Source organism: Pogoniulus pusillus, chromosome 17 (assembly GCF_015220805.1).
Source record: "Pogoniulus pusillus isolate bPogPus1 chromosome 17, bPogPus1.pri, whole genome shotgun sequence".
Lineage (NCBI taxonomy): Eukaryota > Metazoa > Chordata > Aves > Piciformes > Lybiidae > Pogoniulus > Pogoniulus pusillus.
In genome coordinates this window covers 3,206,228-3,328,123 of record NC_087280.1, presented here as the reverse complement: position 1 = coordinate 3,328,123, position 121,896 = coordinate 3,206,228, and the positions used below count along the sequence as shown (strand labels likewise).

The following is a 121,896-nucleotide window of genomic DNA, read 5'->3' as shown; positions in this document are numbered from 1 at the left end:
CACACAGCCCTCACATTGTTGGGTAGAGGTCAAGCTACAGTGTGGGAGCTAACACATGGGGACCACAGAGCTTCTGGCAACCAGAAGGCCCTGCCTGTGGGTCACACAAGCTCTGAAGGACACAGCAGCAGCCCAGCAGAATGGTGCTAGGGAGGGGGGGGTTAAAAAGGACAACCTGAGTGTATGAAGGCAAGATGATGGCTGCTGTTGGGGCTGTTCCCCTGGGGCTGGGGGGCTTTTTTAGAGCCAGCAGTAGAAAAACAACAGCTTCTGGGAGCAGGACACCCAGGGAGGACAGGGCCATGCTGTGGCCAACCAGGGGTAACTGAGGAGGGCATCTACCCTGGACCTGTGAAGTCTTCTAGCTGCAGGTGACTGGGACAGACCCTTGGGCTCAGCGGTGCAAGCAGGCACCAGTGCAGGGCTGAACACTCCTCACAGCTCTGCTCACTCGTGGGCCAGGCAGAAGGTGACCATCTCATACCTGTGTGACAAGACAGCAGCTCACTCTCCATGCTCCAGGAAGCTGAACCTCTGGAGTTAGCAGATGGGTTTTACTTACACCATCACAGAGCTACTAAGCTCAGGTGGCTGTCACACAGAGGTGAACAGAGCAACTTCTTCTTCTGGCCTCTCTCAAGGGCTTAGACTCATAGTGTAGACAGAATTAGCTGTGGCAGGGATGACAAAGCCCCAGCAGAGCTGAGGAGGTGGTTGGGTGCAGCACCACGAGACCAAGCTGTGCTTTGGGGCTACCAGAGGCTTGGCCAAGCTGTAGTGTAAGGAGTGCTGGGAAGAATGAGGCTTTTGGAGGCACCTTGGCCTCCAACACGAAGTTCAGGCCCTTGAAGCAAGCAGTTACTCTTGCTCCTCTCTTCCTAACCTCTACCTGTGCCATGCACATGTCCTGGAACAGTGCTGTTCCACTTATCTCCTGCTTGGCCTAAAGGATGGGTAGAAACCACTGCTCCTTTTTGCTTTCTGTCTTTGGTGATAGGATTAAAACTAATTAAAAACCAAACCAACCCCCAAAAAAACCAAACCCCAAACACAAAACCCCCAACCAAACCCCAAACCCCAAACACAACCCCCCCACCAAACCCAATCCCCAAACACAAAACCCCAACCAAACCCAATCCCCAAACACAAGACCCCAACCAAACCCAATCCCCCAAACACAAAACCCCCAACTCTAAATCAACCCTCCCCCAAAACAAGAAACCCCAAACCCAAGCAATAAAGATATGAAGAGGTTAAAACCAATCCAACCAACCCCAACAAATAAAAAACCCCAACCCCACCAAGGAGAATATATCTGAGGTATTTCATCTGCTCAAAACAACCAACCAACCAACCTGATTTGGACCTGGAGGATGGCAGGACGTCACCAGGGCAGGATGGATGGTGGATGGTGCTTGAACACTTGTTCTCCAGGCTGGGCAAAAGGCCAGAAGAAGAAAGGGGATATAAAAAGAGGCCATCCTGAGGTTATGGAGTCACTAAAGTCAGACATTGGGAGGGCTAGAGCCAGCTTTGGCTTGTTTTTGGCTGGAGGTTTGAGGAAGAAAGGCGAAGGGAGGGCTTGGCTTCCATTTCTCTGCTTCCAAAAGGCCTCAGGACTCAGCTGAGAGCCACTTTCCTTCTGCTCCTGGGATGATTTAAGGGGGTCAGGGCTTCTGCAGGCTTGCTCTGACACCAGCATGTGTAATGCTGACCACAATGCCAACAAACCCACCACAGCTCTGTTGAGAGTTCTCCTACTGCCTTCTGCTTTCCTCAGCTCATAGATGTGGAGAATCCCCCAGAGGCTACTGAGGAGGAAGCCTAAAGCAACCTTCAATGCCAGCCCTTTCGTGTCATGGGGAGCAGGGGACAGAAACACCAGGCCCAGCAACAAGTTTAGGCTGTCAAGGTAAAATGTCAGTGGGATGAGTTCCTCAAGGGGAGAGAGAGAGAGAGATGAGGTCAAGGGCGTTTAAAACTTGGCTTGAAAGCCTGAAGGCAACAGGAGGGAAGAGGCAAGCACCAGCCAGGAGAAGAAAGCAGCTGATTGAGAGGTGCCTTTTCACACGGCAGCGGTGAGAAAGTCCTTCCCCTCTTGCCAAGAGCTCAGAGAGGAGGAAGGAGGCTCACAAGCAAGAGTGGCCCCACGGCAGAGCCTGAAGGCAGGAGAGGCAGCTGGCCCCCAGCTCTGCGGCACCAGCCGCGGGTGGACGGGGACAAGACACCCCCCCTGCTGGCTCTTCGGATTGTCAACACACGGAGCTGTTTTGGGGGAAGGGTCCTCGTGGCTCCTACTTCAGATGAGAACCAAGTGTCCTTGCCCCAAACTTCAGCTCTTTCCACCTGCCTTGGTGACGTCTCGGCCATCTCTCAACCTGCAGCTCCTGGAGATGATCCCTGATTGAAAAACGCCAGGCATATGCTCTCCCCCCTCCCAACCCTCCCCTCCCCACTCCCCTCCATGTCCCCACACCCCCCAACAGGAACACAGCAAACCCTGGGAGGAGAAGGAGGAGGAGGAAGAACACCAAAAAAAAACCAAACCAAAGAGCAAAAGGGAGGAAGAAAAGAGGAGAACAAAATCAAAGGCTGAGCAAACAGACGATGAGGACAAACTCGCTGGCATGGAAAGGTTTACAGCATCAGCATCAGCATCATCATCATCATCTTGCTGTTGGTCAACCCCAAAAAGCAGGTTTCCTTGAGATGAGGTAATCTGTGCGACTCCTTCCTGCTCAGAGCAGAGAGGATGAGCTGCTGGAGGCCAGTGTGGGAGACAGCAGGTTGGGCCCACCCATCAGAGAGACCAGCTGGTGGAGGGCTCTGCGCTGGGCGTTCCCCGCGATGAGGTAGGGCTGGGAGAGCAGTGGGAGCTGCTGCTGCTGCTGCTGCTGCAGGAGCTTTGGGTGCTGGAGCCTGCAATCAGGTGGACGACTGGCTTCTGGGCAAAGAGCACTCCTGCAAGGCAGAGGGAAGTGAGGAAGAGGAGGCTTTACTGGCACTGTGGCTGAGAAGAGCAGGGAGCAGAGCAAAGGGAACTCTCTTTGACCCCAAGGATCTCAGCCCAAGAGAACTGCAGAATCATAGAATCAGGCAGGGTTGGAAGGGAGCACAAGGAGCAGGCAGTGCCAACCCCCCTGCCATGCCCAGGGACACCCTACCCTAGAGCAGCCTCACCACAGCCTCAGCCAGCCTGGCCTCAAACACCTCCAGCCATGGGGCCTCAACCCCCTCCCTGGGCAACCCATTCCAGCCTCTCACCACTCTCCTGCTCAACAACTTCCTCCTCCCCTCCAGCCTCACTCTCCCCACCTCCACCTTTGCTCCATTCCCCCCACTCCTGACACTCCCTCACAGCCTCAAAAGTCCCTCCCCAGCTTTTTTGGAGCCCCCTTCAGACCCTGGAAGGCCACCAGAAGGTCCCCTGGGAGCCTCCTCTGCTCCAGCCTGCACAGCTCCAACTCTTTTCAGTCTGTGCTCACAGCAGAGCTGCTCCAAAATCAGGTTGGAAAAGACTTCTGAGCTCATCCAGTCCAACCTATCACCCAACACCTTCTAATTAACTAAACCACGGCACCAAGTGCCTCATCCAGCCTCCTTTCAAACACTTCCCACCACCTCCCTGGGCAGCCCATCCCAATGCCAATCACTCTTGCTGTGAAGAACTTCTTCCTAACATCCAGCCTAAACCAGTTTCCTTTCAGGGAGTTGTAGAGAGCAGTGAGGTCTCCCTTCAGCCCCCTTTTCTCCAGCCTAACCACCCCAGTTCTCTCCTCAGCAGCCCTGTTCTCCAGACCCTTCTTCCCCAGCTTGGCTGTCTGTCCTTCTCTGGACATCCTCCAGCACCTCAACATCCTTGGAGTGTAGGCCCCAAAACTGAACCCAGTACTTAAGGTGTGGGCTCACCAGTGCCAGAGACACAGTCTCCTCCCTGCTCCTGCTGGCCAGGCCAGGATGCTGGTGGCCTTCTTGGCCACCTGGGCACACTCTGGCACATCTTCAGCTGGCTGTGGTCAGCATCTCCAGGTCCTTCTCTGCCAGGCACTTTCCAGCCACTCTGCCTCAAGCCTGGAGTCTTAATAGGGTTGCTATGACCCAAGTGCAGGGCTCAGCCCTTGGCCTTGTTGAACCTCATCCCATTGGCCTCGTCCCATCCATCCAATCTCTTCAGGTCCCTCCACAGAGCCTCCCTAACTCTCCATCAGACCAGCCTGGTGTCATCATCTACAAACCTACTGAGGGATGAGACCTCAATCCTCTTCTCCAGATCACTGACAAAGAGATGAAAGAGCTCTGGTGCCAGTACTGAGCCCTGGCACCTACTACTACTTGACGCTGGGAACAAAACCCACCTCGCACTGAGCTTACACACCAGCCAGGTAGTGTCTGTCGTGCTTTGGCAAAAGACCTGGGAGCAAACCACCCTCTCCCCCTCCCCTCCACAGCCACCCCATCTCTGGGAGCAGTTTTCTCACCAGCATAAATGGTGCCATTGATCTCCACTGACATGTTAATGCTCCCGATGCCGTTGGGTGACACGTTCAGCGCTGCCGCCGGCTCCGCTCTGTCGTCTGCCAGCACACAAGAGAAGCAGAGTTAGAGAGCAGGGGCCCTGCCCTGCTGCCTGTGCTGGCCAGAGCTGCCCCATGGAGCACAACAGCCCTCTTGGCTCTGCAAATCCCCACACCACGTCCCCATCCAGGCACAATATAACCCAGCTCCAGAACGAGGTGGCTGCAGAGCTGCCCCCCAGCCTCAGCCGAAGGATGCTGCAGAGCTGACCCCAGCTCCAGCCCAAGGATGCTGCAGAGGTGACCCCAGCCTCAGCCCAAGGATGCTGCAGAGCTGACCCCAGCTCCAGCCCAAGGATGCTGCAGAGCTGCTCCCAGCTCCAGCCTGAGGATGCTGCAGAGCTGCTCCCAGCTCCAGCCCAAGGATGCTGCAGAGCTGCTCCCAGCTCCAGCCCAAGGATGCTGCAGAGCTGCTCCCAGCTCCAGCCTGAGGATGCTGCAGAGCTGCTCCCAGCTCCAGCCCAAGGATGCTGCAGAGCTGCTCCCAGCTCCAGCCCAAGGATGCTGCAGAGCTGACCCCAGCTCCAGCCCAAGGATGCTGCAGAGCTGCTCCCAGCTCCAGCCAAAGGATGCTGCAGAGCTGCTCCCAGCTCCAGCCCAAGGATGCTGCAGAGGTGACCCCAGCCTCAGCCCACGGATGCTGCAGAACTGCCCCCAGCTCCAGCCCAAGGATGCTGCAGAGCTGACCCCAGCCCCAGCCAAAGGATGCTGCAGAGCTGACCCCAGCCCCAGCCAAAGGATGCTGCAGAGCTGCTCCCAGCTCCAGCCCAAGGATGCTGCAGAGCTGACCCCAGCCCCAGCCAAAGGATGCTGCAGAGGTGACCCCAGCCTCAGCCCAAGGATGCTGCAGAGCTGACCCCAGCTCCAGCCCAAGGATGCTGCAGAGCTGCTCCCAGCTCCAGCCCAAGGATGCTGCAGAGGTGACCCCAGCCCCAGCCAAAGGATGCTGCAGAGCTGCCCCCCAGCTCCAGCCCAAGGATGCTGCAGAGCTGCCCCCCAGCTCCAGCCAAAGGATGCTGCAGAGGTGACCCCAGCCCCAGCCAAAGGATGCTGCAGAGCTGACCCCAGCTCCATCCCAAGGATGCTGCAGAGCTGCCCCCAGCTCCAGTCTGAAGCTCCTGGAGTGTTTCACTGTCTCAGTGTGACAAGAAGCCTGGGAGCCTGCTGGCTTTGCAGCTCCCTCCCCAGCTCACAGACCGGAGGGCCAGGTGAATTCTCTGGCCAGCACCCAGGCAAGGCCCCTGATGAGCTCCCCGGGGCTGTGTTTCCACCCCTAGCCCTCAGCTGAGGCTTGTCAGGCTCTCCAGAAGCAAGGCTCAGGCTGCAGCAGCTCCGGCGGCCACTGGAGGGAGGGGACAAGCCACGGCGTCAGGGATCCGATCCAGCAGCACCCTGCTCGTTTGCAACCTGCTGTTTGTTCTGTGCCCTCAGCCACCAGAGGCAGCTCTGGGGGCTTCAGGGCCCGGCAGGGCTTCAGCTCTCCTGGATAATCTCCAACCTGAGCAACCCCTACAACATTCTTTCCAGTGAGGGTGATGAAACACTGGAATAGAATCAGAGAATCAAGCAGGTGGGAAGAGACCTCCAAGCTCAGCCAGTCCAAGCTAGCACCCTGCCCTATGCAATCAACTAGACCACAGGTCACCCAGAGAAGCTGTGGATGCCCCTTCCCTGGAGGTGTTCAAGGCCAGGTTTGAGTTGGAATGGACCTTAAAGATCATCTAGTTCCAACGCCCCTGCCATGGGGACACCTCCCACGAGATGAGATTGCTCAAGGCCTTGACCATCTCCAGGGAGAGAGCAGATCAAGGGAGGTTCTCCTCCCTATCTACTATGCCCTGCTGAGACCTCATCTTGAGCACTGCCTTCAGTTTTGGGCTCCCCAGTTGCAGAGGGACAGGGATCTGCTGGAGAGGGTCCAGCAGAGGGCTGGGAGGATGATAAGGGGGCTGGAGGGCACTGCCTGATGAGGAGAGGCTGAGGGCCCTGGGGCTGTTTAGTCTGGAGAAGAGAAGACTGAGAGGGGATTTGATCAATGTTTATAAGTATCTGAGGGCTGTCAGGAGGGGGGGACAGGCTCTGCTCACTGCTCCCTGGGATAGGACAAGCAGCAATGGATGGAAGCTGTACCAAAAGAGGCTCTGCCTCAACACAAGGAGGAACTTCTTGCCTGGAAGGGTCCCAGAGCCCTGGCACAGGCTGCCCAGGGAGGCTGTGGAGTCTCCTTGTGTGGAGCCTTTCCAGGCCTGTCTGGATGTGCTCCTCTGTGATCTCTCTCAGATAGGATTGCCCTGCTCTGGCAGGGGGGTTGAACTGGATGATCTCCTCGGGTCCCTTCCAACCCCTACCACCCTGTGAGCCTGTGATCCACAACCTCCCTGGGCAACCTTCCAGTGCCTCCCCACTCTCCCTTGGAAAGAATAGCACAGAATCAGTGAGGCTGGAAAAGACCTCTGAGATCATCAAGTCCAGCTTGTGACCTAACACCATGACATCATCCAAACCATGCCACCAAATGCCACATCACTTCTCTTCTTAAAGACCTCTAGGGATGGTGACTCCACCACCTGCCTGGACAGCCCATCCCAGTGCCTAATCACCCATCCTATGAGGAAGTGCTTCCTAACATCTAACTTAACCTCCAAGTCTCATCTTGAGGAAGCAGTGAAGAGTAGCAAAGACCTCAGGAACAGCTCTTCCCTCACTTTCTAAGCTGTGCCAAACTTGCCTGGCCTTGTGCCTACATCCAAGTGGGCAATTCATAGTGGGGGTCCAAGATCTTCAATTCTAAGGGATCAAAAGGTTTGGAGAAAGCATCTGTTGGGACTGAAACTTTCTGAGGCTTCACTGTTGGACAAGGGGCAAGGAGGGGAAGTTGAGGTATAGGAAGTTCCATGGGAACATGAGGAGGAGTTTTTAGCCTGTGAGGGTGACAGAAGCCTGGCACAGGCTGCCCAGGGGGGTTGTGGACTCTCCCACTCTGGAGATACTCAAAGCCTGCCTGGATGTGCTGCTGTGTGATCTGCTCTGGGTGATCCTGCCCTGCAGAGGGGTTGGACTGGATGAGCTTTGGAGGTCCCTTCCAGCCCCTGACCTTCTGTGATTCTGTGCTAAAGGACAGCTAAAGGAGCCAGAGCACTCCACCAGCTTTAGGAGCCATCACCTCAGAGTATTGATTGTGACAAAGTGACCTTCCCAGAGTGACTCCCCCTGTACAAAGCACTTCAGGAGTGCATCTCCCAGGCCATGAGTGCTGCTCAGACCTGACCTTCTCACCCAGCCTTGCAGGGAGTTCTTTAGCTGGGAGGGAGAGGAGGCTGCAGCAGATGTTGGTACAAATCATCTGACATGCTTAAAAGCCCAGGGCTGGCTCTTTGTGTGGCCTCCTCATCACACCTGAGAGAGGATTCCTAAGTGCTGAGCATCTCTCCCCTGAAGTCTGCTCTCTGAATGAAAAAAGCTGTTAGCTCCACAATCAATTAAAAGGCTTCCTGGCCAGGAGAGGACAGAAAATCATTCCCTGCAGCACAGTGCTGGGCTGAGGCTGAGAGGAGAGCAGGGCAAGGGGGGGAAGCTGAGCAGCTGGCACATGATGAGACCCCCTTCCAAGAGACATCTCAGTGACAGGGCTGCTTTTGGCTAGGCTGAAGCAGGCTGAAGGGTGCAGCAGGTGATAACTGGGAGAGGGCCAGGCAGAAAGACTGGATGAGACATTCAGTGCCATGGTCTAAATGATTGGCCAGGGCTGGGTGCTAGGTTGGACTGGATGAGCTGGGAGGTCTCTTCCAACCTGCTTGATTCTGTGATTCTATGAATCCAGGCTGGATTAAGCATCAACAAGAATAAAATCCAGCCCCAGGAAGTACAGTTTTGGTTGGAAAAGGCCTTTTAAGATCACAGAGTCCAACCATTCCCTAACTCTGCCAAGGCTGGGGCTAAACCATGGCCCTCAGCACCACAACTCTGTCTCTGAATCACCTGCAGGGATGGGGATTCAACCACTTCCCTGGGCAGCCTGTTCCAGTCTTTGGGAAGCCTTCCAGGAAGAATTATTTTCTCATGTCCAACTTCTTAAACCTCCCCTGGGGCAACCTAAAGTTGTTTCCTCTCACTACCTGGGAGAGGAGATCAGCTCCTCCCTGGCTCCAATCTCCTTTCAAAGTGCTGCAGAGAGCCAGAAGCTCTCAGCCTCTTTTCCTCCAGGCTGACCAACCTCAGTTCCCTCAGCTGCTCCTCCCCAGTCCTGACCACCAGACCCTTCCCCAGCTTTGGTGCCCTTCTCTGGACCTGTTCCAGCCCCTCAATGCCCTTCTTGGAGTGCCTCAAAACTGAACCTAATACTCAAGATGTGGCCTCACCAGTGCTGAGCACAGGGGGCAATCTCTGCCCTGGTTCTGCTGGCCACACTAATTGCTGATCCAAGCCAGGATGCTGGTGGCCTTTTGGGCCAGCTGAGCGTGAGCTGGCTCATCTTCATCCAGCTGAGCACCAACACCCCCAGCTCCTTTTACTGGGCAGCTCCCTGCCACTTCTTTCCAAGGCTGTGCCTGGAGATGTTTGAAATCCTAGAGCAGGAGCAGTTCTGTGCCCCTCCAGGTGCTGCTGCTTACCCTTGCCATTGATTTTGATCTTCATGGGGATCTGCCTCGCCATGCTGAAGAGGTTGCGCTGCAGAGCCTGCTGGACGAGTCGCTGCTCCTCCTCCGTCATCCGCGACACCTTCTTCTCCGGAGGCTCTCCAGCCTCCAGCCTCTCCCTCAGCTGCTCCAGGGTGGCTGTTCTTGCTGCCACAGAGGCCTGCTGGCTAGCCAAGGTCACTGGCACGGCGATACGGTTTGGCATGGACACAGTCAAGGGCACACTGTCACCTAGAACCACAGCGCCGCAGAAGGCGAGAGGTTGGAAGGGACCTGCAGAGCTCATCCACTCCAACCTCCCTGCCAAGTACCAGGGGAGTCCACACGGGGATGCAGCCAGGTGGGGGTTGGAAAGGCTCCAGAGAAGGAGACTCCACAACCCCTCTGGGCAGCCTGCTCCAGGGCTCTGGCACCCTCACTCTAAAGAAGTTTCTCTTCCTGTTGAGCTGAAACCTTCTCTGCTCCAGTTTGCATCCATTGCTCCTGACTGCTGTCCTGTTGCTTATTGCTGCTGACCCCCTCCACTTGACCCCCACCCCTCAGCTACTGATACACACTGATCAGATCCCCTCTCAGCCTTCTCTTCTCCAAACTAAGCAGCCCCAGGGCTCTCAGGCTCACTCCATAGGGAAGATGATCAAGTCCCAGACCAGTCTCTTCCACAACAGAGAAGAGTTATGGGCTGCCCAGGGAGGTGGTGGAGGCACCGTCCCTGGAGGTGTTCAAGCAAAGCCTGGATGAGGCACTTGGTGCCATGGTCTGGTTGACTGGATAGGGCTGGGTGCTAGGTTGGACTGGATGAGCTTGGAGCTCTCTTCCAACCTGATTGATTCTATGATTCTAAGCCAAGCCCCATTCCTCCCTGGTCCAACCCAGCAGCCTGGGTGGACAAATGGGGTCAAGAGCTGTGTTTCAGTGCCTGCATCTCCTCTCACAATCAGAGAATCCTTCTGGTTGGAAGAGACCTCCAAGATCAGAGTCCAACCATCAGACCAGCACCCCCATGCCCACTACACCATGTCCTGAAGCGTCACATCCACACCTTTCCTGCACACCTCCAGGGGCTGGGGACTACATCACCTCCCTGGGAAACTTCTTGCAACCCTTTTAACCCAGCCAACCCTTTTAACCCACCCCTATTAACCCAGCCAACTGTTTTAACTCAACCAACCCTTTTAACTCAGCCAACCCTTTTAACCCAGCCAAGCCTTTTAACCCACCCCTATTAACCAAGCCAAGCCTTTTAACCCACCCCTTTTAACCCAACCAACTCTTTTAACCCAGCCAACCCTATTAACCCAGCCAACCTTTTAACTCAACCAACCCTTTTAACCCAGCCAACCCTTTTAACCCACCCCTATTAACCCAGCCAACCTTTTAACTCAACCAACCCTTTTAACCCAGCCAAGCCTTTTAACCCACCCCTTTTAACCCAACTGTTTTAACCCAGCCAACCCTTTTAACTCAACCAACCCTTTTAACCCAGCCAACTCTTTTAACCCACCCAACCCTGTTAACCCAGCCAAGCCTTTTAACTCAACCAACCCTTTTAACCCAGCCAACCCTTTTAACCCAGCCAACTCTTTTAACCCACCCAACCCTGTTAACCCAGCCAAGCCTTTTAACTCAACCAACCCTTTTAACCCAGCCAAGCCTTTTAACTCAACCAACCCTTTTAACCCAGCCAACTCTTTTAACCCACCCAACCCTGTTAACCCAGCCAAGCCTTTTAACTCAACCAACCCTTTTAACCCAGCCAACCCTTTTAACTCAACCAACCCTTTTAACCCAGCCAACTCTTTTAACCCACCCAACCCTGTTAACCCAGCCAAGCCTTTTAACTCAACCAACCCTTTTAACCCAGCCAACCCTTTTAACCCAGCCAACTCTTTTAACCCACCCAACCCTGTTAACCCAGCCAAGCCTTTTAACTCAACCAACCCTTTTAACCCAGCCAACCCTTTTAACTCAACCAACCCTTTTAACCCAGCCAACTTTTTTAACCCACCCAACCCTGTTAACCCAGTCAAGCCTTTTAACTCAACCAACCCTTTTAACCCAGCCAACTTTTTTAACCCACCCAACCCTGTTAACCCAGCCAAGCCTTTTAACTCAACCAACCCTTTTAACCCAGCCAACCCTTTTAACCCAGCCAACTCTTTTAACCCACCCAACCCTGTTAACCCAGCCAAGCCTTTTAACTCAACCAACCCTTTTAACCCAGCCAACCCTTTTAACTCAACCAACCCTTTTAACCCAGCCAACTCTTTTAACCCACCCAACCCTGTTAACCCAGCCAAGCCTTTTAACTCAACCAACCCTTTTAACCCAGCCAACCCTTTTAACCCAGCCAACTCTTTTAACCCACCCAACCCTGTTAACCCAGCCAAGCCTTTTAACTCAACCAACCCTTTTAACCCAGCCAACCCTTTTAACTCAACCAACCCTTTTAACCCAGCCAACTTTTTTAACCCACCCAACCCTGTTAACCCAGTCAAGCCTTTTAACTCAACCAACCCTTTTAACCCAGCCAACCCTTTTAACTCAACCAACCCTTTTAACCCAGCCAACTTTTTTAACCCACCCAACCCTGTTAACCCAGCCAAGCCTTTTAACTCAACCAACCCTTTTAACCCAGCCAACCCTTTTAACCCAGCCAACTCTTTTAACCCACCCAACCCTGTTAACCCAGCCAAGCCTTTTAACTCAACCAACCCTTTTAACCCAGCCAAGCCTTTTAACTCAACCAACCCTTTTAACCCAGCCAACTCTTTTAACCCAGCCAACCCTGTTAACCCAGCCAACCCTTTTAACTCAACCAACCCTTTTAACCCAGCCAACCCTTTTAACTCAACCAACCCTTTTAACCCAGCCAATCCTTTTAACTCAACCAACCCTTTTAACCCAGCCAACTCTTTTAACCCAGCCAACCCTGTTAACCCAGCCAACCCTTTTAACTCAACCAACCCTTTTAACCCAGCCAACCCTTTTAACCCAGCCAACCCTTTTAACTTAACCAAGCCTTTTAACCCAGCCAAGCCTTTCTGCTGCCAGCAGCAGCAGCTGCTGCTGACCTTTCCTGACGGCTGCTGCCGCTGGAGACACCCGAGGACTGCTGGTGCCACTGCCTGGTGCGACGCCAATGATGGGGAAGCGGATCTTTGGGGGAGAGAGGAGGGAAGGAGGTCCAGTGGTGGTGGGGGAGTAGCTAAAGAGAGAGGAGCTGTAGCTGGGCCTCCTGCCCTCCCGCCGGTTGCCATCGATCGCAGCCTGCAGCTCGGCAGGAGAGCTGAGGGACTTCTTCTCACACTCATAGGCGTACAAGTACTTCATGTACCTGGGGGAGAGCAGAGCACAGGGCAGCTCAGGCAGGGGTCACAGAATCACAGAGTTATCAGAGGTCACAGAGTCAAGCAGGTTGGAAGAGAGCTCCAAGCTCAGCCAGCCCAACCTAGCACCCAGCCCTGCCCAACCAACCAGACCATGGCACCAAGTGCCCCAGTCAGGCTTGGTTTCAACACCTCCAGCCACAGCCACTCCACCACCTCCCTGGGCAGCCCATTCCAGTGCCAATCACTCTCTCTGCCAGGAACTTCCTCCTAACATCCAGCCTAGACCTGCCCTGGCACAGCTTGAGGCTGTGTCCCCTTGCTCTATTGCTGCTTGCCTGGCAGAAGAGACTGACCCCAACCTGGTTCATCCAGTTTCAACTCCCCTGCTAAAGCAGGATCACCCAGGGTAGACTTTTCCATCCAAACCTGATCCTGTGACTCTATGAAAGGCTTCTGAAACTCTGGCACAGGCTGCCCAGGGAGAATCCCCATCCCTGGAGGTGTTTCAGAGGTGTGGTGCTGAGGGCCATGGGTTAGCATCAGCCTTGGCAGGGTTAAGGAATAATTTCACTCAGTGATCTTAAAGGTCTTTTCCACCCAAACCTGATCCTGTGATTCCATGAAAGGCTTCTCAACCTCTGGCACAGGCTGCCCAGGGAGGTGACTGAATCCCCATGCCTGGAGAGGTTTCAGAGGTGTGGTGCTGAGGGCCATGGTCTAACCCCAACCTTGGCAGGGCTAAGGAATGATTTCACTCAGTGATCTTAAAGGTCGTTTCCGCCCAAACCTGGCCCTGTGATTCTGTCATTGCAGACCCATTTAGTCTGGAAGCCAAAGTGCACCAAGCTTCACCAGCAAGCAAAACTCCACTGCTGCTGTGTTGATCTGTTCCACTGCTGGGGAGGCAGATGTGCAGCAGTGAAGAACTGGAGAGGTGCATGGACATGGAGTCAAGGAGTGGACAATAGAGGAGCTTCAGGGATGGTGAGAAAGGGTGACAGAAGGTTCAGCTGTCCCAGAATAGTCTCCTGGTGCTGTCACTGCAGTCAGTGCTGAGCTAGGTGCTCTGCCCAGCAAGATTAAGGCTTTTTTGCACAGTGCTGCTGGTGAATAACAGAATGTTAGAGGTTGGAAGGGACCTCCAGAGCTCATCCAGTCCAACCTCTCTGCCAAAGCAGCATCACCCAGGGTAGTCTGCACAGGAATGCAGCCAGGTGGGCTTGGAAAGCCTCCACAGAAGTAGACTCCACAACCTCTCTGGGCAGCCTGCCCCAAGGCTCTGGCACCCTCACTGTAAAGAAGGTTTCCTCATGTTGAATTGAAACCTTCTGTGTTCAAACTTCTCAACAGGACACGAAATTAGAGGCTACAATAACAAGCATTACACTTAGGCTGAGGTCCTCTGCAGATCTGGAAGAGTTTCAGGCTGAGATCCTGTGAAGATCATCAGTTAATATCAGGAACCTCTCAGATTGGTGGTGCCCTGCTGTGTTGTGCTTCTAACAGATACCAGGGTGGCTGGACCAGGGTTTATGAATGTGAAGCTGCTCCTATCTGTTTGTAGGAGGCCTGTGACAAACCCCTGCAGCAGAGAATGGTTTGGGTTGGAAGGGACCTTAAAGATCAGCCAGTTCCAAGTCCCCTGCCATAGGCAGAGACACCTTCCTCCAGCCCAGGTTGTTCAAGGCCTCATCCAACCTGGCCTTCAACACCTTCAGGGAGGGGGCATCCACAATCTCCCTGGGCAACCTATTCCAGAGTCTCCCCACCCTCACTGCCAAGCATTTCTTCCTAATCTCCAGTCTCAATCTCCCCTCTTCTAGCTCAAAGCCATTGCCCCTTGTCCTGCCACTGCAAGTCCTTGTCAAGAGTCCCTCCCCAGCTCTCCTGGAGCAAGACTGCTCTAAGCAGTCCTCCTCCTTTTCTCCAAGCTCTCTCAGCCTGTCCCCATAAGGGAGATTCTCCATCCTTCTGATCATCATGACAACCTATGAACCCCACTTTGCTGTCCTCCTCATGCTGGGACCAGCAGAATGAGGTCTCTTTTCCTTTGCCTTCCCTTTAATCCCTCCTCATCTCCGGGCTGAGCACGCCCAGCTCTATGCAGCAAACGTACTCCACCCCCTTGACTACTTCTGTGGCTCTCCTCTGGATTCACTCCATCAGCCCCATGCCTTTTCCTAGAGAAAGGAGCAGAGCAGAGCAGAGGGAGGGCTGCAGTGGTGGTGCTGGGACTGCTCCCAGCCCAGCTGTGCTCACTGGGTTCGAAGCGTGAAGGCGGCGCTGGTGATGGACGTGGGCAGGTTAAGGCCTTTGGTGATCTCTCGCCAGATCTTCTTGTTGATGATTTCTACCAGCCCTCCTTTCTCAGTCACCAGCTTGTAGAGCATGTAGAGATCCAGGATCTGCTTTGCCATGATGGGGATCCTATTGATGGGAGTTCCTGCAGGGAAACAGCACAGGGAAAGAAACTTGGGAGTCAGGGAGAAAAGGAGGCTGAGAAAAGCAGCAGGTTGTGACCAGCAATCTTCTTCCTAACAGGGAATTCAGGCAACTCCATTTGTAGCCTGACTTGAGCCAGGGAAGTGTAGCTAGATGGCAGGTTTTCTCCAGCAGGAGTCCCTTCCTGTGGGCAAAAGCAATTAGCAGACAAATAAGAACCTGCAGCAAAGAGCAGCTGCTCAAATAAAGAGGGGCAGTTGGGACCATTCAGTCCTCGAGGTGAAGGAGCAGCACTGAGGAATGATCTTTGTTTCTCAGCTCTCAGGGCCACCTCAGATGCAAAACCTGCACTGCCTGTGTTCAGGAAAGGCTCCAGCTAGAGGTGAGGGGGCTGGGATCCAACTCCCTCACTCCTCAAGGCTTGCTTGGGAACTCTGCTGTTCCCATAGTGCAGCAGGAAAAAGGCAAGTGACACTTGAAGGCATCTCCCTCCCCCACGTACATGTACTTCCACCCTCCCTCACAAGCACTTAGGTGAAGCTCTGCTCCAGCTTCTGCTCTTCCAAAGCATTTTCATACTCCCACTCCTTTGCCCTGAATGTGCTTGCAGAGATGACACAGGTGGGGACCTCGGTGGCAATCACAATCCAGGTGCCAGAGCAAGTTATGTGGTAGGAGAGTAATGCTGAGCCCAAACTCCTTGGAGCCCCAACCAAGAATCATAGGATGGGCTGGGTTGAAGAGACCTCCAAAGCTCATCCAGTCCAATCCCCTCTGCAGTCAGCAGATCCTCAACCAGATCAGGTTGTCCAAAGCCCTTTTGAGCCTCACCTTGAATATCTCCAGGGATGAGGTCTCAACCACCTCCCTGAACAACCTGTCCCAGTGTTCCACTACCCTCCTGGTGCAGAACTTGCTCCTAAAGGTCCTGCTCTGGCCTCATGAGGACAAGGAAACCTCTTCTAGTGAGAGGTGTCCCTGCCTATGGCAGGGGGTTGGAACTGGATGATCCTTTGAGGTCCCTTCCAACCTCAACCATTTCTATGATTCTGTGGATTAAGAGAGGCAAGAAAAATCTGATTTGTAGCCCGATGTTGCAGCACCTTAAAGTGACAAAGCAGCCAGGGGGTGAAAAAGGTCCAACTAAGGAGGTTTAGGTGAGGAGAAGAGTGGCACAAGAATGCTGATGTGGCCAACTTTGACTATCTCCAGGGATGAGGCCTCAACCACCTCCTGAGCAACCTGTCCCAGTGTTCCACTACCCTCATGGTGCAGAACTTGCTCCTAAAGGTCCTGCTCTGGCCTCATGAGGACAGGGAAACCTCTTCTAGTGAGAGGTGTCCCTGCCTATGGCAGGGGGTTGGAACTGGATGATCCTTGGGGTCCCTCTTCCAACCTCAACCATTTCTATGATTCTGTGGATTAAGAGAGGCAAGAAAAATCCTGATGCTGCAGCACCTTAAGGTGACAAAGCAGCCAGGGGTTGAAAAAGGTCAAACTGAGGAGGTTTAGGTGAGGAGAAGAGGAGGGTCACAAGAATGCTGATGTGGCCAAGCCTTTATTCTGCAGAGGAAACACTCTCCTGGATCAAAGAGGCATCCACCCGAGGTCAGTATCCTGCCTCCCACAAGGCTCAGCTCAGCTCCAGCCTTTCCAGGAAAGCCTTCCAAGTGCTGTAATGGACAATTATGGGATTCCCAACCCACAGGGGAGGCTTCTGCCACAGCTCATCAGCCAACCACTCGTCTAATGCCCCGAAGCAGAGCAGTTTATGGCCCTTATAAACGGGGTTTATTCTGCTGGCTGAAAAGGAGCTGGGCTCAGCTCTGCAGACATCCTCATTATACATCTAAGTGTAATTCCCCCACCCCCACCCCACACTCTCTTTTTCTCTTCTGTTATGTATTAGTTCATGGTAGCAATTCCCTTCCCACTTCTAAGGTTAATGAGATGCTGGATGGAAAAGAAATAAAAGCAGCCAAACTGGGTTTTTTTTGGCTTTAAAAGTGTTGCCCTTTGATTTCACCAAGCTCCCAACTCTTCAGCTGGAAGAAAAAGAGCAACCTGAGCAGGCATTTTACATCTACCACATCCTTTTCTCTTTGCCCTGTCTAAACAACCCCTTCCTTGCCCACAAAAGCCCACAAAGAAGTCACTTCCCAAACTGCAGCAGATTCTCTTCCTGCTTTTCCATAGAGCAGAGAGAGACCTTCCCAAAGGATTTAGATGCGCCACACGGTCCCGACTGTCCCCATCCAGCCACCTCACAGCTTGGGGCTGGTGATCCTTCCTCCCCAGCTCTGTGTCAAAAGGCAAGGCTCAACTTTGCTCCAGCTTCTCCTCAGCCACCATTTTGTCTGGGTGTGCTGTTGCTGAGACGAAGAGGAGCACACCAAAGGCGTCACTGCAGCCACGCAGAGAGGGCTGGCAGCGATCATGTTACCGGCCTGAAGTTATCATCCATCAGCTGAGCCGCAGCGAGCAGAGTCCCACCCTGCCCACTCCAGCTGAACACAGGCAAAGATTTCTTTCTGAGCTTTCTAGCAAGAGCCAGAGGTGCTTTATTGTCTCTCCCCAGCCCCAAAATTGCTCCTTCATTAACAGTTCAACATTTCAGCAGCTAAGAGAGTTGAGATGTCCCAAGTGGTGTCAAGATGCCAGCAAAGTGTTTGCTCCCCTGGGGCAGGATCAAGCTCTCCCCTTCCCCCTACTCCTCCAGCACCCACTTTTCCCCAATCCAATTTAAGGGAATAGCATTAACTTGCCCAGAAGGGGCTTTCATCCAGCAGTCCTTGGCCAGTGACCAGATGGAGAGTGAAAGGGTAAGGCTGATGGGTAAGGCTCCTCAGGCAAAGAAGCTGCTAAATACAGGGCCAAGGCAGGAAAAAAAATCTATCTGTTTTTAAACACCATTTATCAGTCCTAGAGATGGTTTTAATCTTCTCTAGAGTCTCCCATCTCAGAGCTTGGAAAGGTGAAGTCTCTTCACCCAAACCCTCCTTTGAAAGGGACACCAGAGGGAAAGAAAGGCTTAGAGGTACCTCCAGAGCGCCTGTTCCTAGCTGGAGCAGAAACAGCCACCAGCTCTGACCTCCCCTCCTCATCTCACCACCCCTTTGACACCTTCCCTTCCTCAAGTTTGCTTTTAACCCACAGACCAAAGGGCCCTGAAATTTAATGAGCTTTATAAACCAAGCTCAAACCTTCACAGAATCAACCAGGTTGAAAGAGACCTCCAAGATCATCCAGCCTTGTTCTCCCCCTCCCCAATAAAACGATGAGAAACTTCACAGCAGGGCCAAAGAAACTTCCATCCTTCTCTCCCAGCTGAGCATGGAGATGCTCATTTTCCTCTCCACGTTTTCTCCAGAGCCATAAACCTCAGAAAATGATTTGGGCTTTGGAGCTGATAAATCAACTGTCCACAAAAGCACAGTGAGCCCAAGGCTCTGTTTCATAAGCTCTGAGCTGGGAAGCGGGGGAAAGGCAACTCCCAGAGCCCTCTCCTCCCCCCACCTCAGCCCCTGGCTGGGGAAAGGAGAAGGTGATAAAGTCTTTATTGGAACACCCACACCCCCTCACCCCTCCCACCCCAGCCCTGCAACAGGAAAGGCTGCAAAACGAGTATCATGGGATGGGTGGATGCTGAAGGCCAGCGGATCCTTTCACAGGCGGCTGCGAGGCTTGTCAGGGGCCGTGATGGATTACTGTCATCTGGCAGCCTGGAGATTAATGATCTGGAGGTCAGAGGGGAGAACTCCAGAGGGAAAGGTCAGCAGCCAGGGGCACAGCATCAGACTTGTTGCCTTTTGATGGCAAACTCATTTTACTGTACTTTGAAGGCTCTCTGCTCTGCCGGCTCGCAGCGATGGCGCAAGGGCTGTGCGTGCAAAGAGCCGGAAGCCTTGCCCAACTCCAGAGCCCAGCTGCCTCCTCCTCCTCCTCCTCCTCCTCTTGCTCTACAACTCTTCTTCCTTTCACTACAACCCCAGCTATCTAAGCACGGGCTGTTCCTGCAAGGAAGCAGCCAAAGAGGAAGCCACAAGGGAGCCTGTTTCCATGATGAGCATGGGAGACCTCAGCCAGACCAACTCTAGGGCGAGCAGAAGAAGAAGAATCAGCTCACAGCCTGCAGCAGACAACTGTGGCCTTCCTCCACAGCACTTCTTTGCTCCTGGTTATTTTACTGCTATGAAGCTTCTGGTGTCTGGGTGTGCCAGACAGGGCTGCATAGATAGAGAACAACATAGGCAGCACACAAACACAGTCATTAGTTAAAGCAGAGCTGTTTCTGAGCACAGGTTTGCAAGAGCAAGGGAGGATTGAGCCCACCAGGAGTGCTGCAGGTTCTGCATGGGACAGCAATGTGGGCAAAAGAGCCAAGGGTAGCCTGGAGTGCATCAAGAAAAATGTGGCCAGCAGGGCTAGGGAGGTTCTTCTGCCCCTCTGCTCTGCCCTGGTGAGACCACACTTGGAATACTGTGTCCAGTTTGGGGGTCCCCAGTTCAGGAGAGACAAGGAAATGCTGGAGAGAGCCCAGTGGAGAGCCACGAGGATGCTTAGAGGATTTGAGCATTGCCCATATGGAGAGAGACTGAGAGCCCTGGGGCTGTTTAGCCTGGAGAAGAGAAGGCAGAGAGGGGATCTGATCACATATCTGAGGGGTGGGTGCCGAGTGAATGGGGCCAAGCTCTTTTTGGTGGTGCACAGTAAGAAGACAAGGAACAACAAGGAACCTCAACATGAGAAGAAACTTCTTTACAGAGCCCTGGAGCTGGCTGCTCAGAGAATTGGTGGAGTCTCCTTCTCTGCAGACCTTCAAAACCCACCTGGATGCATTCCTGGGTGGACTACCCTAGATGATCCTGCTTTTGGCAGGGGGAGGGTGGACTGGATGAGCTCTGGAGGTCCCTTCCAGCCTCTTAATGCTCCGTGACTCTGTGAAAGGCAGCTGCAGTTACAACTCAGACTGCTGGAATAAAGAGTTTCCCTGGAGGAAGCCTGACTGGAGCTATAAACATCTCTGTCCTCCAAGGGAAATCAGCAGCCCCTCCTCTGCCAAGCTGCTGCACCCCCATCAAAAGCCTCTTGTGTTCCAGGCAGACGTAAGGGAAGCCTGAAGGGCTTACATGGGCTTGAATGTCCCTTATGTGTCCTGTGCAGAGGAGCAACTGTTTCATTTTCCTCCTTCAAGAGCTGTTTAAGAAGGGGCTTGAGGAAGCTGTGAACTCATCTCATTCCTGAATGACCTTTTACATCTACTGGCAAGGAATCAGGAGCTGGGCAGAGGGGCACTTGGGGGGACACAGTCTCAAGTTGTGCCAGGGGAAGTACAGGCTGGATGTGAGGAGGAAGTTCCTGGCAGAGAGAGTGATTGGCATTGGAATGGGCTGCCCAGGGAGGTGGTGGAGTGGCTGTGGCTGGAGGTGTTGAAGCCAAGCCTGGCTGGGGCACTTAGTGCCATGGTCTAGTTCACTGGATAGGGCTGGGGGATAGGTTGGGCTGGCTGAGCTTGGAGCTCTCTTCCAACCTGCTTGATTCTATGATTCACTCACTCAGTGCTAGGGCTCAGCCTTTCCATTCACAGAATCACAGAATCAGGCAGGGCAGGAAGGGAGCACAAGGAGCAGGCAGTGCCAACCCCCCTGCCATGCCCAGGGACACCCTACCCTAGAGCAGGCTGCACACAGCCTCAGCCAGCCTGGCCTCAAACACCTCCAGCCATGGGGCCTCAACCCCCTCCCTGGGCAACCCATTCCAGCCTCTCACCACTCTCCTGCTCAACAACTTCCTCCTCCCCTCCAGCCTCACTCTCCCCACCTCCACCTTTGCTCCATTCCCCCCACTCCTGACACTCCCTCACAGCCTCAAAAGTCCCTCCCCAGCTTTTTTGGAGCCCCCTTCAGATCCTGGAAGGCCACAAGAAGGTCCCCTGGGAGCCTCCTCTGCTCCAGCCTGCACAGCCCCAATTCTTTCAGGCTGTGCTCACAGCAGAGCTGCTGCAGCCTCTCAGCATCCTCCTGGCCCTGCTCTGGACACTCTCCAGCATCTCCACAGCCCTCTTGGCCCAGGGGCTCCAGAGCTGGATGCAGCACTCCAGGTGGGCTCTCAGCAGAGCACAGCAGAGGGGCAGAATCCCCTCCCTGGCCCTGCTGGCCACACTGCTGCTGCTGCAGCCCAGCCTCTGCTTGGCTTTCTGGGCTGCAAGTGCACACTGCTGGCTCCTGTGCAGCTTCTCCTCCAGCAGCACCCCCAAGTGCCTCTCCTCAGGGCTGCTCTCCAGCCTGGATTGCTGCTTGCCATTGCCTCACCTCAGCTGCAGGACCTTGCCCTTGCTCTTGTTGAACCTCCTGAGCTTGGCTTGTGCCCACCTCTGCAGCCTTCTCTTCTTACAAGAGAAACAAAGCTTTGGCTCAACATCTTCCTTAGCCCTCTCCAAGCACACTGACCTAGGTGGGTTTTCTCCCTGGTCATCAGACTTCAGAGTCAGACCTAAACCTGAAGATGCAGACTGCTGTTCAACAAAGAAAGCTGCTCCTAAGCCTGCCCTTAAAGCCACTCTCCTCTCCTCCTGCTGAGCCATGCCCACTGCAGGGAGTTCCCCAGCAGCAAGCAGCCTAAGCTACGACTTGCCCTGCATGCAGGAGGCAGAGCAGTTAATTACACCCAGCCTGAAGCACTGTTTTTTTGCTGTCACCTCCCATTTTTCTCCTATCCAATTTACTTCCAGAAGTGTCCATGGTGGTGTTGATTTTTTTTTCCAGTGAGGAACAAAAGGAAGTGAAAAATCCCAAACATTCCTTCTGCAGAGCAGCACTCTAAAGTGCAATAAAACCTGCTCTGGAGTTAAACAAGAAAGAGGTGTGGACGTTTTCCAGCCTCCACCTCTACAGGCAAGGAAAGAGCTGCTCTTTCCCACCTTCCCCTCTACCTCCAGAAAGGAAAACACCTAAAAGGAAGAGATCTCCTGCAGGAGACTGAGGAAAACCACAGGGAATTGAAATCAGTTTAGTTTGAACCAAATCTTGCTCAGATCTTTGTGTTTTGGTGAGAGGAGACAGAGTCATTGGCATGAAAGATCTCCTCCCTCTCCTGAGCTAAGCAGAGGTAAAATTCAGTGTGACAGCAAAGCAGCAGCATGGAATAGGAGCAAATCAACTCCAACCTTGCACTGCCCCAGTTCCCACTTGGCTTTAATTCCTCTCCAAGGACAAACCCTGGCTGGTTTGGCACGAAGCTGCCTGTTCAGCTCCTTCACCTGAGTCTGATTTGTTGATTTGAGGACAAACCCTGGCTGGTTTGGCACGGAGCTGCCTGTTCAGCTCCTTCACCTGAGTCTGATTTGTTGATGTGAGGACAAACCCTGGCTGGTTTGGCACGGAGCTGCCTGTTCAGCTCCTTCACCTGAGTCTGATTTGTTGATGTGAGGACAAACCCTGGCTGGTTTGGCACGGAGCTGCCTGTTCAGCTCCTTCACCTGAGTCTGATTTGTTGATGTGAGGACAAACCCTGGCTGGTTTGGCACGGAGCTGCCTGTTCAGCTCCTTCACCTGAGTCTGATTTGTTGATGTGAGGACAAACCCTGGCTGGTTTGGCACGGAGCTGCCTGTTCAGCTCCTTCACCTGAGTCTGATTTGTTGATCTGAGCACTCATTTAAGATTACAATCAAAAGCAAGAGGCAGCCAGAAAGGAAATCACCTCTCTCCCCTTTTCCTCCTGATGCAATCTCTCTCCCTCTGCCTGGCATTTCCACAGCGGGCATCCTTACCTCCCAACAGGGCTGTCACCACCTGATCCTCGAGCCTGCAGCCCATTAGGCACTGGTAGCAAAGCAGGAGCCAGAAGAGAGGCTCATTAATCATGTTCCATGTGACAGGAGGCCTACTTCTTATCTGCACCCCTTGAAAGCCCATCAGTTTCTGCTTCCCTCCTCGAGCAGCTGGGCTGACAGCAGCCCCCTGATCAGATTTCGGCTGCTGAGCCAGAAGCTGCCTAACTGGCACCCAGTGCCCTGCTCCCATTAGCCAAGGCTCCAGCCACACTGACCTTCTCCACCCCCAAAGGCAGCCAGGCATTGCCCCCAGCTCACCCACAGTCCAGCTCTTCTCTTTGGCCCAGTGTCTTACAAATGTCTTCACTGGCAGCTGCTCTACATCCTCAGAAGCTTCTCTACCAGGCAAAGAGGCAGGAATACAGGAGGCAGTGCAAGTTGGCCCAGGTAAGCCTCCCCTCCCCCCCCAAAATACCAATTTCTCTTTGTCCTGGAGGCTTTTGGTCATGTGGCACTAAAGGCTGATGGGGTAAGATCTTTCTTCAAGGCTCTTCTGGATGTTCCAGAGAAGCCTACCTCAGGGACACGACTCTGCATTCCCAGAGGAGTTGGGAGTGGAGCTGCTCAGTGCTCCCAAGCACTTGGGTTTCATCCAAGCATCACTTTCAGGTGTTGAAGGTGAGGTTCTGAAAAGCTCAGATCTCTTAACAGACACAGGACAGCTCAAGGGCTGACCTGCTGGAAAGCAGCTCCATGGGGCAGGACCTGAAAGTGATGGTGGACAAAGCAGCACTGTGCCCTCGTGGTCAAGAAGGAATCATAGAATCAACCTGGTTGGATGAGACCTCCAAGCTCATCCAGTCCAACCTAGCACCCAGCCCTATCCAGTCAACCAGACCATGGCACTAAGTGCCCCAGCCAGGCTTGGCTTGAAGACCTCAAGGGATGGTGCCTCCACCACCTCCCTGGGCAGCCCATTCCAGTGCCAATCACTCTCTCTGCCAGCAACTTCCTAACAACATCCAGCCTAGACCTCTCCTGGCACAGCTTGAGACTGTGTGCCCTTGTTCTGTTGCTGCTTGCCTGGCAGCAGAGCCCAACCCCAGCTGGCTACAGCCTCCCTGCAGGCAGCTGCAGGCAGCAATGAGCTCTGCCCTGAGCCTCCTCTGCTGCAGGCTGCACCCCCCCAGCTCCCTCAGCCTCTCCTCACAGGGCTGTGCTCCAGGCCCCTCCCCAGCCTTGCTGCCCTGCTCCAAACACCTTCCAGCACCTCAGCAGCTCTCTGCAATGCAGGAGCCCAGAGCTGGACACAGCACTGCAGGGGTGGCCTGAGCAGTGCTGAGCACAGGGGCACAAGAACCTCCCTTGTCCTGCTGCCCACACTGCTCCTGAGCCAGCCCAGGATGCCATTGGCTCTGCTGCCCACCTGGGCACTGCTGCCTCCTCTGCAGCTCCTCTCTGCCACCACCCCCAGCTCCCTCTCTGCCTGCCTGCTCTCAGCCACTCTGGCCCCAGCCTCTAGTGCTGCTTGGGGTTGTTGTGGCCAAAGTGCACAACCCTGCCCTTGGCCTTGTTCAGTCTCATCCCCTTGGCCTCTGCCCACCCATGCAGCCTGGCCAGGTCCCTCTGCAGGGCTCTGCTACCCTCCAACAGCTCCACAGCTGCTCCTAGCTTGGTGTCATCTGCAAACTGCTGCTGGACTCAGTCCCCTGCTCCAGAGCATCAATAAAGATGTTGAACAGGACTGTGCCCAGCACTGCTCCCTGGGGCACAGCACTGGTGCCAGCTGCCAGCTGGATGTGGCACCATTCACCACCACTCTCTGGGCCCTGCCCTCCAGCCAGTTCTTGATCCAGCACAGAGTGAATCTGCCCAAGCCAGGAGCTGCCAGCTGTGCCAGGAGCTGCTTGTGGCAGAGGTGCCAAAGACTTTGCTGCAGTCCAGGCAGACTCCATCCACAGCCTGCCCCACACTCACCAGGCAGGAACCTGATCAGAAAAGGAGCTCAGGTTGGTCAGGCAGGACCTGCCCTTCCTAACCCCATACCCACTGGGCCTGAGCCCTTGGCCAGCAATAGTCTCCTGAGGTGCATGAAAAAGAGTGTGGCCAGCAGGTCAAGGGAGGCTCTCTTCACCTTCTCCTCTGCCCTGATGAGGCCACACCTGGAGTCCTGTGCCCAGTTTTGAGCTCTTCAACTCAAGAGAGACAGGGAACTACTGGAAAGAATGAGGATGATGAGGGGACTGGGGCAGTGTCTCTGAGGAGAGGCTGAGAGATTTGGGACTTTTTAGTCTGGAAAAGACAAGACTGAGAAGGGATTTGATGAATAAGTATCTGAGGGCTGGCCCAGAGTAGGGGGGACAGGCTCTGCTCACTGCTCCCTGGGACAGGACAAGCAGCAGTGGATGGAAGCTGCAGCACAGGAGGTTTCAGCTCAGCACAAGGGGGAACTTCTTGCCTGGAAGGGTCCCAGAGCCCTGGTACAGGCTGCCCAGAGAGGCTGTGGAGTCTCCTTGTGTGGAGCCTTTCCAGGCCTGTCTGGATGTGTTCCTGTGTGATCTGTGCTAGATAGGATTGCCCTGCTCTGGCAGGGGGGGGTTGGACTGGATGATCTCCTTGGGTCCTTTCCAACCCCTACCATCCTGTGCACAAACATCTGCCCAGCACCACTTGGCCTACAGATGAAAGGTTCCATCAGCAAATGCTTTTGTCAGTGCCCTTCATTTGTGCCATTTCCACCTCTCAAACGTGCAAGGCAGGGCACACAACAGCAGGAAAACATTAAAACCCCAGAGCCAGGCTCACAAAGCCCTTTTCTGTCTATACACACATGAAAAACAAACTCCCCCACCCCCCCCAGACAGAATGGGTAAACCATCTGGGAAAACTAAGGTCAGGCAGAAGGGGGGGGGGGGAGGAAAACAACCTTGAACAAAATTAGAGCTGGACAATTGGAAGGCATTTTATGAGGTCTTCACAAAAGGCAGTGCTGCAAATGAACAGAAGCAGCTTCCCTGGCTAAGGAGCCTCTGCTACGGCTGCTTGGTGCCCAGCAGAGCTTTCCTTTGGTGCTGCCCAGCCTGCCAGGGCAGCAAACAGTGCCCACTGCTCCAGCTGCCCTCCTGGAGAAGCATAGAAGCAGGCAAGGTTGGAAGGGAGCACAAGGAGCAGGCAGTGCCAACCTCCCTGCCATGCCCAGGGACACCCTACCCTAGAGCAGCCTGACCACAGCCTCAGCCAGCCTGGCCTCAAACACCTCCAGCCATGGGGCCTCAACCCCCTCCCTGGGCAACCCATTCCAGCCTCTCACCACTCTCCTGCTCAACAACTTCCTCCTCCCCTCCAGCCTCACTCTCCCCACCTCCATCTTTGCTCCATTCCCCCCACTCCTGACACTCCCTCACAGCCTCAAAAGTCCCTCCCCAGCGTTTTTGGAGCCCCCTTCAGACCCTGCAAGGCCACCAGAAGGTCCCCTGGGAGCCTCCTCTGCTCCAGCCTGCACAGCCCCAACTCTTTCAGGCTGTGCTCACAGCAGAGCTGCTGCAGCCTCTCAGCATCCTCCTGGCCCTGCTCTGGACACTCTCCAGCATCTCCACAGCCCTCTTGGCCCAGGGGCTCCAGAGCTGGATGCAGCACTCCAGGTGGGGTCTCAGCAGAGCAGAGGGGCAGAATCCCCTCCCTGGCCCTGCTGGCCACACTGCTGCTGCTGCAGCCCAGCCTCTGCTTGGCTTTCTGGGCTGCAAGTGCTCACTGCTGGCTCCTGTGCAGCTTCTCCTCCAGCAGCACCCCCAAGTGCCTCTCCTCAGGGCTGCTCTCCAGCCTGGCACTGCCCAGCCTGCACTGCTGCTTGCCATTGCCTCCAGCCAGCTGCAGGACCTTGGCCTTGCTCTTGTTGGACCTCTTGAGCTTGGCTTGTGCCCACCTCTGCAGCCTGCCCAGCTCCCTCTGCATGGATCCTGCCCTCCAGCCTGGCTGCTGCAGCACACAGCTTGGTGTGGGCAGCAAACTTGCTGAGGTTGCACTCAGTGCCTCTGCCCATGGCACCCACAGAGATGCTGACCAAGCCTGGGGCCAGGACTGATCCCTGAGGGACTCTGCTTGTCCCTGGCCTGCACTTGCCCATGGAGCCATTGACAGCCACTCTTTGGGTGCAGCCATCAAGCCACTTCTGTATCCATCTCATGGTCCATCCATCTACTGGACTCCAATCAGCTCAGTTACTGCTCAGCCACAGACTTAGGTTGCCCAGAGAGGTGGCAGATGTCCCACATCCCTGGAACCATGCCAGGAGGATGTTGGGAGGGCTGCAATAACCTCTCTGGATATTAGGAACAACTCTGGATGTTGGGAACAACTCTTCTGCATGTTGGAAACAACTCCTGCACCGTGAGGGTGGTGGAATGCTGCAACAGGCTGCCCAGGGAGGTGGGTTGGGGCTCTGGGGATACTCAAGGGAAGGCTTGACAGGGCTCTGGGCAACCTGATCTAGCTGAGGATGCCCCTGCTGACTGCAGAGGAGCTTGGACTGTGTGGCCTTTGGAGGTCCCTTCCAATCCAGCCCATTCTGTCATCTCTCCAGGGTGCTCCATGTGGCACCTTGAAACCAGCCTCAAAGCTCTCACAGGAGCAACTCTGCTGGGAGCAACCAGCCCCAGATGTGAACAGACCATCTGCAGGAGGTGATGATGGCCTGGTGCCCTGCCAGGTGTCCTTAACCCAACAGGGGGGTGAGATGGGTGCCAAAGTGCCAGCTGCTGAGGAAAGTGTCCCCCCTGAAGGGATGGCTTTTGGAGGTCCCTTCCACTGTGAGACTGTGTGAAAGGGAAGGTGGAAGTGGTCCTGCAGCACCAGGGCATCAGAGAAGCCCTCTTGCAGGCCTGCTTCCAAGCTGGCCCTGCACACTACCTGCCCTCCTGCCTTGCTCTCTCCTCCTCATCTGCCCCTTCAATCAGACCCATTCACCTCAGCACAGCCCAGGAATAAAACAGCCAACAAAGGAAGGCTTACAGCTTTCCCCTCCTCTCCTCTCCTTGCAGCATTATTGCCACTGAAGGGGTCACTTTATCACTTGCAGCTGTGGTCACTGAGGGACAACCTGCTGTGCTCAAGAGGGCAGATGAGACCTGCACATTTGATCTGCATTAAGCCTGTTTCATGGCTTCACATTTCTAGGTGCATTCCTTGCAGCAGCACCAACAACCAAACCTTTTCATCCCCTCCCCAACCACTCAGTTCCATTTATCTTTCCACATCAGAGCTGCTGCTTTTACTGTGGGGTTAGTGTGTGTGTGTGTGGGGAGTTTGTGCCCCTAAAATCCATCAGCCCCCAAAGATCCTCCTCCCCCCAACATCTTTAAAGCAGCAATGTTTATTAGCAGGGCTGCTTTCCATCCCCCTTCAGACATGAGGTGCAAATTAAGTAGCTCTTCACACATAGCAGCTAAGAAACACAGCACTTTGCTCTCAGGTGGTTGGAGCCATCTCTGGGGGACTCTTTCAAGCAGCCTTGTTTGGTTTAAGATGTTTGTCTGGCACATGAAGTGAGGAGAAAGGAAAGCCTGAAGGGGTTTCTTATCCCAGCTTTGCTGGAGAAGCTCTCCCAGGATTTGTGAAGAGCCTGGAACAGGACAAAGTGAGGAACCAGAAAGCCAAGACCCTGCTGGAGAGGATAGCAGGGAGGAGAAAGTGAACAGGGCAGCTTCTGAAATAAAACAACCCTGGCAGGGCACAGGATCCTCTGCAGCTCAGATAAAGGAGAGAGGAGAAGCTGCCTCCTGGAGCTCAACCAGTTCTGCTTTCAACTTGACAAACCCCAGCTCCTTCTGCCCCTCTTCTCCAGAAGAAAATGGGTCGCCCTGGCCCTCTTCTCCTGAAGAAAGGGGTCCCCTGGCCCTCTTCTCCTGAAGAAAGGGGTCCTTTGGCCCTCTTCTCCTGAAGAAAATGGGTCCCCCTGGCCCTCTTCTCCTGAAGAAAGGGGTCCCCTGGCCCTCTTCTCCTGAAGAAAGGGGTCGTTTGGCCCTCTTCTCCTGAAGAAAATGGGTCCCCCTGGCCCTCTTCTCCTGAAGAAAGGGGTCCCCTGGCCCTCTTCTCCTGAAGAAAGGGGTCCTCTGGCCCTCTTCTCCTGAAGAAAGGGGTCCTCTGGCCCTCTTCTCCTGAAGAAAGGGGTCCTCTGGCCCTCTTCTCCTGAAGAAAGGGGTCCTCTGGCCCTCTTCTCCTGAAGAAAGGGGTCCTCTGGCCCTCTTCTCCTGAAGAAAGGGGTCCCCTGGCCCTCTTCTCCTGAAGAAAGGGGTCCCCTGGCCCTCTTCTGCAGCAAAAAGGGGTCCCCCTGGCCCTCTCCTCCAGGAGAAAGGGGTCCCCCTGGCCCTCTCCTCCAGGAGAAAGGGGTCCCCCTGGCCCTCTCCTCCAGGAGAAAGGGGTCCCCCTGGCCCTCTCCTCCAGGAGAAAGGGATCTCCTGGCCATTTCTTTACATTACAGCACCCCCAAAAGCAGATCCCCCAACTGCCTTGCTGCTGCCCTGCAATCAAGCCAGCTCCTCACAGCAGGGCCAACCATTTCCAGCCTCACCCTGGCTACCAGAGCTGAGGGCACTTCTCTCCCTAGTGGGTGCTGAGCTCTTAGATTTCCTTTTCAGCCTTCCAGCAAGGAAGAAAAGAAGGGAGCCTCCAGTAAACAAATACCCTTGGAAATGCCCAGCTGATTAAAAGCTCAACTGCTGCAGCAAGCAGCTGGTGAGCAGCTCAGCACCTGCACTGGGAGCAGCTCAATCACCTGCACTGGGAGCAGCTCAATTATAAATAATTAAAAGGTAATAGGCAGGAGGCACTGAAGTATTAAGCAGATTTCACTCTGGGTATCTGGAAGGTTCTGTTGCTGCCAATCCTCACCTCCCCCTTCTGATTATTGTCTGGCAAGTCAGCCCAGCCCTTGCACTGACATGGGAGCTCAGGTTAAGGCTGGCAAGGAAGCTAATCAAGCCTGCTTATGCCTCTGCACATGAAAGCCAGCCCCCAAAATAACCTCAAACTCAGCTCTCAGTTTGAATTGAGCTGACAAGAACAAAGCTCCAACTGCTGGAGAGTGAAAACTCACCCAGGGAAGCTGCCAGCTCCAGCCACACTAGGGAATAAAAAGAGACATGGGAGATGAGGAGCAACTGGAGAGGCACTTGGGGAAGCTTTCTGTGATCCAGTCAGCCACAGAGAGGGATGTATGCACTCAGCACTGCTCAGGCCATCCCTGGAGTGCTATGTCCAGTTCTGAGCTCCTGCATTGCAGAGCGATGCTGAGGTGCTGGAAGGTGTTTGGAGAAGGGCAGCAAGGCTGGGGAGGGGCCTGGAGCACAGCCCTGTGAGGAGAGGCTGAGGGAGCTGGGGGGGTGCAGCCTGCAGCAGAGGAGGCTCAGGGCAGAGCTCATTGCTGCCTGCAGCTGCCTGCAGGGAGGCTGTAGCCAGCTGGGGTTGGGCTCTGCTGCCAGGCAGCCAGCACCAGAAGAAGGGGACCCAGGCTGAAGCTGTGCCAGGGCAGGTCTGGGCTGGCTGTGAGGAGGAAGTTCCTGGCAGAGAGAGTGATTGGCACTGGAATGGGCTGCCCAGGGAGGTGGTGGAGTGGCTGTGGCTGGAGGTGTTGCAGCCAAGCCTGGCTGGGGCACTTAGTGCCATGGTCTGCTTGGTTGGGCAGGGCTGGGTGCTAGGTTGGGCTGGCTGAGCTTGGAGCTCTCTTCCAACCTGCTTGAGTCTGATTCTGTGTGAGGATGCAAGCTTCAGAAGACAACCAGAAGTAAGTCCCTAGCTCCAAGTCAGAGAACTTCCAAATAGGTGAGACTGAGATGCTGCAGCTCCATGCTTAGAGCAGCCTCTCAATATTTGCAGGGCGGGGTACAGGGGAGCTGGAGAGGGACTTTATACAAAGGCATGGAGTGAGAGGATGAGGGATGATGGCTTCCAACTGGAAGAAGCTGGATTTAGGTTGAACATCAGGAAGAAATTCTTCCCCACGAGGTTGGTGAGGAACTGGAACAGATTTGCCCAGAGAAATTGTGGAGCTTCCAAGCCTGGAAGTGTTCCAAGCCAGGTTGGATGGGACCTCGAGCAATTTGGTCTAGTAAGAGGTGTCCTTGCCTGTGGCAGGATGATCTTTAGGGGCCTTTCCACTCTAAACTACTTTATGGGCAGAGGGGAGATTGAAACTAGATGGTAGGAAAGGGTTCTTTAGAGTGAGGGTGGTGAGAGACTGGCACAGGTTGAGAGTGGTGAGAGACTGGCACAGGTTGAGGGTGGTGAGAGACTGGCACAGGTTTCCCAGGGAGGTTGTGGAGCACAGAATCACCCAATGTGATCAAAGATCACATTGGGTGATTCTGTGCTCCACAACCTCCCTGGAGGTGCTCAGGACCAGCTTGGATGAGGCCTTGTGCAAGCTGTGCTAGCAGGAGGTGTCCCTGCCCATGGCAGGGGTTTGGAACTGGCTGAGCTTTGAGGTCCCTTCCACCCTAAACCATTCTATGACTCTCCAGGCACAACTTTGCTGGCCACAGCTCTTCCAACCTGGCTTCTTAGGTCCTGCTCACTCAGAGGCCATTGTGCTGTGAGGGGAGGAAGGGTCCTCTTCATGCCTATGGCAGGGGAGTTAGAACTGGCTGAGCTTTGAGGTCCCTTCCACCCCAAACCATTCCATGATTTACAAACCAGAGATGTTCCATGATGTGTTTTACACAGCACCACGTTTCTACCACTAACAGTTTGCAACGAGTGACCTGAACTCAGCTAATTAGGGGACATCAAAACACCTGTGTGGACATCCCTTCAACTCAAACACCAGCTCAGGAGAGATTGCCAGCACAGGGGAGGAACGGAAAGAACTCTGTGCTGCTGCAATCTGTGCTCCTGGCACTCAAGCTGCACAAAACTACTGAAAACAAAGAGCTGCCACACTGGGAATGTCCAGGAAAATGTGGCTTGGGCTCTCTTTTGCCAGGGCCCACTGCTCCTGGGGGCACTGATGCTCAGCTTCCACCTGCCAACAAAGCCAAACACGAGATAAAGATGGATGAGGAGCAAAGGCTTTGAGATTGAAACCGGAGATTAGGAAGAAGTTGTTCCAGTGAGGTTGGGAAGACACTGGCACAGGTTACCCAGGGAGGCTGTGGATGCCCCCCCTCACTGGAGATGTTCAAGGCCAGGCTGGATGAGTCCTTGAGCAGCCTGGTCTGGGGGAAGGTGTCTCTGTCCATGGCAAGGGTGGGGGTGGAACTGGCTGATCTTTAAGGTCCCTTCCAACTCAAACCGTTCTGTGAAGCTATGTGGAAACCAGGGAATTCCCAGGGGTTCAAATATCCTTAGGGAAACCAGGTTCCATGGGCACTTCAGTGCATGGACAAGGAGTATTAGGTAGGAAAGCAAACAACTGGTGTGTGTGAAATGAAGTTAGAGGGCAGAGTCCTTTCCTGCTGCCCTCCTTATCACTCAAGGCAAATACTCTCAAGCCTTACCGCCGCTCTTCCAGCTGATCTGCAAGTTCAAGGGCAGGAGTTGGGTCTTTCAACCTCAAAAGGGAAGAATGCAAGTGGCAGTAGCATCCCTCCACCCCCTTTTCCCCTGCTGAGGTCACAGAAAGGCTCACTCACCCCTCTTCTGCATGAAGATGAAGAGGTCATCCAGGAACTCTTTCCGTTCAGGGTCGCTGTCCAGTTCATAGAGCTGGGGGGGGGGAAGAAAAAGCACAACCCAGAGTGAGACAGAAAATCAAGGCAGAACATCTGCCCCAGTGGCTGCTCTGCTGTTTGCACTGAAGGGCTGCAAGGCAGCCACAGGCCAAGAGGCAAAGCAAGGAAGCCAAAGCATCCCTGAAGGCTGCAGGAGAGACTCTGAGGTTCTCAGCTCTGATTCGCCTTGCTCAGGCCCCCAGCAGCTCCTCCAGGCACAGCTGAGATTGGTACCCTGAAGAGGACCTCAGCTCAGTTAACAGCACTGCTACAGAGCAGGGTTTGAAAGCACCTGAAAGCAAAGGGGAGAGGGAAGTATTAAGCTGGAGAGAAGGAGGAGACAACTAAAAGGAAGATGCCAGCAGTTCAGGGCACAGATGAGTGAGTCACAGCTTTGAGGCAGCAGGGAAGGAAACTTCTCTGCAGCTTCTCTCAGCCTCATGATTCCCTCCTTCAAGGGTTGTCACATAAGTGCCAAACTCCAAGTGCCTTGAAGGAAGAGATGAAAGGACTGAGCTTTCCTGTAGCTACTAAAGCCTGGCAGGAAAAAGCTCCTTTAAAAGAAGCCAAAAAAGCCTTCAGGAGGCAAAAAAAGAATAATCAGAAACCAGCCTGGAACCATTTTGCTGCACAAATCATTTTAGCAAAAGGCTGCAAACCATAAGGGCTGAGAACAGAAGTTCCCCTGGCAGCTGATTCCAGAGGAGATGGCTGTGAGGCCATCCAGAGAGCCCTGGGCACAGAGCTGGGCACAGAGGAACCCAGTGAGGTTCAACAAGGCCAAGTGCAGAGTCCTGCACCTGGGGAGGGAGAACAAACTGCAGCAGGACAGGCTGGGAGGTGACTGCTGGAGAGCAGCCCCAAGGAGAGGGAGCTGGGGGTGCTGGGGGAGAGCATCCCTGGCACAGCAATGTGCCCTGGGGGCCAAGAGGCCAATGGGGTCCTGGGGGGCATTCAGCAGAGTGTGGCCAGCAGATGCAGGGAGGTTCTCCTGCCCCTCTGCTCTGCCCTGCTGAGACCTCATCTTGAGCACTGCCTTCAGTTTGGGGCTCCCCAGTTGCAGAGGGACAGGAACTGCTGGAGAGGGTCCAGCAGAGGGCTGAGGATGATGAGGGGACTGGAGGACATGGCTGATGAGGAGAGGCTGAGGGCCCTGGGGCTGCTTAGTCTGGAGAAGGGAAGACTGAGAGGGGATCTAATAAATGTTGATAAGTACCTGAGGGCTGTCAGGAGGGGGGGACAGGCTCTGCTCACTGCTCTCTGGGACAGGACAAGCAGCAGTGGATGGAAGCTGCAGCACAGGAGGTTCCAGCTCAGCACAAGGGGGAACTTCTTGCCTGGAAGGGTCCCAGAGCTCTGGCACAGGCTGCCCAGAGAGGTTGTGGAGTCTCCTTGTGTGGAGCCTTTCCAGGCCTGTCTGGATGTGTTCCTGTGTGCCCTGAGGTAGATTCTGTGGTCCTGCTCTGGCAGGGGGGGTTGGACTGGATGATCTCCTTGGGTCCCTTCCAACCCCTACCATCCTGTGAGCCTGAGGGGCAGCAGATGCTAGCTTTGTCCACTGATTTTTCCAAAGGCACAGGCATGAGTATCATCTTGATGAGAAAACCAATCTGATTTTCACCTACTGAGAAGCCTGAGAGGCCACAAAGTGAGAGGTGAAAAGGGCTGAAGTCAATCTCTCACTGAGGATATAGAACAAGAGAGAAGTTAAGAGGAAAGAATTCAATTCCTTCTCTCTTTGGAGCTGAGGGAAGTATCTCTGCAGGGAATTTTGTGTGGGTTGGAGCTGCTCTTGTAGGGCAGCAGGGCAAAAAAAAAGAAAAGGAAAAGATTCATTCATAGAATGGTTTAGATTGGAAGGGATCCTCAAGGATCAGCCAGTTCCAACCCCCTGCTATAAGCAGGGACACTTCCCACTAGAACAGGTTGCTCAAGGCCTCATCCAAGCTGGTCCTGAACATCTCCAGGGAGGTTGTGGAGCACAGAATCACCCAATGTGATCTTTGATCACATTGGGTGATTCTGTGCTCCACAACCTCCCTGGGCAACTTGTTCCAGTGTCTCACCACCCTCAACCTGTGCCAGTGTCTCACCACCCTCACTCCTAATATCCACTTTCAATCTCCCCTCTGCCACTTCAAACCCATTCCTCCTCGTCCTGTCACTTCAAGACCTTGTCAACAGTCCCTCCTCAGCCTTCCTCTTGCTATCTCTTCAGATACTGGAAGGGAAATGGGTGCTGCTAACTAGTCCAAAAGAAGAGAGGCTTTTGAGGCTCCCTCCTTGGGAAGCTCTGTGCTTTTGCCACCAAGCAGTGGTGTCATTGCAGAGCAATCAGCTGCACCTTTGCCCAAAGAGGCAGTTTGGTTTGAAATGAATTCTTCTGCCTGAGGGTGACACTCAGCTGTCATGTTCAAATCCAGGAGCAGAGCTCTTCTAACCAAGGCCAAGAAATGAAATCCCCTTCCCTCAGCTGCAGAAGGCATTGAGTGATGCTCTCAGTGTCAAAAGTCTGCTTAGTAAAGCTTAGCTCAAGCTATTTCCAGCGAGCAAAGGCAATAACCTAACAAAATAGCAGGTTGGGAGGCAGCAGGCTGCAAGGGAAGAACAGTAAGGGCTCCACAGTCAGTCAGGGGAAGGATTTTCACCCCTCAGGTTGCCCCTTCCCCACATTCTCCAGCACCAACCTTGGCAAAGTCTCGGGAGATCTCTCTTCCTCTGCATCCGTCCCCTTCGTCGCTCCAGCTCACGCTGCCGTTCTGGGGAGAGAAAGAGAAGGCTGAGAGGCTGCCCAGGGAGAGAAACACAGAATGCTTCAGGTTGGAAGGGACCTCAAAGATCAGCCAAGCCCTGTGAGCAAAGGCTGAGGAGCTGGGGGGGTGCAGCCTGCAGCAGAGGAGGCTCAGGGCAGAGCTCATTGCTGCCTGCAGCTGCCTGCAGGGAGGCTGTAGCCAGCTGGGGTTGGGCTCTGCTGCCAGGCAGCCAGCAGCAGAAGAAGGGGACCCAGGCTGAAGCTGTGCCAGTGGAGGTCTGGGCTGGCTGTGAGGAGGAAGTTCCTGGCAGAGAGAGTGATTGGCACTGGAATGGGCTGCCCAGGGAGGTGGTGGAGTGGCTGTGTCTGGAGGTGTTGCAGCCAAGCCTGGCTGGGGCACTTAGTGCCATGGTCTGGTTGGTTGGGCAGGGCTGGGTGCTAGGTTGGGCTGGCTGAGCTTGGAGCTCTTTGCCAGCCTGCTTCATTCTATGATATAGTTCCAACTCCCTGCCATAGGCAGGCACACCTCCCACTAGAAAAGGTTGCTCAAGGCTTCATGCAACCTGGCCTTGAATACTTACAGGGAGGGACCAGCCACAACCTCCCTGGGCAACCTGTGCCAATGTCTCACCATCCTCAACCTGTGCCAGGGTCTCACCACCCTCAACCTGTGCCAGGGTCTCACCACACTAACTCTAAAGAACCCATTCCTAACATCCACTTTCAATCTCCCCTCTGCCACTTCCAACCCATTCCTCCTCCTCCTCCTCTCATTCCCAGACCTTGTCAATAGTCCCTCCCCAGCCTTCCTGCAGCCCCCTTCAGACCCTGTAAGGCCACTCCAAGGTCTCCTCCAAGCCTTCTCCTCTCCAGGCTGCACAGCCCCAACTCTCTCAGCCTGTGCTCACAGCAGAGCTGCTGCAGCCCTCTCAGCATCTTGGTGGCCTCCTCTGCACTGGCTCAAACACTTCCATGTGCTGCTTGTGCTGGGGGCTCCAGAGCTGCCCCCAGGAGTGCAGGTGGGGTGTGAGGAGAGTAGAGCCAAGGGGCAGAATCCCCTCCCTTGCCCTGTGCCCACACTGCTCTGGCTGCAGCCCAGCACAGGCTTGTGTCTGGGCTGCACATGCATTTTGGGGGCAAAAAGCCCACAGCAAAAGGCAGCTACTGCCTTAGAGCAACACGAGGGAACCATTTGTGCACTTGTTCCAGCACATTTGCCTGGAATCATGGAAATGGATTCATGGAATAGCAGGCTGGAAGAGACCTCAAGGATCTCTGCTGTTCAGCTCCAAAAGGCTAACTGGGATTTTAACCTCCCAGGTGACCACTAAGGGTAGAGGGAGAGAAGATTTTCAGAGGTTAAGGTTTTGCTTGCAGATGTGCTGCTGCTGCCAGGGAAAGCCAAACAACTCCACCAGTTGCCTTCCCTCACCTCTTCATCAGGAGGAGGCTTCCCCCAGCCTGCAGCAGAGGCTTTGATGTAATCATGCAATTGTTTAGGCTGGAAAAGACCTCTGAGATCAGAGCCCAGGTATGAACCCAGCACTGCCAAGGCCACCTTTAATCCTTGTCCCCCAGCACCACATCCATGTAGCTTTTGACTGCCTCCAGGGATGGAGACTCCACCACTTCCCCAGGCAGCCTGGTCCAGGGCTTGACAACCCTCTAGAGATAAAAAAAACCTCTTTCCACCTGTCCAACCTAAACTTCCTCTGCTGCAACTTCAAGCCATTTCCTCCAGTCCTGTCACCTGTCACCTGGGAGAAGAGACCAAGCCCCACCTGGCTCCAACCTCCTTTCAGGGAGCTGTAGAGAGCAATGTTCAGCCTCTTTATCTCCAGGCTGAACAACTCCAGCTCCCTCAGCTGCTCCTCCCCAGCCCTGTTCTCCAGATCCTTTCCCCAGCTTTGCTGCCCTTCTCTGGACCAGCTCCAGCCCTTCAATGTCCTTCTTGGAGTGAGTGGCCCAAAACTGAACCTAATACATGAGCTATGGCCTCACCAGTGCCAAGTGCAGGAACACAATCCCTGGCCACACTCTTGCTGATCCAGGCCAGGACGCTGCTGGGCACACTCTGGCTCATCTTCAACCTCATATAATGATGTCCAACCAGAAGTGCTGCTTCTCCTCTCTCCACAGCATCTTCTTCCTCAAGCACACATCCCTAGAACTCCTTGTGGTACCCAAGCAACTTCCCTTCTGTTTATTAGATGACACCAACCAACACTTGGAAATACAAACCCTGAGCATGCTGAAGAAAGAGGGAAATAATCCCACTGGGAAGCTTCTTGCTAAGCCAGGACCCTTCCTCCTGGAAGCTCCTGGCTGTGGATTTTCTCCACAGAAATGGAAAGCTCAGCTTTGCTGGATTAAGGTTTATTCCTCTTAAGCATTAAAAGGATTACACCAGTTAGGGCCATTCTGAAGTGATCACTGAGGCTGAAAAAAAAATCAGCTTCTGGCTGTACAGTTGGACCAAAACCAGAAAGAATGAGTCTGAAATATGTTTAAGTATCTTTAAGCTTCATAAAGCAGAGCAAGGGGTCCAGAACCACTCAAGAGAACAACCAAATCCAAGGTAGTGAGAGACCTGGAGCTGCTCAGAGGGAGAGACCTGGGGCTGCTCAGAGGGAGAGACCTGGGGCTGCTCAGAGGGAGAGACCTGGGGCTGCTCAGAGTGAGAGACCTGGAGCTGCTCAGAGTGAGAGACCTGGAGCTGCTCAGAGTGAGAGACCTGGAGCTGCTCAGAGTGAGAGACCTGGAGCTGCTCAGAGTGAGAGACCTGGAGCTGCTCAGAGTGACAGACCTGGGGCTGCTCAGAGTGACAGACCTGGGGCTGCTCAGAGTGACAGACCTGGGGCTGCTCAGAGTGACAGACCTGGGGCTGCTCAGAGTGACAGACCTGGGGCTGCTCAGAGTGACAGACCTGGGGCTGCTCAGAGTGAGAGACCTGGGGCTGCTCAGAGTGAGAGACCTGGGGCTGCTCAGAGTGAGAGACCTGGGGCTGCTCAGAGTGAGAGACCTGGGGCTGCTCAGAGTGACAGACCTGGGGCTGCTCAGAGTGACAGACCTGGGGCTGCTCAGAGTGACAGACCTGGGGCTGCTCAGAGTGACAGACCTGGGGCTGCTCAGAGTGACAGACCTGGGGCTGCTCAGAGTGACAGACCTGGGGCTGCTCAGAGTGACAGACCTGGGGCTGCTCAGAGTGACAGACCTGGGGCTGCTCAGAGTGACAGACCTGGGGCTGCTCAGAGTGACAGACCTGGGGCTGCTCAGAGTGAGAGACCTGGGGCTGCTCAGAGTGAGAGACCTGGGGCTGCTCAAAGTGAGAGACCTGGGGCTGCTCAGAGTGAGAGACCTGGAGCTGCTCAGAGTGAGAGACCTGGAGCTGCTCAGAGTGAGAGACCTGGGGCTGCTCAGAGTGAGAGACCTGGGGCTGCTCAGAGTGAGAGACCTGGGGCTGCTCAGAGTGAGAGACCTGGAGCTGCTCAGAGTGAGAGACCTGGGGCTGCTCAGAGTGAGAGACCTGGGGCTGCTCAGAGTGAGAGACCTGGGGCTGCTCAGAGTGAGAGACCTGGAGCTGCTCAGAGTGAGAGACCTGGGGCTGCTCAGAGTGACAGACCTGGAGCTGCTCAGAGTGAGAGACCTGGAGCTGCTCAGAGTGAGAGACCTGGAGCTGCTCAGAGTGACAGACCTGGGGCTGCTCAGAGTGAGAGACCTGGAGCTGCTCAGAGTGAGAGACCTGGGGCTGCTCAGAGTGACAGACCTGGGGCTGCTCAGAGTGAGAGACCTGGGGCTGCTCAGAGTGACAGACCTGGGGCTGCTCAGAGTGAGAGACCTGGGGCTGCTCAGAGTGAGAGACCTGGAGCTGCTCAGAGTGAGAGACCTGGAGCTGCTCAGAGTGACAGACCTGGGGCTGCTCAGAGTGAGAGACCTGGAGCTGCTCAGAGTGAGAGACCTGGGGCTGCTCAGAGTGACAGACCTGGGGCTGCTCAGAGTGAGAGACCTGGGGCTGCTCAGAGTGAGAGACCTGGGGCTGCTCAGAGTGAGAGACCTGGGGCTGCTCAGAGTGAGAGACCTGGGGCTGCTCAGAGTGAGAGACATGGGGCTGCTCAGAGTGAAAGGAGAACGCTGAGAGGGGATCTGATCAACACCTATCAATATCTGAGGGGTGGGTGGCAGGAGGAAGGTGCCAGGCTTTGAAGTGGTGCCCACTGATAGCATAAAGAACAACAAGTACAAGCCAGAACCCAGGAGGACACAACATGAGGAGCCAAATCTTTGGTGTGAGGGTGCCAGAGCCTTGCAGCAAGCTGCCCAGAGAGGTTGTGGAGTCTCCTTCTCTGAAGACCCTCCAAATCCACCTGGATTTATCCCTGTGTGGCCTGCCCTGGATGATCCTCCTTTGGCAGAGGGGTTGAACTGGATCACCTCTGGAGGTTCCCTTCCAACCCCTAACGTTCTGAGACTCTATGCCAAGCCTGTCCTGCTAAGCACAGCATCCCTAAGCAGAGAGAACAGCACTGGAGACAGCAAGAGGGTCCAGCACAGAGGCACAGCCTGTCCTGCTAAACACAGCATCCCTAAGCAGAGAGGAGAGCACTGGAGACAGCAAGAGGGTCCAGCACAGAGGCAAAGCCTGTCCTGCTAAGCACAGCATCCCTAAGCAGAGAGAACAGCACTGGAGACAGCAAGAGGGTCCAGCACAGGGGCAGAGGAAAAAGGGAGGTGAATTAGAGAGGTGGCCCCCACATCTGAAAGCTCAGAGGCATCTGGTTGTGACACACACATTGAATTAGAAAGATGAGCAGCTCCTTGTCAAGGCCAGGCAAAGCTTTCCCCCTTCCAACCCCACTGCACTGAGCTTGCCTTAATGCCTGCTGATTTAGTTTGAGCCAGTAATTCCTGCTGGAAAGTCAATTATCCAGTGAGTCCCATCAGCTGAAAGATATTTAATGGGGGGGAGGGATTATTGCCACTTCTGTTATGTCAGCTGTTTATTGCAGCAGATCAATTCCCAACCCTCCCTCCCACCCCAGGAAGAGATCTGAAGCTTGAGGGGGGGTGGTGGTGGTGGTAGAGGGAAGGAGGTTTGTTCCTGGGAGGATTCATGGGGGTGGCCTTTGCTAGCAGAGATTAAAATCGAGTTGGGGGCTTTTTGTTTTGCTAATTACACTCAGGACCAGCTGCTCCTGAAACCTCACAGAGCAACAGAGCTCTGTGGATACTCAGAGCAAATCTCTTCAGAAAGCAGCAGCTATTTCCCATCCTCAACTGAAAGAGAATCATAGGATGGGTTAGGTTGGAAGGGACCTCAAGGCTCAGCCAGTTCCAAGCCCCCCTGCTATAGGCAGGGACACCTCCTGCATGAACAGGCTGCTCAAGGCCTCATCCAAGCTGGTCCTGAGCACCTCCAGGGAGGTTGTGGAGCACAGAATCACCCAATGTGATCAAAGATCCAGGCCCCTCATCACCTCTGCTGCCTCCTTTCCAGTCCCCTCATCACCTCTGCAGCCTCCTTTCCAGGCCTCTCACCACCTCTGCAGCCTCCTTTCCAGTCCCCTCATCACCTCTGCAGCCTCCTTTCCAGTCCTCTCATCACCTCTGCAGCCTCCTTTCCAGTCCCCTCATCACCTCTGCAGCCTCCTTTCCAGTCCCCTCATCACCTCTGCAGCCCTTTCCAGTCCCCTCATCACCTCTGCAGCCCTTTCCAGTCCTCTCATCACCTCTGCAGCCTCCTTTCCAGTCCTCTCATCACCTCTGCAGCCCTTTCCAGTCCCCTCATCACCTCTGCAGCCTCCTTTCCAGTCCTCTCATCACCTCTGCAGCCCTTTCCAGTCCCCTCATCACCTCTGCAGCCTCCTTTCCAGTCCTCTCATCACCTCTGCAGCCCTTTCCAGTCCCCTCATCACCTCTGCAGCCTCCTTTCCAGCCCTCTCATCACCTCTGCAGCCCTTTCCAGTCCCCTCATCACCTCTGCAGCCTCCTTTCCAGCCCTCTCATCACCTCTGCAGCCCTTTCCAGTCCCCTCATCACCTCTGCAGCCTCCTTTCCAGTCCCCTCATCACCTCTGCAGCCCTTTCCAGTCCCCTCATCACCTCTGCAGCCTCCTTTCCAGTCCCCTCATCACCTCTGCAGCCCTTTGCAGTCCTCTCATCACCTTTGCAGCCCCTCTGTAGAGGCCTGGGCTGTCCCCTTCCTCAAGTTTGTGCTTGGGTTACCAATCTAGAGGGCAAAACTGTCTGTGAGGTTAACCTGGGTGCTGCCAGCAGCCAATCCCTTCTTTCACAGGCAACTTTGGGTCACGCTGAGAGCTTATTCCGCTACATTTGCAGGCAGGAAAGAGCAGAGGGCTTAAAGGAGACAAATCTCTGCTGCCAGTGGGTTTGAACTTGATGATATTTCCAGGAACAAAACTTTCCATGGGATTAAAGCTTCTCTAGGGAGTTTACTTGACCTGTTCTGTGGGATGAAAAAGAGTAATTAGGCAGGAATGGAGGTTGGAGAGAGAACAAGCAGAACGCAGAAGCTACTTTTCCTGACTCTCCAACCCCCAAACACTGAAGGGCACTGCAATAATGCTCCCCCCTCAACCCCTCCAAACAACCTGCTAAGTGAAAAGGAGCTTAAAGCTGCACTGAAGCCATCAAAGCTTGGCCATATGTCCAGAAAACTGGCAGAGATGGACATCACCTGGGGTGACACGGAGTGAGCCGAGGTGAGAGGCTGGAGGGGCTCAGCATTTCCTCCTGCACTGGCTGGAAAGGTTTAAAGCAGTTCCCACTGCCCAAAAGGAGCTCTCAGAAGAGAGAGAGACAGAGAGATAAGGAGAAGGTTATTCACTCACCCTCCTCCCTGTTGTAAACCAGCCAGGGGGGAGCACTGAGACGTGGGCTGCAGGGCCACAGAGGTTTGTTTTGGGTAGCAGAGTCTCTGAGCAGCCCAATCTGTCAGCTCAGCAGCCAGGGACTCAAGCTTTATTTGTTCAGAGACCACAATCCAAGCACCAACAGGCACTTTCCCAGGCCTCAGCTTTGATCTTGAGGCATTGCTTTGCTCACAGAGGGGCTGGCTCTGCTGCTGATATCTTTGGTTGTAGCCAAGGTCCCTGCCAGGGCTACGACCAAAGTTGCAGCAGCAGAGCAGTGCCCTGAGCACAGCTGGAATAGGAATAGGCACAGGAAAGAAGCTACTGACCCAAAAGGTGCTCCCAAATGGAGAAGAAAACACCATTTTGCACAGGTTTCAAGCTTCCTTTCTATTCCTCTCCAGCCAAGTTGCCCTCTGCTGAGAAGCCTCCCTCCCTATAAACAGCAGGAACCTGAGAAATCAATACATCCTCACAGGGCATTGAAAGACCTCTGGAAAAGCCTGGCAACAGCAGCAGGAAGGGGAGAGGAGGGTCAAAAAAACCCAAACAAGACACTGTTGAGACAGGCAAAGGACTTCTGCCTCTCCTCTCCACTCATTTGTGTCAAAGGGATTTGCTGAGGCTTGACAAAGCTGCAACCTTTCCTGCTTGCTCCTAGTTAAAGGTGGGAGGAACAGGGCAGGCTGTGCTTCAGCTTCTGCTGCAACACCAAGAGAAGGGTTGGCTACCTCCAGGGAGCCTTTCCCATGCTGCAGACACCTTGGAAGCCATCAAAGCTTCCTCCCCCTTTCCCCTCTGGGACCACCCTCCCCTTCCCTGAGAGGCTGCAGGAGCAATTCTATCTGCAGCTATTTTAGGATTACTCCCTAACCACCTGGAATATCTTATTAGAGGGAAGCTCAGATGTCCAGAGCAATTTTGGTTTCCAATCCCACATTCAAAAGCCAAAGCTTAACCCTGAGTTGCCAAGCCAGACAGAAAAGGGAAGGGACCAACTACCTTCCTGCTTCACCCAAATCCATTCACCCCCAGGACAAAACCCTTACAAACAAGCAGCCTAAAACCCCCTCCCTGCAGGACACCTACCTCTCAGCTGTCCCCTCCCAGCCACTAAAGAATCAAACCCCTCTGTTCAAATGACAATGTGCAAACCCAATAGCAAAGCAGCTCCTCCTCTCCTCCTCCAGTGGTGCCTGCACAAAGGGACATGGAGGAGGAAAGCAAAATGCTCCTTTTCCAGACCCTTTCTCCCTCCCTCTAGGTTGGTGGAGGTGTTTGAGAGGGGTTTTTGTGCAGGGGTTGGGTTGGAGAGGGGGTTCCATGCAGGGGTTGGGTTGGAGAGGGGGTTCCATGCAGGGGTTGGGTTGGAGAGGGGGTTCCATGCAGGGGTTGGGTTGGAGAGGGGGTTCCATGCAGGGGTTGGGCTGGAGAGGGGGTTCCATGCAGGGGTTGGGTTGGAGAGAGGGTTCCATGCAGAGGTTAGGTTGGAGAGGGGGTTCCATGCAGGGGTTGGGTTGGAGAGAGGGTTCAATGCAGGGGTTGGGTTGGAGAGAGGGTTCCATACAATCACAGACTCAACCAGGTTGGAAGAGACCTCTAAGATCATCCAGTCCATCCTATCACCCAGCCCTATCCAATCAGCTAGACCATGCAGGTGTTGTGTTGGAGAGGGGCTTGTATAGAATCATAGAATGAGGCAGGGCTGGAAGGGAGCACAAGGAGCAGGCAGTGCCAACCCCCCTGCCATGCCCAGGGACACCCTACCCTAGAGCAGCCTCACCACAGCCTCAGCCAGCCTGGCCTCAAACACCTCCAGCCATGGGGCCTCAACCCCCTCCCTGGGCAACCCATTCCAGCCTCTCACCACTCTCCTGCTCAACAACTTCCTCCTCCCCTCCAGCCTCACTCTCCCCACCTCCACCTTTGCTCCATTCCCCCCACTCCTGACACTCCCTCACAGCCTCAAAAGTCCCTCCCCAGCTTTTTTGGAGCCCCCTTCAGACCCTGCAAGGCCACAAGAAGGTCCCCTGGGAGCCTCCTCTGCTCCAGCCTGCACAGCCCCAACTCTTTCAGGCTGTGCTCACAGCAGAGCTGCTGCAGCCTCTCAGCATCCTCCTGGCCCTGCTCTGGACACACTCCAGCATCTCCACAGCCCTCTTGGCCCAGGGGCTCCAGAGCTGGATGCAGCACTCCAGGTGGGCTCTCAGCAGAGCAGAGCAGAGGGGCAGAATCCCCTCCCTGGCCCTGCTGGCCACACTGCTGCTGCTGCAGCCCAGGCTCTGCTTGGCTTTCTGGGCTGCAAGTGCTCACTGCTGGCTCCTGTGCAGCTTCTCCTCCAGCAGCACCCCCAAGTGCCTCTCCCCAGGGCTGCTCTCCAGCCACTCCCTGTCCATCCTGGCCACACTCCAGCATCTCCACATCCTTCATGCAATAGGGGCAGGTGATGTGTTTGAGAGGGGCTCAGCTCAAACCTCAACTGCAAAGCTGCATTCAACTGGCAGGCTTTGGAGAAAATCCACTCAAGCTCCAGTATGTAGAAAAGGAGGAGACAAAACTCCAGCTGATTCTGCACCTCCCTTTCCCTGTGGTTCTGACAGAGGTTTTAGACCAGAAATCTGCTGAAATAGCTACTTAGGGACTGAGCTAAACTTCACAGTGGCAAGAAAAACAGCAACCCCCATGGGCTAAACTGAAAGCTTTGAGTCAATGAAAAGGTACCAGGGGCAGCAATTTCAGGATTATCAGAGAATCCCCAGAAATTCCTTTTGTGGGTTGAGTTAAGCCTTAGGAAGTGAAACAGATGCTAGCAGAAAGAAAACTGTTGTACTACAAACCCCCTCCCTGATAAGATCAGGGCTACTGCCTTGAGCTGCAAGTTCTCAAGCATGGAGAACCAAGTTATAATTACCTCTGAAACTGGACTCAACCCTTCCCCTGGCTTACTAAATAACAGACCTCAATCACTGAGAGCTTCAAAGATGGAAAGGGGGTGGGGGGGGGTGGGTTGAAAGCATTTTAGTGATGCCAGGAATGGCAGGGAGGATGGGGAAGGAAAGGGAAAAGAATGGCCTGAAGTTAACAGATTCAGGGCTGCTTTTTCCACCCCCTCTCCTCCCCTCCTCCTTCTTGATGAAGTTGTGTGGGGTTTATTTTTTTCCTGTGCTCCCATGACCCAGCCTCTGCTGCACCAACACAATTCCTTGCCAAACAGGAATCTGCTTTCCTGAGCCTTAAGGAAAAGTTGGGTTCTTTTGTGAACACAAATGCAGGGAGGAATTAAGTGAAGCCACAAGAGCTGCATGGCTGTGGGGGAGAGAAATCCTTGCTGCAGTCCCACGTTTAGCCTGAAAGTGAAAGAATCCAAAGTGTAAGAACGTGACACAGAGGAGATCTTTCCACCTACAGCTCTCCAGTGTTAGCTGCAGCTTCTATAAATGGGCACTGAAAGAGACAAGCTGCAACTATTCCTTAGAGATAAATTTAGCCCCTGAACAAACCCTCAAATGAGCTGTTTCTCTCCCAGGATGCAAAGGAGCTCCTCATCGTGAGCTCCTCACCATCAGCTCCTCAGCTCTGCCTCCAGGCACCTCACACTCACTGCAATCCCCCTTGAGGCAGTATGGTCTCATAGAACCCTCTCACTGCAATCCCCCTTGCAGCAGTATGGTCTCATAGAACCCTCTCACTGCAATCCCCCTTGAGGCAGTATGGTCTCATAGAACCCTCTCACTGCAATCCCCCTTGCAGCAGTAGTGTCTCATAGAACCCTCTCACTGCAATCCCCCTTGCAGCAGTATGGTCTCATAGAACCCTCTCACTGCAATCCCCCTTGCAGCAGTATGGTCTCATAGAACCCTCTCACTGCAATCCCCCTTGCAGCAGTATGGTCTCATAGAACCCTCTCACTGCAATCCCCCTTGCAGCAGTATGGTCTCATAGAACCCTCTCACTGCAATCCCCCTTGAGGCAGTATGGTCTCATAGAACCCTCTCACTGCAATCCCCCTTGAGGCAGTATGGTCTCATAGAACCCTCTCACTGCAATCCCCCTTGCAGCAGTATGGTCTCATAGAACCCTAGAGGGGTTTGGGTTGGAAGGGAGCTTAAAGATCAGCCAGTTTCAACCCATCAGACCATGGGCAGAGACACCTTCCCCTAGCCCATGTTGCCCAAGACCTCATCCAACCTGCCTCTGAACACCTCCAGGGAGGGGGCATCCATGACCCCCCTGGGCAACCTGTGCCACTGTCTCCCCACTGGAGAATTCCTTCCTCATCTCCAGTCTAAATCTCCACTCTTTCAGCTCAAAGCCATTGCCTCTCATCCTTTCACTACAAGCTCTAGGCTAAAGTCCCTCCTCAGCTCTCCTGTAGGCCTCTTCTGATACTGCAAGCTGCTCTAAGGTCTCCCTGGAACCTTCTCTTCTCCAGGCTGAGAAAGCTCTGATGCCTCACACCAGTTGTTTGCAGGCTGCTGCCCACAGGCATCATCAGAAGTGGTTTCTTGGTCCTCCTCTTTCAGCTATTCCTTGGAGCAGCAAACAAAAAGGTGATGCTGCTGCTCTCAGTGATGCTGCAGTTGAAGCTCCTCCAGCAGAAGCAGACTGAGATGAGCAGCAAACAAAAAGGTGATGTTGCTGCTCTCAGTGATGCTGCAGTTGAAGCTCCTCCAGCAGAAGCAGACTGAGATGAGCAGCAAACAAAAAGGTGATGTTGCTGCTCTCAGTGATGCTGCAGTTGAAGCTCCTCCAGCAGAAGCAGACTGAGATGAGCAGCAAACAAAAAGGTGATGCTGCTGCTCTCAGTGATGCTGCAGTTGAAGCTCCTCCAGCAGAAGCAGACTGAGGTAAAGACTCCATCAAAAGGACTCTCCTAGAATCACAGAACCATTCAAGTGGGAAAAGACCTCTCAGATCCTCAAGTTTGCAGCAGATGATCTTTAAGGTCCCTTCCAACCTAAGCCATTCTGTGATTCCAACCTTCTACCCAAGCAGACCATGCTCTGGAGAGCCACAGCTACTCATGGGATGAACATTTCTTAAGCAGGTACTAAGAGAAGCAGCAAATAGAATCATAGAATGGGTTAGGTTGGAAGGGACCTCAAAGCTCAGTCAGTTCCATCCCCCCCTGCTATAGGCAGGGACACCTCCTGCATGAATAGGCTGCTCAAGGCCTCATCCAAGCTGGTCCTGAGCACCTGCAGGGAGGTTGTGGAGCACAGAATCACCCAATGTGATCTTTGATCACATTGGGTGATTCTGTGCTCCACAACCTCCCTGGGCAACCTGTGCCAGTGTCTCATCACCCTCACTCTAAAGAACCCTTTCCTACCATCCACTTTCAATCTCCCCTCTGCCAGTTCAAACCCATTCCTCCTCATCCTGTCATGACCAGACCTTGCCAACAGTCCCTCTCCAGCCTTCCTGTAGCCCACTTCAGATACTTCATAGCCTCAACCCCTGGAGGTGTTCAAGCAAAGCCTGGATGAGGCACTTAGTGCCATGGTCTAGTTGACTGGATAGGGCTGGGTGCTAGGTTGGACTGGCTGAGCTTGGAGGTCTCTTCCAACCTGCTTGATTCTATGATTCAAAGTTGTTAGGTTGGACTGGATGAGTTTGAAGGTCTCTTCCAACCTGCTTGATTCTATGATTCAAAGTTGTTAGGTTGGACTGGATGAGTTTGAAGGTCTCTTCCAACCTGCTTGATTCTATGATTCAATAAGGTCTCCCTGAAGCCTCCTCTTCAATTAAAGGATTAAAATTTGTTCTTAAGGGGAGGGAAAAAAGGGAAAGAAGAAAAAGCTTTGAGTGAAAGAGAAACCAAACATCTAATGTCAGCTCTTCAAGAAGAATTCCTCTCTCCCTGCAGCATAAAAGAAAGCTATCCAGTGACTCATATGAGGAATTCAAACCCTCAACCCTAGAAAGAGGCTTTGGATAGCTGAAACAAGCAGGAGGCACAAAATGCACCCTGTGAAATGCTGCTCCTTGATTGCTGGAACCTTCATCCCCTTTGGATTGAGGAATATCTCCCCAGCAGTCCCTTCAATCCACACATCACTTGAGGCACATACTTCAGGTTGTGGAATCTCAGCTACTCAGTCCTAGAGCAACAACAACCAAATCCTCAACCCTAGAAAGAGGCTTTGGATAGCTGAAACAAGCAGGAGGTACAAAATGCACCCTGTGAAATGCTGCTCCTTGATTGCTGGAACCTTCATCCCCTTTGGATTGAGGAATATCTCCCCAGCAGTCCCTCAATCCACACATCACTTGAGGCACATACTTCAGGTTGTGGAATCTCAGCTACTCAGTCCTAGAGCAACAACAACAACAACCACCACCAAATCCTCAACCCTAGAAAGAGGCTTTGGATAGCTGAAACAAGCAGGAGGTACAAAATGCACCCTGTGAAATGCTGCTCCTTGATTGCTGGAACCTTAATTCCCCTTTGGATTAAGGAATATCTCCCCAGCAGTCCCTTCAATCCACACATCACTTGAGGCACATACTTCAAGTTAAGGAATCTCAGCCACTCAGTCCTAGAACAACAACAACCACCCAAAACCCTGACCCAAAGCATGCAGCAAAGCAATGATGGGAAGCTGCCTTCTCTCAAGAAACACCATGACCTTTGCCAAGGTTTCAGGGCAGGATTTTCAAGAGGGACTGGTGATTCTTGAGGATCTGAAGTGAGATAGCCCCTTTCAAAAAGCAGATCACAAACCATGCTCTGGAAGCCAAGACAGCTGCTTTCTGGGAGGCTGAGCTGAAGGAGGCAATTAAATACCAGCTGATGGCTGAAAAAAAACCAACCCCTTCAGCTTTGCTTTCCACATTCCACCAAGGAATGCACTGTGCTGTGGCAACAGCTTGACAAACCTGCTTGTGCTGCTGCTGCTGCTGCTGCACTCCAGGCTGGAGTGGAAAAGGAGCAAGACCCTGCCTGTACTCCTGCCTTTCCCACCAGTCTCTCCCTAGTAACCAAAGCCAGAACCCACCAGGAGCCCCACCAGGTTGGAAAACACCTTTGAGATCATCAAGTCTAATCTATCACCTTCTAATTAACTAAACATTGGCACTCAGTGCCTCATGCATCCTCCTTTTAATCACCTTCAGGGATGGGGACTCCACCACCTCCCTGGGCAGCCTATTCCAATGCCAATCACTCTCTCTGACAACAACTTCCTCCTAACATCCAGCCTAGACCTGCCCTGGCACAGCTTGAGCCTGGGTCCTCTTGCTCTGTCCCTGGTTACCTGGGAAAAGAGCCCAACCCCACCTGGCAACAGTCTCCCTTCAGGTAGTTGTAGCCAGCAATGAGCTCTGCCCTGAGCCTCCTCTGCTGCAGGCTGCACCCCCTCAGCTCCCTTAGAGGGAAGGGAATGCATCTGTTCAGCCAGGAGAAGAGAAGCTTTCAGAGAGACCTTAAAGCAGCCTTCCAGTACCTGAAGGAGGCTACAGGAGAGCTGGGGAGGAACTTTTGACAAGGGCTTGGAGTGACAAGACAAGGGACAATGGCTTTGAGCTGAGAGAGGGGAGATTGAGAGTGGAGATTAGGAAGAGATTCTTGACAGGGAGGTTGAGGAGACACTGTCTGGTCATGACAGGATGAGGAGGAATGGGTTTGAACTGGCAGAGGGGAGATTGAAAGTGGATGTGAGGAAAGGCTTCTTTAGAGTGAGGGTGGTGAGAGACTGGCACAGGTCGAGGGTGGTGAGAGACTGGCACAGGTTGCCCAGGGAGGTTGTGGAGCACAGAATCACCCAATGTGATCTTTGATCACATTGGGTGATTCTGTGCTCCACAACCTCCCTGCAGGTGCTCAGGACCAGCTTGGATGAGGCCTTGAGCAGCCTATTCATGCAGGAGGTGTCCCTGCAAATAGCAGGGGGGTTGGAACTGACTGAGCTTTGAGGTCCCTTCCAACCTAACCCATTCTATGATTCTATTTGCTGCTTCTCTTAGCACCTGCTTAAGAAATGTTCATCCCATGAGTAGCTGTGGCTCTTCAGAGCATGGTCTGCTTGGGTAGAAGGTTGGAATCACAGAATGGCTTAGGTTGGAAGGGACCTTAAAGATCATCTGCTGCAAACTTGAGGATCTGAGAGGTCTTTTCCCACTTGAATGGTTCTGTGATTCTAGGAGAGTCCTTTTGATGGAGTCTTTACCTCAGTCTGCTCCTGCTGGAGGAGCTTCAACTGCAGCATCACTGAGAGCAGCAGCATCACCTTTTTGTTTGCTGCTCACCTCAGTCTGCTTCTGCTGGAGGAGCTTCAGCTGCAGCATCACTGAGAGCAGCAGCATCACCTTTTTGTTTGCTGCTGCAAGGAATAGCTGAAAGAGGAGGACCAAGAAACCACTTCTGATGATGCCTGTGGGCAGCAGCCTGCAAACAACTGGTGTGAGGCATCAGAGCTTTCTCAGCCTGGAGAAGAGAAGGTTCCAGGGAGACCTTAGAGCAGCTTGCAGTATCAGAAGAGGCCTACAGGAGAGCTGAGGAGGGACTTTAGCCTAGAGCTTGTAGTGAAAGGATGAGAGGCAATGGCTTTGAGCTGAAAGAGTGGAGATTTAGACTGGAGATGAGGAAGGAATTCTCCAGTGGGGAGACAGTGGCACAGGTTGCCCAGGGGGGTCATGGATGCCCCCTCCCTGGAGGTGTTCAGAGGCAGGTTGGATGAGGCCTTGGGCAGCGTGGGCTAGGGGAAGGTGTCTCTGCCCATGGGTTGAAACTGGCTGATCTTTAAGCTCCCTTCCAACCCAACCCATTCTAGGATTCTACAAGCCCCATCTGCTGCCAGCTGCACCCCCAGAATGAAACCCTCCTTTTTCCTCCCCACAGCATCCTTTCTGAGTAGGATTTGCAGGGGATTTGAGGAAGACTGAGGAGCACATTGAGCTGAGCTCCTCCATTCCACCCCCCTCCATCCTCAGCTCTTCTTTTGGGACCTCCACTCCCCGACAAGCAGCTCTACTCCCTTGTTGTTTTGTGCTGACAGGATTGCCACTGCCCCTGCCACAAGCTGAGCCAGCTCTTTTGGCTGCCAGCTTGTTCTACAATTATTTACTTGGCTGTCCTGGGCCAAACTGGGGCAGGGAGGGCCTCATCTTTACCACTACTTCCCATCTTCTCCTCACTCCAAACCAGGCAATCTTAGCCTCACCCTTAAAAGAAACATCTTCCACTGAGGGCATCTTGAAAGAAGAAACAGAAGTGACTTATTCTACCCCCCTCAAACCTTTTCCTCCTCTTCCTCAAGCAACAACCATTCTGCATACCACAAATGCTGCCAGAGCAGTGTGTACCCAACCCCTTATGAACTCCCACCTGAAGAGAGGCTACAGAACAGCTCAGTTCAGGAAGCAGTTTGGAAACCAAAGTCACATCTCCATTTGATCCTGGGCTGGGGGTGTTTGGGTTGAGTTGTTTTCCTGCCCAGTTTCCTTCAAGCATGCCTTGGACATGAAAAACCTCAAGCAAAGCTGGCACAGATGGCACAGACATTTTGCAGTGCCACAAACATTTCTGCCTTTTGCTGCCCTGTGGACTCTTGCTGGCTGCCACCCATTCCCCTCTCTGCTTCATTCTCACCTCCACCAGCTTCCCCTCTGCTTCCCCAGAGCTCTACACTGGTGGAAGCACAGTTAAATTTTTACTCCCTGGTATGCAGACTCCAGTGGGGGAATGCAAACAAGTTGATCTGCAATATTTACCCGACTGAAAAGTGATTATATCACAGCAGCATCACTGCTGCTGGGCTCTCAGGAGTGCACCACAGCACCTTCTAACATCCTTTTAACATCAGGGGACAGCAATGAGCTCTTGTGGCCTGGCCAAGAGGGACGATGGTAGCCTGGAGTGCAGGAAGAAAAGTGTGGCCAGCAGGGCTAGGGAGGTTCTGCTTCTCCTCTGCTCTTCCTTGGAGAGACCACAGCTGGAATGCTGTGCCCAGTTCTGGGTTCCCCAGTTCAAGAGAGACAGGGACCTGCTGGAAGAGTCCAGCAGAGAGCCAGGAGGACAATTGGGGGGCTTAAGCACCTCCCCTATGCAGAGAGCCTGAGAGCCCTGGAGCTGTTTAGCCTGGAGAAGAGAAGGCTGAGAGGGATCTGATCAGTGTCTATCAACAGCTGAGGGGTGGGGGTCAAGTGGAGGGGGCCAAGCCCTTCTGGGTGGTGCACAGCAATGAGCCAAGGAGCAATGGGTGCAAACTGGAGCAGAGAAGGTTTCAGCTCAACATGAGGAGAAACCTTCTTTACAGTGAGGGTGCCAGAGCCTTGGGGCAGGCTGCCCAGAGAGGTTGTGGAGTCTCCTGCTCTGGAGGCTTTCCAAGACCACCTGGCTGCATTCCTGTGCAGACTACCCTGGGTGATGCTGCTTTGGCAGAGAGGTTGGACTGGATGAGCTCTGGAGGTCCCTTCCAACCTCTAACATTCTGTCATTCACCAGCAGCACTGTGCAAAAAAGCCTTAATCTTGCTGGGCAGAGCACCTAGCTCAGCACTCTGACTGCAGTGACAGCACCAGGAGACTATTCTGGGACAGCTGAACCTTCTGTCACCCTTTCCCACCATCCCTGAAGCTCCTCTATAGTCCACTCCTTGACTCCATGTCCATGCACCTCTCCAGTTCTTCACTGCTGCACATCTGCCTCCCCAGCAGTGGAACAGATCAACACAGCAGCAGTGGAGTTTTGCTTCCTGCTCAAGCTTGGTGCACTTTGGCTTCCAAACTAAATGGGTCTGCAATGACAGAATCACAGGGCCAGGTTTGGGTGGAAAAGACCTTTAAGATCACTGAGTGAAATCATTCCTTAGCGCTGCCAAGGTTGGGGTTAGACCATGGCCCTCAGCACCACACCTCTGAAACACCTCCAGGCATGGGGATTCAGTCACCTCCCTGGGCAGCCTGTGCCAGAGTTTCAGAAGCCTTTCATGGAATCACAGGATCAGGTTTGGGTGGAAAAGACTACCCTGGGTGATGCTGCTTTAGCAGAGGGGTTGGAACTGGATGACCTCTGGAGGTCCCTTCCAACCTCTGATACTCTGTGAGTTTGAGAACCCTTCCAAGGAAGAAGTTCCTCCTAATATCTAACCTAAACCTCCCCTGGTGTAACTCGAGGCCATTTGCTCTCATCCTATCCCTTTTTTTTCCCCTAGGAAGAACAGACCAATTCCCACCTCCCTCCAGCCTCCTTTTAGGTAGTGAGGTCTCCCCTTCAGGCTCCTCCAGCAAAACCAACTTGCTCTCAAAGCACTTAATCAGTGCTGAAATGGGGCAAAGGAACTGGCTCAGTATTAGTGCTGAGCACTGCTGACTCACAAAACAGCATTTTGCTCTTCTTTGTTTGCTCTTCCACACCCTTTAAGACCAAGTCTGGCATATTTCTGGTCATTTGTCTTGCCAAAAGAAGGAAAAAAACCCAGAATCAAACCTATGAGTTCACTTAAATCCTAGAGTCCTGCCTACCAAACCACCCCAAACCTTGGAAGGAGAGGATGTTTGCACCACTCACTCCAGCTCTGGAAATTCTGGAGGAGTTTCTCTAGTGACCATCCCCTGACCCACCTCATTGCCCCACAACAGCTTGAGGAACTCTTTCTTTTCAGTCTGACACCACTTGAGGGGCAAGCACAGAATAAAAGCCAACAAAGCACAGCAGCAATTGGTTGCTTGCAGCATCTCATGCCCCAAGGCTGCTTCACCATCATGTTTTATAGCACCAACAGTACAAATGCCACTCGTGGGGCAACTTTGAGGAGTTCCAGCCCCAAGCATTGGTGTAGAAACACAAAACAGGCAGAGGTTTGCAGGAGCAGCTGAGCAAGGAGCCCACAGACCACACTAAATGGAATGGGAGAAGAAATTAGCATGGTTGAGCTTTAGCAGCTCACAGAATTCCAGCACGATGGAAGTTGGAAGAGACCTCTGGAGATCATCCAATCCAGGCTCATCCACAGCAGCTTGCCCAACATCACCACTCTCCAGAGAAGGAGACTCTACAACCTCTCTGGGCTGTCTGCTCCAAGGCTCTGACACCTTCACACCAAACAACTTTCTCCTCTTATTCAGATGGAACCTTCTGGGTTCCAGTTGGTGCCCATCACTGGACACCACTGAAACCACAGGTTTCTCCTCAGACTGCTGCCTGTGATAGCATGAACCCAATCACCTCATGGAGGTGACCATGTACTAAAGGGAGAGCCTGCCCTGGACACCCACAGCAAACCTTCCAACCTCTACAGGTCACCACAACACCTCCAGCTCTTTTAATTGATCAGCTTTGCAGAGGGGAAGAAAAGACCAGCTCTGGTTGTACCTACACAGAGCTATTGAGCAACATCTGAAGCAAAACCTGATCCCTCTTGACCAACACCTGTAGAAAAGGACAATGAATTTCACCTCTTTGTTTCTTTCCTTCACTTGAATCATGCTGTCCTTTGGCTTGGATCCAAGAGACCTAAAAGGTGTGTCAGTCCCTGAGAGCTGTGCTCCAATCAGCTCTCTAACAGCACAAGTGCTGCATTAACTTAACACCCACTTCCAACCCATGAGGAGGATTCTCAGTCCTCTGGCATTTAACTATGAGGAGCAGTCAATCTTCAAACACAGAGTTAACCCCCTCCCAAACCCAAGCAGCAGCACATCAGCTCCTTCCACCCCACAAAAGAAAGACAAAGTGGCTCTGCTTGCTCCCAGTGGCAGGACACAAACCCTGCTTCATCCCAGAGGTCCTACACACAGGGGTTACAGACACTGAACAGCAAATAACTGCAGCGTGGCATGAGCAGGAGAGTGCCTGCACCAGAAATAAATGTAACACCAGCTTGTTCCACTCTGAGTGGCTGAGCAGCAGCTAGAGAGAGGAGAAACAAGGCAAAGTTCAAACCTCTCCCTCCCACCAAAGGCTCTGACAGGTTGGGGTTCCTCTGCCCTTAGCTGGAGATCTGCAGCTGCAAAGCAAACCAAGGTCTCCTCCAAGTTCTCTCTAAGGGACTAACTCTGGAGGAGCACACCAGGGAAGCACTGCCCTGCACATGCCCTGGCAAACACTCAGGAGGCCTTGTCAGAGGACACTGGGTGACAGAAAGCCTCACTCTTGACTGAATATGGTCATTCTGATGCAGAAGGCAGAAGTGCTGGTGACACTGACCTGCTTGAGCTGCTCGTCCAAGCGCCAGCTCTGACGTCCAGACGGGGAACCACCGGCACAGGCTTGCTTAGTAGTGTCTTTACCCTGAGGCTCTTCCTTGCCCTGCTGTCCCCGGGGGTGCCCTGAAGCTGGCAGAGGAGTTGAGGTAGAGGCCACTCTTTGGTTGTGATGGGCAACTTTGGGAACATGAAAACACTTCAGAGCAGAGCAGCTTTCTTTGCCAGTTCCGTCGGCGCCATCCTCCAGATCGCCGCCTTCCAAACCCCCTTCTTCTTCCTCTTCCTCCTCCTCCTCCTCTTCTTCTTCCTCCTCCTCCTCTTCCTCTTCCTCCTCTTCTTCAGGCTCTGAATTCATGCTGCTCTGATCAAAAGCCCTGGTAGCTCCAGCTGCAGGTGGGCCTCTGGCCAAGGCACCAAGGGTGGAACCCCCCGAAGCCCTGCCAGATGTGGCCGCCAGGACAGCCTGCTGCACGGCCAGCTGCTGCGTGTAGAGCAGCTGAGCTTCCCGCATCTGCCTCTGCTGCCTCTCCCTGGAATCCATCTGCAGAGGCGTCTGCTGCTTCTGCTGCTGCTTCTGCAGCTGCTCAACCACAGCTTCCAGCTTCATCCCGCAGTTTGCATGGCTGGGAGGTGAAAAAAAACCAAGAGGAGGGGTGTGGGGGGGGGTTTGGATTCGACTTTTATCTGGCAGGGTTCAAGCCCCGACCTTGGGAGATTGAGTGAATCTGAAAGAGAGACAAATATTTGTCTGTATGAATATAAAATGCTTTCATCTTTTTTTTTTTTTCCACACCCCCCCCCCTCTCTCCCTCTCTCCCTCCCCTCCCCAGGAAGAGGATAAATAGAGTGCAAAGCCAATACTCTTTCCTGTGCAGGAGACCGTGAAACAATCAGCTTCATGTTTAACAGCCTCAGGCTCAAACTTGCATTCAATTTTCAGACTGTTTAATTGTATTTTCGAGCTGAAAAACGTTTTGCTAGAACCTCAAGTTTCAGAGGCATAACCCTCCTCCCTCCCCCCCCCCCTTCAAAAAATAAACCATCTACAAAATGTCTTTTGGCCATTTTGGTTTTGAGGTCAGAATCCTTCCACTCTTCCTACATAATTCACAGAATCACAGAGTCTTTTAGGTTGGGAAAGGCCTTTAAGATCCTTGAGCCTGACTGTTATCCTATCACCAAACCATCATAGAATCAAGCAGGCTGGAAGAGAGCTCCAAGCTCAGCCAGCCCAACCTAGCACCCAGCCCTGCCCAACCAACCAGACCATGGCACTAAGTGCCCCAGCCAGGCTTGGCTGCAACACCTCCAGCCACAGCCACTCCACCACCTCCCTGGGCAGCCCATTCCAGTGCCAATCACTCTCTCTGCCAGCAACTTCCTCCTCACAGCCAGCCCAGACCTGCCCTGCCACAGCTTCAGCCTGGGTCCCCTTCTTCTGCTGCTGGCTGCCTGGCAGCAGAGCCCAACCCCAGCTGGCTACAGCCTCCCTGCAGGCAGCTGCAGGCAGCAATGAGCTCTGCCCTGAGCCTCCTCTGCTGCAGGCTGCACCCCCCCAGCTCCCTCAGCCTCTCCTCACAGGGCTCTGCTCCAGGCCCCTCCCCAGCCTTGCTGCCCTTCTCCAAACACCTTCCAGCACCTCAGCAGCTCTCTGCAATGGAGGAGCCCAGAGCTGGACACAGCACTGCAGGGGTGGCCTGAGCAGTGCTGAGCACAGGGGCACAAGAACCTCCCTTGTCCTGCTGCCCACACTGCTCCTGAGCCAGCCCAGGATGCCATTGGCTCTGCTGCCCACCTGGGCACACTGCTGCCTCCTCTTCAGCCTACTGTCTACCAGTACCCTCAGCTCCCTTTCTCCCCAGCCGATCATGTCCCTCAGCACCACTTTTACATGGCTTTCAAATCCCTCCAGGGATGGGTACTCCACTATTGCACTGGGCAGCCTGGTTTAGTGCTTGACAAACACTCTGGAGAAGAAGCTGTTCCTTAAGTCCAACCTAAACCTCCACTGGTGCAACCTGAGACCATATTTCTCTTGCGTTTTTGCTTGTAACTAGGGAGAAGAGCCCAACCTTCACTGAGCTCAAATCTTCTTTTAGGGAGTTGTAGAGAGCCAGGAGGTCTCCTGTCAGCCTCCTTTTCTCCAGACAAAACAAGCCCAGTTTCATAGAATGATTTAGGTTGGAAGGGATTTCAAAGGTCATCCATTTCCAAGCCCCTGCCATAGGCAGGGACACCTCACACTAGAACTGGTCCTCAGGAGATTTGTGCTCTAGCATCATTGCTCTTCTTTGGACATGCTCCAGCACAGGACCACAGGATGGAAGTGACCCAAAGAGATCGAGTCCACCCCCTGACAGAGCAGGACCACACAATCTAGCTCAGGGCACACAGGAACACATCCACACAGGACTTGAAAGTCTCAGCAGGAGACTCCACAACCTCTCTGGGCAGCCTATGCCAGGGCTCTGGGACCCTTCCAAGCAAGAAGTTCCTCCTTGTGTTGAGGTGGAACCTTCTGTGCTGCAGCTTACACCCATTGCTGCTTGTCCTATCCCAGGGAGCAGTGAGCAGAGCCTGACCCTCAGCCCCCAATCCTTTCCTCCCTTTTTTTTTTGTTTCCAAGAGTTGCTTTGCTGCTTCTGAAAATACTTCCTTAAAAGGAGGCAGCTGGGATCAGCAGCTGGATCACTTTGGCCATTAAAAAAACTGGGCAGGAATTTATCACACTCACCAGTTATCTCTAAACTCTTCCATGTTTTCACTACCTGCCTAAATTCTTTATACTTTACACATCTGCCTTAAGCAAAAATCCTCAAACTACAAACCAACTACATTTAGCTGTTTGCCTCTTCCATGGTTTGCACTACCTGCCTAAATTCTTTACACTTTATAGAATCACAGAGTCAGGCAGGGTTGGAAGGGAGCACAAGGAGCAGGCAGTGCCAACCCCCCTGCCATGCCCAGGGACACCCTACCCTAGAGCAGCCTGACCACAGCCTCAGCCAGCCTGGCCTTAAACACCTCCAGCCATGGGGCCTCAACCCCCTCCCTGGGCAACCCATTCCAGCCTCTCACCACTCTCCTGCTCAACAACTTCCTCCTCCCCTCCAGCCTCACTCTCCCCACCTCCACCTTTGCTCCATTCCCCCCACTCCTGACACTCCCTCACAGCCTCAAAAGTCCCTCCCCAGCTTTTTTGGAGCCCCCTGCAGACCCTGCAAGGCCACAAGAAGGTCCCCTGGGAGCCTCCTCTGCTCCAGCCTGCACAGCCCCAACTCTTTCAGGCTGTGCTCACAGCAGAGCTGCTGCAGCCTCTCAGCATCCTCCTGGCCCTGCTCTGGACACTCTCCAGCATCTCCACAGCCCTCTTGGCCCAGGGGCTCCAGAGCTGGATGCAGCACTCCAGGTGGGCTCTCAGCAGAGCAGAGCAGAGGGGGAGAATCCCCTCCCTGGCCCTGCTGGCCACACTGCTGCTGCTGCTGCAGCCCAGCCTCTGCTTGGCTTTCTGGGCTGCCTTTACACATCTGCCTTAGAAAAGCCAAACCACAAACCAACTATATTTAGCTGTTTGGTTTTCTTTTACCCCAGGAGAGCGAGAGGAGAGTAAAGCAAAGACCGCAGCAGCCTGCACATGGGCTGCTGACCACCCAGCAACTCCTACACCTACGCTTTCCAGCACATCCCAAACCTTACCAAGGGGCCCACCTGAAGGACCCAAGAGCTTTCCTAGTTCTCCATTCTGACCTGCAGCAAGCTTGTGCTGAGCCAGCACCAGCCTCCTCTTGTGCAAAGAGCGGCAGAGGCACAGCTCTGATCTGCAGTGAACCCTAGAAAGATGCTTACAACTTTAATCCCCAACCACTTCAATAAAACATCAAGTTTGGGCTCTGTGTTGCCAAACTGGACCAGCTGACAGAGAGAGACCTTCTCCAGCCTGGTATATTTCAGATGGAAAAAGATGCTTCGACGTTATCCCACTCTCTGCCCTTCAAGGTTCACCGACAGCCAAATGCCATCAGCTTGGAGAAACAAAGGAACAGGCTAACAACAAACAAGCTCCAGAGCCTCTCGGCCACCTCCCACCACCCTGTTTACAACCAGCACTGTTCGATTGGAGCCCCGGGAGCTGGAAGAAATAAAAGAGCTTCTTTTGCTAGCACACACTTCCAAACAGACACAGCTCTGCCCTAAACCAACAAATAAACCTACCAGATGCCGCTTCTAAAAGTGAAAGCCAACTTCCAGCACCCCTAAAGCGCCACTCCGAGTCCTACCTCTGGGCTGGATCTCCCACAGAGTGCCCACTGGCTCTGATGCCAAGCTCCCTCCCCACTGTGAGCTCTTCTCTGCACTAAGTAACAGCTCATCACCCAAATGAAAAGCCTGGCTGATGCCTTTTGGGTTTATATCTTCCGAGGGCTGCAGCTCGCAAATGAAACGATATAAAGTGGATTAGTGGTTTGCATGTCAGGAGCAATAATGCATTACCTGGCAGCTGAAAAGAGCCTTAGATTCCTTCCAAAGGCACAATGCACCATCTGGACCAGCTACACACACGCCACACAGAGGAAAAAGCAACAAGGAATTGGTGCAGGGGGTTGCAAGAGGGTATCATAGAATCAGGCAGGTTGGAAGAGAGCTCCAAGCTCAGCCAGCCCAACCTAGCACCCAGCCCTGGGCAGTCATAGAAACAAGCAGGTGGGAAGAGAGCTCCAAGCTCAGCCAGCCCAACCTAGCACCCAGCCCTGGCCAAGCAGAGAACCAAGCAGGTGAGAAGAGAGCTCCAAGCTCACCCAGCCCAACCTAGCACCCAGCCCTGCCCAACCAACCAGACCATGGCACTAAGTGCCCCAGCCAGGCTTGGCTGCAACACCTCCAGCCACGGCCACTCCACCACCTCCCTGGGCAGCCCATTCCAATGCCAATCACTCTTTCTGCCAACAACTTCCTCCTCACAGCCAGCCCAGACCTGCCCTGCCACAGCTTCAGCCTGGGTCCCCTTCTTCTGCTGCTGCCTGCCTGGCAGCAGAGCCCAACCCCAGCTGGCTACAGCCTCCCTGCAGGCAGCTGCAGGCAGCAATGAGCTCTGCCCTGAGCCTCCTCTGCTGCAGGCTGCACCTCCCCAGCTCATAGGATGTCAGGGGTCGGAAGGGCCCCAAAGAGATCATCCAGTCCAACCCCCCCTGCCAGAGCAGGGCCACACAATCCAGCACAGATCACAGAGGAACACATCCAGACAGGCCCTGAAAGGCTCCAGAGAAGGAGACTCCACAACGTCCCTGGGGAGCCTGTTCCAGTGCTCTGTGACCCTTACAGCCAAGAAGTCCTCCCCTTGTTCTGAGGCAGAACCTCTTTTGCTCCCTCAGCCTCTCCTCACAGGGCTGTGCTCCGGGCCCCTCCCCAGCCTTGCTGCCCTTCTCTGGACACCTTCCCTCTTGAACGGAGGGGCCCAGAAGAGGACACAGCACTCCAGGTGTGGCCCGAGCAGCGCTGAGCAGAGGGCAGAGCGAACCTGCAGCCCCACGCCTGGCCCCGGCGCATTGCTGCACCCGAGGCGGGGGTGGAGGTGTCACCTCTGCCGCCCGGGGGACCTTCGGGAGGGGCGTGAAGTTAAGACACAGATACACCCCCACCCCCCCCCACCCCCCTTCACCCAGGATAATAAATGACCTGACACCGGGCTAAGACGCCGAGCAAACACACCTCAGGTGCAGCAACACCCTGGTATGCAGGGCCCCGCAGTGCTTCCCGGAGGAGCTCAGCTACAAGGGCGTGTGACAGGTTCCAGCACAACGGCTGAGAGCCTTCCAAGCCCCCTCTCCCCTCCTTGCCTCCCCCACCCCTCCCAGCGACGCTCCGCAGCCACCCTCGCCCACCAACTCCGCCGCCGCTCCCGAGGCGATGCCTCCCCCACGAGTGGGTTTTTTTGGCCTCGCAGCAAAAATCCTTCCCTGGCAGGGTCAGGGCTTAAAGACACCGACCGTAAGCAGAGGGAGAACAAGAAACCCCTCCAAGTTTTTACCCCCATTTTAAGACACACCGACCCCCCCCCCCCATACCCCCCACTCCCCAGCGCGGAGCTTTGCTTCGTTTTCGGTCTCTTCTCTCTCGCTCCTGGGCGAGGCAGGGGAAGGATTCGGTTTGAGCTTGGGGTTCCTCAGAGGCCAGGCTTTGTGTGGCCCGGGTTTGAAGCCCTGGGAGGGCACTTTCATTAAGTAAGGAGCCCCTCGATTTGCCTTTTCAACCCGCTCTGCCGGCAGCCTCCGTCGGTGAATGCTCGCCCGTGGGCTTGGGGGGCGGGGGGGGGACGGGACACGGACACACAAAACCCCCAACCGAACCCGAGGGTTTCCAACGCGGAAACCACCTGAAAGAGTTAAAGGGGTGAGAAAAAGCAGCTGAGGCTCCCAGCTCCCAGCTCAAGTCGGGGGTGAGGTCTTCCCGGGGGCGATAAAACAATTACAACAACTCCCAAGCCGCTCCGGTTTTACCGGAGACTTCCTTCCACGCCTCCTAACCGCCGCTAAACCAACGACCACCCCCCCAGCCACGCAAGGGACCTACCCGGGGAAGGACGGCTGCACTTGGCGGCCAAACGGCCCCACCCGTCCGAGCAACCGGCGAGCTCCAGCCCACCGCCTCCCGCTGCCCTACCGGCCCTCGGTGCAGGCCTAGCCCCGGGACCGGGACTCCCCACCCATTTCCTCGGCAGCGCCCCCTTCCTCCTCACCCCTCCGTCTCTCGGTATCGCCCCACCCGTCCCGTAGCCGCCCGGAATTCCCCGCCCCGCCGCGGCCAAGGGGACCGTTACCTCCCGCGGGCCCCGGGAGCGGGTCACTGCCGGCCCGAGCGCGGCCGCCTCAGCTTCGTAGGGCTCTTTCCTTCTTTTCCCCCCCCCCAACCCCCTCCTCACCCCGTACCGCCCCTCTTCAGCCCGGCCGGAAACGGAGGGGCGGCGGAGGCGGTGCCCAGCCGCAGAAGCTCCCTCCCCACTGCCGGGTACGGCCCCGGCAACGGAAGGGGAGTGCGGGCGGCGCACACCCGGAAGAGGCTTCAGGAGGCGGGGCCGCGGGGTCGGCCTGCAGCCAATCACAGAGCGAGGCGAGGGGCGGCTTCCGGGTGCCGGCGCTATAAAAGGCGGGGCGCGGGGCCACGCCGGGCAGTCGTTGTGCAGGCAGCGCCGCGGGGGGAGCGGAGTCGCGCAGGTGAGGGGCGGTGTGGTGCGGTGCGGTGCTGGAGCGAGGCCCCGGCATGGGGTCGTGGTTTGTCGAGCCTGGGAGGGAGGAAGAAGCCTGCTTTGCTTGGGGCTCGGGAGCCTTCTTTGATTGGAGCTCGGCTTTGTTCCCCCGGAGTCGCGGTAATGTGTTTGCGAGGGGCAGCCCTGCTGGGCCTCTCTCCCCGGGGAGGGGGCGGGAGGGAGGGGTCCGTGCTTGTCCTTGCCGGTTTTGCCCTTTCTCTGGGGTCTGCACGTACGCATGTGTGTCGTGGAAAGAGATGCCGTGCCTCCTTTCCGCGGAGGAGCCCTCTCTGGTGTTTGCAGTCGGGCACTGAGCTTTCTGTACAACGACCGTTCAAGCCTTCTCGGCTCTCTTACATGTCCTCTTCTACAGCACTTCGTGTTGGGGCTCTCTAATGTACTAAATCCTTTCAGGCATGGGGGGCAAGCGTTCAGGCTTCTTGGTGTTTCTGCACTGGTTCCTCTGTGGAGGGGCTCTAACGTATTCCCCTTCCCCACCTCAGGCCCAGTCAACATGGCAGATGAGGAGATTGCTGCTCTGGTGGTGGACAACGGCTCTGGCATGTGCAAGGCAGGCTTTGCGGGAGACGATGCCCCCCGTGCTGTGTTCCCTTCCATCGTGGGGCGCCCACGACATCAGGGGGTGATGGTGGGCATGGGGCAGAAGGACAGCTACGTGGGGGACGAAGCCCAGAGCAAGAGGGGCATCCTCACCCTGAAGTACCCCATTGAGCACGGCATCGTCACCAACTGGGACGACATGGAGAAGATTTGGCACCACACCTTCTACAACGAGCTGCGTGTGGCCCCGGAGGAGCACCCCGTCCTGCTCACTGAGGCCCCCTTGAACCCCAAGGCCAATCGGGAGAAGATGACCCAGATCATGTTCGAGACCTTCAACACCCCAGCGATGTACGTAGCCATCCAGGCTGTGCTGTCCCTCTACGCCTCCGGCCGCACCACTGGCATCGTGATGGACTCTGGGGACGGTGTCACCCATACGGTGCCCATCTACGAAGGCTACGCTCTGCCCCATGCCATCCTGCGCCTGGACTTGGCCGGCCGCGACCTGACCGACTACCTCATGAAGATCCTCACGGAGCGAGGCTACAGCTTCACCACCACGGCTGAGAGGGAGATTGTGCGAGACATCAAGGAGAAGCTCTGCTACGTTGCTCTGGACTTTGAGCAGGAGATGGCCACGGCAGCCTCTTCGTCCTCCCTGGAGAAGAGCTACGAGCTGCCCGACGGGCAGGTGATCACCATCGGCAACGAGCGCTTCCGATGCCCCGAGTCTATATTCCAGCCTTCCTTCCTGGGCATGGAGTCCTGCGGCATCCACGAGACCACCTTCAACTCCATCATGAAGTGCGACGTGGACATCAGGAAAGACCTGTACGCCAACACCGTGCTGTCTGGGGGCACCACCATGTACCCTGGCATCGCTGACAGGATGCAGAAGGAGATCACGGCCCTGGCACCCAGCACCATGAAGATCAAGATCATCGCCCCACCGGAGCGGAAATACTCCGTCTGGATCGGTGGCTCCATCCTGGCTTCTCTCTCCACCTTCCAGCAGATGTGGATCAGCAAGCAGGAGTACGACGAGTCTGGCCCTTCTATCGTCCATCGCAAGTGCTTCTAGAGGGACTGCTGGCGGTCACCCTGAGGGCCATCCTCGCCAGGACACGCCTAGGGACAGCTTGCTCCTCACCCACTGTCCCAGAATCACTACTCGACTGTTACTTACTTGGTGTTTGAGCTCTAACTCGTTGTGAAGATTCTCTGGTTAAGTGTCGGGTCCGCAAAGAGGAGGCTTAGGAAGAACAAGTAGCTAAGGTTGCATTTTAAGGTCCTGTTGGGATGTAGCTCTCCTCTGGTTGCTCCTCCTTGGCTCTGTGGGGCTGGGGAGCGGACAGGGCTTGTTTGCTTCTAGGTAGCACTGGTAGGTTGACACTAGAAGTTTAGACTTGTCACTTTTTAGGCTTGTCACAAGGTGCTCCTTGGTGAGAAAACAAATAAACTTCTTTGTGCTTAACTACTGTGAGATGGTTTTGCTTTCTTTCAGGGTGGGCCCTTCCATCTCCTGCCTGCAAAGCCTGTGCAAGTAGATGGGGTTTGGACTCGAACCTGACCTGTGTTGGAGCATGGGGAATGAGGATTTGGGGTAAATGCCTCACAAATGATGCGAGGGCACCTTTTAAAGCTGCTTTGGGCTGTGCAGACCATTTTGAGAGAGCTCTTGGGGAGGAAAGCTTGGCTGGTATGTGGCTCCTGCAGCCTTTCTGTACTTTGATGGTAACTTGGCTTTTTTTAGAACATAAACAACTCTTCTCGGGAGGAGTTGACGCCTTGGCATGGGTTCTGATGGCTGGAGGAGCGCAGCGGCAGACTCCTTTTTTGGGAGAGACAAGATGAAGCAGCAGATAGGGTCGGGAGAGGAGGGTCCTTCCTGCTCTGGGTGGGTGTCCGTAGGAGCCTCTCAGCTGCGGTGCGGGCTGGCAGCCCCTTAAATGAAGGATCGCGAACGAAGAGGCGGCTTAGCGCTTCCCCCGGCGACAAGGAGTCACGGCTGAAGGGCCGGCAGCTCCTTAAACGAAGTATCGCTACCCAAGAGGCGGCTCAGCGCTTTCCCTCCCGGCGACGAGGAGTCACGCCTGTCCCCTCGCATCCGCATTTAAACCCCCAGGCGGCCGCCTATTGGCTCGTCCCGCTTGCTGACAGCACGGCTAGCCAATCGGGGGCGGCTGCTCCGGGGCGTGTATGGGGGCAGCTCCTCCTCCTTTGGCGGGACAGCCCCTCCGGTTCCGGCGCGCCGCGGCGGAGGGGAGCCGAGAGCCGCGACCGGGGCTCGCCGGCTCGGAAGCTGCGCGGCGGAACAGCTCTGACGCATCCCGGGACTACGGCGGAGGGGAGCCGAGAGTCGCGGTCGGGGCTCGCCGGCTCGGGAGCTGCGCGGCGGGACGGCCCCTTCCGCTTCTGGCGCATCCCGGGCCCGGAGCGGAGCTGAGAGTCGCGGCCGAGGCTTGCCCGCTCGGGAGCTGCGCGGCGGCAGCGGGGCTGGCGCTGCCGGGACCCCGCGCTCCGCATCCTGCTCTGCGCTCCGGCGGCTCTGGGTGGCGGAAAGCGCCTACGGGCGGTGACCTGTCCTCGGCCGAGCGTGGAGCCCGGCACGGGTGTTTGTGCCTCTCCTCTGCCTTCTTTCTGCCTTCCCTTTGGCTTCAGATGATGCCTTCACGCTGAGGTAGGAGCCGTTAAAACCGGGCTGTGCGTTGGTCAGGCTTGCGGTTAAAAGGTCCGGTTAACGACAGAGCGCTTCGCTTCGGTTTGCTTTTTTCCCCCCCTCCCCCTCCCTTTCCAGAGCTTTCCGAGGTCTTTCAGCTTGACTCGCTTGCCATGGCCCTACCGGAGTGGCACATCGCGGTGAAGCTGGCAGACCAACCCCTGGCTCCCAAATCCATCTTGCGTTTGCCGGAGACAGAGCTGGGAGAATGCCCCCTCGGTGGCTGCAGCATCTCCTACCTCAAGCAGCTGATCACAGGCAGGCTGCAGGAGTCTGTCCCGGACCCTGAGCTCATCGGTAAGGTGCTCGCCTGGGTCGTGGTGAAGGTTTTACTACCTTCTGCCTCTCCCTGGTGCTGCTGGGTGGGTGGGAAGATGTGGCACAGGCAGTGTGAGTGCTCGGCATAGACTCACCCAATTGTGGTGTTTGGAGAAGCCCTTTAAGACAGTCATGGAATGGTTTAGGTTGGAAGGGACCTCAAAGCTCAGTCAGTTCCATCCCCCCCTGCTATTTGCAGGGACACCTCCTGCATGAACAGGTTGCTCAAGGCCTCATCCAAGCTGGTCCTGAACATCTCCAGGGAGGTTGTGGAGCACAGAATCACCCAAGGTGATCTTTGATTGGGTGATTCTGTGCTCCACAACCTCCCTGGGCAACCTGTGCCAGTGTCTCACCACCCTCAACCTGTGCCAGTCTCACCACCCTCGACCTGTGCCAGTGTCTCACCACCCTCACTCCTAACATCCACTTTCAGTCTCCCCTCTGCCACTTCAAACCCATTCCTCCTCATCCTGTCATGACCAGACCTTGTCAATAGTCCCTCCCCAGCCTTCCTGTAGGCCTCCTTCAGGTACTGGAAGGCCACTCTAAGCCTTCCCCATCTCTTTTAGCCTGTTCTCACAGCAGAAGTGCTTCAGCCCTCTTAGGACCTTCCTGGCCTCCTCTGGACTGGCTCCAACAGTTTCATGTCCTTCCTATCCAACCATTCCCTAGCTCTAACCAAGGCTGGTGCTAAACCGTGGCCCTCAGCACCACAGCTCTGCCTCTTGGAAGCACCTTCTGGGATGAGGATTCAGCCACCTCCTTGGGCAGCCTGTTCCAGTGCTTGAGAAACCTTTCAGTGAAGAAATTTTCTTCTGATGTCCAACCTAAACCTCCCCTGGTGCAAGTTGAGGCTGTTTCATCTTGTCCTTTGTTCCTAGGAAGAAGAAATCATCCCAACATCCTACTGACTCCAATCTCCTTTCAGGGACTTGTAGAGAGCAATGAGGTCTCCCCTCAGACCCCTCTTCTCCAGACTAAACCTCAGCTGCTCCTCACCAGCCCTGCTTTCCAGACCTTTCAACAGGTTCATTGAGGGACTGGAGCAGGTCCAGAGAAAGGCAGTGTCCACCTTGGAGTGAGGGGGGCCCCCCCAAAACTGACCCCAGTCCTCAAAGCGTGGCTTCACCAGGACCACACTCCCTTCCCTGCTGCTGGCCTCACTCTTGCTGAGTCAGGCCAGGATGCTGTTGGCCTCCTTGGCCACCTGAGCACGCTGCTGGCTCATCATTGGCCAGCTGTTGACTGCCACCCCCAGGTCTTTCTCTGCTGGACAGCTTCCAGCCACTCTGCCAGGAGCATTCCTGAGGTGCTTGTGACCCAAGTGCCTTGGCCCCGTTGGGACAAAGCCAGTGGGAGGAGGTTCAGGTTTCTCTGTAGAGCCTCCCTGCTCTCCAGCAGAGCCACACTCCCTCCCCTGAAGAGGTGTTTATCTTGGGGTGTTTCTGTCTCCTAGATCTGATCTACTGTGGCCGTAAGCTGAGGGATGATCAGACCCTGGATTTCTATGGCATCCAGTCTGGCTCCACCGTGCACGTCCTGCGCAAGTCCTGGCCTGAGCCTGATCAGAAACCAGGTGAGGAGAAGGAGGAGGAGGAGGATCCAGTGCAGGTCATCACTTAGGACTCCTTGGGATGTGCTTGAGGAGGAGCTTCTCTTGTGGCTTGTGGCCTGATGCAAGGGTTGGGGGAGGAACTGACTGATGGCTCTGGCAGCAGTCGCTGGGCGTTGAGTTTCCTTGCTAATGGGAGAGCTAAGGAATGAGCTTTGGCATGCAGAGGGCAAACTGTGACCAGTTTGAGGGTGTTGCCAGAGAGCTGGGAGCAAAGGAGGTGGTTGCTCTGCTGCAGGGGGGTGTGTCCTTGGCCTGCTGAGTTAGTTTGGAGCTGTGGCTTTAACACAACTTGCCCTGCTCAGGAGGATGTAGCTCTCTGTTCACATCTGGGAGCTGAGAGCACAGCTGCTTCAGACGTTTCCAGCCATTAGCCCTGCCCTCTTTGGATGAGTTGTGTCTAGGGTGGGCATTAGAGCACCCCAGTGATAAGCAAAGCAGCTAGTGAAGCTGGCAGAGGGGCACCAACCTTTTGCCCTGATGTTGTTCCTCCCTCAGAGCCCGTGGACAAGGTGGCAGCAGTACGGGAGTTCCGCGTCCTCCACACTGCCCTGCACAGCAGCCCTGCCTACAGAGATGCAGTGAGTTGTGGGGGGGGGAGGGCTCTGTGGTTGTGCTTCAGGGTGTCTGTCCTGTCTCTAGGAAGAGAGTCCCAGGTGGAGCCTTGCTGTGTGACACTTCTGATCTCCTCTGGTTTCCCTGGCAGGTCTTCAAAATGCTGGGGAACAAGGAGTCGCTGGATCAGATTATCATAGCTACTCCTGGCCTCAGCAGTGACCCTGTTGCTTTGGGTGAGTCACAGAACTGTCAGGGCTGGAAGGGACCCCAAGAATCAGCCAGTTCCAGCCCCCCTGCCATGGGTAGGGACACTTCACACTAGATCAGGCTGCCCAGAGCTACATCCAGCCTGGCCTTGAACTGCTAGGGGTGAAGCTTCTAGCACCTCCCTGGGCAACCTGTGCCAGTCTCATCACACTCATGCTCAAGAACTTCTTCCTAACATCTAATCTAAATCTGCCCTCCTCTACCTTGGATCCATTCCCCCCAGTCCTATCCCTGCCTGACACCCTCAAAAGTCCCTCCTCAGCTTTCTTGTAGCCCCCTTCAGATACTGAAAGGCCACAACAAGGTCACCTTGGAGCCCATTCCAGACTGAATAGCCCCAAATTTCTCATCCTGTCCCCATAGCAGAGCAGCTTCATCCCTCTGACCATCCTCATGACCTTTCTCTGGACACGTTCCAGCACCTCCAGATCTTTCCTGTAACAGAGCCTCCAGAACTGGACACAGTGCTCCAGGTGAGCTCTCTGAGCCAGAGAGCAGCAGGCACTGCAGCATCACCTCCCTTGACCTGCTGCCCACACTTGATGCAACCCAGGTTGGCTTTCTGGGCTGCAGGTGCACACTGCTGGCTCATGTTGAGCTTCTCATCCACCAGCAACCCCCAAGTCCCTTTCTTCAGGGCTGCTCTCAACCCAGTCACTGCCCAGACTCTATCAGTGCTTGGGATTGCCCCAAGGCTGGTCCCTTGAGGGACTCCACTTGTCACTGGCCTCCATTTGGACATGGACCTGCTGACAGCCACCCTTTGAGTGTCCAGATGGGATCCAGAGGATCCAAGGAAAAAACAATAAAGGTGGATTCATTGGATTTCATTCCTGGCACAGGGAAAGGGGGACAAAGTGGAGCATAACAATCAGTGCCTGCTTAGGCATCAGTTGTACTCCCATGGTAGTGTTTGGGATAGATTCCCCATGGAATGCTTTAGGCTGGAAGGGACCTTTAGTCCAGCCTCACTGCAATCAGCAGGGACATCTGCAGCCAGAAAAAGGTTGCTCACAGGCCCAAACAGCCTCTGGTTGCTCAGAGGCACAAACAAACCCTGCAGTGGTTCCAGGGATGGGACATCTCCCACCTCTGTGTCAAACATCTTCTTTCCAGTCTGAATCTCCCTCTTTTAGTCCAAACCATCACCCCTTGTCCTGTCTCAACAGGCCCTACTTCAAAGTCTGTCCCCAGCTCTCTGACTGGCCCCTGTTGAGCATTGAAAGGCCACCAGAAGGACTCCCAGGATGGAGCCTTCTCTTCTCCAGGCTGAACAAGCCCAGCTCTTCCAGCCTGGTCTCACAGCAGAGCCCTTCCAGCCCTGCCAGCATTGCTGTGGCCTCCTCTGGCCCTGCACCAGCAGGTTCCTGTCTGTGCTGTGCTGAGGACTCCAGATCTGGCCCCAGCACTGCAGGGGGGGTTTCAACAGAGCACAGCAGAGGAGCAGAATCCCCTCCCTGCCCCTGCTGCCCACACTGCTGGGGATCAGCCCAGAACAGGGCAGGGGCTGGGCTGGCTGCACTTGATGCCAGCTCATATCCAGCTTCTCACCTGCCCTGCACCCCAAAGCCTTTCTCTGCAGGGCTGCTCTCCAGGCCTTCATCCACAGCCTGGGTTGTTACAGGGGACTACCCTGAGCCAGTAGCAGACTTTGTCCTTGGTGTTTTTGAACCTTCTGAGGTTCACACAGACCTACTTCTCAGAGAGGAATTGAGGACCATGGAGCCCAGCAAACGTGGGATGCTTTTCTCCTGCTACAGAGGTTCACAGAGAGGCTCATTAAATTCATCCTGCTGCTTCTGGCCCAGGGTTTTGCAGCCTGCTTGACACACTGAGGCAGGTAGAATGAGGGATGGACTCGTGTGTGTCCCCCCATAACCTTGACTGGAGTGATCTGAGTGCTGGGTTTGATCGTGACCATAAGGTGGAGCTGTCAGCGCTGGATGTGCTGGGAAAGCAAAAGTCTCTCCAGGCAGATGCAAAGAGCTTGGGAAAGAACAATGCAGAAGTGTTTGTGGTGGTGACTCAGCCCCTGAAAAGACAATCACCTCTTTTGGGCGTTTGTTTTTCTCTTGGCTTCTTGTTTGCCCGGCTCCTGTTCCTCATATCCTCTCTCTCACACTCCTCATGTTTCCTCTTCCCTCTCAGGAGTCCTGCAGGACAAAGATCTCTTCTCAGTCTTTGCAGACCCCAACATGCTGGACACGTAAGTTGAGCTCAGCTGGTGCAGTGACTAAGCAGTGCCTTTGTTGTGGGGGCTGCTTCTCTCAGGGGGTGAGAGAGTTCTGCTCCTGCCTGCCAGGAAGGGAACACCAAGCTGGAGATTCAGGTGTGCAGGTCTCATCTGCCCTCTTGAGCACAGCAGGTTGTCCCTCAGTGACCACAGCTGCAAGTGATAAAGTGACCCCTTCAGTGGCAATAATGCTGCAAGGAGAGGAGAGGAGAGGAGGGGAAAGCTGTAAGCCTTCCTTTGTTGGATGTTTTATTCCTGGGCTGTGCTGAGGTGAATGGGTCTGATTGAAGGGGCAGGTGAGGAGGAGAGAGCAAGGCAGGAGGGCAGTTAGTGTGCAGGGCCAGCTTGGAAGCAGGCCTGCAAGAGGGCTTTTCTGATGCCCTGGTGCTGCAGGACCACTTCCACCTTCCCTTTCACACAGTCTCGCAGTGGAAGGGACCTCCAAAAGCCATCCCTTCAGGGGGGACACTTTCCTCAGCAGCTGGCACTTTGGCACCCATCTCACCCCCCTGTTGGGTTAAGGACACCTGGCAGGGCACCAGGCCATCATCACCTCCTGCAGATGGTCTGTTCACATCTGGGGCTGGTTGCTCCCAGCAGAGTTGCTCCTGTGAGAGCTTTGAGGCTGGTTTCAAGGTGCCACATGGAGCACCCTGGAGAGATGACAGAATGGGCTGGATTGGAAGGGACCTCCAAAGGCCACACAGCCCAAGCTCCTCTGCAGTCAGCAGGGGCATCCTCAGCCAGATCAGGTTGCTCAGAGCCCTGTCAAGCCTTCCCTTGAGTATCCCCAGAACCCCAACCCACCTCCCTGGGCAGCCTGTTGCAGCATTCCACCACCCTCATGGTGCAGAACTGCTGATGTTTGTGGCTGGACAGGCAGAGGCAGAGGTGTTTGGTGCAGGTAGTGCCTCTGGCTGTGCCCCAGCTGCTTTGCCAGCCTTGAGCTCTTCGTTTCCCAGTTGCCCTGTGCATATCATTCTTCTGCTCTCTCCCTGCAGGCTAATCCCAGCCCACCCTGCTCTGGTCAATGCCATTGTCCTGGTGCTGCACTCAGTGGCTGGCAGCACTCCCTTGCCAGCCCCTGAGACCTCCTCTCGTGCCATGTCCTCTGGCTCCTACCGTGACATGCCAGGTATGGGCAGCCACAGCCTCACCCCTAGGCTGGCAGGAGGAGAGATCTGGGTTCCTCTGCCAGGGGGTTGGCATAGAACCATAAAGGTTGGGAAAGACCTCCACAAGACTGAGTTCAGCCATTCACCCAACGCTGCCAACTCCACCACTGAGCTGTGTCCCTCAGCACCACCTCTGCATGGCTTTTTATTCCTTCCACAGGTGGGAACTCCACCACCTCCTTGGGCAGCCTCTTTTGAGGGCTTTACCACTCTTTCAGGGGAGAAATTGTTCCTGATGGCCAACCTAAACCTCCCTGGGGTCAACTTGAGGCTGTTTCCTCTTGTTCCTTGGGAGAAGAGACCAATCCTCACCTCATCCCAACCTCCTTTCAGGAACCTATAGAGAGCAATGAGATCTTCACTCAGCCTCCTCTTCTCCAGGCTGCCCAATCTCACCTCCCTCAGCTGCTTCTCCCCAGCCCCTTCCCCAGCTTTGCTGCCCTTCTCTGGACCTCCTCCACTCCCTCAGTGTTGTTGCCCTGATTTCCAGCCCCTTCCCCAGCTTTGCTGTCCTTCTCTGGACCTCCTCCTCTCCCTCAGTGTTGTTGTCTGTTCTCCAGCCCCTTTCCCAGCTTTGCTGCCCTTCTCTGGACCTCCTCCACTCCCTCAGTGTTGTTGCCCTGATTTCCAGCCCCTTCCCCAGCTTTTTCTGCCCTTCTCTGGACCTCCTCCACTCCCTCAGTGTTGTTGCCCTGATTTCCAGCCCCTTCCCCAGCTTTGCTGCCCTTCTCTGGACCTCCTCCAGTCCCTCAGTGTTGTTGCCCTGATTTCCAGCCCCTTCCCCAGCTTCATTGCCCTTCTCTGGACCTCCTCCAGTCCCTCAGTGTTGTTGCCTGTTCTCCAGCCCCTTCCCCATCCTCATTGCCCTTCTCTGGACCTCCTCCACTCCCTCAAAGTTGTTTTGTGGAGTGGTGAGCCCCAAACTGAACCTAATACTCGAGCTGTGGCCTCACCAGTGCTGAGTAGAGTGGAACAATCCCTGCCCTCCTCCATAGACTTCTCACCTGCTTTTCTCCATCTGTTTCTTCTCCTCCTTTCTTTTGCAGGTGGCTTTTTGTTTGAAGGTCTGTCTGATGATGAAGATGACTTCCACCAGGTAAGCAGGCAGGTTTGGTGGAACTGCTGCCTTGTTGGGGGTGGGGGGGTGTGTGAAGTGAGTTGCAACTTTCCTCTCTTCCTGGTTCTCTCTGCTCTGGTTCTTAGGGGTGTTGTGAAGCCAAACATCTTGATCATGGCATGCTTGGATGCTGTCCCTGTTAGGAAACATGGAAGTGTTGGTTCCCTGCCCTTCTTCTGCAATGGGAAGGAGTTTGTCCCCTCCAAATTTCAGAACCTAGGCCAAAAAAGCCTGTCAGCAGCCAGTTGTTCTGTTACAGGCTAATAACACTTGGTTGCATGCAAAGATTGACTGCCAGTTTCTGTGGTTTTGGAAGAGCTGAGGCTGTGTGTGGGGGAAAAAAGGCATCTCCTGTCCTGTTTATGTCCTAAAATCTCCATGCTTGGATGCTGGGAGAGTTGTAGGGTAAAGGATGCCTGGGAATGAGCAGGTGAGTCAGACTGTACTGGCATGTGGATAACAGGATCCATGTGCAGCAGGGCAGGGGAGGGGTTGGCCCTGCTGGAAAGCAGCTCAGTCCACAGAGTGCTGGTGGGCAACAGAGGTCATCAGGAGTCAGCAGTGTGGCCAAGAAGGTCTGTGGTGTCCTGATGTGCACTAAGAAGAGTGTGATCAGCAGGACAAGGGAGGTTCTCCTCTCCCTCTGCTCTGTCCTGGTGAGGCCATCTCTGCAGTGTTGTGTCCAGTGCTGGGCTCCCCACTTCAAGAGAGACAGGGAACTGCTGGAGAGAGTCCAGGGGAGGCTACAGAGCTGCTGAGGGGCCTGGAGCATCTGAGGAGCAAAGGCTGAGAGCCCTGGGGCTGGTGAGCCTGCGGAAGAGCAGCCCCAGGGGGGATCTGAGCAGTGCTCAGCAAGAGCCAAAGGCTGGGGGCCAGGGGATGGCTCCAGACTCTTCTCAGAGGTGCCCAGTGGCTGGACAAGAGCCAGTGGGCACAAACTGGAATCCAGAAGGTTCCATCTGAAGAGGAGGAGACACTTGTTTGGTGTGAAGGTGCTGGAGGCCTGGAGCAGGCTGCCCAGAGAGGTTGTGGAGTCTCCTTCCCTGGAGAGCTTCCAACCCCACCTGAACACTGTGCTGCTGAGCAAGCTGCTGTGGCTGCCCTGCGTCAGCTGGAGGGGTTGGAGGGGATGATCTCCAGAGGTCCTTTCCGTCCTCCAGCATGCTCAGGGTGCTTGTTCCTTCCCTCCATGCAGAGCACAAGGTCCACACCATCCAGCAGCACCTCTGGCTCCAGGCCAGCCTCCCTTGGCTACGCCGGGGCAGCTGGACCCAGGCCCATCACCCAGAGCGAGCTGGCGACGGCGCTGGCCCTGGCGAGCACCCCGGAGAGCAGCTCCCACACACCCACCCCTGGCACCCAGGTACAGAGGCAGGGCAGCGGCTGGGGGCACCCTCCTGGGCTGTAGTATGATGCTCTGGAGCAGGGGATGGAGTCCAGCAGCAGTGAGTGTGCAGGTGACACCAAGCTAGGAGCAGCTGTGGAGCTGTGGGAGGGTAGCAGAGCCCTGCAGAGGGACCTGGCCAGGCTGCATGGGTGGGCAGAGGCCAATGGGATGAGACTGAACAAGGCCAAGGGCAGGGTTGTGCACTTTGGCCACAACAACCCCAAGCAGCACTAGAGGCTGGGGCCAGAGTGGCTGAGAGCAGGCAGGCAGAGAGGGAGCTGGGGGTGGTGGCAGAGAGGAGCTGCAGAGGAGGCAGCAGTGCCCAGGTGGGCAGCAGAGCCAATGGCATCCTGGGCTGGCTCAGGAGCAGTGTGGGCAGCAGGACAAGGGAGGTTCTTGTGCCCCTGTGCTCAGCACTGCTCAGGCCATCCCTGCAGTGCTGTGTCCAGCTCTGGACTCCTGCATTGCAGAGAGCTGCTGAGGTGCTGGAAGGTGTTTGGAGAAGGGCAGCAAGGCTGGGGAGGGGCCTGGAGCACAGCCCTGTGAGGAGAGGCTGAGGGAGCTGGGGGTGTGCAGCCTGCAGCAGAGGAGGCTCAGGGCAGAGCTCATTGCTGCCTGCAGCTGCCTGCAGGGAGGCTGTAGCCAGGTGGGGTTGGGCTCTGGTGCCAGGCAGCCAGCAGCAGCAGAAGGGGACCCAGGCTGAAGCTGTGGCAGGGCAGGTCTGGGCTGGCTGTGAGGAGGAAGTTGCTGGCAGAGAGAGTGATTGGCACTGGAATGGGCTGCCCAGGGAGGTGGTGGAGTGGCCGTGGCTGGAGGTGTTGCAGCCAAGCCTGGCTGGGGCACTTAGTGCCATGGTCTGGTTGGTTGGGCAGGGCTGGGTGCTAGGTTGGGCTGGCTGAGCCTGGAGCTCTCTTCCAACCTGCTTGGTTCTGTGATGTGATTCACTCCTTTATTTCCTCCTGGCTGAGCTCTCTTCCATGTGGGCTGGGGGGGATAGGCTGGTGGAGTGCAGCAGCCATGGCTCTGTTTCCTCTGGCAAGTCTTGTGATGCATCTACAACTTCTTTCCTTGCAGGGTCACTCCTCTGGGACCTCCCCAATGTCATCCAGCGTGCAGTCAGGAACACCTATCACCAATGACCTCTTCAGCCAGGCCTTACAGCATGCCCTGCAGGCCTCAGGGCAGCCCAGCTTGCAGGTTGGTGTCACGGCCTCATCTTTCAGCCCCTTCACCTCACTGAGTGATGCCAGAGTGCAGGTGGTCGTTCCAGCTGCCTCCTGAGGCAGAAGGTGAAGCTGGAGGCATCACTGGAGAGTGACTTCTGGGAGGCCTGATAGATCTTGCCAAAAGCACTGAGTGGAAATGGGGCTGGGGGGGAGCTGGCAGCAAAACTTTCAGCCTCAGGATCTGCGCTTGTGAAGCTGGAGAGGGGAGTGGGAGAAGGCAAGATGTGAGAGCAGGCTGTGGGGAAGGTTGGTTGGTTCCTGCTTGGACTCTGGCTCCTCCTCTTAGCTGTTGTTTCCTTGCCTGCAGAGCCAGTGGCAGCCACAGCTCCAGCAGCTGCGGGACATGGGCATCCACGACGACGAGCTAAGCCTCCGAGCCCTGCAGGCCACTGGAGGGGACATTCAGGCTGCTCTGGAGCTTATCTTTGCTGGTGGAGCTCCATAGCTTTGTGGCCAGGAGAGGCTGGACTGGTGAGTTGCACTGAGGCAGCTGTCACCTTCCTTGGCCTGGGAACCTGGGTCCAAACCTCTCTCTGCACTGGGGTTCAGAGATGAGACCTCAGACCTTTATCCAGTCTGTTTCCTCTGTCTTTGACCTGTCAGCATCCTCTGCTGCCTGATGTTTCATTCCTGCCCACCTGATGTGTTGCTTGTTATGCTGTTGTGCTCCCTCAGACTCTATTAAATGGACTTGCATTTGCTTGGCTCCTGGCTGGGTTGTCATCTGTCCTGGCTTGTCTGCAGTGGAAGAACCTGAAGGAAGGAAAGCAGAGAGAAGGTTTTTGTCTGTGGCAGGGCAGCAGAGGGCTCCAACACAGCAAAGATGAGGGTTGGGCTGGAGCTGACCTCCACAGCCATCCTGGCAGGAGAACAGAACTGATCAAGCAAAGCCTGGCTGAGGCACTTAGTACCATGGTCTGGTTGACTGGATAGGACTGGAGGATATTGTGGACTGGATGAGCTTGGAGGTCTCTTCCAGCCTGGTTGATTCTATGATTGTGTTAGAGGTCTTCATCTGGAGTTCTGTGTCCAGTCCTGGGCTCCCCAGTTGAGGAGGGACAGGGAACTGCTGGAGAGAGTACAGCAAAGGGCTACCAAGATGCTTAGGAGAGCAGAACATCTGGAACTTGGGCCTTTTTTAGGCTGGAGAAGACTGGGGAGAAATCTTCTCAGTGCTTATCAGTGCTAAAAGGGTGGGTGGCAGGAGGATGGGGCCAGGCTCTTTCCAGTGCTGCCGAGTCACAAGAGGTGACTGGCACAGACTGGGGCATAGGAAATCACATCTGAACACGAGGAGGAGCTCCTTGACTTCGAGGTGGAGCACTGGCACAGGCTTTCCACCGAGGTGGTGCAATCTCCATCTCTGCAGACATTCCAAACCCATCTGCATGCTGTCCTGAGCAACCTGCCCTTGGTGAAGCTGCTCTGAGAGTGTGGTGGGGGTGGACTTGATCTCCAGAGATCCCTGCCAATCCCATCTGTGACTCTGCAGCGAAGCTTCATGTCTCCTCCTTAGCAGAAACCTGCCCTTGGATGTGTTGGGTGAGGCTGGCAGAGTTCTGTGAGCTGAGGAGAGTGAGGGTAGAGGTGGAAACGACAAGCACAAGGGTTGAGGCAGTGCCTGTGGTGCTGCCAAGTGGCTCAGCAGGGGCAGTGCTTGCCTGGCACAGCTTAGTCTGTTGGTCAACACAAGTTGGTGCCTTCTAACCGTAGAGAATGGCTCAGGTTGGAAGGAACCTTCGAGATCATCTATTCCACCCCCCTTGCCATGGGGCTGGGACCCCTCTCAACTAGCCTCAGCTGCTCTAGGCCTCATCCCAGCTGGCCCTGAACACCTCTGAGGAGGCTACCTCCATGATCTCCCTGGGCAGCCTTTTGCAGAGCCTCACCACCCTCACGCTGAAGATCTTCTTCCTGAGCTCCAGCCCAACCCTGCTCTACTTCAGCTTTAAACCATTGCCCCTTGGCCTGTCTCTGGACACCCTGATGCAAAGTCCCTCTGCAGCCTTCCTGCAAGTTCCTGGAAGGCAGTTTGCAGTTCTCCTGCAGTCTTCTCCAGGCTAAGCAACCTCAGCTCCCTCATATAGCAGAGGTGCTCCAGTCCTTTGTGGCCCTCCTTTGGACTCCTTGTGATGGAGCCACCCCCAAGCGTGCCTCAAACCTGAGCTGCAAAGGCAGTGGAAGGCATTTGCCTGTGTTTCCAGCCCTGGGGAGCCGAGAAAAGCCCGGGCTGGTTTCACTCTGATTGTACCATCAAGATTAACAAGGCATGAACACAGGAACTGCTCTTCCCGAGCTCCATCCTGCATCGCCAGGCAAACTTGAGAGCCCTTCCCTGCCTCGGAGCTGTCCCTGCTCCCTTTCTAATGCCTCTCCAAGCCTTGCTGATAGCATCTCAGCTATCAGGCAGCAGAGGCTGGGCTGTTCTCTGCGGGGCAGCTCACTGATAGACTCTAATCCTGTCGAGAGGATTAAGGGTCTCAGGAGGGAGGGACAGCTTTTGTTCTGTAGGAGATAAGATGTGATAGACGTAACCAGCTTTGCTGACTCCACACCCCAACAGGTTGCTGCCCTCATTACTGCTCTGCAAAGCCAGCCTAGATGATGGCTGTGACTTGATGTGGATGAAAACTGCTTCGTTTGCTCCCAGCTCTGCCGCTTTGCTTTGCTGGAGGGAGCAAGGGAACATATGCCCAGCCCCCTCCTGCCCTCTCTCCACAGTGGGGACAAGCCCTGCTGGCAGCCCTCAATCCCTCCTGTGCTGGCTGAGGATTAGCTGTATCACAGCTGCTGCTGCTTTAAGCTCTCCCGGACCTGCTCAAGGTTAGCAGGACCAGTTTGGGGAGCAGTTTGCTTTGCTGTACCAAGCTTAAAGCCAGCTTGGGCTTGTCGGTGTCCCAAGGTGCTGCTGCCTTTCCCTCCCGCCCTCAATTTGCTTCCTTTGCCCCACATTTTTGCACCGAAGTAGTTTCTTTCTGCTTCTGCCTAGGGAATTGAGAACCACCTGAGTGCCTTCAGCCTGTGGAAAGGATTCTGCTTTCCCCAAGTGCTGCTTTGAAGCCAGATCAGAGGATGTTCTCTGCACTGGCTGCAGCAGAGCAGGACTTGGCAGAGCAGGGCTGCTGCGTGCGCTTCGCTTCCCTCATCTCGCCTGCCTGGGGCTGCCTGGAATAGATGTGCTCAGCAACCAGGCAAATTTAGAGCTGGAGGGATGGGGAAGAGAGGCTCTGCTGGCACCTGCAGGGTTGGTGATAGAGGAGGAAGGGAAGCTTTTTACTGCAGGAGCCTCCTGTAGAGGAGTGGAAGCTGGGAGGTGCTGAGAACTGGCTCCGCAGCAGCCAGGTGAGCGTTGCCTTCCCACCTGCTCTGCTGGCTGAGTGCCTGCCAGCAGCTCTGAGATGGAAGTTCCACCTCTGCCTGCAGGGAAAGCTCTGCTGAAGGGGAGAAACCAGTCACACTCATCTGTGGAGGAGGGTTTTTTTTTTTCCCCTGGGTTTCACAGGCAAACCATGGCTGTAGGGGGAGGTAGTGTGAGGTGTGCTGCCTGAGCCTGTTGTCCTGACTTCTGCAGTCCTTGGAGGAGCCTTTCTCCCAGGAGAGCTGCTGGACAGAGCTGGAAGATGCTGGTAGCTGTTGTTTGCTGAGACAGCAGCTAAGCCAGTGGCTGAACACCACAGATGCTGCTCTTTGGGAGCAACCTCCCACTTGGCTAATCCTTGTAACCCATCCTTGGTGCTGCTGCTGTGATGCCTTCGACTCCTTCCTGCACCAGCTCTGGTTGCTCCTGGTATGTTTGGGTTAGAGCTGCATCAGCCTCTCCTTGGGTCTCAGCTGATCTGTCCCCTGCCTGTGTGCCCAGCCTCTGCCAGCTAAGAAGCATCTGTTGTCTGCCTGCCTGGCTGCTGTGGGAGCTGCTAAGCTGACCCCATAGAGGAGGTGGAGGTCAGGCCACAGTTCCTCAACGTAAGAGCTTTCAGTTAGGGACTTCCTGGCTGGGAGCATCAAAGAGAAGTGGAGCTGGCAAGGGAAGCAGTTGCAGGAGGTGATCTCAGCAGTGCTGCTGGCAGCTGGTTGCACTCCTCTGCTTGCAGTAATCTCCTTGTTTGGTCAGCTGCTTGACCAGCCGTGGTGGCTGTGCTGTGGGCACCTGCAGGGCTTGGCAGTTTGGTTAGGCTCTTCACTTCTACTTCCTCCATGGCTGCTTCACAGGGCAGGTGGGGTTGGAAGGGACCTTAAGGATCATCTAGTTCTAACCCTCCTGCCACTAAAGCAGTTTGCTCAAGGCCTCATCCAGCCTGGTCTTTAACATTTCAGGGATGAGATGTCCACAACTTCCCTGGGCAACTTGTTCCAGCATCCCTTCACCCTCCCTGTTGAGAATTACTTCCTCATCTCCCAGCTCAAAGCCATTGTCCCTTGTCCTATCACTCCAAGCCCTTGTCAAAAGTCCCTCCCCAGCTCTCCTGTAGCCTCCTTCAGCTACTGGAAGGCTGCTCTGAGATCTCCCTGAAGCCTTCTCTTCTCCAGGCTGGACAACCCTAACTCTTCCAGCCTGTCCCCTGCTCCAGCCCTCTGATCACCTCCATGGACCCTCTCCAACAGATTGACTCCTCCTGCCTTGTCTCTCTGCTTAGGATGGCCCTGAGCTGACTGCCTGAGCAGAGCAACCACTTTTCCAGCTGCAGTGGAGACAGAGCAGAGTCTTGCTGACTTCACCTCCTCGATGGCTTTTGCAGTAGCACAAAGCTGGCTGCCTCCCCACCTCCATCCTTCCTCTGCTTTCACAACCGTGCTGGAGCCCTCCCACGTGTGAAGTAACCACAAGGACCAAGACCTAAGAGCAGACCTTGCCTGTCTGGCCTCTGTGTGTTTGGGTGTATTGGATCACATCATAAACTACCACAGTTCCAAGCTCATCAGCCTTGGAGTGTTCCTTATCCTCCCACATCTCTCCAAGGTTTCAGAATCAGTGTTTTTCTTCCTTGCTCTTCCAACTAAAACAGAGGCTCTGAGTGTCCTCTGCTTGCAGGGCCACAGGCACACCAAGGCAGCAGAGCACTTTACACCAAGCAGTGTTTTGCTCTGCTCCATCACAAATGAATCACACATTCAGCTTGGAGAAGCCTCTCAGGCCAACCCAGATCCCTGCTCTACAAGGCTCACCCTAAACCATAGCCCCAAGCCCCACATCCAAACCACTTCTGAACACCTCCAGGGTTGGTGACTCCACCACCTCCCTGGGCAGCTCATTCCAGTGCCTGGCCACTCTTGATGGGACCAAATTCTCCTCCACCTCCAGTCTAAACCTACCCAGTGGCAGCTTGGGGCCATTCCCTCTTGTTCTAGCACTAATTGCCTGTGAGCAGAGCCCAGCACCAACCTCTCCACAGCCTCCTTTCAGGCAGCTGTAGGCAGTGATGAGCTCTGACCTCAGCCTCTGCACTGGCTCCAGCACTTCCATGTCCTGCTTGTGCTGGAGGCTCCAGAGCTGCCCCCAGGAGTGCAGGTGGGGTGTGAGGAGAGCAGAGCCAAGGGGCACAATCCCCTCCCTTGCCCTGTGCCTACACTGCTCTGGCTGCAGCCCAGCACAGGCTTGTGTCTGGGCTGCACTCACCCTGCAGGCTCAGGTTGAGCTTTGCATCAGCCCAGGGCCTGCTCCTCAGGGCTGCTCTCAGCCATTCCCCACCCAGCCTGGAGCTGTGCTTGGGATTGCACCCACCCAGGTGCAGAACCTTACCCTTGGCCTTGTTGAATGCCATGAGGTTGGCCTGGGCACAGCTCTGCAGCCTATGCAGGTCCCTCTGGATGGATCCCTGCCCTCTAGCAAGTCTCCTGTGCCACACAGCTTGGTGTCAAGATGGTTGTCTTCTCCCCAGCACAGTGTGGGGCTCCACACCTTGTCTGTCGTGGAGGCAGGGAATTCATGTGGCTGAGGCAGGGAATTACCAAAATAGAAGTATTCACCTGAAATCCTGCCCCCAACCTAGATACAGAATTAGTTGAGGTTTATTTATGGGTTCCAATTCAGCTAGGGGGAGGGAAAAAAAAAGTCTTCACAGGATGTAATGGGCAAATTTAGAGATATAGGAAGTCAGGACATGGAAAAGGCAAACTACAACCACAGCATTTACCTCACTATCACTCAGGCTGAGCAGAGAAGCTGAGGGAACAGCAGGATTTACAGCTCCCTGCAGGGAGGCTGTAGCCAGCTGGGGTTGGGCTCTGCTGCCAGGCAGCCAGCAGCAGAAGAAGGGGACCCAGGCTGAAGCTGTGGCAGGGCAGGTCTGGGCTGGCTGTGAGGAGGAAGTTGTTGGCAGAGAGAGTGATTGGCACTGGAATGGGCTGCCCAGGGAGGTGGTGGAGTGGCTGTGGCTGGAGGTGTTTTGGCCAAGCCTGGCTGGGGCACTTAGTGCCATGGTGTGGTTGGTTGGGCAGGGCTGGGTGCTAGGTTGGGCTGGCTGAGCTTGGAGCTCTCTTCCAACCTGCTTTGATTCTGTGATTCTATGATCTCTCTTCCTCTACCTCACCAAGGAGTCCTGGCTCCTCTCCCCACACTGAGCATCCCACAGAGCCCATGCTTGTGTGCCCAAAGAGGTTCCAACCTCCCTGGGGCTTGCATGGTCTGGTTGGTTGGGCAGGGCTGGGTGCTAGGTTGGGCTGGCTGAGCTTGGAGCTCTCTTCCAACCTGCTTGAGTCTATGACTGGCCAGGGCTGGGTGCTAGGTTGGGCTGGCTGAGCTTGGAGCTCTCTTCCAACCTGTTTGATTCTCTGATTAAACCTTGTCCCCTACCCCCACTTAAGGGCATTGCTGAAGGTGCTCTGGAGTGCAGCAGCTCAACATCTCCATCAGGATTTGCTGGGGCTGGAGAAGTAAGTTTGGGCAGCCTGGCAGGATGCATCCAAGCACATCACAAAGAGCAGCAGGGAAGCTTATCTGGCAGCCCTTGTTTCTTTGGCTAAAGGACTCTCTGATTTGCTGGCTGCTTGCAGCTTTGTCCTTGTGAGGGATGCCAAAGTGTCAGGAAAATGCAGGAATGTTCTTCTCGAGTCTTTGCTTAACTTTGTGCTGCTTCAGTGAGCTGAAGGCTGTCACTGAGGGGGCCTCTTGAGGAGCTCTGCTTTGCTCAGCTGAGTCCATGTGATGCCAACTGCAGAACCAAACCAGTGCAGTTTGGAGGCAACTGAGTCATTTTTAACTTGCTGAAAGCACAAATGTGCTGGGAAGTGTCACATGGTGAGGATGCTTCTAATTTCCTTCTCTTTTTCCTTCTGTATTTATAGTGTTCTGTTATTTATAGGTTGCAAAACTTAGGAGCAGACCTTGGATTTTACTTTTCAGAGCTCCAAAGCTGCTGAAGGACCTGGAGCAGCTCTCAGCAAAGGCTGAGAGCCCTGGGGCTGGTGAGCCTGCAGAAGAGCAGCCCCAAAGGGGATTTGAACAAGAAGCTTGGGCTAGGCTCTTGCAATGGGCACAAATTGCAAGCCAGGAGGTTGAATCTGAAGAGAAGGAGAAAATCCTTTGTTGTGTGGGTGCAGGCTGCTCAGGGAGGTTGTGGAGTCTCCTTCCCTGGAGAGCTTCCAACCTCACCTGGACACTGAGATCCTGGGCAAGCTGCTGTGGGTGCCTCACTTTAGCATGGGTGTTGGACTGGATGATCTCCAGAGGTCCCTTCCAACCCCCCCAACCTGGGAGTCTGTGATCTGTATCAGTGGGTGTAGTCCTAGTGCTGCCTTAGGAGGCTGCCTATGGTAAACAGAAGCAAAGTTCAGTCAGAGAGGAGCAGCTAAACATCCCCTGGCATGTCCTGTCTGAGCTGCTGCTTGTGGAGGAGCTTCCTGACTCCTGCCCCCTGGAACTCAGCCTGCAAACCTCAAACAAAGCAGACCCCCAAGTCCTTAAGGTGGAACAAAGGGATTTGGGGGAGCAGTTCTGACTTCAGAGCCTCTTTAGGTGACTTCATAGCAGAATGCTTGTCCCAGAAGCACCCAGACCTTGGTGCTCTTAAGAGTGTGGTCTCCTCCTTCAGCAGGCTGCATTACTTTAGGTGTTGAGCTTCAGGGAGAACTTGGAGGCTGGAGAGGTCCCATCCAGGGCTGGTTAGGCAGGATCACAGCCTGAGTCCCCTGTCTTCTGCAGTGGCCAAGTAAGAGGTGCTGCAGAAAGCCTGAAGAGCAGGGAGGGAGGTCAGAGAAAGGTCTACCTCTGGCAGGTTTTACAGCATCCAGCTGCCTCAGGTGTGTTGTGTCTAGTTCTGGGCTCTCCACTTCTACAGAGACAGGGAACTGCTGGAGAGAGTCCAGGGGAGGCTGTGAAGCTGCTGAGAGGCCGTGGAGGATCTCTATGGGGAGCAAAGGCTGAGAGCCCTGGGGGTTGGTGAGCTTGGAGAAGAGCAGCCCCAGAGGGGATCTCAGCAAGAGCTAAAGGCTGAGGGGGTAAGAGGATGGGGCCAGGCTCTTGTCAGTGGTGCCCAGCAGCAGGGCACAAATTGCAACCAAGGAGGTTCCATCTGAAGAGAAACTTGGTTGGTGTGAGGGTACTGAGCCCTGGAGCAGGCTGCCCAGAGAGGTTGTGTGGAGTCTCCTCCTCTGGAGAGCTTTCACCCCCACCTGGATGCTGTGATGCTGGGCAAGCTGCTGTGGGTGCTCTGTCTCTGGAGAGCTTCCTATCCCACCTGGATGCTGTGATGCTGGAGAAGCTGCTGTGGGTGCCTCTGTCTCTGGAGAGATGCCAATCCCACCTGGATGCTGTGATGCTGGAGAAGCTGCTGTAGGTGCCTTTGTCTCTGGAGAGATGCCAATCCCACCTGGATGCTGTGATGCTGGGCAAGCTGCTGTGGGTGCCTCTGTCTCTGGAGAGATGCCAATCCCACCTGGATGCTGTGATGCTGGGCAAGCTGCTGTGGGTGCCTCTGTCTCTGGAGAGATGCCAATCCCACCTGGATGCTGTGATGCTGGGCAAGCTGCTGTGGGTGCTCTGTCTCTGGAGAGCTTCCTATCCCACCTGGATGCTGTGATGCTGGGCAAGCTGCTGTGGGTGCCTCTGTCTCTGGAGAGATGCCAATCCCACCTGGATGCTGTGATGCTGGCCAAGCTGCTGTGGGTGCCCTTGCTTAAGCAGGGAGGTTGGACTGGATGAGCTCCAGAAGTCCCTTCCAACCCAGCCCCCAACTGGGATGCTGTGACTTTTGGAGCCAGTTGTGGGGTGTCAACAGACCCCCCCCACAACTCCTTCCTTTCAACACAGCTGAACTTTCAGCCTCTGTGCACCCTGCAGCTGCAGCCCTGTGGCTTAGGCAGGAGTTCAAAGCCTGTCAGCAGCTGGATGGAGGAGCTGTGGGGCTGTGGCACAGGCAACTGCTGGGTTGCTGCACTCCCCTGGGGTGGTGATGGTCCCATCAAACCCTCAGGATTTACTTTTGGGGTGCCTAGGCACCACTGGAGCAGCAAGAGGGGAGAGGTGGCAGTCAGGAGTGTTGTCTCCACGATTCCAAGCTCTCTCTGGTGTTAAATGCTCTAATCCCAAAGGAATTCTCAGCTGTAAGTAATCATCCCCTGGATCCTGCCAGCTGCTACCTGCTCACGCCTTTAAGGGCCACTCATTTTCCTCTCTGCCTCCTGCTTTTTCCTCCCTGCCTCCCAAAGGTTTGCTGACCTGCTTGCTTATGGCTTCCTGCATTCCCTTTCCCAAATGAGGTGGTCTGGCCACAGGACAAGCAGGAAGCAGCTGACAGGCACCAAGCCTGCCCCAGGAAAGGCAGGCAGGAGGCAGGAAGAGAGAGGAAGCTCTTCCCTGCCCAGCTCAGCGTCCCTGTGGAGAGTTTTGACAAGCCACGCAGGAAAAAGCAAGTCAGAGGGGTCCAGCACACGGCGAGTTGCTGAGCTGTTGCCACTCTCCTGCTGGGGGAGCTGGATGGCTTCCCAGGGCTGGTGGGAGGAGGAACCGGTGCATCTGTGATGCTGATGCTCCCTGGTACCAGGCAGGCTCTCCCCTCCCAGCAAAGAGCCTGCTGAACTGCAGCCACTCACCTCCTGCCTCATTTGGCCCAGGGCTGGCCAGCAGCAGCTCTTTTTGGGCCAAGCTATGAAGGAGGAGCAGCTGCTAGACCACTTCTTAGGTGTCTCTCCCTTCCTGTCGAGACGAATATCACTGCTGGATGCTCTGGGACGCTCCAAGGTCAACCTCATCTCCTGCCAGGAGTTTACTTTCCTCAGCAGCCTCCACTTCATCTTCACTGCCTGGCCAGTCTGGAGGAGTTGTTTGGCAGTTTTCCCACCAGCAGCAGCAGCTTCCAGGGGCTCTGCAGGGACCTGGTAGACTTGCTCTGATACCCTAGAGAATGTTGTGGTCTTGAAAGCCAACCTCTCTTGTGGCAGGGAGTGGGAGAGCAGATGGCAGGGGGTCAGTCTGAGCTTGAATCTTCTTACCAGCAGGACTTGGAGGGTTTGATGGAGCTGATCAAGGGGTGGGGAGCTTAGAAGCTTGTGGACCCTGGGAAGTCCCTGCTGGCCTTGCAGCCATTTAGAGCAGAGGAAGGCTGTGGAGGAGGCTGCGTTGCCCAGCTGAATCCCAGCATGCTGGGTGTCGAAGGGGACCTCTGGAGATCATCCAGTCCAACCCTACTGCTTAAAGCAGGGGCACCCACAGCAGCTTGCCCAGCATCACAGCATCCAGGTGCCTCTGTCTCTGGAGAGATTCAACCCCCACCTGGCCATTGTGATGCTGGACAAGCTGCTGTGGGTGCCTCTGTCTGGAGGGATTCCACCCCCACCTGGATGCTGTGATGCTGGCCAAGCTGCTGTGGGTGCCTTTGTCTCTGGAGAGACTTCCACCCCCACCTGGATGCTGTGATGCTGGGCAAGCTGCTGTGGGTGCCTCTGTCTGGAGGGATTCCACCCCCACCTGGATGCTGTGATGCTGGGCAAGCTGCTGTGGGTGCCCCTGTCTCTGGAGTGATTCCAGCTGCCCAGGGAGGTGATGGAGTCCTCATCCCTGGAGGTGTCCAATAAATGTGTGGCTGTGACACCTGGGGATGTGGTTTAGTGGGCACAGTGGTGTTGGGCTGATGGTTGCACTCCTCCACCCCTGCTCTGGCCCTGAGTCCTCAACTGAAGCTCTATTGATGGTGCTGCTTGTTAGCATCACCAGCATTTGCCAGGCAAATGGAGGGGTTGAAATGGAAATGGCAAGCCTCAGGGTCATCAAAATGAGCTGGCTCTGTGGCTAGTCCTCAAGCAGGACCTCTGCAAGCTCCTGCCATTGTGAAGCTCCGCTTTGGGAGGTCCTGCCTGGAGTGAGCCCAGAGCTTTCCTCAGCAGCTGAAGAGAGGGAAAGGTCCAAGCCAGGGGTTTTGTGCTGCCCTCCAAGGAACTGAGAGCAAGATGGCTCTGCCACAGGCATCCTTTCATAGAGTAAGAGGGAAAGGTGCTCCAGGGGAGGTTTAGGTTGAGTCTTAGGTAAACATTTCTTTGCTGCAAGAGTGGTCAGGCACTGGCACAGGCTGCCCAGGGAGGTGATGGAGTCCTCATCCCTGGAGGTGTCCAAGAAATGTGTGGCTGTGGCACTTGGGGACGTGGTTTAGTGGGCACAGTGGTGTTGGGGTGATGGTTGCACTCCAGGATCTTGAAGGTCTTTCCCAATCAAAATGACTCTCTGAGTGATAGGGGTTGGGAGGGACCTCTGAAGATCGAGTCCAACCCCCCCTGTGCCAAAGCAGGTCGCACAGGAATGTGTCCAGACTGAAAGTCTCCAGAGGAGGAGACTCCACAACCTCTCTGGGCAGCCCTTGATAAGCCAGAGGGGTCAAAAAGGGTGTGCTGAGGCACACGGTTCCTTCACTCCTTCTCTGGCTCCCTTTTAAAGCCCTGGGGATGTCCTCTGACACCCTTTAGTGACCCTTCATGGGGCAATAGCTTTGCTGTGTCACCAATTGATCATCCCCTGCAGACTCAGCCTGGCTTAAAGGCTGGCTGGAGGTGAGCTGGCATGGCTGAAGGGCTTTATCAGGGCATGCCTGAGATTGGGGGAGCTGCCTGCAAGGAATGCAGGGCAAGGTTTGTGTGTTGGAATGTCCCTTCCAGTTGGTGTGCCAGAAGCAGAGTGCAGCAGCTTGTTGATAAATGACCTCCTTCCCTCCCCATCCCCACCTCACTTTGTTAGCTGAGGACTGAAAGACCTTTGAGGCAATGCCAAAAGAAACAGGGAGTGGAATTTCACCTCTTGACTCTCCAAGTCCAGCATCTAAGCCGACTCCTTCCCAAAGGTGAAGTGCAAGGGCTAAGAAATGGAAGCTGTGAGCTTCCAAAAGCTCTACAGCAGTCATTTATACTCCTGTCCCAGCACCATGGGATGTCAGCAGGGTCCTGGCACGGACAAGGTTTCACTGAGGACTTCCCATGCTCTGTGTCACCATGAGTAGTCCCCAGCCTCACCTAGGGAGGGGCTGTGAAATCATAAGATCATGGAATCAGGCAGGCTGGAAGAGAGCTCCAAGCTCAGCCAGCCCAACCTAGCACCCAGCCCTGGCCAAGCATAGAATCAGGCAGGTTGGAAGAGAGCTCCAGGCTCATCCAGCCCAAGCTAGCACCCAGCCCTGGCCAAGCATAGAATCAGGCAGGCTGGAAGAGAGCTCCAAGCTCATCCAGCCCAACCTAGCACCCAGCCCTGGCCAAGCATAGAATCAGGCAGGTTGGAAGAGAGCTCCAAGCTCAGCCAGCCCAACCTAGCACCCAGCCCCATCCAATCATCTAGACCATGGCACTAAATCCACACCCAGGTGGCAGTTCTTTGGTCCTGCCTTCAGACAGGACTTCCTTAGCAGGGAGGCTCCAAGCTTGGAATGGGGCTGGAGCAACCTGCTTTAGCAGCAGCTGTCCCTGCTGATGGGGCTGGGGTTGGAAGTAGATGATCTTTAAAGGCCCTTCCAACTTGGCTCATGTTGTGTTGTGAGGGAGCTGGCAAACAGCCTCTGCCCTCTGTGGCACGTTCAGAAAGTCCCTCAGGATCTGCCCTTGGGGTTTCTGGAAGAGATGAGAAAGAAAGAGAGAGAGAGAGAGAGAGAGAGAGGGAGAGAAAAAGAAAGAACAAGAGAGAGACAAAGAGCAAGTGAAAGAGAGAAAGAAAGAGAAAGAAGGAAAGGGAGAGAAAGACAGAGAATGAAGGAAAGAGAGAAGGAAAGAGAGAGAAAGAGAGAGGGAGAAGGAAAGAGAAAGAAGGAAAGAGAGGGAAAGAGCGAAAGAAGGAGAGTGAGAAAGAGAGAGAAGGAAAGAGAAAGAAAGAAAGAGAAAGAGAACAAGAAAGAAAGAGAGCGAGAAAGGGAGAGAGAGAGAGAGAGAAAGAGAGCAAGAAAGGGGGAGGGAGAGAGAGAGCAAGAAAGGAGGAGAGAGAGAGCAAGAAAGGGGGAGAGAGAGAGCAAGAAAGGGGGGGAGAGAGACAGAAAGAGAGCAAGAAAGGGGGAGAGAGAGAGAGCAAGAAAGGGGGAGAGAGAGAAAGAGAGCAAGAAAAGGGGAGAGAGAGAGCAAGAAAGGGGGAGAGAGAGAGCAAGAAAAGGGGAGAGAGAAAGAGCAAGAAAGGGGGAGAGAGAGAGAGAGAGCAAGAAAGAGGGAGAGAGAGAAAGAGAGCAAGAAAGGGAGAGAGAGAGCAAGAAAGGGGGAGAGAGAGAAAGAGAGCAAGAAAGGGAGAGAGAGAGAGCAAGAAAGGGGGAGAGACAGAAAGAGAGCAAGAAAGGGGGAGAGAGAGAGAGAGGAAAAGGGAAAGAGAGAGGGAAAGAGAGCAAGAAAAGGAGAGAGAGAAAGAGAGCAAGAAAGGGGGAGAGAGAGAGAAAGAGAGAGAAGGTCTTGTCTGGCCCGAGCAGACGCCAACATGTTTGTGGCTTGTGGAGTGCTGTTCCGTGGAAGCTGCCTGCGGTCGGAGCCCATCCCCACCTGCCAGAGGTCACATTCCTCACCCCAGAGGTGATTAAGTTGCCTGTTCCGTAAGGGCTCAGGCAGCTCAGCCAGCAGGCTCGGAGCAGTCTGTCTCCTGCAGCGCTGGGTGAGAGGTGCTCCTCTGCAGGCTGCTTTCTGAGCCCCCTCGCAACTGGAGCCCAGAGCTTGCCCTCTGCGAGTTCTGCAGGAGAAAGCTCTTCGGGAGAAGGGCTGGTGCCTGGCATCTGCTTGCTTCCAGATTGCTGCTGGGTTGGAGGAGGATGCGGCAAGATGCTGCTCCTGAGCTCTCCCCCTCCCCTGCCCCAGCAGTGCTGTGTGCTTCTGGCTGAGTGCTTTTATTCCTGGCTGTGTTCAGGGCACTGCTTTGCAGCGGTGCTGCAGGAGCTGCTGAGCACAGGCTCGGAGTAACCTTGAGAGCAGCTCTGTGCTCCTCCCAGGCGTTAGGAGCTGGGCTGCTGTGTGATTCTCATGCAGATGCCTGCAGCAGACCTGGATCCCAGGGTGGTGGGGGTTGGAAGGGACTCAAGGGGATCATCCAGTCCAACCCCCCCACACTCCTGCCAGAGCAGGAGCACACAATCCAGCACAGATCACACAGGAGCACATCCAGACAGGGCTGGAAAGGTTCCAGAGAAGGAGACTCCTCAATCCCTCTCTGGGCAGCCTGTGCCAGGGCTCTGGGATCCTTACACAGCAAAGTTCCCCCTTGTGTTGAGCTGGAACCTGCTGTGCTGCAGCTTACACCCATTGCTCCTTGGCAGTGAGGTCATTTCCCTAACGAGTCGTGTCTCATGCAGCAGCCTTGACCCTCCCAGCTTGTGGAATGGCTTAAGGATCGTCTGGTTTCAACCTGACCTCACCGTGGGCAGGGAACACCTCCCACTGGATCAGCTTGCTCAAGGCTTTAGCCAACCTGGCCTTGAATGCTTCCAAGCATGAGGTGTCCATAGCCTCCCTGGGCAGCCTGTTCCAGTGGCTCCCCACCCTCACTGCCAAGCATTTCTTCCTCATCTCCAGTCTCACTCTCCCAGCTCAAAGCCATTGCCTCTTGTCCTGCCACCACAAGCCCTTGGCAAAAGTCCCTCCTCAGCTTCCCTGTAATCCCCTTCAGAAGGCTGCTCTGAAGTCACCCAGGAGCCTTCTCCAGGCTGAGAAGACTCTCCCCTTCTCCTCTCCCCTTCTCCTCTCCCCTTCTCCTCTCCCCTTCTCCTCTCCCCTTCTCCTCTCCCCTTCTCCTCTCCCCTTCTCCTCTCCCCTTCTCCTCTCCCCTTCTCCTCTCCCCTTCTCCTCTCCCCTTCTCCTCTCCCCTTCTCCTCTCCCCTTCTCCTCTCCCCTTCTCCTCTCCCCTTCTTCTCTCCCCTTCTCCTCTCCCCTTCTCCTCTCCCCTTCTCCTCTCCCCTTCTCCTCTCCCCTTCCCTTGTAGGAGAGCTGCTCCAGCAGATCTTGCCTGTGTCCCCTGCAATGGTTTGATGTTTTCTCCTGCCTTCCTTTCCTCTCACTCCCCATCCTCTTTCCCCTGCCTAATGAACTGCTGCCCTCAAGAAGCCACCTCTGGGTGGCTCAGCACTGAAATGTAAACTCCTTCAGCCTCCTCTTCCCTCAGCTGCTTCTCCTAGGAGCTGAGTCTCACCCAGCTCTGCATCTGAGACACCTTAAGCTGCTTGCAGAGCCTCTCCCTTAGCAAAAGGAGCTGCAGCATCACTCTCACCCCCAGGAGTCCCATTCATGGGGTGGCTCAGCTCCTGATCTAGGAGATGGACTGACATCACCTCTTGAATGAGGCCTTGGGCAACCTGGTCTAGTGCAAGGTGTCCCTGTCTGGTGGCAAGGGGGGCTGGAACTAGATGATCTTGAAGGTTCCTTCCAATCCAAACTAGATGATCCTGAAGGTTCCTTCCAATCCAAACTAGATGATCCTGAAGGTTCTTTCCAATCCAAACTAGATGATCCTGAAGGTTCCTTCCAATCCCAACTAGATGATCCTGAAGGTTCCTTCCAATCCCAACTAGATGATCCTGAAGGTTCCTTCCAATCCAAACTAGATGATCCTGAAGGTTTCTTTCAATCCAAACTAGATGATCCTGAAGGTTCCTTTCAATCCAAACTAGATGATCCTGAAGGTTTCTTTCAATTCAAACTTGATGATCCTGAAGGTTCCTTTCAATTCAAACTAGATGATCCTGAAGGTTCCTTTCAATCCAAACTAGATGATCCTGAAGGTTTCTTTCAATTCAAACTTGATGATCCTGAAGGTTCCTTTCAATTCAAACTTGATGATCCTGAAGGTTCCTTTCAATCCAAACTAGATGATCCTGAAGGTTCCTTTCAATCCAAACTAGATGATCCTGAAGGTTCCTTCCAATCCAAACTAGATGATCCTGAAGGTTCCTTCCAATCCAAACTAGATGATCCTGAAGGTTCTTTCCAATTCCAACTAGATGATCTTGAAGGTTCCTTCCAATTCAAACCCTTCTATGAAGCTGTTGAAGCAGAATGAGCCTGGAGCTGAACACCTCCACAGTCCTGGGAGAGCTTGGAGCTGAACTTTGTGCACAGGAGGACTTTATTTAGCTGTAGGTGGGGGGGAAGCAACCTGAAAGGCAACCACACAGAGGGCCCCAGCTGGGCAAGGGGAAAAAGGCAGAGCAAAAGGACTTTACTGTTCTAATACAGGCAGAAAACTCTCCTCCTTCAGCTCCTATCAGAACCCTTCTGTGTTTCCAGTTGGCAACTCTGGCAAGAGTGGGAGTTGAAAGCCATTTTCCCAGCCCCCCCTCCACCTCCACCAGCTGCGTTGTAAAGGCAAAGCTGACAATAACTTGTGCAGCTCCTCTGGTGGAGCCCAAATCTGGGGGCTAAGTCCCCACACTGGCTAAGGAGCCAGCCTGGGTTGTGTGCCTGAGGCTGTTGATTTACAAAGGACCTTTCTCTGGCACTCCTGACTCCCTGGGAAGTGTCTGGATGAGTGAGGAGGCCTCTCAGGATGCCTACTCAGCAAGGAAATGAGTGGTAAGAGGGGTGAGGACCTCTGGGAGCAGGTGTGGGGGGAAGGGGCAGTTGTGTGGAGGAGAGTGGGAAAGCAAAATCAGAGAGCTGTGGGCTGGCTTGGGTCAAAGGGACCTTTAAAGGTCATCCAATCCAGCCCCACTGCAGTCAGCAGGGACAGCCAAAGAGTGGCTGTCAATGGCTCCATGGGCAAGTGCAGGCCAGGGACAAGCAGGGTCCCTCAGGGATCAGTCCTGGCCCCAGGCTTGGTCAGCATCTCTGTGGGTGCCATGGGCAGAGGCACTGAGTGCAGCCTCAGCAAGTTTGCTGCCCACACCAAGCTGTGTGGTGCAGCAGCCAGGCTGGAGGGCAGGATCCATGCAGAGGGAGCTGGGCAGGCTGCAGAGGTGGGCACAAGCCAAGCTTAGGAGGTGCAACAAGAGCAAGGGCAAGGTCCTGCAGCTGGGTGGAGGCAATGGCAAGCAGCAATGCAGGCTGGGCAGTGCCAGGCTGGAGAGCAGCCCTGAGGAGAGGCACTTGGGGGTGCTGCTGGAGGAGAAGCTGCACAGGAGCCAGCAGTGAGCACTTGCAGCCCAGAAAGCCAAGCAGAGGCTGGGCTGCAGCAGCAGCAGTGTGGCCAGCAGGGCCAGGGAGGGGATTCTGCCCCTCTGCTCTGCTCTGCTGAGAGCCCACCTGGAGTGCTGCATCCAGCTCTGGAGCCCCTGGGCCAAGAGGGCTGTGGAGATGCTGGAGAGTGTCCAGAGCAGGGCCAGGAGGATGCTGAGAGGCTGCAGCAGCTCTGCTGTGAGCACAGCCTGAAAGAGTTGGGGCTGTGCAGGCTGGAGCAGAGGAGGCTCCCAGGGGACCTTCTGGTGGCCTTCCAGGGTCTGAAGGGGGCTCCAAAAAAGCTGGGGAGGGACTTTTGAGGCTGTGAGGGAGTGTCAGGAGTGGGGGGAATGGAGCCAAGGTGGAGGTGGGGAGAGTGAGGCTGGAGGGGAGGAGGAAGTTGTTGAGCAGGAGAGTGGTGAGAGGCTGGAATGGGTTGCCCAGGGAGGGGGTTGAGGCCCCATGGCTGGAGGTGTTTGAGGCCAGGCTGGCTAAGGCTGTGGTCAGGCTGCTCTAGGGTAGGGTGTCCCTGGGCATGGCAGGGGGGTTGGCACTGCCTGCTCCTTGTGCTCCCTTCCAGCCCTGACTGATTCTATGATCTGCAGCTGGAGCAGGTTGCTCAGAGTCCCATGCAACCTGACTTGCAATGGTTTCAGGGCTGGATGAGACCTGGGACAAGGTCTCACCACCCTCAGTGTGAAAAAAAGGTCTCACTTAATCCAAGCTGAATCTCCTCCTTTTGGTTCAAACCATCACTGCTTGTCCTGTCACAACAGGCCCTGCTGAAAGTCTGTCCCCAGCTTTCTTCTTGGCACCTTTCATCACTGAAAGGCTACCAGAAAGATGCCCAGGATGGAGTCCTCTCCAGGCTCAACACCCCCAACCCTCTCAGCCCTGGCCTCACAGCAGAGCCCTTCCAGCCCTCCCATCACTGCTTCCACCTCCTCTGACCTCCTTCCAAGAAGTCAGCATCCTTCTGCTGGAGACTCCAGAGGCAGAGACCCATCACAACGTGGTTCAGTGCTGGGAATCACCACCTCTAGAAGTGAAAGACCAGCATGACAGAAGCATAAAAGCCCAGAGTGGTAACCAGTGTTGTCATCCTGTAATTACCCAAGCAGATGAGTTGGTTAGAGATGAATATCAACCCCCAACCCCCACCCCGACCCCCCCCACTCAGAGCTGGGTGGGGAAATCCCACTGGGGCCATTCACCATGAATTTCTATGGGTAGGGGGAGGTGGGGAGAGGGGGAGGGGAGGGTTGCCTTCCTCCAGTGTCCCTCCCCTTCTCATCCTGCTGCTCTTCATCTCCTCCAGCAGCTCAGCTCTGGCTTCCAACCCAACTGTAAAGGTTGCAGCTGCGTCTCTCATCCACCCTTGCGGGTTTCCCCCGTGGGGCTCTCCTATTCTGGTCACGTCTCACCTCGCTTTCCTTGCACTGGAACACCCTCCTCTTCTCATTAACAACCCTCACAGTGCTTCACAAAGCCCAGCAGAGCCCTCTCTGGCCTCCGTGACAGGGAATCGGGGAGGATGGGGAAGGGCGCAGAGAAAGGACGTGGGGGAGGATGTGCCACAGCCCTGTGGCTGGAGGTGTTTGAGGCCAGGCTGGCTGAGGCTGTGGGCAGCCTGCTCTAGGGTAGGGTGTCCCTGGGCATGGCAGGGGGGTTGGCACTGCCTGATCCTTGTGCTCCCTTCCAGCCCTGCCTGATTCTGTGATTCCAGGACGAACCTTGGAGCCAGGTGTGCTCAGCATCCCACCCTCAGCAGCAGAGAATCACAGAGAGCTGTGGGTTGGAAGGGATCTTTAAAGCTCATTGAGCCCAAGCCCATCCCAAAGGTGAGGGCAGGATTTTAGGGGAGGAATTTCTGCCCCCTTGAAGGGATCTTTAAAGTCATTGAGTCTGACCCCATCTCCCATCACATTGGGTGATTCTGTGCTGGAGGTGTCCAGGACCAGCTTGGATGAGGTCATGAGCGACCTGTTCTAGCAGGAGGTGTCCCTGCCTATGGCACAAGGGGGGTTGGCAGTGGCTGAGCTGTGAGGTCCCTTCCAGCCCAGCCCATTCTGTGATCTCTGCAGCCTGGTGCCAGAGTGGATTTGCCACGCGTGCTCGGGACCGGTGCTCACTGCCGCCCCCGCGCTCTCCCCGCCCGGTGGCACGGGTTTGACTGGTCTGGTGAGGATGTGTGTGTGTGGCACAGGCAGGGAGAGACAGGCTGCTGTTTGTCTGGGAGCCTGACAAAGGCTTCAGCAGCGTCTGCTGTGCTAGGAGTGGCCCTGGCTGGAGCAGTGGCAGCAGGAGCGCTGGCACACGGGGGCTTGCCGCAGCCTCCCCTGCAGCAGCCTCCCTGCAGCCTCCTGATGCTGGAGAGGAGAGCAGGCTGAGCATGCTGCCTCCACACCCCTGCCTGGCTCTCTGCCACCCTCCCACCCCTCACCTCCTTCCAGCTGGGAGCTGCAGCCCTTCAGCCATCAGCCTCTGCGCCATCACTTCTCCTGTGGTGTCCTTCCACGCAGGTTTTTGTCCTCATTTCAGTCACACCAACCTCAGTGCTCCTCTGAGGTAAGTTGTCACAAGGCTGCTGCTGCCTGCAGTGTCCCTCTAGAGCCTGGAGGTGAGCAAAGCCAGCAGGTCATAGAACCATAGAATCAGGCAGGTTGGCAGAGAGCTCCAAGCTCAGCCAGCCCAACCTAGCACCCAGCCCTGCCCAACCAACCAGACCATGGCACTAAGTGCCCCAGCCAGCCTTGGCTGCAACACCTCCAGCCACAGCCACTCCACCACCTCCCTGGGCAGCCCATTCCAATGCCAATCACTCTCTCTGACAACAACTTCCTCCTCACAGCCAGCCCAGACCTGCCCTGGCACAGCTTCAGCCTGGGTCCCCTTCTTCTGCTGCTGGCTGCCTGGCAGCAGAGCCCAACCCCAGCTGGCTACAGCCTCCCTGCAGGCAGCTGCAGGCAGCAATGAGCTCTGCCCTGAGCCTCCTCTGCTGCAGGCTGCACCCCCCCAGCTCCCTCAGCCTCTCCTCACAGGGCTGTGCTCCAGGCCCCTCCCCAGCCTTGCTGCCCTTCTCCAAACACCTTCCAGCACCTCAGCAGCTCTCTGCAATGCAGGAGCCCAGAACTGGACACAGCACTGCAGGGGTGGCCTGAGCAGTGCTGAGCACAGGGGCACAAGAACCTCCCTTGTCCTGCTGCCCACACTGCTCCTGAGCCAGCCCAGGATGCCATTGGCTCTGCTGCCCACCTGGGCACTGCTGCCTCCTCTGCAGCTCCTCTCTGCCACCACCCCCAGCTCCCTCTCTGCCTGCCTGCTCTCAGCCACTCTGGCCCCAGCCTCTAGTGCTGCTTGGGGTTGTTGTGGCCAAAGTGCAGAACCTGCCCTTGGCCTTGTTCAGTCTCATCCCCTTGGCCTCTGCCCACCCATGCAGCCTGGCCAGATCCTTCTGCAGGGCTCTGCTACCCTCCAACAGCTCCACAGCTGCTCTCTACCTTTCTCTTCTGGTTTTCTATCCTACCAGATCCCTACCTTTCTCTTCTGACCTTCTATCCTACCAGATCCCTACCTTTCTCTTCTGACCCTCTATCCTACCACATCCCTACCTTTCTCTTCTGGTCTTCTCTCCTACCAGATGCAGAAGGAGAGGAGAGGGAGAGGGAGAGAGAAGGGTACAATTATTACCCAAAATAAAGGACTGAAAAGCTCAGTAAAGCCTGGAGCAAGCTCCGTCTCTGAAGTGTCACTTTAGGGCTCTCTGAACTTAATGCAGCTCCTCCCTCTGCCCTCGGTCATTGGCTGCTTGGGAAGCTTCTCATTCTTTGTGAAGCCTCGATGCAGCTGTCAGCCTCAGAAGCTCAAGAGCTCTGCTGGCTGCAGAAGTCGAGATGGGCAGGAGCTCCCCCTTCGCCTTCTTCGCGCTCCTGTGGGCCAGCCAAGCGGCGATGTGGGCGGCAGGACACTCCAAGGTGAACCCCAGGATCATCACAGCCCCTCAAGGTGAGTTCCCGGAGCTGCTGCTGCTGCTGCTGCAGCCTTGAGATGCGGCAGCGGCAACGGCGCTGAGGCTGCGGCTGAGAGCTCCTCGCCGTGCCGCGGGGGGAGCTTTGCTACCTGCCTCTGGGCTGCTTTTGGGGGGGGGGGCAAAGAGCTGGCAGAGGTTCGGTTTGTCCCTTCGGGGGAGACTTTTGGCTGTCCCTTAAAAGGAGCCAAGCCTTTTGCCGTCCACCTCGGGAAGAGGCTTTTGCTTTTAGATCTCTGTCCTCACGGAGAGAACTGTTGCGGCTGGGGAGAGAGAGAGACCTTTTAAGATCATCTTGGTTTAAATTCCTCTGTGCGGGTAGGTCCTAGCTGGGTGTGTTCCCCTATTTCCCTGCTAGCCCCGAAGCCCTCTCCCCCCCTTCCCCCAACAGCCCTGAACTCGCAGGGAGCACAGGAGAGGAATCGATTCGCACAATGCAGTTCATTCTCCTCTTCCTCAGCTCTCCTCGCCCTGCTAGCTGCAAACCCGAGCAAATATTTGCCGAGGAGCTCTGCTCTTTGAGAAGCTCAGGCCACCAAACCCCCCCCTCCCCACACACACACAACATGCCACGCCAGGACCACCAACACCCCCCCCCCCAAAAACCCCTCTGCTCCTGTCTGGGCTCAGCAGCAACCGAACAAAGCAATGTTTGCAAAGGGGCAAGCTGAGAGCACAGCCTCCGGCTTCAGGCGGGGAAAAGAGCAGGCTAACATTTACTGCTCTCAGCTGTGCCATCCAAACCTCTGTCCCTCCCCTCCCCACCCCCTCCTGCCCTCTCCTTGTTCATGATTGATACCCTCCAGGGAAGGCTTTGGGGGCAGAGAGGGGAAAGCCTTCAGCTTGTGTCCCCCACCCCGAGCGGGTTGAGGCAGGCTGCGGAGCTCTGCCTGCTCTGCAGCGCAGCAGCTCCTCTGTGCTTCCTATTCGGCAGCAACTTCAGAGGACACCGGTTTTTTTTCCACCCCCCCCCACCCCCCACCCCGGTTTGTTCTGCACCATCTGTTACTCCACTGCTGTTATTTCTGGTCCCATTTTCTCCTTCAGGCCCATCGCTGCCTGCTGGAGAGGAGGGAAGGGTGGTGGGATGCATGGCTTGGAGGTGCTGTGCTTGCACAAAGAGAGACCCCAACCCACCCCCCCTCTCCCCGGCAAAGGGAGGGCACTGAGAGCTTCGCTCCTAGCGCTGCATTGGCTGTTTTATCAGCTCAGGCATTGGAATGGGCAGAGCCCAGGGAGATGGTAGAGTTCACCACCCCTGGAGCTGTCAGAAAATAAAGGGGTCCAGGGCATGGAGGGCATCACCACTTTACTGCACACAAATTCCTTTAGGGGTTCAAAATGTGTGGATGCTCCAGGATGTGGCTTAGTGGCCATGGATGTTCTGGGACGTGGCTTGGTGACCATGGATGCTCTGGGACGTGGCTTGGTGGCCATGGGTGCTCTGGGACGTGGCTTGGTGGCCATGGATGCTCTGGGACGTGGCTTGGTGGCCATGGATGCTCTGGGACGTGGCTTGGTGACCATGGATGCTCTGGGACGTGGCTTGGTGGCCATGGATGCTCTGGGACGTGGCTTGGTGGCCATGGATGCTCTGGGACGTGGCTTGGTGGCCATGGATGCTCTGGGACGTGGCTTGGTGGCCATGGATGCTCTGGGACGTGGCTTGGTGGCCATGGATGCTCTGGGACGTGGCTTGGTGGCCATGGATGCTCTGGGACGTGATTTAGTAGTCATGGATGCTCTGGGACATGGCTTGGTGGCCATGGATGCTCTGGGACATGGCTTGGTGGCCATGGATGCTCTGGGACGTTGCTTGGTGGCCATGGATGCTCTGGGACGTGGCTTGGTGGCCATGGATGCTCTGGGACGTGGCTTGGTGGCCATGGATGCTCTGGGACATGATTTGGTGGCCATGGATGCTCTGGGACATGGCTTAGTGGCCATGGATGCTCTGGGACGTGGCTTAGTGGCCATGATGCTCTGGGACGTGATTTAGTGGCCATGGATGCTCTGGGACGTGGCTTGGTGGCCATGGGTGCTCTGGGACGTGGCTTGGTGGCCATGGATGCTCTGGGACATGATTTGGTGGCCATGGATGCTCTGGGACGTGGCTTAGTGGCCATGGATGCTCTGGGACGTGGCTTAGTGGCCATGGATGCTCTGGGACGTGATTTAGTAGCCATGGATGCTCTGGGACGTGGCTTGGTGGCCATAGGTGCTCTGGGACGTGGCTTGGTGGCCATGGGTGCTCTGGGATGTGGCTTGGTGGCCATGGATGCTCCGGGATGTGGTTTAGTGACCATGGATGCTTTGGGATGTGGCTTAGTAGCCATGGACACTCCAGGATGTGGCTCAGTGGCCATGGATGCTCTGGGACATGGCTTAGTGGCCATGGATGCTCCAGGACATGGCGTAATGGCAACGGTGGGGTTGGGTTGGATGTGATGATCTCAGAGAGCGTTTTTGACCTTAATGATTCTGAAAAAGAGGAGATGCAAGAGGAGGAGAAAGCACAAAGCCTGCCAGTGAGGATGGAGGCAGGGGAGGTCATGCATGTCTCCACGGATGTTCCTCCTTAAGAGGAGGAGGGGAGGGGGAAAGTTGAATGTCTGAGTTCTGGCGTGGCCCTGGAGCGCAAACTGCGCTGCGGAGGAAGGGAGGGCTCCGAGCGGCTGCTTTCCACCTGTCTCCGTGGGCTGTGCCCAGCGTGCACCTGCAGCGCGGGCACCGGCGCCGCTCCCTGCAGCTGTCAGAGGGTGGCACCGAGCCCGCCGAGGAGCTGGCGCCCAGGAACACCCAAGCCGATGAGTGCTGGGACACCTCCCCGCAGAAGGGATGAGCCTGTGCTTAGTTCTGCGTCTCTCCTGGCTTCCGAGCTCGGCTGCGACGCGGAGCCGGAGCTGCTTGCGGGCGGGCGGGCAGGCAGCGGCGGTGTGCGGCAGGGGTCGTTAGCAGGCGCCCCCCGCCCCCGGCTTAACGGCGCTCGTCTCGGTGTAACCCTAGGGGAAGTGGGGCTGAGGGTGAAGAGGAGGGTGGAGGCTCTGGAGGAAGGTGAAGAAACGAGACAGAGGCGAAGGGGATGCAGTGGGCCAGAGGGAGCCCTCTTGAACTTCCCCAATGCTGCAGGCTGAGCGAATGGCTTGCGGGGGGAGGGAGGTGTCGGTGGGGCAGGGCTCGGTTTGCGGCTCAAGCCTTGGTCCTGGGGGCTGGGAGAGGAAGAGCAACCCTCTGGGACGTGCCCTTGAGCCTTTGTGGTGGTGGGGCTGGGGCTGCCTGTGCTGTGCTGTGCTGTGCTGCAGGGTTGGCCTCAGCCCTGGGTTCTGCAGGAGCTGGCAGCTCTTCACCTAATTAAACGCCCATCAGTAGCATCAGGTATGGCAGCCTCAGCAGAAACACCTCCAGATGCTGCAGCCTGCGGGTCAAGGGAGAGATTCCTGCTGCTGGCCAAAGCCCAGCTTGCTCCAGGAGGGCAGAAGCTGTGTGTGGGATCCCTCTCCAAGGGCGCTGCAGCATTTAGGGGCAGGAGGAAATGGGAGCTGGGCGAGGCTGCAGCTTCCTTTCTGTCTCTGAGCCTTGCTCCCCTTGCCAGCACCCCACCAGACCCAGCCCAGGAGCCTTGACCTTGCTACTGTGCCCTGGGGTCCTTTGTTGTCCTCTTTCACAGCAAGGGGACGTTGTGAGCTGGGCAAAACAAAACCCCAAAGAGGTGGCTGGGCTTAGGTAGCAAAGTGCCCAAGCTCACACCTGAAGACAAAGGGACAGAGTCAGCCTGCCTGAGGGCTTGGAGCTAGCTCCTGGATTTGAGTAGTTTCCCAGTCCTGGGGAGTGGTGGCGTTGGGCCAGGGTGGTGGGTGGCTGGAGCACTGTGTTCTGCAGCTCTGCTTCAGGGTCTGGAGAACAGCTCCTGCCAGGAGCAGCTGAAGGGGTTTGGGTTGCACAGCCTGCAGAGAGGAGAGGCTGAGGGGAGACCTCCTTGCTCTCTACAGCTGCCTGAAAGGAGGTTGGAGTGAGGTGGGAGTTGGTCTCTCCTCCCTAGCAGCAAGTGATAGGGAGGGGAGGGAATGGCCTCAAGTTGCAGAGCAGGAGGTTTAGGTTGGACATGAGGAACACTTCCTTGCTGGAAAGGGTTGTCAAGCCCTGGGACAGGCTTGCCCAAGGTAGTCCACCACCCCTGAAGGTGTTTAGAAGCCACATAGATGGGGTGTTGAGGGGCAGTGGTAGCATTAGGTCAATGATCTGAAAGGTCTTTTCCCAACCCAAACACTTCCACGACTCCAGAGCCAGCCCTGATGCCTTGGCTGTTGCTCTGCCTTTGTTTTTGTCTCCCTGCTGTCAGGAAGTGAGGGATCAACCCAGCTGGGAGCGTTTGCCACCCAGGGCAGGGCGAGGGCTGCCTGGAGCCTTGCTAGCAGCTGGCACAGGTGGCTGGCTGTCAGCTCAGCAGCTATTTGAGAGCAGGTCTGACTCTGCAGGATTTGTTCCTCCTAGGGGAAAGAGGCTGAGGTCAGCTCCCGAGCGCTGAGCCTATCTAGAGGTCCTCTTTTAGCAGGCAAAGACTTTGTCCCCTTTCCCCTTTGCTGCTGACCCAGCACCCAGACAAGCCAGGGGCTCTTCAGGCCCTTACCCTTTGCAGCCTGCTACCAGAGGGAGGTTCTCACAGGCAAGTTCCTTTATCTGATGAGGTTTGCAGATGGGGAGCAAGTTCAGCTCTCAAGCGACTTCAGCCTCGCACGCTATGGTCTTGCTCATCTCATCTCATCTCCCTGCTGAGACCTCATCTTAAGCACTGCCTTCAGTTTTGGGCTCCCCAAAACCAGGGATCTGCTGGAGAGGGTCCAGCAGAGGGCTATGAGGATGATGAGGAGTCTGGAGGGCACTGCCAGGTGGGGAGATGCTGAGGGACCTGGGGCTGCTTAGTCTGGAGAAGAGCAGACTAGGAGGGGATTTAATCAATGGTTATAAAGGACTGGAGGGCACTGCCTGGTGGGGAGAGGCTGAGGGACCTGGGGCTGCTTAGTCTGGAGAAGAGCAGACTGGGAGGGAATTGAATCAATGGTTATAAAGGACTGGAGGGCACTGCCTGGTGGGGAGATGCTGAGGGACCTGGGGCTGCTTAGTCTGGAGAAGAGCAGACTGAGAGGGGATTGAATCAATGGTTATAAAGGACTGGAGGGCACTGCCTGGTGGGGAGATGCTGAGGGACCTGGGGCTGCTTAGTCTGGAGAAGAGCAGACTGGGAGGGAATTGAATCAATGGTTATAAAGGACTGGAGGGCACTGCCTGGTGGGGAGAGGCTGAGGGACCTGGGGCTGTTTAGTCTGATTCAGTCCCCTCTAAGTCTTCTCCAATGGTTATAAAGGACTGGAGGACACTGCCTGATGGGGAGAGGCTGAGTGCCCTGGGGGTGTTTAGTCTGGAGAAGAGCAGACTGGGAGGGGATTGAATCAATGTTTATAAGCACCTGAGGGCTGGGGGTCAGGAGGGGGGGACAGGCTCTGCTCACTGCTCCCTGGGATAGGACCAGCAGCAATGGATGGAAGCTGCAGCACAGGAGGTTCCAGCTCAGCACAAGGGGGAATTCTTTGCTGGAAGGGTCCCAGAGCCCTGGCACAGGCTGCCCAGAGAGGGATTGAGGAGTCTCCTTGTGTGGAGCCTTTCCAGGCCTGTCTGGATGTGTTCCTGTGTGCCCCAAGCTGGATTGTGTAGCCCTGCTCTGGCAGGGGGGTTTGGACTGGATGCTCTCCTTGGGTCCCTTCCAACCTCTGTGACCTTCCTTTTTACCTCCCCCCTCTCCTGCCCCCCCCAGGCGTTTCTATGCACGTATATAAACACATCTCTGTGTACCTAAAGGAGCTTTGCTGTGGCAAAGGTTGCAGCCACATGGCACCCGGAGCTCCTGCCTGTCAGCACGGATCGCCTGCTGGCTCCTGCGCCGCTCCGGCGGAGCGATGGAGCAGGCAGCTCCAGCCCCTCTCTACCCAGCAGCAGGAGGGTGACATCCCTGCCTGCCTGCCTGCCTGCCTGCTGACCGGAAAGTCACCGAGCATTGGGACAGCCCCGAAGGCTGGGGCCAGGCTGCCTTAGCCCCCGAGGGGAGGAGAGCTTTGGAAGACGCCTTTAGCTCCTGCCAGGCTGCTCCCTTGTTCGAGGCTAACATGCAAGCCTTATCCTGCAGCACTTAACACCTTGAGGTGGTAGGATGAGGTCTGGCTGCTTGGTTATTCCTTCCTCTCTCCTAACCAGATGAGGCTGGAAGCTGGAAAGGGACCGGTTCTGAGTCCAGCAGCAGTGAGTGTGCAGGTGACACCAAGCTAGGAGCAGCTGTGGAGCTGTTGGAGGGTAGCAGAGCCCTGCAGAGGGACCTGGCCAGGCTGCATGGGTGGGCAGAGGCCAAGGGGGTGAGACTGAACAAGGCCAAGGGCAGGTTCTGCACTTTGGCCACAACAACCCCAAGCAGCACTAGAGGCTGGGGCCAGAGTGGCTGAGAGCAGGCAGGCAGAGAGGGAGCTGGGGGTGGTGGGAGAGAGGAGCTGCAGAGGAGGCAGCAGTGCCCAGGTGGGCAGCAGAGCCAATGGCATCCTGGGCTGGCTCAGGAGCAGTGTGGGCAGCAGGACAAGGGAGGTTCTTGTGCCCCTGTGCTCAGCACTGCTCAGGCCACCCCTCCAGTGCTGTGTCCAGTTCTGGGCCCCTCAATTCAAGAGAGCTGCTGAGGTGCTGGAAGGTGTTTGAAGAAGGGCAGCAAGGCTGGGGAGGGGCCTGGAGCACAGCCCTGTGAGGAGAGGCTGAGGGAGCTGGGGGGGTGCAGCCTGCAGCAGAGGAGGCTCAGGGCAGAGCTGATTGCTGTCTGCAGCTGCCTGCAGGGAGGCTGTAGCCAGCTGGGGTTGGGCTCTGCTGCCAGGCAGCCAGCAGCAGCAGAAGGGGACCCAGGCTGAAGCTGTGGCAGGGCAGGTCTGGGCTGGCTGTGAGGAGGAAGTTCCTGGCAGAGAGAGTGATTGGCATTGGAATGGGCTGCCCAGGGAGGTGGTGGAGTGGCTGTGGCTGGAGGTGTTGCAGCCAAGCCTGGCTGGGGCACTTAGTGCCATGGTCTGGTTGGTTGGGCAGGGCTGGGTGCTAGGCTGGGCTGGGTGAGCTTGGAGCTCTCTTCCAGCCTGGTTGATTCTATGATAGGGAGCTCACAGGAGATGGGTAAGGGCAAGAGAAAGATTACACTCCTGACCTTTGGCTGCCTCCACTGGGCAGATTGCTTCTAGCCTGCCTTGGCTCCCACTTCCCTGTTCCTGGAAATGACCCACACTGCTCAGATGAGCTCCAGGGCTTTGCCAAGCTCAGCCACTTCACTCTGCCCTGGGCAAACTGTGGCAGCGAGCATCTCCTCCGAGGGCTGCAGGAGCCCTTTCTGGCTCCTCAGGGTGCTGCTTGGCACAGGAAGAGCTGCTTTGGCAGGGGGTGGGGGGAAGAGGTGGCAGAAGGACAGGCTGTGGTGCTAGCACCACCTTTTTACTCCTCAGGAGCTGTGTGTGTGTCCCGCCCCCAAGGGTGTGAAGCATCTTCAGAGGACAGTTTCACATGGAGCTCTCAGAGCATCACCATTTCCAGGAGAAGGCTTCTCACTTTGCCAGCACTGCTATTTTCTGCAGGCAGCTCCTTTTTCACAGGGTGGGTGATGCTGGTATCAAGGAAACGTTGAGAGCTTGAGGGGTGTGTGGAAAGGGGGGAAAAATATATATATATACATATATAAATTTTCCTCTGTGCAGATTGGAGAAGAAAACCCAACCCAAACCTTCCCCCCCCCCCCCCCCCCCAAAAGGCAGGCAGTGAATCACAGCCACCTCCTGCCACAAAGAGCATGACACACACAAAAGAAAACCCAACCACAAACCAACAGCCCTGGGCCATGGGAGGAAAAGTTGTGCCTGCTGCCTCGAGCACCCTGAGGGCTGGGGAAGAGCAGCCAGATGCAAATTGCTGACCCATTGCCTGTCCCCCCCCATTCCCCTCCCTTGTCCCCAGCTCTGTGCCAGCTCTTGGGCTGACCTGAGGTCAGAACTAGAGGAAATTGGCCTTGGGAGGAGGTGTTTTGTCCAGCAGGACAAACTAAATCTGAGCCTGGGCCACTTGAGTATCAAAGTAAATCTAAGCAGTGAGTCCAAGGTGCTTTTTAAAGAGCTCTGGAGCCAGTAAAGAACAGGGCTGGAAGGTGAGTTGGAAGGAGGAAATTGCTTGTTTTGCAGCCAGCTGTCTCCTGTTGAGCTACATCCTCTGGTGTGCTGCTATTCCTGGTGGCTCCAGGAATAGGATTTGTTCCTTCTGTTGGACACTCTTCAATCCCCCAGCTCCACCCGGTGTAGTAGGCTACAGCTGAGTGTGGGGTGACAGGAATGCTGTCAAGAGAGCTGCAGGAGGGGGATGGAGAAGCATCTCATAGAAGCAGGCAGGTTGGAAGGGAGCACAAGGAGCAGGCAGTGCCAACCCCCCTGCCATGCCCAGGGACACCCTACCCTAGAGCAGCCTGACCACAGCCTCAGCCAGCCTGGCCTCAAACACCTCCAGCCATGGGGCCTCAACCCCCTCCCTGGGCAACCCATTCCAGCCTCTCACCACTCTCCTGCTCAACGACTTCCTCCTCCCCTCCAGCCTCACTCTCCCCTCCTCTAGCTCTGCTCCATTCCCCCCACTCCTGACACTCCCTCACAGCCTCAAAAGTCCCTCCCCAGCTGTTTTGGAGCCCCCTTCAGACCCTGCAAGGCCACCAGAAGGTCCCCTGGGAGCCTCCTCTGCTCCAGCCTGCACAGCCCCAACTCTTTCAGGCTGTGCTCACAGCAGAGCTGCTGCAGCCTCTCAGCATCCTCCTGGCCCTGCTCTGGACACTCTCCAGCATCTCCACAGCCCTCTTGGCCCAGGGGCTCCAGAGCTGGATGCAGCACTCCAGGTGGGCTCTCAGCAGAGCAGAGGGGCAGAATCCCCTCCCTGGCCCTGCTGGCCACACTGCTGCTGCTGCAGCCCAGCCTCTGCTTGGCTTTCTGGGCTGCAAGTGCACACTGCTGGCTCCTGTGGAGCTTCTCCTCCAGCAGCACCCCCAAGTGCCTCTCCTCAGGGCTGCTCTCCAGCCTGGCACTGCCCAGCCTGCATTGCTGCTTGAGGTTACATCTCCTACCATCCCTGCTGAGTTCTGAGCAGCAGCCTTTGTATGAGAGACCTCACCTTGCCCTCAGGGACAGCTCTCTGGCTCTCTGTTGCTGTCACAACCCAGTCCCCAGCCTGGTGTCAGCATCCTCCTGCAGAAATGACTCCACTCCTACCTCCCCACTTGGCTTACATTTATTCTTCCCTCTCAGGCTGAGCACTGGGAGGAAAAGGCAAAAGGCAAGCACAAGTTTGAGGAGCTGGAGGATTTTCCTTAGGAAGCCCAACCAGACACCTCCCTTGGGCTACTCACAGCAACTCTGGCCATGGGTTTGATCCTGCCTTGGATGAAAGAAGACCTTTGGGAGGTCAGAGCTGAAGGTTTGGTTTCAGCTGCCTGCCTGCCAGGTGCTGGTTTGGCTTTCTAAGGCTGAGCAGTGCAGTGCTGCAGCCAACCATGGACGTGAGGGGAATGGTTACTGAGTGCTCCTGCTGGTGGTGGAGGGGGCAGGAAGGGGCTGCTAGCAAGGTCTGCCTAACCTCCTCTGGCACCAAACCAAGAAGCTGCAGAGCTGAGACCTAGCTGGTATTTATTGCAGGGATGGGAAGCCTGCAGCAGTGGGTTGGAGGATTCCAACTGGCAAGGCAGGGCTCCCTGTGCCTCATCTCTGCTGCAGGCAGCTGAAACTTCATCCTCATCCCTTGTTTGAGGGGAATGGAGTTAAGCTGGGAGAAGGCAGATTGCTCCCCGTGCCTCCTCTCTGCTGCAGGCAGCTGAACCTTCATCCTCATTCCTCGTTTGAGAGGGCAGATTGAGACTGGAGATGAGGAAGAAATTCCTTCCAGTGAGGGTGGTAAGGCACTGGGACAGGTTGTGGATGTCCCCTGCCTGGAGGTGTTCAAGGCCAGGTTGGATGAGATCTTAGAGCAACTTGAGCTAGTGAAAGGTGTCCCCTGCCCAGGGTGAGATGGGTTGGAACTGGATGATCTTGAAGGTCCCTTCCAACCCAAACCATTCTGTAGCCACAGCTCTTTCTGCCTACCTCTACCTACCTCTGCCAACCTCTAAAGCTCTGCAGAAGCTGGAGGCTACCTGGGGGACCACACAGGTGTCTGCCTCCTGGAAGGATTGGCCTGGGCTGGAAGGAGATGTCCACCTCCTGGCTGGATTGCCCTGGGCTGGGATGTGTCCACCTCTTAGCTGGATTGCCCTGGGCTGGGATGTGTCCATCTCCTGGTTGGATTGCCCTGGTCTGGGAAGAGATGTCCACCTCGTGGCTGGATTGCCCTGGGCTGGGATGTGTCCACCTCTTAGATGGATTGCCCTGGGCTGGGAAGAGATGTCCACCTTGTGGCTGGATTGCCCTGGGCTGGGATATGTCTACCTCTTAGCTGGATTGCCCTGGGCTGGGAAGAGATGTCCACCTTGTGGCTGGATTGCCCTGGGCTGGGATATGTCCACCTCTTAGCTGGATTGCCCTGGGCTGGGATGTCTCCACCTCTTAGCTTGATTGCCCTGGGCTGGGATGTGTCCACCTCCTGGCTGGATTGCCCTGGGCTGGGATATGTCTACCTCTTAGCTGGATTGCCCTGGGCTGGGATGTGTCCACCTCTTAGCTGGATTGCCCTGGGCTGGAAGGAGATGCCCACAGCCTGGCTGGTTTGTGCTGTGAGCAGAGAGCAGATGTGGCTGAGCAGGGCTGCTGAGCTGCCCTCAGCAGCAGCAGCAGCAGCAGCAGGGAGGTTGGAGCTGGTTGCCAATTAAAGCTAAAAGGCAAAACGTCTATTTTTTTTTTTGCTGCTGGATGCTTGTAGAGGTAATTGGGGGGGGGCAATTTCTGCTTTTCCATCCTAGAAGGCTTTTGATGACAAATCAACCTCTGGAAGCTGATCTTCCTAGTGGGAAAGGTGGTGGTGGGTGAGGAGGGGAAGCAACCACTCTCTCCAGCCAGCAACCCTCCTGCTTCAAACCTCCCTTTTGTTGCTCTGCCATTGTTCCAGTGACCGTGGCAGAACAAAAACCCTGTGCCATCGTCAGAGGGCAAAGTTCCACAGCTTCCAGCAGGAAACTGCGAGGGGAAAAGCTTTTTTTTTTTGGGGGGGAGGAGGGGGGAAAGGAACAAAACCTGCCTCTAAATTTAGCCCCTGCAAGCTGCGGGGTGCAGCGAGCAATGCTCGGCTCTGGGGCTGCTGCTATGATGATGATGATGAGGAGGACGAGTTGCAGCCTGAGAATCAAAGGCTCTGGGCTCTCCCCTTCTTCTTCTTGCAGTGGCAGGAGCTTCTGTGCTGCAGAATGTTGGGGGGTGGGGGTGAGAGGATGCAGGAAGATGGGCAGGGGGACAGGGATGATGTGTTAGCGTGCCCAGCGTGTTGTGCTGCAGGAGGAGCAGAGCATCTTTACCCCAGTGCCACCCCTCTGGCACTGCCCACGCTCCCCAAGCCCTGCTGGATAGCACAGGTTTGGAATTCAAGGCTTGTTCCTTCCAGGCTGCAGGTTAAGGAGCCTCCTTTGTTGCTTGCTGGAGGTATTTGGGCTCGTTGCCATCTCTGGTAGTGGCTAGAGTGGGGCCTCACAGAGGTGATGCAGCCTCAGAGATCTCAGCACAGCTTCTGAGCAGGCATGCCTGTGCCCAGCAGCTGGGTGACCAACCCAGGAGGGTGCTTTTTGTGCTAGGGTGCCTCTCACCTGGTCATTTCTTGCTGCAAAAGCAGAAACCCATCCTGTGTGGAGCCCAAATCATAGAATCAAGCAGGTTGGAAGAGAGCTCCAAGCTCATCCAGCCCAACCTAGCACCCAGCCCTGGCCAGTCATAGACTCAAGCAGGTTGGAAGAGACCTCCAAGAGGTGATGCAGCCTCAGAGCTCTCAGCACAGCTTCTGAGCAGGTTACCAACCCAAGAGGGTGGCTTAGGTTGGGGTGGTTTTTTTTTTGCTCCCTTCCTAGCTCAGCCTTTTGCTGAATGCTTGCTGCCTGCTGCCAAGATGCTCCAGAGCTTACCAGAAATAGAGTGGAAATCATTAATGCACTGAATATTTGCCTGCTGTAGTGTAACTCTGAAAAGAAGGAGGTGGGGAGGGGTTGGGGGGAGAAAAGAAGGCAGCACATTTGTCTGGCTAAGTGTACTCAGGGAGCTGGAGCCTTCTTGCTACTCCAACATAGAAACCCCCCCACCCCACACTCCCTCCAGGCATTTGGATTGCAACACGAAGCAGGCTAAGAGCCTTTTTGGAGGCTCTGCCTCCTCCCCTTTCCCTGCCTCCTCTCCACCATCACTGTGGGCTGAATTGTTTCCTCTGCTCCCAAGCCTGTTTGCTGCTGATGGCAGAGGTCTCTGCGAGGGGCAGCAGAAGGCAGCCACAGGAGCAGAGTGCGATTGCAGAGCCCTTTGCAGAGGAGGGGGTGGGCAAGGAGCCAAAGGAAAGACAAACAGCAGCATGGGATGGTGGTCAGGAAGGTGGTTTGGCCACGGGTGGAAAAATACCTCTGTGGAGAGGATGTTGGTGGTGTAGCTGTTAGATGTTGCTGCTCTATCTATGGCCTGCTGCTTCCTTTTCAGGGTGCTTTGGGGGGGGTTGGAGCAGTTGGGGCAGTCAGGGAGGGGTTGTGCTTAGTGACAGGGGTGAGGTTTCTTGGCAGATGATCTGATGCTGCTTATCTCCAAACGGTCTCGAGTGGGGGAGAGAGACAGGATGAGGAAGACCAAAGGGCTGAAACTCCTTGCTCTGACTTCGTTGTGAGCTCCAAACCAAGGGCAGAGGAGTGAAATGTGCCAGACCACCAGCTCTGGGTTTGAGTAATGAGGGCTTGCCAGCTGCACGTCTCTCCTCCCCTCACTCCCTCCCCCCCCATCCTGGCTCTCACACCTCATTCTCTTGAGCCTTTCCCACAAGAGTCATAGAATCATCTGGCTTGGAGGACAATGAGGTCGTTGAGTCCACCCTGGCCAGCAGAATGTGTCCCCAAGTGCCATGGCCACAGGTTTCTTGAGCACCTCCAGGGATGAGGAGTCCACAACCCCTCAGGGCAGGACCTGACATGGACCTCTTAGCAAGGGGGTTCAGGGCTACACCTCCCTAAACCTTCTCCAGCCTCCAGCTGGTTGCTTGTGCAGGTGAGAACCTGCAATGACCACAGATGGAAACAAAGACCAAAGAACAAAATGACCCCAGATGGAAAAGGAAGAGAGCAGCTCACAAGCCCAAGCCCTCCCTGTCAGCAAATGAACCACAATGTTTCCTATGGGATGGAGGGAGGGCTGAAGGCCAGTGGGAAAATGACAGCCAGGGCTGATGAGAAAGCACTTTGCCTTGACTGGGAAACTCTTTGACTGACTCAGGTCTTGCTGAGCACAGGAAGGCTCTTGGGATGCATCCATGGGAACCTCTGGCAGCTGCTGTGAGCTTGGTGCTGCTGCCTTACCCTGCCTGGGTTAGGATGCACCTGGAGGTGATTTGATGCTCACAAAGGAGCTGCCCTCCAGCCCCTGCCCTTTGCAGAGCTGTGCTCACAGCTGCTGTGTGCTGGGGCTAGGAGTGTGATTGGGGTTTCCTCAGTGGGTTGCCTGCTGGTGCTGTGTGCTCAGGGCAGGAGGAGCAGAGTTTCAGCCTGGCCCTTTCTCAAAAGCCTCCTCCCCTCTTGCAAAAGCATCTCCCTGGAGCTGTGGTGGAGACCCTTCAGGGGCTGGGAGCTGCAAGGTCTCCATCACTCCCCCGTGGCAGATCAGAGCAAACCCTTCCCTTTTGGGTTGTCTCATCTAGAGACACGTTGATCCTATAAAAACCAAACAAGGATCTTCCTGAGCCCCATCAAAGCCTCCTCAAAGCTTCCCTTAGGGATGAGGATGGCTGCTGGGTGAGTGAGGCTCTGGGGAACATCTCTCCCACACCCAGCTGTGGTTTTCTTCTTGTGTTGCTTCTCTTTGGGAAGGAAAACCTCCACCAGCACAGCAGCTCCCCAGGGGCGTGAATTCCTCCTGCCAGAATGTCTCAGTTGGCTCCTTGCTTGGCACCCATGGCACAGCTATGGAGACAGCCATGGGGGGGGGCTGCAATCCAGCCCTTCTCCCAGGGATACAGGGGACCCAGGGGAGTGTCTTCATCCAAGAAGGGCATTGAAGGGCTGGAAAGTGTCCAGAGAAGGGCAACAAAGCTGGGGAAGGGCCTGATGAGGAGCAGCTGAGAGTGGTTCAGCCTGGAGAAAAGGAGGCTTGAGGGGAGACCTCATTGCTCTCTACAGCTGCCTGAGAGGAGGTTGGAATGAGGTGGGAGTTGGTCTCTTCTCCCTAGTATCAGGTGACAGAACGAGATGGAATGGTCTGCAACTGTGCCAGGTTGGAGATAAGGAAACAAATTCTTTGCTGGAAGAGTGGTCAGGGATTGGCAGAGGCTGCCCAGGGAGGTGGTGGAGTCCCCATCCTTGGAGGTGTTCAAGATGGCACTTGGGGACAGGGCATAGTAGCCATGGTAGTTGGGTTCCAGCTGGGACTCAATGATCCTGGAGGTCTTTTCCAACCCAGGCAACTCTGTGAAGCAATTCTGTGGTTCATGTCCCCCTTGGAGGGGGGACAGTCTGCTGCTGAGCCTCCCAGGGCTGATGTCTGGCCAAGCATAGAATCAAAGCAGGTTGGAAGAGAGCTCCAAGCTCAGCCAGCCCAACCTAGCACCCAGCCCTGCCCAACCAACCACACCATGGCACTAAGTGCCCCAGCCAGGCTTGGCTCCAACACCTCCAGCCACAGCCACTCCACCACCTCCCTGGGCAGCCCATTCCAATGCCAGTCACTCTCTGTCAAGATCTTCCTCCTAACCTCCAGCCTGTGAGGATCATGCTCCTCCTAATCTTGCCTGGGGAAGAGTGAAACTGCAGCTCCATTGCAGAGTGATGTCACCAGGAATCCTGCTCCCAGAGCAGGTGACAGAGGCAGGGAACCTGGCTCCCATTCCCCTGCCCTTAAAGGGAAGCTCTGCCCGGGCTGGGCTGCTTGTCACACATCCTGTGGATGAGGAAGAGGATGGATGTTATCGAGCTGAGGCTGCTCTCATTCCCAGCAGCTGGATGAGGTGCAGGAAGGATCCTGGAGCACACACTCAGCCCTGACTCACAGCCCAGCCTGGGGATGGGTCGGGGTGGGGAGAGGAGGGCTTCTGCCACAGGTGGAGGGGACAGAGCCCTGTGCTTGTGAGTCAGTGCTGGGGAAGGCAAAGCGCGAAGGCAGCTTTCAAGGCAGAGCCCAGCCCAGTCGGCTGGCAGCTGGTGCCAAGGCCTTAGATGGCTCAGTCTGCCCCGAAAGGAAGGAACCAAACCTGAGGAAGGAGGAAGTGTTTGTAAGAGGTGGGAGCCAGGCAAGGAGAGCAGGTGGCAGTGTCACCAGTGGCGTGCCAGGGAAGCTCAACGCGTGGCAGCGGCGGCTGAGGGTGCCAGGATGCGCCACAGTGAGAAGAGCTCCTGGGGCTGCTGGGTGCACTCCTGAGGCATCAAGAAGAGAGGTGGCAAAGAGGACACAGCGCAGTGATGAGCTTCATGCCTAGGCAGGTTGGATCCTGGGGACCTGAGCCTGTGTCCCCATCAGAGGGCAGCAGCTGGAGGGTCTGGGAGGAGGCAGGAACTGAGGGCAGCGCAGGCGGTGCCAAGGAGCAGGTAACCCTCGCACCCTGCCTGCTTCCCCCTCAGCATACAGCCACAGAATTGGTTTGGGTGGAAGAGAGCTTGAGCCCAACCTTCAGCAGGGATCACACTTAGCAAGGGTCTCCTGAAGAGCAAGAGAAGGTCCTGCCCTTCCCTGCCTCTCCTCTGCACCGGTGCTGCTCCCAAGCAGCAGAGGGTTCTGAATCCTCCTTCCTTTTTCATCACCTAAGCTTCATTTCGGTTCCTCACACTGCTGGCACCATCTGATGGAGCCAGCAGCTCCATTTCAGGCAGCCACAGTCCTTCCCCAGCATCTCTTGAGTTGGAGACTTCCTCCCTCTCCCCTCCTCAGATCCTCGCCCACCTCTGCTCGAAGCCCTTGGAGCTGGTGACTAAGCCACGTCTGGGCTGCAGGAGTCAGCTGCCAGACCGGGGAGGGAGGAAGGGCTGAGTCAGGAGCAGAGCTGGGTTCTTCAGTGTGCCTGCCACCAGGCTGCACGCCCACAGGCTGCTTCTCTGGTGGGACATCTGTTCTGGGGGTGGGGGGGGCCCTGCTTCCCCCTGCACGAAGCTCTGGGGAGCCCCTGCTTTGAGGTGCTGCTGGGGAGGGTCAGGCTTTGCTGAGGGGGTTCCTGGATGGAGCCAAAGGGAGCCAAAGAGGCCTTGGGTGTGTCAGCAGAGCTGGGCTTGGTGGGAGGCAATCCCATCCCAGCCTGTCAGATGGGAAGCAGGATTCCTCCATCTGTTGTCAGCACTGCTCTGCACACCTCAGCGTGAGGAGGAACTTGTTTGGTGTGAGGGGTTGGAGCAGGATGCACAGAGAGGTTGGGTGGAGTCTTCTTCTCTAGAGAGCTTCCAGCCCCACCTGGCCATGGTGATGCTGGGCAAGCTGCTGTGGGTACCTCTGCTTTAGCAGGGAGGGGTTGGAGTGGATGAGCTCCAGAGGTCCCTTCCGACCCCCAGCATTCAGATCTGATGATTCTGTGATTCAGGATTCCTAAATGCTTTGTGACTTCTGCAGAAGGAGAAAGCTCTTTAGTGTGAGGGTGATGGAGGCCTGGAGCAGGCTGCCCAGAGAGGTTGGGTGGAGTCTTCTTCTCTAGAGAGCTTCCAGCCCCACCTGGCCACGGTGATGCTGGGCAAGGTGCTGTGGGTACCTCTGCTTTAACAGGGGGGTTTGGAGTGGATGAGCTTCAGAGGTCCCTTCCAACACTCAGCATTCTGATTTGATGATTCAGGATTCATTTGACTCCTAAATGCTTTGTGACTTCTGCAGAAGGAGAAAGCTCTTTAGTGTGAGGGTGATGGAGGCCTGGAGCAGGCTGTCCAGAGAGGTTGTGGAGTCCTCTTCTCTAGAGAGCTTCCAGCCCCACCTGGCCATGGTGATGCTGGCCAAGCTGCTGTGGGTACCTCTGCTTTAGCAGGGAGGGTTGGACTGGATGAGGTCCAGAGGTCCCTTCCAACCCTTAGCCTGTTGGGATTCAGGGATTCTTTCAGGCTGATGCTCTTTGTGCCTGCTCCACAGGCTTGAGCATAGATGGAATCATAGAATCACAGAACCAGGCAGGGTTGGAAGGCAGCACAAGGAGCAGGCAGTGCCAACCCCCCTGCCATGCCCAGGGACACCCTACCCTAGAGCAGCCTGACCACAGCCTCAGCCAGCCTGGCCTCAAACACCTCCAGCCATGGGGCCTCAACCCCCTCCCTGGGCAACCCATTCCAGCCTCTCACCACTCTCCTGCTCAACAACTTCCTCCTCCCCTCCAGCCTCACTCTCCCCACCTCCACCTTTGCTCCATTCCCCCCACTCCTGACACTCCCTCACAGCCTCAAAAGTCCCTCCCCAGCCTAGGACCTGCTCCTCTGGAGGTCCATGGGAAGGTGCTGCAGTTACTGGATGCATTTGGCTTAGAAGTTGGACCAAAGGAGCCTTGAGGTCTCTCCCAACCTGGCATTGTCTGTTGGAGGTGTTTAAGGCCAGGCTGGATGCAGCTCTGAGCAACCTGATCTAGTCTGAGGTGTCCCTACCCACAGCAGGGGGGTTGGAGCAGGATGATCCTTGAGGTCCCTTCCAACTCTGACAATTCTCTGATTCTATGGACCTCATCCAGGGCATCTCCTTCTTCCTTTCCCCCCTCCTCCTCCTCCTCCTCTGTTAGCTCACCCCGCAGGCATCCTCCCGAGCTGCAGCAGGCTCCCTGTTTCCTCCCTCATTTCATGTTGTTCCTCCCCAGTCTGCTGTGTGCAGAGCACAAAGCTGCTCTTTCTCCCATCCCTTGCCCCCCTTCCCTTCCCCTTCTCAGCCCCAGGGGTTGGCATTTCAATTGACAATGGTGCCATTGATCTGCTGGTGGCTTGGCAGCAAATGCCAGGCTAAGAGCTAGAGAGGCTCTGGGAATGAGCCCTGTGTCTCTTCTGGAGCTCCAGGCTCCATTTCAGAGGGTGGTGGTGGTGGTAGGGTCATGTCCTTCCCCCTTCCAGGAGGTGTGAGCAGTGTCAAAGGCAGCTGAGGGAGTCATGAACCCTTCTTTGGGTCACAGCATCACAGACTGCCTTGAGTTGGAAGGGACCCTTGGAGGTCCTCCAGCCCTTGTGGCAGTCAGCAGGGACATCTCCAACTAGGGCAGGTTGCTCAGGGCCCCTATGGAGTTTGACTTTGAATGTCTTCCTGAAACCTCAAGCCCATCTCTGGGCAACCAGCACCAAGGTTTCCTTGCTCTCATTGTGCAGGACTTCCTCCTGATGACTGACCCTGCTCTAGTTTCAGACTGCAGTGTGGGCTATGAGATGCCCTCTGCAACCATAGAGTCAACCAGGAGGGAAGAGACCTCCAAGCTCATCCAGTCCAACCTAGCACCCAGCCCTAGCCAGTCAACTAGATCATGGCATTGAGTGCCTCATCCTCACCTCTTGAAGCCATTTGGACCCCCAGCTCTCAGCCTGGGGGTGCAGCATATTGAGTCCCACCAGCAGCTAACATCTCCCTGCACAGAGCTGCCAAACCATGGCCCAAGCTCCTCACTCTGATGTCTTTTAAACACCTCCAGGGATGGTGAACAAGAGATGCCCTCTGCAGTGTCATCCTCACCTCTTGAAGCCATTTAGACCCCCAGCTCTCAGCCTGGAGGGGTGCAGGGTTGCTCTTCCCTCAAGCCTGCCAAAGGAGAAGCAAAAGTGAAGGGCATGAACCAGAAGCTCAAGTGAAACCTCCTGTGTTCCACCCACAAACCACTTGCCTGAGCTGGGCTGTTGAAGGCAGAGCAGAGGCTGGAGGTGAGTTCTGCAGGGCAGAGGTATCCCAGCCACTGCTCACAGAGATTCCTGCCCAAGGCTCTCTTTTAAACACCTCCAGAGGAGGTGACTCCACCACTTCCCTGCTCCTGCCCTGCTGCTGTGCATCCCCAGGGTGGGCAGGGAAGGGCACACTGGAGGGGCTGTGTTGGTGAGGAGCTGCAGGCTGGAGGGCCATGGCACATCTCCACCCCCTTCTTTTGTGCCTGAGGTGCCCTGATGAAGCAGTGACCTACATGGAACAGGGTAGTGATGGAGTCACCATCCCTGGAGGTGTTTAAAAGGCATCAGGGTGAGGAGCTTGGGCCATGGTGTGACAGCTGTGTGCAGGGAGATGTTAGCTCCTGGTGGGACTCAATGTCCTGCACCTCTAGACTGAGAGCTGGGGGTCTAAATGGCTTCAAGAGGTGAGGATGACACTGCAGAGAGCATCTGGTGTTCACCTAGGGTGCCCTGGTGAAGCAGCAACCTACACTGGAAGAGGGCAGTGGTGGAGTCACCATCCCTGGAGGTGTTTAAAAGACATCAGGGTCAGAAGCCTGGGCCATGATTTGGCAGCTCTGTGCAGGGAGATGTTAGCTGCTGGTGGGACTCAATATGCTGCACCCCCAGGCTGAGAGCTGGGGGTCCAAATAGCTTCAAGAGGTGAGGATGGCATTGCAGAGTGCATCTCATGTTCACCATCCCTGGAGGTGTTTAAAAGACATCAGGGTGAGGAGCTTGGGCCATGGTGTGACAGCTGTGTGCAGGGAGATGTTAGCTCCTGGTGGGACTCAATGTCCTGCACCTCTAGACTGAGAGCTGGGGGTCTAAATGGCTTCAAGAGGTGAGGATGACACTGCAGAGGGCATCTGGTGTTCACCTAGGGTGCCCTGGTGAAGCAGCAACCTACACTGGAAGAGGGCAGTGGTGGAGTGACCATCCCTGGAGGTGTTTAAAAGACATCAGGGTCAGAAGCCTGGGCCATGGTTTGGCAGCTCTGTGCAGGGAGATGTTAGCTGCTGGTGGGACTCAATATGCTGCACCCCCAGGCTGACAGCTGGGGGTCTAACTGGCTTCAAGAGGTGAGGATGACACTGCAGAGGGCATCTCTTGTTCACCATCCCTGGAGGTGTTTAAAAGACATCTGGGTGAGGAGCTTGGGCCATGGTTTGGCAGCTCTGTGCAGGGAGATGTTAGCTGCTGGTTGATCTCAATACTCTGCCCCCCTCCAGGCTGACAGATGGGGCTCTAAATGGCTTCAAGAGGTGAGGATGACACTGCAGAGGGCATCTGGTGTTCACCTAGGGTGCCCTGGTGAAGCAGCAACCTACACTGGAAGAGGGCAGTAGTGGAGTCACCATCCCTGGAGGTGTTTAAAAGACATCAGGGTGAGGAGCTTGGTCCATGGTTTGACAGCTGTGTGCCAGGGAGCTGTTAGCTCCTGGATGAACTCAACATTCTGAAGGTCTTCTCCAACCAGGCCACTCTCTGATTCTCCAGCTGAAGTTAAATCAGCCCCAGAGCTGCAAACAGGCTCCTGAGCCTCGTCTGTTTGCTCTGCACTCAGTGATTCAGTGTGGTCTCCAGGGAGCTCTAGGATAAACACCACTTTGGAGCCAAGCAAATGATTGTTTTGGGCTTGTTTGCTTCTGGCTGGAGGCAGAGGAGGGTGTCCTTGCAGGTTGCCATGGCTCTCAGAGCTGAAGTTTGAAGAGAGAAAGCCTCAGAACTAAAGCAAAGGACACAAAGGGTTGGGCAGTGAGAAAGGGTGAGGCAGAGGAGTAAGAGTTGGGGGGGAATGACTGCAGGTGGAGTAGCAGCAGATTTATGGGATGGAGGTCTGGAAGTAAGAGCCAAGTTTGCTGGTGTTTGGCCAGAGCTGCCTGAGGTGTGTTGGTGATGGGATGTGGTAGATGAACAGGGGGGAGAAGGGCTTTAGGGGCTCCCCTGTACATGGGCTGTTGCCTTCCTCCTCTGCAGGCTGGGCCAAGAGATGTCTTTTGAGAGCTGTGAGCCAGAGGGGTGGTGGAAAAGGGCTAAGTCCTCTCCTCCCCAGGGAGCAGAAGCTGAGCCTGTGGCTGTGGTGGTTCTTCAGGGATGGTAGACAGGAGCTAAGTCCTCTCCTCCCCAGGGAGCAGAAGCTGAGCCTGTGGCTGCTGAGGTTCTGCAGGGATGGTAGACAGGAGCTAAGTCCTCTCCTCCCCAGGGAGCAGAAGCTGAGCCTGTGGCTGCTGAGGTTCTGCAGGGATGGTAGACAGGAGCTAAGTCCTCTCCTCCCCAGGGAGCAGAAGCTGAGCCTGTGGCTGCTGAGGTTCTGCAGGGATGGTAGACAGGAGCTAAGTCCTCTCCTCCCCAGGGAGCAGAAGCTGAGCCTGTGGCTGCTGAGGTTCTGCAGGGATGGTAGACAGGAGCTAAGTCCTCTCCTCCCCAGGGAGCAGAAGCTGAGCCTGTGGCTGCTGAGGTTCTGCAGGGATGGTAGACAGGAGCTAAGTCCTCTCCTCCCCAGGGAGCAGAAGCTGAGCCTGTGGCTGCTGAGGTTCTGCAGGGATGGTAGACAGGAGCTAAGTCCTCTCCTCCCCAGGGAGCAGAAGCTGAGCCTGTGACTGTGATGGTTCTCCAGGGATGGTAGACAGGAGCTAAGTCCTCTCCTCCCCAGGGAGCAGAAGCTGAGCCTGTGGCTGTGGTGGTTCTCCAGGGATGGTAGGAAGGAGCTAAGTCCTTTCCTCCTCAGGGAGCAGAAGCTGGAGAGAGCCCAGCAGAGAGCAATGAGGATGGTTTGGGGAGCTGAGCATCTCCCCTGTGGGCTCTGCAGTTCAGGAGAGACAGGGAGCTGCTGGAGAGAGCCCAGCAGAGGGCAATGAGGATGGTCTGGGGAGTTGAGCATCTCCTCTATGGTGAATGACTCTTCTCTGTTGTGGAAGAGCAGCTCTCTAGTCTGGGACTTGAGCATCTCCCCCACGAAGAGAGCCTGAGAGCTCTGGGGCTGCTTAGCCTGCAGAAGAGAAGGCTGAGAGGGATCTGATCAGTGTCTATCAACAGCTGAGGGGTGGGGGTCAAGTGGAGGGGGCTAAGCTCTTATGGGTGGTGCACAGCAATAAGCCAAGGAGCAATGGATACAAACTGGAGCAGAGAAGGTTTCAGCTCAGCAGGAGGAGGAACTTGTTCGCAGTGAGGGTGCCAGAGCCCTGGAGCAGGCTGCCCAGAGAGGCTGTGGAGTCTCCTCTGGAGCCTTTCCAACCCCACCTGGCTGCATCCCTGTGTGAACTCCCCTGGAGGGATGCTGCTGTGGCAGGGGAGGGGTTGGAGTGGATGAGCTCAGCAGGTCCCTTCCAGCCTCTAAGCTTCTGGGGCTGCTGTGATTCTCCACTTGAGGCCCTGCAGAGCCTCGGGGCAGAGAGAGTGGAGTTGCTGCTCTGTGCAAGGGGCTGTCCTTTGCCTGTCCTGCCAAGTGGCCCCTGTCAATAGAGAGGGACACGTGGCACTGATTAATTGCCTGTCTGCTGCAGGCTGCCAGCTCCTGGGGTGGACACAACCTCTGCCTCTTTGTCTGGGAGCAGCAGCAGTTGCTAGGAGAGAGTCCCCCCCTCCTCTTCCCTGGGAAAGGGAAAAGAGGGATTGATGGAAAGAGCCTGCCCTGACTAAGCCACAGGCCAGGTCCTGCCTGGAGCCCTTTTCCTTCTCCTCACTGCAATCCCACTCGAGGCTTTGCTGCAAGGGTTGGTGGAATTGTGGAACCAGAGAGCTGGGTGGGTGGAAAAGACCTTCCAGGTGATGAGAGTCCAACTGTTCCCTAACTCTGCCAAGGCTGGGGCTAAGCCATGGCCCTCAGCACCACAGCTCTGCAGCTTTGGAACCCCTCCAGGGATGAGCATTCAGTCTTTGAGCCTCTTCCAGTCTTTGAGGACCCTTTTGAGTGAAGAAGTTTCTTCTGCTGTCCAACCTGAGGCCATTTCCTCTCATTTCATCACTTGACACTAGGGGAGAAGAGAACAGCACCCACCTGGCTCCAGCCTCCTTTTCAGGGAGCTGTCTCCAGCCTCCTTTTCAGGGAGCTGTCTCCAGCCTCCTTTTCAGGGAGCTGTCTCCAGCCTCCTTTTCAGGGAGCTGTCTCCAGCCTCCTTTTCAGGGAGCTGTCTCCCTTCAGTGTCCTCCTCCTCAGCTGCTCCTCACAAGTCCTATTCCCCAGACCCTTCACCAGCTTTGCTGCCCCACCCTGGACCTGCTCCAGCCCCTAGGTTGGGCACTTAGAGAATCATAGAGCCAGGCAGGGTTGGAAGGGAGCACAAGGAGCAGGCAGTGCCAACCCCCCTGCCATGCCCAGGGACACCCTACCCTAGAGCAGCCTGACCACAGCCTCAGCCAGCCTGGCCTCAAACACCTCCAGCCATGGGGCCTCAACCACCACCCTGGGCAACCCATTCCAGCCTCTCACCACTCTCCTGCTCAACAACTTCCTCCTCACCTCCAGGCTGAAGAGAGTGTGTGAGGTGCAGGCTGCTGTGGAGCTGGGCTCAAAGCTGCCCAGATGTGGCTGCAGCCATCCCAGAGAGGGCTGCAGGAGCAGTGGACCCCAGTGAGGGACAGCAGAAGCTCTAGAGGAGGCAGCTCACAAAGGTGCTGTGGTGTGGGGCCAGCCTCTCATGGTGGGGAAGGGAGGTCCTTTAGAGGAAAGAGAGGCTGGGAAAGCCAGAAGGTGAAAGAGGAAGGAAAGAGGAAAGGACAGACAGTTCCTCCTCCCAGCTGGGCCTGAGAAGCTTCCTATCTGCTGCAACTGGTTGTGACATGGCTCCTATGTCTTGCATCTCACTTCTAGGGGGTGGCATTGATGAGCTGTGGCTCTCAGTGTCACCTTTCACGTGTGGGCTCTGCCTTGGAGGCTCCAAACTCTATCCCTCACCTTGGAGGGGATGGTGCTGGAGGTGGGTGAGGAGAGATGTGATGCTGGGCTGTGGCTGGCAGGAGGTGATCTACCCTGTGGGCACAGGGAGGGTGGACCCTGCAGAGAGTCCTAAGCTCACAGAGCCAGTTCTAAGCTGCTTTGAGGGCTGCAGCAGCTCTGCTGTGAGCACAGCCTGAAAGAGTTGGGGCTGTGCAGGCTGGAGCAGAGGAGGCTCCCAGGGGACCTGCTTGTGGCCTTGCAGGGTCTGAAGGGGGCTCCAAAAAAGCTGGGGAGGGACTTCTGAGGCTGTGAGGGAGTGTCAGGAGTGGGGGGAATGGAGCCAAGCTGGAGGTGGGGAGAGTGAGGCTGGGGGGGAGGAGGAAGTTGTTGAGCAGGAGAGTGGTGAGAGGCTGGAATGGGTTGCCCAGGGAGGAGGTTTTGAGGCTCCATCCCTGGAAGGCTGAGGCTGTGGTGAGGCTGCTCTAGGGTAGGGTGTCCCTGGGCATGGCAGGGGGGTTGGCACTGCCTGCTCCTTGTGCTCCCTTCCCACCCTGCCTGCTTCTGTGATTCTGAGAGTTCCTGCAAAGCCATTCCCCTCCCTCCTCCTCCTCCTCCTCCTCCTCCTCCTCCTCCTCCTCCTCCTCCTCCTCCTCCTCCTCCTCCTCCTCCTCCTCCTCCTCCTCCTCCTCCTCCTTCTCCTCCTCCTCCTCCTCCTCCTCCTCCTCCTCCTCCTCCTCTTCCTCCATCCCCAGCCCTGCAGGGGCCAGACTGGGTGGGGATGATGGCTCCATTGTGCAGCT

At 55.5% G+C, this 121,896-nt stretch overlaps 4 protein-coding genes across 6 annotated transcripts in view; 3 read left to right on the top strand and 1 right to left on the bottom strand.

Annotated features, from left to right (window-relative positions):
* Positions 1-2,619: 2,619 nt before the first annotated feature.
* On the bottom strand, positions 2,620-55,888 carry ARID3B (AT-rich interaction domain 3B). Its single transcript, XM_064157262.1, has 8 exons — positions 55,229-55,888; positions 35,146-35,217; positions 32,381-32,453; positions 14,803-14,986; positions 12,286-12,548; positions 9,185-9,442; positions 4,479-4,574; positions 2,620-2,961 (listed from the first exon to the last, which is right to left on the bottom strand). The coding sequence occupies exons 1-8, from the start codon at positions 55,832-55,834 to the stop codon at positions 2,801-2,803; spliced, it is 1,713 nt and encodes a 570-aa protein (XP_064013332.1). The 5' UTR covers positions 55,835-55,888; the 3' UTR covers positions 2,620-2,800.
* A 6,472-nt stretch (positions 55,889-62,360) lies between these two features.
* Positions 62,361-64,505, top strand: LOC135182803 (actin, cytoplasmic type 5). Of its 2 annotated transcripts, none has more exons than XM_064157260.1 (2): positions 62,361-62,435; positions 62,971-64,505. In XM_064157260.1, exon 2 carries the CDS (start codon positions 62,982-62,984, stop codon positions 64,110-64,112), a length of 1,131 nt encoding a protein of 376 aa, XP_064013330.1. In that variant the 5' UTR covers positions 62,361-62,435; positions 62,971-62,981; the 3' UTR covers positions 64,113-64,505. The 2 variants fall into 2 exon arrangements, with proteins under 2 accessions (XP_064013330.1, XP_064013329.1); XM_064157259.1 differs by lacking the exon at positions 62,361-62,435 and adding an exon at positions 62,504-62,587.
* A 79-nt stretch (positions 64,506-64,584) lies between these two features.
* On the top strand, positions 64,585-76,352 carry UBL7 (ubiquitin like 7). The gene is made up of 11 exons (XM_064157261.1): positions 64,585-65,711; positions 65,829-66,047; positions 67,528-67,647; positions 68,182-68,264; positions 68,390-68,474; positions 70,657-70,714; positions 71,743-71,876; positions 72,963-73,012; positions 74,229-74,396; positions 75,495-75,617; positions 75,954-76,352. The coding sequence occupies exons 2-11, from the start codon at positions 65,864-65,866 to the stop codon at positions 76,089-76,091; spliced, it is 1,143 nt and encodes a 380-aa protein (XP_064013331.1). The 5' UTR covers positions 64,585-65,711; positions 65,829-65,863; the 3' UTR covers positions 76,092-76,352.
* A 20,651-nt stretch (positions 76,353-97,003) lies between these two features.
* Positions 97,004-121,896, top strand: part of SEMA7A (semaphorin 7A (JohnMiltonHagen blood group)) — a 45,367-nt gene continuing 20,474 nt past the window's right edge. For both annotated transcript variants that reach the window (XM_064157258.1, XM_064157257.1), the window contains exon 1: positions 97,004-97,165. In XM_064157258.1, coding sequence (XP_064013328.1) covers positions 97,054-97,165 — 112 coding nt within the window. In that variant the 5' untranslated portion in view covers positions 97,004-97,053. The remainder of the gene's footprint in view (positions 97,166-121,896) is intronic.

Coding starts and splice junctions, on each gene's coding strand:
- UBL7 (XM_064157261.1), top strand. CDS start 65,864: ATGGCCCTACCGGAGTGGCACATCGCGGTGAAGCTGGCAGACCAACCC. Junction 66,048..67,527: donor CCCGGACCCTGAGCTCATCG/GTAAGGTGCTCG, acceptor TCTGTCTCCTAG/ATCTGATCTACTGTGGCCGT. Junction 68,265..68,389: donor GCCCTGCCTACAGAGATGCA/GTGAGTTGTGGG, acceptor TTTCCCTGGCAG/GTCTTCAAAATGCTGGGGAA.
- ARID3B (XM_064157262.1), bottom strand. CDS start 55,834: ATGAAGCTGGAAGCTGTGGTTGAGCAGCTGCAGAAGCAGCAGCAGAAG. Junction 12,549..14,802: donor GCCTTCACGCTTCGAACCCA/GTGAGCACAGCT, acceptor GCTCTCCCCCAG/GTACATGAAGTACTTGTACG. Junction 9,443..12,285: donor GGCAGCAGCCGTCAGGAAAG/GTCAGCAGCAGC, acceptor CTGTGGTTCTAG/GTGACAGTGTGCCCTTGACT.
- LOC135182803 (XM_064157260.1), top strand. CDS start 62,982: ATGGCAGATGAGGAGATTGCTGCTCTGGTGGTGGACAACGGCTCTGGC.